The sequence below is a fragment of the Perna viridis genome, chromosome 2 (assembly GCF_037379345.1).
Source record: "Perna viridis isolate PV_CMFRI_1.1 ecotype Kerala chromosome 2, ASM3737934v1, whole genome shotgun sequence".
In the NCBI taxonomy this organism is placed as follows: Eukaryota; Metazoa; Mollusca; class Bivalvia; order Mytilida; family Mytilidae; genus Perna; species Perna viridis.
In genome coordinates, this window is record NC_142446.1 from 61,798,706 (window position 1) to 61,920,601 (window position 121,896).

The window sequence follows — 121,896 nt, forward strand, 5'->3', positions numbered from 1 at the left end:
AATAGGAGGTGAGAAGTGCTCACAACACCTTACGGCTACATGTATAATACACAGACACGTTCTTTCATTGTTTATAGATGCTTATGCCTTTTGTGGATTAATAAGGGATCATGAAAGAAAATGAAAAGATCAACTGGCGTTTGAATTGCTCATTTGAATTATTACACACGTCGAAAATACATGTAGCACATAATGTTACACTTCGAAAGCTGTCACTGTCAATACATGTATGTATTCAAAGGCCTTTAGTAACTTCTTTTTGTAGAATATAGTCATATGCTATTCAAACCTACATGTTCATTTACATGTACAATTATAGGTGGGTAGTACTATAGAAGGCAGGGATATTTTATTTTTTTATTTCTTTAATTAAAATTTAATTCAGATATCAAACTAAGAATCTTTTTGAAAGATCTAGATGGCCCTCAAAAGGGCCGTTTAAATATGTGGAAACTGACATCTGAGGCATATGTACATGTTCACTGTCCATGGATTCTAGTCTGCGTCACAGCCGGGATGGTGACTCTCAAAGGTACATTAGTTGCTTTCATGATGAACTGTGACAGCAACACTCTGGTATCGTATGTTAGGCTTGACTTTAGCCCCGGGTGATTTCTCCTGTATGATCCCGCTCCCGCTACCATGGGTTCTCGCCCAACTTGAAACTTAGCAGAATAATACCAGTCGCCTTGACTCATCGTCTGTCATGCTTATTCATACGACAAGGAAAGACAAATGAAATTTCAATCCACTAAATGAATTTAATAAGGTAATAAGGAAAACATTTGGCGTTTCATTCTTGAAATTCAGATTTTAACAATCGGATTCAAACAAATAACAACAAATATTGGGACCAAAATTTCCTTTTATAGTACGGATTGAACTAACATTATAAGTATCAGCCAATCGGCTTGGTTGTACTATTGAAGCATCCAGATGTAAACTGTATATATAGTTACAGAGCGGCTGTGATAGAAAGACGCTCACTTTTAAATAAAATTAGCTGTCATTGGTCAATTTACTTTGATGGAGAATGTCGTCAAGAGAATAGAAAAAAGGGGGGCTCACATGTACTAATGTGAATACACGATTTCTATGACTTTGATCAGTAAATTTGACTTCACGGTAGATTTTTTTTCAGCAAATGACAAAGGCACACACGTACGTTTTAAAAAGAAAAAACAATGTCTTTCTCCTTTCTCCTTTACATGTGAGCACTGTGGGTATTTTTAATGAAAAGAACATAATTCTTTTATTAAAACTCCATTATCTGACATTTCAATTCCATGTATATACATGTATTATGCAAGGTAATCTAGCAGGAAGTAAATGCAAGAAAATGCGCGATCCGCGTGTTTTCGGTTCTCTTTCGCCGCTGTATACGATTCGTTAATCTATTCTATTTAATAGCATATAGCAATTTTCTTGGTTATCTTTCGTTACGGGTAAAATAGTGGCCAAAATGTTGGACAGTCGAACAGATACACATGTACATGTAGTTCTAATCATATTGGAATTACATGTAAGAAAGGTTTGATCGGTCAAGCTTGAATTTATTCGACCTACAAGTTGTGCATGGTGCATATGAAATCACTAAGTATTGCACGTGCCGTCTTTTAATTTACTGCCGTCTGCGACTTTTCATATTATAACAGTAATGATTGATTGGTTGATTGATTATTGGTGGTTTAACGCCCGAGCAGAAATGAAGCGATGCTAAGGAAGATATCAACGTTCCGGGTAACTGACAGAGATTTTACCAAATGGACAAGTCTTTCAGTTAAAATACTTATAGTGGAATAGGAGGTGAGAAGTGCTCACAACACCTTACGGCTACATGTATAATACACAGACACGTTCTTTCATTGTTTATAGATGCTTATGCCTTTTGTGGATTAATAAGGGATCATGAAAGAAAATGAAAAGATCAACTGGCGTTTGAATTGCTCATTTGAATTATTACACACGTCGAAAATACATGTAGCACATAATGTTACACTTCGAAAGCTGTCACTGTCAATACATGTATGTATTCAAAGGCCTTTAGTAACTTCTTTTTGTAGAATATAGTAATATGCTATTCTGACCTACATGTTCATTTACATGTACAATTATAGGTGGGTAGTACTATAGAAGGCAGGGATATTTTATTTTTTTATTTCTTTAATTAAAATTTAATTCAGATATCAAACTAAGAATCTTTTTGAAAGATCTAGATGGCCCTCAAAAGGGCCGTTTAAATATGTGGAAACTGACATCTGAGGCATATGTACATGTTCACTGTCCATGGATTCTAGTCTGCGTCACAGCCGGGATGGTGACTCTCAAAGGTACATTAGTTGCTTTCATGATGAACTGTGACAGCAACACTCTGGTATCGTATGTTAGGCTTGACTTTAGCCCCGGGTGATTTCTCCTGTATGATCCCGCTCCCGCTACCATGGGTTCTCGCCCAACTTGAAACTTAGCAGAATAATACCAGTCGCCTTGACTCATCGTCTGTCATGCTTATTCATACGACAAGGAAAGACAAATGAAATTTCAATCCACTAAATGAATTTAATAAGGTAATAAGGAAAACATTTGGCGTTTCATTCTTGAAATTCAGATTTTAACAATCGGATTCAAACAAATAACAACAAATATTGGGACCAAAATTTCCTTTTATAGTACGGATTGAACTAACATTATAAGTATCAGCCAATCGGCTTGGTTGTACTATTGAAGCATCCAGATGTAAACTGTATATATAGTTACAGAGCGGCTGTGATAGAAAGACGCTCACTTTTAAATAAAATTAGCTGTCATTGGTCAATTTACTTTGATGGAGAATGTCGTCAAGAGAATAGAAAAAAGGGGGGCTCACATGTACTAATGTGAATACACGATTTCTATGACTTTGATCAGTAAATTTGACTTCACGGTAGATTTTTTTTCAGCAAATGACAAAGGCACACACGTACGTTTTAAAAAAAAAAACAATGTCTTTCTCCTTTCTCCTTTACATGTGAGCACTGTGGGTATTTTTAATGAAAAGAACATAATTCTTTTATTAAAACTCCATTATCTGACATTTCAATTCCATGTATATACATGTATTATGCAAGGTAATCTAGCAGGAAGTAAATGCAAGAAAATGCGCGATCCGCGTGTTTTCGGTTCTCTTTCGCCGCTGTATACGATTCGTTAATCTATTCTATTTAATAGCATATAGCAATTTTCTTGGTTATCTTTCGTTACGGGTAAAATAGTGGCCAAAATGTTGGACAGTCGAACAGATACACATGTACATGTAGTTCTAATCATATTGGAATTACATGTAAGAAAGGTTTGATCGGTCAAGCTTGAATTTATTCGACCTACAAGTTGTGCATGGTGCATATGAAATCACTAAGTATTGCACGTGCCGTCTTTTAATTTACTGCCGTCTGCGACTTTTCATATTATAACAATAATGATTGATTGATTGATTCATTGATTGATTGATTATTGGTGCCCGAGCAGAAATGAAGCGATGCTAAGGAAGATATCAACGTTCCGGGTAACTGACAGAGATTTTACCAAATGGACAAGTCTTTCAGTTAAAATACTTATAGTGGAATAGGAGGTGAGAAGTGCTCACAACACCTTACGGCTACATGTATAATACACAGACACGTTCTTTCATTGTTTATAGATGCTTATGCCTTTTGTGGATTAATAAGGGATCATGAAAGAAAATGAAAAGATCAACTGGCGTTTGAATTGCTCATTTGAATTATTACACACGTCGAAAATACATGTAGCACATAATGTTACACTTCGAAAGCTGTCACTGTCAATACATGTATGTATTCAAAGGCCTTTAGTAACTTCTTTTTGTAGAATATAGTAATATGCTATTCTGACCTACATGTTCATTTACATGTACAATTATAGGTGGGTAGTACTATAGAAGGCAGGGATATTTTATTTTTTTATTTCTTTAATTAAAATTTAATTCAGATATCAAACTAAGAATCTTTTTGAAAGATCTAGATGGCCCTCAAAAGGGCCGTTTAAATATGTGGAAACTGACATCTGAGGCATATGTACATGTTCACTGTCCATGGATTCTAGTCTGCGTCACAGCCGGGATGGTGACTCTCAAAGGTACATTAGTTGCTTTCATGATGAACTGTGACAGCAACACTCTGGTATCGTATGTTAGGCTTGACTTTAGCCCCGGGTGATTTCTCCTGTATGACCCCGCTCCCGCTACCATGGGTTCTCGCCCAACTTGAAACTTAGCAGAATAATACCAGTCGCCTTGACTCATCGTCTGTCATGCTTATTCATACGACAAGGAAAGACAAATGAAATTTCAATCCACTAAATGAATTTAATAAGGTAATAAGGAAAACATTTGGCGTTTCATTCTTGAAATTCAGATTTTAACAATCGGATTCAAACAAATAACAACAAATATTGGGACCAAAATTTCCTTTTATAGTACGGATTGAACTAACATTATAAGTATCAGCCAATCGGCTTGGTTGTACTATTGAAGCATCCAGATGTAAACTGTATATATAGTTACAGAGCGGCTGTGATAGAAAGACGCTCACTTTTAAATAAAATTAGCTGTCATTGGTCAATTTACTTTGATGGAGAATGTCGTCAAGAGAATAGAAAAAAGGGGGGCTCACATGTACTAATGTGAATACACGATTTCTATGACTTTGATCAGTAAATTTGACTTCACGGTAGATTTTTTTTCAGCAAATGACAAAGGCACACACGTACGTTTTAAAAAAAAAAACAATGTCTTTCTCCTTTCTCCTTTACATGTGAGCACTGTGGGTATTTTTAATGAAAAGAACATAATTCTTTTATTAAAACTCCATTATCTGACATTTCAATTCCATGTATATACATGTATTATGCAAGGTAATCTAGCAGGAAGTAAATGCAAGAAAATGCGCGATCCGCGTGTTTTCGGTTCTCTTTCGCCGCTGTATACGATTCGTTAATCTATTCTATTTAATAGCATATAGCAATTTTCTTGGTTATCTTTCGTTACGGGTAAAATAGTGGCCAAAATGTTGGACAGTCGAACAGATACACATGTACATGTAGTTCTAATCATATTGGAATTACATGTAAGAAAGGTTTGATCGGTCAAGCTTGAATTTATTCGACCTACAAGTTGTGCATGGTGCATATGAAATCACTAAGTATTGCACGTGCCGTCTTTTAATTTACTGCCGTCTGCGACTTTTCATATTATAACAATAATGATTGATTGATTGATTCATTGATTGATTGATTATTGGTGCCCGAGCAGAAATGAAGCGATGCTAAGGAAGATATCAACGTTCCGGGTAACTGACAGAGATTTTACCAAATGGACAAGTCTTTCAGTTAAAATACTTATAGTGGAATAGGAGGTGAGAAGTGCTCACAACACCTTACGGCTACATGTATAATACACAGACACGTTCTTTCATTGTTTATAGATGCTTATGCCTTTTGTGGATTAATAAGGGATCATGAAAGAAAATGAAAAGATCAACTGGCGTTTGAATTGCTCATTTGAATTATTACACACGTCGAAAATACATGTAGCACATAATGTTACACTTCGAAAGCTGTCACTGTCAATACATGTATGTATTCAAAGGCCTTTAGTAACTTCTTTTTGTAGAATATAGTAATATGCTATTCTGACCTACATGTTCATTTACATGTACAATTATAGGTGGGTAGTACTATAGAAGGCAGGGATATTTTATTTTTTTATTTCTTTAATTAAAATTTAATTCAGATATCAAACTAAGAATCTTTTTGAAAGATCTAGATGGCCCTCAAAAGGGCCGTTTAAATATGTGGAAACTGACATCTGAGGCATATGTACATGTTCACTGTCCATGGATTCTAGTCTGCGTCACAGCCGGGATGGTGACTCTCAAAGGTACATTAGTTGCTTTCATGATGAACTGTGACAGCAACACTCTGGTATCGTATGTTAGGCTTGACTTTAGCCCCGGGTGATTTCTCCTGTATGACCCCGCTCCCGCTACCATGGGTTCTCGCCCAACTTGAAACTTAGCAGAATAATACCAGTCGCCTTGACTCATCGTCTGTCATGCTTATTCATACGACAAGGAAAGACAAATGAAATTTCAATCCACTAAATGAATTTAATAAGGTAATAAGGAAAACATTTGGCGTTTCATTCTTGAAATTCAGATTTTAACAATCGGATTCAAACAAATAACAACAAATATTGGGACCAAAATTTCCTTTTATAGTACGGATTGAACTAACATTATAAGTATCAGCCAATCGGCTTGGTTGTACTATTGAAGCATCCAGATGTAAACTGTATATATAGTTACAGAGCGGCTGTGATAGAAAGACGCTCACTTTTAAATAAAATTAGCTGTCATTGGTCAATTTACTTTGATGGAGAATGTCGTCAAGAGAATAGAAAAAAGGGGGGCTCACATGTACTAATGTGAATACACGATTTCTATGACTTTGATCAGTAAATTTGACTTCACGGTAGATTTTTTTTTCAGCAAATGACAAAGGCACACACGTACGTTTTAAAAAGAAAAAAACAATGTCTTTCTCCTTTCTCCTTTACATGTGAGCACTGTGGGTATTTTTAATGAAAAGAACATAATTCTTTTATTAAAACTCCATTATCTGACATTTCAATTCCATGTATATACATGTATTATGCAAGGTAATCTAGCAGAAAGTAAATGCAAGAAAATGCGCGATCCGCGTGTTTTCGGTTCTCTTTCGCCGCTGTATACGATTCGTTAATCTATTCTATTTAATAGCATATAGCAATTTTCTTGGTTATCTTTCGTTACGGGTAAAATAGTGGCCAAAATGTTGGACAGTCGAACAGATACACATGTACATGTAGTTCTAATCATATTGGAATTACATGTAAGAAAGATTTGATCGGTCAAGCTTGAATTTATTCGACCTACAAGTTGTGCATGGTGCATTTGAAATCACTAAGTATTGCACGTGCCGTCTTTTAATTTACTGCCGTCTGCGACTTTTCATATTATAACAATAATGATTGATTGATTGATTCATTGATTGATTGATTATTGGTGCCCGAGCAGAAATGAAGCGATGCTAAGGAAGATATCAACGTTCCGGGTAACTGACAGAGATTTTACCAAATGGACAAGTCTTTCAGTTAAAATACTTATAGTGGAATAGGAGGTGAGAAGTGCTCACAACACCTTACGGCTACATGTATAATACACAGACACGTTCTTTCATTGTTTATAGATGCTTATGCCTTTTGTGGATTAATAAGGGATCATGAAAGAAAATGAAAAGATCAACTGGCGTTTGAATTGCTCATTTGAATTATTACACACGTCGAAAATACATGTAGCACATAATGTTACACTTCGAAAGCTGTCACTGTCAATACATGTATGTATTCAAAGGCCTTTAGTAACTTCTTTTTGTAGAATATAGTAATATGCTATTCTGACCTACATGTTCATTTACATGTACAATTATAGGTGGGTAGTACTATAGAAGGCAGGGATATTTTATTTTTTTATTTCTTTAATTAAAATTTAATTCAGATATCAAACTAAGAATCTTTTTGAAAGATCTAGATGGCCCTCAAAAGGGCCGTTTAAATATGTGGAAACTGACATCTGAGGCATATGTACATGTTCACTGTCCATGGATTCTAGTCTGCGTCACAGCCGGGATGGTGACTCTCAAAGGTACATTAGTTGCTTTCATGATGAACTGTGACAGCAACACTCTGGTATCGTATGTTAGGCTTGACTTTAGCCCCGGGTGATTTCTCCTGTATGACCCCGCTCCCGCTACCATGGGTTCTCGCCCAACTTGAAACTTAGCAGAATAATACCAGTCGCCTTGACTCATCGTCTGTCATGCTTATTCATACGACAAGGAAAGACAAATGAAATTTCAATCCACTAAATGAATTTAATAAGGTAATAAGGAAAACATTTGGCGTTTCATTCTTGAAATTCAGATTTTAACAATCGGATTCAAACAAATAACAACAAATATTGGGACCAAAATTTCCTTTTATAGTACGGATTGAACTAACATTATAAGTATCAGCCAATCGGCTTGGTTGTACTATTGAAGCATCCAGATGTAAACTGTATATATAGTTACAGAGCGGCTGTGATAGAAAGACGCTCACTTTTAAATAAAATTAGCTGTCATTGGTCAATTTACTTTGATGGAGAATGTCGTCAAGAGAATAGAAAAAAGGGGGGCTCACATGTACTAATGTGAATACACGATTTCTATGACTTTGATCAGTAAATTTGACTTCACGGTAGATTTTTTTTTCAGCAAATGACAAAGGCACACACGTACGTTTTAAAAAGAAAAAAACAATGTCTTTCTCCTTTCTCCTTTACATGTGAGCACTGTGGGTATTTTTAATGAAAAGAACATAATTCTTTTATTAAAACTCCATTATCTGACATTTCAATTCCATGTATATACATGTATTATGCAAGGTAATCTAGCAGAAAGTAAATGCAAGAAAATGCGCGATCCGCGTGTTTTCGGTTCTCTTTCGCCGCTGTATACGATTCGTTAATCTATTCTATTTAATAGCATATAGCAATTTTCTTGGTTATCTTTCGTTACGGGTAAAATAGTGGCCAAAATGTTGGACAGTCGAACAGATACACATGTACATGTAGTTCTAATCATATTGGAATTACATGTAAGAAAGATTTGATCGGTCAAGCTTGAATTTATTCGACCTACAAGTTGTGCATGGTGCATTTGAAATCACTAAGTATTGCACGTGCCGTCTTTTAATTTACTGCCGTCTGCGACTTTTCATATTATAACAGTAATGATTGATTGATTGATTGATTATTGGTGGTTTAACGCCCGAGCAGAAATGAAGCGATGCTAAGGAAGATATCAACGTTCCGGGTAACTGACAGAGATTTTACCAAATGGACAAGTCTTTCAGTTAAAATACTTATAGTGGAATAGGAGGTGAGAAGTGCTCACAACACCTTACGGCTACATGTATAATACACAGACACGTTCTTTCATTGTTTATAGATGCTTATGCCTTTTGTGGATTAATAAGGGATCATGAAAGAAAATGAAAAGATCAACTGGCGTTTGAATTGCTCATTTGAATTATTACACACGTCGAAAATACATGTAGCACATAATGTTACACTTCGAAAGCTGTCACTGTCAATACATGTATGTATTCAAAGGCCTTTAGTAACTTCTTTTTGTAGAATATAGTAATATGCTATTCTGACCTACATGTTCATTTACATGTACAATTATAGGTGGGTAGTACTATAGAAGGCAGGGATATTTTATTTTTTTATTTCTTTAATTAAAATTTAATTCAGATATCAAACTAAGAATCTTTTTGAAAGATCTAGATGGCCCTCAAAAGGGCCGTTTAAATATGTGGAAACTGACATCTGAGGCATATGTACATGTTCACTGTCCATGGATTCTAGTCTGCGTCACAGCCGGGATGGTGACTCTCAAAGGTACATTAGTTGCTTTCATGATGAACTGTGACAGCAACACTCTGGTATCGTATGTTAGGCTTGACTTTAGCCCCGGGTGATTTCTCCTGTATGACCCCGCTCCCGCTACCATGGGTTCTCGCCCAACTTGAAACTTAGCAGAATAATACCAGTCGCCTTGACTCATCGTCTGTCATGCTTATTCATACGACAAGGAAAGACAAATGAAATTTCAATCCACTAAATGAATTTAATAAGGTATTAAGGAAAACATTTGGCGTTTCATTCTTGAAATTCAGATTTTAACAATCGGATTCAAACAAATAACAACAAATATTGGGACCAAAATTTCCTTTTATAGTACGGATTGAACTAACATTATAAGTATCAGCCAATCGGCTTGGTTGTACTATTGAAGCATCCAGATGTAAACTGTATATATAGTTACAGAGCGGCTGTGATAGAAAGACGCTCACTTTTAAATAAAATTAGCTGTCGTTGGTTAATTTACTTTGATGGAGAATGTCGTCAAGAGAATAGAAAAAAGGGGGGCTCACATGTACTAATGTGAATACACGATTTCTATGACTTTGATCAGTAAATTTGACTTCACGGTAGATTTTTTTTCAGCAATGACAAAGGCACACACGTACGTTTTAAAAAGAAAAAAAAACAATGTCTTTCTCCTTTCTCCTTTACATGTGAGCACTGTGGGTATTTTTAATGAAAAGAACATAATTCTTTTATTAAAACTCCATTATCTGACATTTCAATTCCATGTATATACATGTATTATGCAAGGTAATCTAGCAGGAAGTAAATGCAAGAAAATGCGCGATCCGCGTGTTTTCGGTTCTCTTTCGCCGCTGTATACGATTCGTTAATCTATTCTATTTAATAGCATATAGCAATTTTCTTGGTTATCCTTCGTTACGGGTAAAATAGTGGCCAAAATGTTAGACAGTCGAACAGATACACATGTACATGTAGTTCTAATCATATTGGAATTACTTGTAAGAAAGATTTGATCGGTCAAGCTTGAATTTATTCGACCTACAAGTTGTGCATGGTGCATATGAAATCACTAAGTATTGCACGTGCCGTCTTTTAATTTACTGCCGTCTGCGACTTTTCATATTATAACAGTAATGATTGATTGATTGATTGATTATTGGTGGTTTAACGCCCGAGCAGAAATGAAGCGATGCTAAGGAAGATATCAACGTTCCGGGTAACTGACAGAGATTTTACCAAATGGACAAGTCTTTCAGTTAAAATACTTATAGTGGAATAGGAGGTGAGAAGTGCTCACAACACCTTACGGCTACATGTATAATACACAGACACGTTCTTTCATTGTTTATAGATGCTTATGCCTTTTGTGGATTAATAAGGGATCATGAAAGAAAATGAAAAGATCAACTGGCGTTTGAATTGCTCATTTGAATTATTACACACGTCGAAAATACATGTAGCACATAATGTTACACTTCGAAAGCTGTCACTGTCAATACATGTATGTATTCAAAGGCCTTTAGTAACTTCTTTTTGTAGAATATAGTAATATGCTATTCTGACCTACATGTTCATTTACATGTACAATTATAGGTGGGTAGTACTATAGAAGGCAGGGATATTTTATTTTTTTATTTCTTTAATTAAAATTTAATTCAGATATCAAACTAAGAATCTTTTTGAAAGATCTAGATGGCCCTCAAAAGGGCCGTTTAAATATGTGGAAACTGACATCTGAGGCATATGTACATGTTCACTGTCCATGGATTCTAGTCTGCGTCACAGCCGGGATGGTGACTCTCAAAGGTACATTAGTTGCTTTCATGATGAACTGTGACAGCAACACTCTGGTATCGTATGTTAGGCTTGACTTTAGCCCCGGGTGATTTCTCCTGTATGACCCCGCTCCCGCTACCATGGGTTCTCGCCCAACTTGAAACTTAGCAGAATAATACCAGTCGCCTTGACTCATCGTCTGTCATGCTTATTCATACGACAAGGGAAGACAAATGAAATTTCAATCCACTAAATGAATTTAATAAGGTATTAAGGAAAACATTTGGCGTTTCATTCTTGAAATTCAGATTTTAACAATCGGATTCAAACAAATAACAACAAATATTGGGACCAAAATTTCCTTTTATAGTACGGATTGAACTAATATTATAAGTATCAGCCAATCGGCTTGGTTGTACTATTGAAGCATCCAGATGTAAACTGTATATATAGTTACAGAGCGGCTGTGATAGAAAGACGCTCACTTTTAAATAAAATTAGCTGTCGTTGGTAAATTTACTTTGATGGAGAATGTCGTCAAGAGAATAGAAAAAAGGGGGGCTCACATGTACTAATGTGAATACACGATTTCTATGACTTTGATCAGTAAATTTGACTTCACGGTAGATTTTTTTTCAGCAAATGACAAAGGCACACACGTACGTTTTAAAAAGAAAAAAAAACAATGTCTTTCTCCTTTCTCCTTTACATGTGAGCACTGTGGGTATTTTTAATGAAAAGAACATAATTCTTTTATTAAAACTCCATTATCTGACATTTCAATTCCATGTATATACATGTATTATGCAAGGTAATCTAGCAGGAAGTAAATGCAAGAAAATGCGCGATCCGCGTGTTTTCGGTTCTCTTTCGCCGCTGTATACGATTCGTTAATCTATTCTATTTAATAGCATATAGCAATTTTCTTGGTTATCCTTCGTTACGGGTAAAATAGTGGCCAAAATGTTAGACAGTCGAACAGATACACATGTACATGTAGTTCTAATCATATTGGAATTACATGTAAGAAAGATTTGATCGGTCAAGCTTGAATTTATTCGACCTACAAGTTGTGCATGGTGCATATGAAATCACTAAGTATTGCACGTGCCGTCTTTTAATTTACTGCCGTCTGCGACTTTTCATATTATAACAATAATGATTGATTGATTGATTGATTGATTATTGGTGCCCGAGCAGAAATGAAGCGATGCTAAGGAAGATATCAACTTTCCGGGTAACTGACAGAGATTTTACCAAATGGACAAGTCTTTCAGTTAAAATACTTATAGTGGAATAGGAGGTGAGAAGTGCTCACAACACCTTACGGCTACATGTATAATACACAGACACGTTCTTTCATTGTTTATAGATGCTTATGCCTTTTGTGGATTAATAAGGGATCATGAAAGAAAATGAAAAGATCAACTAGCGTTTGAATTGCTCATTTGAATTATTACACACGTCGAAAATACATGTAGCACATAATGTTACACTTCGAAAGCTGTCACTGTCAATACATGTATGTATTCAAAGGCCTTTAGTAACTTCTTTTTGTAGAATATAGTAATATGCTATTCTGACCTACATGTTCATTTACATGTACAATTATAGGTGGGTAGTACTATAGAAGGCAGGGATATTTTATTTTTTTATTTCTTTAATTAAAATTTAATTCAGATATCAAACTAAGAATCTTTTTGAAAGATCTAGATGGCCCTCAAAAGGGCCGTTTAAATATGTGGAAACTGACATCTGAGGCATATGTACATGTTCACTGTCCATGGATTCTAGTCTGCGTCACAGCCGGGATGGTGACTCTCAAAGGTACATTAGTTGCTTTCATGATGAACTGTGACAGCAACACTCTGGTATCGTATGTTAGGCTTGACTTTAGCCCCGGGTGATTTCTCCTGTATGAGCCCGCTCCCGCTACCATGGGTTCTCGCCCAACTTGAAACTTAGCAGAATAATACCAGTCGCCTTGACTCGTCGTCTGTCATGCTTATTCATACGACAAGGAAAGACAAATGAAATTTCAATCCACTAAATGAATTTAATAAGGTAATAAGGAAAACATTTGGCGTTTCATTCTTGAAATTCAGATTTTAACAATCGGATTCAAACAAATAACAACAAATATTGGGACCAAACTTTCCTTTTATAGTACGGATTGAACTAACATTATAAGTATCAGCCAATCGGCTTGGTTGTACTATTGAAGCATCCAGATGTAAACTGTATATATAGTTACAGAGCGGCTGTGATAGAAAGACGCTCACTTTTAAATAGAATTAGCTGTCATTGGTCAATTTACTTTGATGGAGAATGTCGTCAAGAGAATAGAAAAAAGGGGGGCTCACATGTACTAATGTGAATACACGATTTCTATGACTTTGATCAGTAAATTTGACTTCACGGTAGATTTTTTTTCAGCAAATGACAAAGGCACACACGTACGTTTAAAAAAAAAAAAAAAACAATGTCTTTCTCCTTTCTCCTTTACATGTGAGCACTGTGGGTATTTTTAATGAAAAGAACATAATTCTTTTATTAAAACTCCATTATCTGACATTTCAATTCCATGTATATACATGTATTATGCAAGGTAATCTAGCAGAAAGTAAATGCAAGAAAATGCGCGATCCGCGTGTTTTCGGTTCTCTTTCGCCGCTGTATACGATTCGTTAATCTATTCTATTTAATAGCATATAGCAATTTTCTTGGTTATCCTTCGTTACGGGTAAAATAGTGGCCAAAATGTTGGACAGTCGAACAGATACACATGTACATGTAGTTCTAATCATATTGGAATTACATGTAAGAAAGATTTGATCGGTCAAGCTTGAATTTATTCGACCTACAAGTTGTGCATGGTGCATTTGAAATCACTAAGTATTGCACGTGCCGTCTTTTAATTTACTGCCGTCTGCGACTTTTCATATTATAACAGTAATGATTGATTGATTGATTGATTATTGGTGGTTTAACGCCCGAGCAGAAATGAAGCGATGCTAAGGAAGATATCAACGTTCCGGGTAACTGACAGAGATTTTACCAAATGGACAAGTCTTTCAGTTAAAATACTTATAGTGGAATAGGAGGTGAGAAGTGCTCACAACACCTTACGGCTACATGTATAATACACAGACACGTTCTTTCATTGTTTATAGATGCTTATGCCTTTTGTGGATTAATAAGGGATCATGAAAGAAAATGAAAAGATCAACTGGCGTTTGAATTGCTCATTTGAATTATTACACACGTCGAAAATACATGTAGCACATAATGTTACACTTCGAAAGCTGTCACTGTCAATACATGTATGTATTCAAAGGCCTTTAGTAACTTCTTTTTGTAGAATATAGTAATATGCTATTCTGACCTACATGTTCATTTACATGTACAATTATAGGTGGGTAGTACTATAGAAGGCAGGGATATTTTATTTTTTTATTTCTTTAATTAAAATTTAATTCAGATATCAAACTAAGAATCTTTTTGAAAGATCTAGATGGCCCTCAAAAGGGCCGTTTAAATATGTGGAAACTGACATCTGAGGCATATGTACATGTTCACTGTCCATGGATTCTAGTCTGCGTCACAGCCGGGATGGTGACTCTCAAAGGTACATTAGTTGCTTTCATGATGAACTGTGACAGCAACACTCTGGTATCGTATGTTAGGCTTGACTTTAGCCCCGGGTGATTTCTCCTGTATGAGCCCGCTCCCGCTACCATGGGTTCTCGCCCAACTTGAAACTTAGCAGAATAATACCAGTCGCCTTGACTCGTCGTCTGTCATGCTTATTCATACGACAAGGAAAGACAAATGAAATTTCAATCCACTAAATGAATTTAATAAGGTAATAAGGAAAACATTTGGCGTTTCATTCTTGAAATTCAGATTTTAACAATCGGATTGAAACAAATAACAACAAATATTGGGACCAAACTTTCCTTTTATAGTACGGATTGAACTAACATTATAAGTATCAGCCAATCGGCTTGGTTGTACTATTGAAGCATCCAGATGTAAACTGTATATATAGTTACAGAGCGGCTGTGATAGAAAGACGCTCACTTTTAAATAGAATTAGCTGTCATTGGTCAATTTACTTTGATGGAGAATGTCGTCAAGAGAATAGAAAAAAGGGGGGCTCACATGTACTAATGTGAATACACGATTTCTATGACTTTGATCAGTAAATTTGACTTCACGGTAGATTTTTTTTCAGCAAATGACAAAGGCACACACGTACGTTTTAAAAAGAAAAAAAACAATGTCTTTCTCCTTTCTCCTTTACATGTGAGCACTGTGGGTATTTTTAATGAAAAGAACATAATTCTTTTATTAAAACTCCATTATCTGACATTTCAATTCCATGTATATACATGTATTATGCAAGGTAATCTAGCAGAAAGTAAATGCAAGAAAATGCGCGATCCGCGTGTTTTCGGTTCTCTTTCGCCGCTGTATACGATTCGTTAATCTATTCTATTTAATAGCATATAGCAATTTTCTTGGTTATCCTTCGTTACGGGTAAAATAGTGGCCAAAATGTTGGACAGTCGAACAGATACACATGTACATGTAGTTCTAATCATATTGGAATTACATGTAAGAAAGATTTGATCGGTCAAGCTTGAATTTATTCGACCTACAAGTTGTGCATGGTGCATTTGAAATCACTAAGTATTGCACGTGCCGTCTTTTAATTTACTGCCGTCTGCGACTTTTCATATTATAACAGTAATGATTGATTGATTGATTGATTATTGGTGGTTTAACGCCCGAGCAGAAATGAAGCGATGCTAAGGAAGATATCAACGTTCCGGGTAACTGACAGAGATTTTACCAAATGGACAAGTCTTTCAGTTAAAATACTTATAGTGGAATAGGAGGTGAGAAGTGCTCACAACACCTTACGGCTACATGTATAATACACAGACACGTTCTTTCATTGTTTATAGATGCTTATGCCTTTTGTGGATTAATAAGGGATCATGAAAGAAAATGAAAAGATCAACTGGCGTTTGAATTGCTCATTTGAATTATTACACACGTCGAAAATACATGTAGCACATAATGTTACACTTCGAAAGCTGTCACTGTCAATACATGTATGTATTCAAAGGCCTTTAGTAACTTCTTTTTGTAGAATATAGTAATATGCTATTCTGACCTACATGTTCATTTACATGTACAATTATAGGTGGGTAGTACTATAGAAGGCAGGGATATTTTATTTTTTTATTTCTTTAATTAAAATTTAATTCAGATATCAAACTAAGAATCTTTTTGAAAGATCTAGATGGCCCTCAAAAGGGCCGTTTAAATATGTGGAAACTGACATCTGAGGCATATGTACATGTTCACTGTCCATGGATTCTAGTCTGCGTCACAGCCGGGATGGTGACTCTCAAAGGTACATTAGTTGCTTTCATGATGAACTGTGACAGCAACACTCTGGTATCGTATGTTAGGCTTGACTTTAGCCCCGGGTGATTTCTCCTGTATGACCCCGCTCCCGCTACCATGGGTTCTCGCCCAACTTGAAACTTAGCAGAATAATACCAGTCGCCTTGACTCATCGTCTGTCATGCTTATTCATACGACAAGGAAAGACAAATGAAATTTCAATCCACTAAATGAATTTAATAAGGTATTAAGGAAAACATTTGGCGTTTCATTCTTGAAATTCAGATTTTAACAATCGGATTGAAACAAATAACAACAAATATTGGGACCAAAATTTCCTTTTATAGTACGGATTGAACTAACATTATAAGTATCAGCCAATCGGCTTGGTTGTACTATTGAAGCATCCAGATGTAAACTGTATATATAGTTACAGAGCGGCTGTGATAGAAAGACGCTCACTTTTAAATAAAATTAGCTGTCGTTGGTTAATTTACTTTGATGGAGAATGTCGTCAAGAGAATAGAAAAAAGGGGGGCTCACATGTACTAATGTGAATACACGATTTCTATGACTTTGATCAGTAAATTTGACTTCACGGTAGATTTTTTTTTTCAGCAAATGACAAAGGCACACACGTACGTTTTAAAAAGAAAAAAACAATGTCTTTCTCCTTTCTCCTTTACATGTGAGCACTGTGGGTATTTTTAATGAAACGAACATAATTCTTTTATTAAAACTCCATTATCTGACATTTCAATTCCATGTATATACATGTATTATGCAAGGTAATCTATAGCAGAAAGTAAATGCAAGAAAATGCGCGATCCGCGTGTTTTCGGTTCTCTTTCGCCGCTGTATACGATTCGTTAATCTATTCTATTTAATAGCATATAGCAATTTTCTTGGTTATCTTTCGTTACGGGTAAAATAGTGGCCAAAATGTTGGACAGTCGAACAGATACACATGTACATGTAGTTCTAATCATATTGGAATTACATGTAAGAAAGGTTTGATCGGTCAAGCTTGAATTTATTCGACCTACAAGTTGTGCATGGTGCATATGAAATCACTAAGTATTGCACGTGCCGTCTTTTAATTTACTGCCGTCTGCGACTTTTCATATTATAACAGTAATGATTGATTGGTTGATTGATTATTGGTGGTTTAACGACCGAGCAGAAATGAAGCGATGCTAAGGAAGATATCAACGTTCCGGGTAACTGACAGAGATTTTACCAAATGGACAAGTCTTTCAGTTAAAATACTTATAGTGGAATAGGAGGTGAGAAGTGCTCACAACACCTTACGGCTACATGTATAATACACAGACACGTTCTTTCATTGTTTATAGATGCTTATGCCTTTTGTGGATTAATAAGGGATCATGAAAGAAAATGAAAAGATCAACTGGCGTTTGAATTGCTCATTTGAATTATTACACACGTCGAAAATACATGTAGCACATAATGTTACACTTCGAAAGCTGTCACTGTCAATACATGTATGTATTCAAAGGCCTTTAGTAACTTCTTTTTGTAGAATATAGTAATATGCTATTCTGACCTACATGTTCATTTACATGTACAATTATAGGTGGGTAGTACTATAGAAGGCAGGGATATTTTATTTTTTTATTTCTTTAATTAAAATTTAATTCAGATATCAAACTAAGAATCTTTTTGAAAGATCTAGATGGCCCTCAAAAGGGCCGTTTAAATATGTGGAAACTGACATCTGAGGCATATGTACATGTTCACTGTCCATGGATTCTAGTCTGCGTCACAGCCGGGATGGTGACTCTCAAAGGTACATTAGTTGCTTTCATGATGAACTGTGACAGCAACACTCTGGTATCGTATGTTAGGCTTGACTTTAGCCCCGGGTGATTTCTCCTGTATGACCCCGCTCCCGCTACCATGGGTTCTCGCCCAACTTGAAACTTAGCAGAATAATACCAGTCGCCTTGACTCATCGTCTGTCATGCTTATTCATACGACAAGGGAAGACAAATGAAATTTCAATCCACTAAATGAATTTAATAAGGTATTAAGGAAAACATTTGGCGTTTCATTCTTGAAATTCAGATTTTAACAATCGGATTCAAACAAATAACAACAAATATTGGGACCAAACTTTCCTTTTATAGTACGGATTGAACTAACATTATAAGTATCAGCCAATCGGCTTGGTTGTACTATTGAAGCATCCAGATGTAAACTGTATATATAGTTACAGAGCGGCTGTGATAGAAAGACGCTCACTTTTAAATAAAATTAGCTGTCATTGGTCAATATACTTTGATGGTGAATGTCGTCAAGAAAATAGACAAAAGGGGGGCTCACATGTACTAATGTGAATACACAATTTCTATGACTTTGATCAGTAAATTTGACTTCACGGTAGATTTTTTTTTTCAGCAAATGACAAAGGCACACACGTACGTTTTAAAAAGAAAAAAACAATGTCTTTCTCCTTTCTCCTTTACATGTGAGCACTGTGGGTATTTTTAATGAAAAGAACATAATTCTTTTATTAAAACTCCATTATCTGACATTTCAATTCCATGTATATACATGTATTATGCAAGGTAATCTAGCAGAAAGTAAATGCAAGAAAATGCGCGATCCGCGTGTTTTCGGTTCTCTTTCGCCGCTGTATACGATTCGTTAATCTATTCTATTTAATAGCATATAGCAATTTTCTTGGTTATCCTTCGTTACGGGTAAAATAGTGGCCAAAATGTTGGACAGTCGAACAGATACACATGTACATGTAGTTCTAATCATATTGGAATTACATGTAAGAAAGGTTTGATCGGTCAAGCTTGAATTTATTCGACCTACAAGTTGTGCATGGTGCATATGAAATCACTAAGTATTGCACGTGCCGTCTTTTAATTTACTGCCGTCTGCGACTTTTCATATTATAACAGTAATGATTGATTGATTGATTGATTATTGGTGGTTTAACGCCCGAGCAGAAATGAAGCGATGCTAAGGAAGATATCAACGTTCCGAGTAACTGACAGAGATTTTTGCCAAATGGACAAGTCTTTCAGTTAAAATACTTATAGTGGAATAGGAAGTGAGAAGTGCTCACAACACCTTACGGCTACATGTATAATACACAGACACGTTCTTTCATTGTTTATAGATGCTTATGCCTTTTGTGGATTAATAAGGGATCATGAAAGAAAATGAAAAGATCAACTGGCGTTTGAATTGCTCATTTGAATTATTACACACGTCGAAAATACATGTAGCACATAATGTTACACTTCGAAAGCTGTCACTGTCAATACATGTATGTATTCAAAGGCCTTTAGTAACTTCTTTTTGTAGAATATAGTAATATGCTATTCTGACCTACATGTTCATTTACATGTATAATTATAGGTGGGTAGTACTATAGAAGGCAGGGATATTTTATTTTTTTATTTCTTTAATTAAAATTTAATTCAGATATCAAACTAAGAATCTTTTTGAAAGATCTAGATGGCCCTCAAAAGGGCCGTTTAAATATGTGGAAACTGACATCTGAGGCATATGTACATGTTCACTGTCCATGGATTCTAGTCTGCGTCACAGCCGGGATGGTGACTCTCAAAGGTACATTAGTTGCTTTCATGATGAACTGTGACAGCAACACTCTGGTATCGTATGTTAGGCTTGACTTTAGCCCCGGGTGATTTCTCCTGTATGACCCCACTCCCGCTACCATGGGTTCTCGCCCAACTTGAAACTTAGCAGAATAATACCAGTCGCCTTGACTCATCGTCTGTCATGCTTATTCATACGACAAGGAAAGACAAATGAAATTTCAATCCACTAAATGAATTTAATAAGGTAATAAGGAAAACATTTGGCGTTTCATTCTTGAAATTCAGATTTTAACAATCGGATTCAAACAAATAACAACAAATATTGGGACCAAAATTTCCTTTTATAGTACGGATTGAACTAACATTATAAGTATCAGCCAATCGGCTTGGTTGTACTATTGAAGCATCCAGATGTAAACTGTATATATAGTTACAGAGCGGCTGTGATAGAAAGACGCTCACTTTTAAATAAAATTAGCTGTCATTGGTCAATTTACTTTGATGGAGAATGTCGTCAAGAGAATAGAAAAAAGGGGGGCTCACATGTACTAATGTGAATACACGATTTCTATGACTTTGATCAGTAAATTTGACTTCACGGTAGATTTTTTTTCAGCAAATGACAAAGGCACACACGTACGTTTTAAAAAGAAAAAAAAACAATGTCTTTCTCCTTTCTCCTTTACATGTGAGCACTGTGGGTATTTTTAATGAAAAGAACATAATTCTTTTATTAAAACTCCATTATCTGACATTTCAATTCCATGTATATACATGTATTATGCAAGGTAATCTAGCAGGAAGTAAATGCAAGAAAATGCGCGATCCGCGTGTTTTCGGTTCTCTTTCGCCGCTGTATACGATTCGTTAATCTATTCTATTTAATAGCATATAGCAATTTTCTTGGTTATCTTTCGTTACGGGTAAAATAGTGGCCAAAATGTTGGACAGTCGAACAGATACACATGTACATGTAGTTCTAATCATATTGGAATTACATGTAAGAAAGGTTTGATCGGTCAAGCTTGAATTTATTCGACCTACAAGTTGTGCATGGTGCATATGAAATCACTAAGTATTGCACGTGCCGTCTTTTAATTTACTGCCGTCTGCGACTTTTCATATTATAACAATAATGATTGATTGATTGATTCATTGATTGATTGATTATTGGTGCCCGAGCAGAAATGAAGCGATGCTAAGGAAGATATCAACGTTCCGAGTAACTGACAGAGATTTTACCAAATGGACAAGTCTTTCAGTTAAAATACTTATAGTGGAATAGGAGGTGAGAAGTGCTCACAACACCTTACGGCTACATGTATAATACACAGACACGTTCTTTCATTGTTTATAGATGCTTATGCCTTTTGTGGATTAATAAGGGATCATGAAAGAAAATGAAAAGATCAACTGGCGTTTGAATTGCTCATTTGAATTATTACACACGTCGAAAATACATGTAGCACATAATGTTACACTTCGAAAGCTGTCACTGTCAATACATGTATGTATTCAAAGGCCTTTAGTAACTTCTTTTTGTAGAATATAGTAATATGCTATTCTGACCTACATGTTCATTTACATGTACAATTATAGGTGGGTAGTACTATAGAAGGCAGGGATATTTTATTTTTTTATTTCTTTAATTAAAATTTAATTCAGATATCAAACTAAGAATCTTTTTGAAAGATCTAGATGGCCCTCAAAAGGGCCGTTTAAATATGTGGAAACTGACATCTGAGGCATATGTACATGTTCACTGTCCATGGATTCTAGTCTGCGTCACAGCCGGGATGGTGACTCTCAAAGGTACATTAGTTGCTTTCATGATGAACTGTGACAGCAAAACTCTGGTATCGTATGTTAGGCTTGACTTTAGCCCCGGGTGATTTCTCCTGTATGACCCCGCTCCCGCTACCATGGGTTCTCGCCCAACTTGAAACTTAGCAGAATAATACCAGTCGCCTTGACTCATCGTCTGTCATGCTTATTCATACGACAAGGAAAGACAAATGAAATTTCAATCCACTAAATGAATTTAATAAGGTAATAAGGAAAACATTTGGCGTTTCATTCTTGAAATTCAGATTTTAACAATCGGATTCAAACAAATAACAACAAATATTGAGACCAAACTTTCCTTTTATAGTACGGATTGAACTAACATTATAAGTATCAGCCAATCGGCTTGGTTGTACTATTGAAGCATCCAGATGTAAACTGTATATATAGTTACAGAGCGGCTGTGATAGAAAGACGCTCACTTTTAAATAAAATTAGCTGTCATTGGTCAATTTACTTTGATGGAGAATGTCGTCAAGAGAATAGAAAAAAGGGGGGCTCACATGTACTAATGTGAATACACAATTTCTATGACTTTGATCAGTAAATTTGACTTCACGGTAGATTTTTTTTTTCAGCAAATGACAAAGGCACACACGTACGTTTTAAAAAGAAAAAAACAATGTCTTTCTCCTTTCTCCTTTACATGTGAGCACTGTGGGTATTTTTAATGAAAAGAACATAATTCTTTTATTAAAACTCCATTATCTGACATTTCAATTCCATGTATATACATGTATTATGCAAGGTAATCTAGCAGGAAGTAAATGCAAGAAAATGCGCGATCCGCGTGTTTTCGGTTCTCTTTCGCCGCTGTATACGATTCGTTAATCTATTCTATTTAATAGCATATAGCAATTTTCTTGGTTATCCTTCGTTACGGGTAAAATAGTGGCCAAAATGTTGGACAGTCGAACAGATACACATGTACATGTAGTTCTAATCATATTGGAATTACATGTAAGAAAGGTTTGATCGGTCAAGCTTGAATTTATTCGACCTACAAGTTGTGCAGGGTGAATATGAAATCACTAAGTATTGCACGTGCAGTCTTTTAATTTACTGCCGTCTGCGACTTTTCATATTATAACAGTAATGATTGATTGATTGATTGATTATTGGTGGTTTAACGCCCGAGCAGAAATGAAGCGATGCTAAGGAAGATATCAACGTTCCGGGTAACTGACAGAGATTTTACCAAATGGACAAGTCTTTCAGTTAAAATACTTATAGTGGAATAGGAGGTGAGAAGTGCTCACAACACCTTACGGCTACATGTATAATACACAGACACGTTCTTTCATTGTTTATAGATGTTTATGCCTTTTGTGGATTAATAAGGGATCATGAAAGAAAATGAAAAGATCAACTGGCGTTTGAATTGCTCATTTGAATTATTACACACGTCGAAAATACATGTAGCACATAATGTTACACTTCGAAAGCTGTCACTGTCAATACATGTATGTATTCAAAGGCCTTTAGTAACTTCTTTTTGTAGAATATAGTAATATGCTATTCTGACCTACATGTTCATTTACATGTACAATTATAGGTGGGTAGTACTATAGAAGGCAGGGATATTTTTTTTTATTTGTTTTATTAAAATTTAATTTAGATATCAAACTAAGAATCTTTTTGAAAGATCTAGATGGCCCTCAAAAGGGCCGTTTAAATATGTGGAAACTGACATCTGAGGCATATGTACATGTTCACTGTCCATGGATTCTAGTCTGCGTCACAGCCGGGATGGTGACTCTCAAAGGTACATTAGTTGCTTTCATGATGAACTGTGACAGCAAAACTCTGGTATCGTATGTTAGGCTTGACTTTAGCCCCGGGTGATTTCTCCTGTATGACCCCGCTCCCGCTACCATGGGTTCTCGCCCAACTTGAAACTTAGCAGAATAATACCAGTCGCCTTGACTCATCGTCTGTCATGCTTATTCATACGACAAGGGAAGACAAATGAAATTTCAATCCACTAAATGAATTTAATAAGGTATTAAGGAAAACATTTGGCGTTTCATTCTTGAAATTCAGATTTTAACAATCGGATTCAAACAAATAACAACAAATATTGGGACCAAAATTTCCTTTTATAGTACGGATTGAACTAACATTATAAGTATCAGCCAATCGGCTTGGTTGTACTATTGAAGCATCCAGATGTAAACTGTATATATAGTTACAGAGCGGCTGTGATAGAAAGACGCTCACTTTTAAATAAAATTAGCTGTCGTTGGTTAATTTACTTTGATGGAGAATGTCGTCAAGAGAATAGAAAAAAGGGGGGCTCACTTGTACTAATGTGAATACACGATTTCTATGACTTTGATCAGTAAATTTGACTTCACGGTAGATTTTTTTTTCAGCAATTGACAAAGGCACACACGTACGTTTTAAAAAGAAAAAAACAATGTCTTTCTCCTTTCTCCTTTACATGTGAGCACTGTGGGTATTTTTAATGAAAAGAACATAATTCTTTTATTAAAACTCCATTATCTGACATTTCAATTCCATGTATATACATGTATTATGCAAGGTAATCTAGCAGAAAGTAAATGCAAGAAAATGCGCGATCCGCGTGTTTTCGGTTCTCTTTCGCCCCTGTATACGATTCGTTAATCTATTCTATTTAATAGCATATAGCAATTTTCTTGGTTATCCTTCGTTACGGGTAAAATAGTGGCCAAAATGTTGGACAGTCGAACAGATACACATGTACATGTAGTTCTAATCATATTGGAATTACATGTAAGAAAGGTTTGATCGGTCAAGCTTGAATTTATTCGACCTACAAGTTGTGCATGGTGCATATGAAATCACTAAGTATTGCACGTGCCGTCTTTTAATTTACTGCCGTCTGCGACTTTTCATATTATAACAGTAATGATTGATTGATTGATTGATTATTGGTGGTTTAACGCCCGAGCAGAAATGAAGCGATGCTAAGGAAGATATCAACGTTCCGGGTAACTGACAGAGATTTTACCAAATGGACAAGTCTTTCAGTTCAAATACTTATAGTGGAATAGGAGGTGAGAAGTGCTCACAACACCTTACGGCTACATGTATAATACACAGACACGTTCTTTCATTGTTTATAGATGCTTATGCCTTTTGTGGATTAATAAGGGATCATGAAAGAAAATGAAAAGATCAACTGGCGTTTGAATTGCTCATTTGAATTATTACACACGTCGAAAATACATGTAGCACATAATGTTACACTTCGAAAGCTGTCACTGTCAATACATGTATGTATTCAAAGGCCTTTAGTAACTTCTTTTTGTAGAATATAGTAATATGCTATTCTGACCTACATGTTCATTTACATGTACAATTATAGGTGGGTAGTACTATAGAAGGCAGGGATATTTTATTTTTTTATTTCTTTAATTAAAATTTAATTCAGATATCAAACTAAGAATCTTTTTGAAAGATCTAGATGGCCCTCAAAAGGGCCGTTTAAATATGTGGAAACTGACATCTGAGGCATATGTACATGTTCACTGTCCATGGATTCTAGTCTGCGTCACAGCCGGGATGGTGACTCTCAAAGGTACATTAGTTGCTTTCATGATGAACTGTGACAGCAACACTCTGGTATCGTATGTTAGGCTTGACTTTAGCCCCGGGTGATTTCTCCTGTATGACCCCGCTCCCGCTACCATGGGTTCTCGCCCAACTTGAAACTTAGCAGAATAATACCAGTCGCCTTGACTCATCGTCTGTCATGCTTATTCATACGACAAGGGAAGACAAATGAAATTTCAATCCACTAAATGAATTTAATAAGGTATTAAGGAAAACATTTGGCGTTTCATTCTTGAAATTCAGATTTTAACAATCGGATTGAAACAAATAACAACAAATATTGGGACCAAAATTTCCTTTTATAGTACGGATTGAACTAACATTATAAGTATCAGCCAATCGGCTTGGTTGTACTATTGAAGCATCCAGATGTAAACTGTATATATAGTTACAGAGCGGCTGTGATAGAAAGACGCTCACTTTTAAATAAAATTAGCTGTCGTTGGTTAATTTACTTTGATGGAGAATGTCGTCAAGAGAATAGAAAAAAGGGGGGCTCACATGTACTAATGTGAATACACGATTTCTATGACTTTGATCAGTAAATTTGACTTCACGGTAGATTTTTTTTTTCAGCAAATGACAAAGGCACACACGTACGTTTTAAAAAGAAAAAAACAATGTCTTTCTCCTTTCTCCTTTACATGTGAGCACTGTGGGTATTTTTAATGAAACGAACATAATTCTTTTATTAAAACTCCATTATCTGACATTTCAATTCCATGTATATACATGTATTATGCAAGGTAATCTATAGCAGAAAGTAAATGCAAGAAAATGCGCGATCCGCGTGTTTTCGGTTCTCTTTCGCCGCTGTATACGATTCGTTAATCTATTCTATTTAATAGCATATAGCAATTTTCTTGGTTATCTTTCGTTACGGGTAAAATAGTGGCCAAAATGTTGGACAGTCGAACAGATACACATGTACATGTAGTTCTAATCATATTGGAATTACATGTAAGAAAGGTTTGATCGGTCAAGCTTGAATTTATTCGACCTACAAGTTGTGCATGGTGCATATGAAATCACTAAGTATTGCACGTGCCGTCTTTTAATTTACTGCCGTCTGCGACTTTTCATATTATAACAGTAATGATTGATTGGTTGATTGATTATTGGTGGTTTAACGACCGAGCAGAAATGAAGCGATGCTAAGGAAGATATCAACGTTCCGGGTAACTGACAGAGATTTTACCAAATGGACAAGTCTTTCAGTTAAAATACTTATAGTGGAATAGGAGGTGAGAAGTGCTCACAACACCTTACGGCTACATGTATAATACACAGACACGTTCTTTCATTGTTTATAGATGCTTATGCCTTTTGTGGATTAATAAGGGATCATGAAAGAAAATGAAAAGATCAACTGGCGTTTGAATTGCTCATTTGAATTATTACACACGTCGAAAATACATGTAGCACATAATGTTACACTTCGAAAGCTGTCACTGTCAATACATGTATGTATTCAAAGGCCTTTAGTAACTTCTTTTTGTAGAATATAGTAATATGCTATTCTGACCTACATGTTCATTTACATGTACAATTATAGGTGGGTAGTACTATAGAAGGCAGGGATATTTTATTTTTTTATTTCTTTAATTAAAATTTAATTCAGATATCAAACTAAGAATCTTTTTGAAAGATCTAGATGGCCCTCAAAAGGGCCGTTTAAATATGTGGAAACTGACATCTGAGGCATATGTACATGTTCACTGTCCATGGATTCTAGTCTGCGTCACAGCCGGGATGGTGACTCTCAAAGGTACATTAGTTGCTTTCATGATGAACTGTGACAGCAACACTCTGGTATCGTATGTTAGGCTTGACTTTAGCCCCGGGTGATTTCTCCTGTATGACCCCGCTCCCGCTACCATGGGTTCTCGCCCAACTTGAAACTTAGCAGAATAATACCAGTCGCCTTGACTCATCGTCTGTCATGCTTATTCATACGACAAGGGAAGACAAATGAAATTTCAATCCACTAAATGAATTTAATAAGGTATTAAGGAAAACATTTGGCGTTTCATTCTTGAAATTCAGATTTTAACAATCGGATTGAAACAAATAACAACAAATATTGGGACCAAAATTTCCTTTTATAGTACGGATTGAACTAACATTATAAGTATCAGCCAATCGGCTTGGTTGTACTATTGAAGCATCCAGATGTAAACTGTATATATAGTTACAGAGCGGCTGTGATAGAAAGACGCTCACTTTTAAATAAAATTAGCTGTCGTTGGTTAATTTACTTTGATGGAGAATGTCGTCAAGAGAACAGAAAAAAGGGGGGCTCACATGTACTAATGTGAATACACGATTTCTATGACCTTTGATCAGTAAATTTGACTTCACGGTAGATTTTTTTTTCAGCAATTGACAAAGGCACACACGTACTTTTAAAAAGAAAAAAACAATGTCTTTCTCCTTTCTCCTTTACATGTGAGCACTGTGGGGTATTTTTAATGAAAAGAACATAATTCTTTTATTAAAACTCCATTATCTGACATTTCAATTCCATGTATATACATGTATTATGCAAGGTAATCTAGCAGAAAGTAAATGCAAGAAAATGCGCGATCCGCGTGTTTTCGGTTCTCTTTCGCCGCTGTATACGATTCGTTAATCTATTCTATTTAATAGCATATAGCAATTTTCTTGGTTATCCTTCGTTACGGGTAAAATAGTGGCCAAAATGTTGGACAGTCGAACAGATACACATGTACATGTAGTTCTAATCATATTGGAATTACATGTAAGAAAGGTTTGATCGGTCAAGCTTGAATTTATTCGACCTACAAGTTGTGCATGGTGCATTTGAAATCACTAAGTATTGCACGTGCCGTCTTTTAATTTACTGCCGTCTGCGACTTTTCATATTATAACAGTAATGATTGATTGATTGATTGATTATTGGTGGTTTAACGCCCGAGCAGAAATGAAGCGATGCTAAGGAAGATATCAACGTTCCGGGTAACTGACAGAGATTTTACCAAATGGACAAGTCTTTCAGTTAAAATACTTATAGTGGAATAGGAGGTGAGAAGTGCTCACAACACCTTACGGCTACATGTATAATACACAGACACGTTCTTTCATTGTTTATAGATGCTTATGCCTTTTGTGGATTAATAAGGGATCATGAAAGAAAATGAAAAGATCAACTGGCGTTTGAATTGCTCATTTGAATTATTACACACGTCGAAAATACATGTAGCACATAATGTTACACTTCGAAAGCTGTCACTGTCAATACATGTATGTATTCAAAGGCCTTTAGTAACTTCTTTTTGTAGAATATAGTAATATGCTATTCTGACCTACATGTTCATTTACATGTACAATTATAGGTGGGTAGTACTATAGAAGGCAGGGATATTTTATTTTTTTATTTCTTTAATTAAAATTTAATTCAGATATCAAACTAAGAATCTTTTTGAAAGATCTAGATGGCCCTCAAAAGGGCCGTTTAAATATGTGGAAACTGACATCTGAGGCATATGTACATGTTCACTGTCCATGGATTCTAGTCTGCGTCACAGCCGGGATGGTGACTCTCAAAGGTACATTAGTTGCTTTCATGATGAACTGTGACAGCAAAACTCTGGTATCGTATGTTAGGCTTGACTTTAGCCCCGGGTGATTTCTCCTGTATGAGCCCGCTCCCGCTACCATGGGTTCTCGCCCAACTTGAAACTTAGCAGAATAATACCAGTCGCCTTGACTCATCGTCTGTCATGCTTATTCATACGACAAGGAAAGACAAATGAAATTTCAATCCACTAAATGAATTTAATAAGGTAATAAGGAAAACATTTGGCGTTTCATTCTTGAAATTCAGATTTTAACAATCGGATTCAAACAAATAACAACAAATATTGGGACCAAAATTTCCTTTTATAGTACGGATTGAACTAACATTATAAGTATCAGCCAATCGGCTTGGTTGTACTATTGAAGCATCCAGATGTAAACTGTATATATAGTTACAGAGCGGCTGTGATAGAAAGACGCTCACTTTTAAATAAAATTAGCTGTCATTGGTCAATTTACTTTGATGGAGAATGTCGTCAAGAGAATAGAAAAAAGGGGGGCTCACATGTACTAATGTGAATACACAATTTCTATGACTTTGATCAGTAAATTTGACTTCACGGTAGATTTTTTTTCAGCAAATGACAAAGGCACACACGTACGTTTTAAAAAGAAAAAAACAATGTCTTTCTCCTTTCTCCTTTACATGTGAGCACTGTGGGTATTTTTAATGAAACGAACATAATTCTTTTATTAAAACTCCATTATCTGACATTTCAATTCCATGTATATACATGTATTATGCAAGGTAATCTATAGCAGAAAGTAAATGCAAGAAAATGCGCGATCCGCGTGTTTTCGGTTCTCTTTCGCCGCTGTATACGATTCGTTAATCTATTCTATTTAATAGCATATAGCAATTTTCTTGGTTATCCTTCGTTACGGGTAAAATAGTGGCCAAAATGTTGGACAGTCGAACAGATACACATGTACATGTAGTTCTAATCATATTGGAATTACATGTAAGAAAGATTTGATCGGTCAAGCTTGAATTTATTCGACCTACAAGTTGTGCATGGTGCATATGAAATCACTAAGTATTGCACGTGCCGTCTTTTAATTTACTGCCGTCTGCGACTTTTCATATTATAACAGTAATGATTGATTGATTGATTGATTATTGGTGGTTTAACGCCCGAGCAGAAATGAAGCGATGCTAAGGAAGATATCAACGTTCCGGGTAACTGACAGAGATTTTACCAAATGGACAAGTCTTTCAGTTAAAATACTTATAGTGGAATAGGAGGTGAGAAGTGCTCACAACACCTTACGGCTACATGTATAATATACAGACACGTTCTTTCATTGTTTATAGATGCTTATGCCTTTTGTGGATTAATAAGGGATCATGAAAGAAAATGAAAAGATCAACTGGCGTTTGAATTGCTCATTTGAATTATTACACACGTCGAAAATACATGTAGCACATAATGTTACACTTCGAAAGCTGTCACTGTCAATACATGTATGTATTCAAAGGCCTTTAGTAACTTCTTTTTGTAGAATATAGTAATATGCTATTCTGACCTACATGTTCATTTACATGTACAATTATAGGTGGGTAGTACTATAGAAGGCAGGGATATTTTATTTTTTTATTTCTTTAATTAAAATTTAATTCAGATATCAAACTAAGAATCTTTTTGAAAGATCTAGATGGCCCTCAAAAGGGCCGTTTAAATATGTGGAAACTGACATCTGAGGCATATGTACATGTTCACTGTCCATGGATTCTAGTCTGCGTCACAGCCGGGATGGTGACTCTCAAAGGTACATTAGTTGCTTTCATGATGAACTGTGACAGCAAAACTCTGGTATCGTATGTTAGGCTTGACTTTAGCCCCGGGTGATTTCTCCTGTATGACCCCGCTCCCGCTACCATGGGTTCTCGCCCAACTTGAAACTTAGCAGAATAATACCAGTCGCCTTGACTCATCGTCTGTCATGCTTATTCATACGACAAGGAAAGACAAATGAAATTTCAATCCACTAAATGAATTTAATAAGGTAATAAGGAAAACATTTGGCGTTTCATTCTTGAAATTCAGATTTTAACAATCGGATTCAAACAAATAACAACAAATATTGAGACCAAACTTTCCTTTTATAGTACGGATTGAACTAACATTATAAGTATCAGCCAATCGGCTTGGTTGTACTATTGAAGCATCCAGATGTAAACTGTATATATAGTTACAGAGCGGCTGTGATAGAAAGACGCTCACTTTTAAATAAAATTAGCTGTCATTGGTCAATTTACTTTGATGGAGAATGTCGTCAAGAGAATAGAAAAAAGGGGGGCTCACATGTACTAATGTGAATACACAATTTCTATGACTTTGATCAGTAAATTTGACTTCACGGTAGATTTTTTTTTTCAGCAAATGACAAAGGCACACACGTACGTTTTAAAAAGAAAAAAACAATGTCTTTCTCCTTTCTCCTTTACATGTGAGCACTGTGGGTATTTTTAATGAAAAGAACATAATTCTTTTATTAAAACTCCATTATCTGACATTTCAATTCCATGTATATACATGTATTATGCAAGGTAATCTAGCAGGAAGTAAATGCAAGAAAATGCGCGATCCGCGTGTTTTCGGTTCTCTTTCGCCGCTGTATACGATTCGTTAATCTATTCTATTTAATAGCATATAGCAATTTTCTTGGTTATCCTTCGTTACGGGTAAAATAGTGGCCAAAATGTTGGACAGTCGAACAGATACACATGTACATGTAGTTCTAATCATATTGGAATTACATGTAAGAAAGGTTTGATCGGTCAAGCTTGAATTTATTCGACCTACAAGTTGTGCAGGGTGAATATGAAATCACTAAGTATTGCACGTGCAGTCTTTTAATTTACTGCCGTCTGCGACTTTTCATATTATAACAGTAATGATTGATTGATTGATTGATTATTGGTGGTTTAACGCCCGAGCAGAAATGAAGCGATGCTAAGGAAGATATCAACGTTCCGGGTAACTGACAGAGATTTTACCAAATGGACAAGTCTTTCAGTTAAAATACTTATAGTGGAATAGGAGGTGAGAAGTGCTCACAACACCTTACGGCTACATGTATAATACACAGACACGTTCTTTCATTGTTTATAGATGTTTATGCCTTTTGTGGATTAATAAGGGATCATGAAAGAAAATGAAAAGATCAACTGGCGTTTGAATTGCTCATTTGAATTATTACACACGTCGAAAATACATGTAGCACATAATGTTACACTTCGAAAGCTGTCACTGTCAATACATGTATGTATTCAAAGGCCTTTAGTAACTTCTTTTTGTAGAATATAGTAATATGCTATTCTGACCTACATGTTCATTTACATGTACAATTATAGGTGGGTAGTACTATAGAAGGCAGGGATATTTTTTTTTATTTGTTTTATTAAAATTTAATTCAGATATCAAACTAAGAATCTTTTTGAAAAATCTAGATGGCCCTCAAAAGGGCCGTTTAAATATGTGGAAACTGACATCTGAGGCATATGTACATGTTCACTGTCCATGGATTCTAGTCTGCGTCACAGCCGGGATGGTGACTCTCAAAGGTACATTAGTTGCTTTCATGATGAACTGTGACAGCAAAACTCTGGTATCGTATGTTAGGCTTGACTTTAGCCCCGGGTGATTTCTCCTGTATGACCCCGCTCCCGCTACCATGGGTTCTCGCCCAACTTGAAACTTAGCAGAATAATACCAGTCGCCTTGACTCGTCGTCTGTCATGCTTATTCATACGACAAGGAAAGACAAATGAAATTTCAATCCACTAAATGAATTTAATAAGGTAATAAGGAAAACATTTGGCGTTTCATTCTTGAAATTCAGATTTTAACAATCGGATTCAAACAAATAACAACAAATATTGGGACCAAACTTTCCTTTTATAGTACGGATTGAACTAACATTATAAGTATCAGCCAATCGGCTTGGTTGTACTATTGAAGCATCCAGATGTAAACTGTATATATAGTTACAGAGCGGCTGTGATAGAAAGACGCTCACTTTTAAATAAAATTAGCTGTCATTGGTCAATATACTTTGATGGTGAATGTCGTCAAGAAAATAGACAAAAGGGGGGCTCACATGTACTAATGTGAATACACAATTTCTATGACTTTGATCAGTAAATTTGACTTCACGGTAGATTTTTTTTTTCAGCAAATGACAAAGGCACACACGTACGTTTTAAAAAGAAAAAAACAATGTCTTTCTCCTTTCTCCTTTACATGTGAGCACTGTGGGTATTTTTAATGAAAAGAACATAATTCTTTTATTAAAACTCCATTATCTGACATTTCAATTCCATGTATATACATGTATTATGCAAGGTAATCTAGCAGAAAGTAAATGCAAGAAAATGCGCGATCCGCGTGTTTTCGGTTCTCTTTCGCCGCTGTATACGATTCGTTAATCTATTCTATTTAATAGCATATAGCAATTTTCTTGGTTATCCTTCGTTACGGGTAAAATAGTGGCCAAAATGTTGGACAGTCGAACAGATACACATGTACATGTAGTTCTAATCATATTGGAATTACATGTAAGAAAGGTTTGATCGGTCGAGCTTGAATTTATTCGACCTACAAGTTGTGCATGGTGCATATGAAATCACTAAGTATTGCACGTGCCGTCTTTTAATTTACTGCCGTCTGCGACTTTTCATATTATAACAGTAATGATTGATTGATTGATTGATTATTGGTGGTTTAACGCCCGAGCAGAAATGAAGCGATGCTAAGGAAGATATCAACGTTCCGAGTAACTGACAGAGATTTTTGCCAAATGGACAAGTCTTTCAGTTAAAATACTTATAGTGGAATAGGAAGTGAGAAGTGCTCACAACACCTTACGGCTTCATGTATAATACACAGACACGTTCTTTCATTGTTTATAGATGCTTATGCCTTTTGTGGATTAATAAGGGATCATGAAAGAAAATGAAAAGATCAACTGGCGTTTGAATTGCTCATTTGAATTATTACACACGTCGAAAATACATGTAGCACATAATGTTACACTTCGAAAGCTGTCACTGTCAATACATGTATGTATTCAAAGGCCTTTAGTAACTTCTTTTTGTAGAATATAGTAATATGCTATTCTGACCTACATGTTCATTTACATGTACAATTATAGGTGGGTAGTACTATAGAAGGCAGGGATATTTTTTTTTATTTGTTTTATTAAAATCTAATTCAGATATCAAACTAAGAATCTTTTTGAAAGATCTAGATGGCCCTCAAAAGGGCCGTTTAAATATGTGGAAACTGACATCTGAGGCATATGTACATGTTCACTGTCCATGGATTCTAGTCTGCGTCACAGCCGGGATGGTGACTCTCAAAGGTACATTAGTTGCTTTCATGATGAACTGTGACAGCAACACTCTGGTATCGTATGTTAGGCTTGACTTTAGCCCCGGGTGATTTCTCCTGTATGACCCCGCTCCCGCTACCATGGGTTCTCGCCCAACTTGAAACTTAGCAGAATAATACCAGTCGCCTTGACTCGTCGTCTGTCATGCTTATTCATACGACAAGGAAAGACAAATGAAATTTCAATCCACTAAATGAATTTAATAAGGTAATAAGGAAAACATTTGGCGTTTCATTCTTGAAATTCAGATTTTAACAATCGGATTGAAACAAATAACAACAAATATTGGGACCAAACTTTCCTTTTATAGTACGGATTGAACTAACATTATAAGTATCAGCCAATCGGCTTGGTTGTACTATTGAAGCATCCAGATGTAAACTGTATATATAGTTACAGAGCGGCTGTGATAGAAAGACGCTCACTTTTAAATAAAATTAGCTGTCATTGGTCAATTTACTTTGATGGAGAATGTCGTCAAGAGAATAGAAAAAAGGGGGGCTCACATGTACTAATGTGAATACACAATTTCTATGACTTTGATCAGTAAATTTGACTTCACGGTAGATTTTTTTTTCAGCAAATGACAAAGGCACACACGTACGTTTTAAAGAGAAAAAAACAATGTCTTTCTCCTTTCTCCTTTACATGTGAGCACTGTGGGTATTTTTAATGAAAAGAACATAATTCTTTATTAAAACTCCATTATCTGACATTTCAATTCCATGTATATACATGTATTATGCAAGGTAATCTAGCAGGAAGTAAATGCAAGAAAATGCGCGATCCGCGTGTTTTCGGTTCTCTTTCGCCGCTGTATACGATTCGTTAATCTATTCTATTTAATAGTATATAGCAATTTTCTTGGTTATCTTTCGTTACGGGTAAAATAGTGGCCAAAATGTTGGACAGTCGAACAGATACACATGTACATGTAGTTCTAATCATATTGGAATTACATGTAAGAAAGATTTGATCGGTCAAGCTTGAATTTATTCGACCTACAAGTTGTGCATGGTGCATATGAAATCACTAAGTATTGCACGTGCCGTCTTTTAATTTACTGCCGTCTGCGACTTTTCATATTATAACAGTAATGATTGATTGATTGATTGATTATTGGTGGTTTAACACCCGAGCAGAAATGAAGCGATGCTAAGGAAGATATCAACGTTCCGGGTAACTGACAGAGATTTTGCCAAATGGACAAGTCTTTCAGTTAAAATACTTATAGTGGAATAGGAGGTGAGAAGTGCTCACAACACCTTACGGCTACATGTATAATACACAGACACGTTCTTTCATTGTTTATAGATGCTTATGCCTTTTGTGGATTAATAAGGGATCATGAAAGAAAATGAAAAGATCAACTGGCGTTTGAATTGCTCATTTGAATTATTACACACGTCGAAAATACATGTAGCACATAATGTTACACTTCGAAAGCTGTCACTGTCAATACATGTATGTATTCAAAGGCCTTTAGTAACTTCTTTTTGTAGAATATAGTAATATGCTATTCTGACCTACATGTTCATTTACATGTACAATTATAGGTGGGTAGTACTATAGAAGGCAAGGATATTTTTTTTTTATTTGTTTTATTAAAATTTAATTCAGATATCAAACTAAGAATCTTTTTGAAAGATCTAGATGGCCCTCAAAAGGGCCGTTTAAATATGTGGAAACTGACATCTGAAGCATATGTACATGTTCACTGTCCATGGATTCTAGTCTGCGTCACAGCCGGGATGGTGACTCTCAAAGGTACATTAGTTGCTTTCATGATGAACTGTGACAGCAACACTCTGGTATCGTATGTTAGGCTTGACTTTAGCCCCGGGTGATTTCTCCTGTATGACCCCGCTCCCGCTACCATGGGTTCTCGCCCAACTTGAAACTTAGCAGAATAATACCAGTCGCCTTGACTCGTCGTCTGTCATGCTTATTCATACGACAAGGAAAGACAAATGAAATTTCAATCCACTAAATGAATTTAATAAGGTAATAAGGAAAACATTTGGCGTTTCATTCTTGAAATTCAGATTTTAACAATCGGATTCAAACAAATAACAACACATATTGGGACCAAACTTTCCTTTTATAGTACGGATTGAACTAACATTATAAGTATCAGCCAATCGGCTTGGTTGTACTATTGAAGCATCCAGATGTAAACTGTATATATAGTTACAGAGCGGCTGTGATAGAAAGACGCTCACTACAAATCATTGTCGATAACTTATTCATAATTTTTTAATCCTATAATATTTGCAAAGTTTTAAAATATATGAATAAAAAAAATAAGTGACACTTCTTCATTAGAAATGATAATTACAAATAGTAGTTAATTAATGTAGGAAAGTTTGAAATAAATGCATATATATATAACGGTATTAACACTCCCGCTTTTGGCTTGGGCCTCCCGATATTTCATCACATACATTTCGTAATCTCCAAATGTTCTGTCTGTCTCCCGGCGGGAGGTTAAAACCTTCTGATTTCGGAATTTTCAGTATTCATCAGTTACAGTTGGGAGAAAATGAAAAGTCATGAAGCTTTAAATTAGAAGTGACACGCTTCAATTAAGGATGAAAATAGCAGTTTTTTTCCCAAAACTAATGTTGTAATGTATAATAAACTGTCACAAATTTTAGAATAGTTTAATAATAAGAGTTCTACATCGACAAAAATAGTCCTTCTGTGGATGTTTTCAGAAAGAGGCTGAATTCAGCCAGCCCTGGAACTCCTGAATACTTCAACATAGGCAACAGAAAAGAGAATATATGGCATTGTCAGTTGAGGTGTGTTTCAGCAATCTGAATCACCATTTGCAGCTTCATCACGTGACTGACAATCCAAACTGTCCAGATCGAAGATAATTTTCACTATTTCATGTTTTGTCCACATTATCAAATTCAGAGATGGTGACTGCAGAACGTTTGTGCTGAACTACAGATCGATTTTTACTTATATAACATACTTCATGGTAATGAACACCTGACATTTAACAATAATGTCAAGGTGATGATAGCTACTCAAAATTTTATTAAGAATACTTAAAGATTTCAGTAGTACACATTTGTAATGTATAATGCTTATACTGCTGTGCATGTGGTACTTTTAAAGCTGAACTGTTGACAACAATTAGCAAGACAGGACCGCTTGGCACCAATGTTAGATTAGAACTGTCATGACCGATACTTAAACGTAGGCTATAATATTAAGCTCAACTATTGACACATGACCGTTGAAAATTTACATGTACATTCATACACCTCATGTTGACATTTTTTTGGCGTATGTTCAGAAAAAAATGTAGGAAATTTTAAATATATACAAGAAACTCAAGCAACAGGATTTTATACGCACAAAAAAAACATGTATTTTGCATATAAATTTTGAAAAACGTGGGGACATATTTGATATGTGTACATTGTACATGTACATGCATTGTACACATTTTTTTTCGGATAGAGAAGGCATTCTTAGATATATAGGACTGCCCTCATACATTTCATAAGACAAATATCGAGAGCCTTGATTTTTTTTTAACAGACAAACAAAGAAAATGGCTTTTGATTTTTCGACATTCAAAATAAAGATCGGGAGAGAGTAACAAACTTTATTTGCGATTGTAATTAAAACAATTATGTTTTCAACTTTGCCGGATCGCATTGGGGAATAAAAAGCGATGCGACAATTATTACAAACAATTTTTTTTTAATTTATACAGCGTGCTACTTGTTTCTATATCCTAAGGGAGAAGTCATGAGATTTTTAGGGGGTCAGGATTAAAATTTAATATCATGCCTTTTAATTTTTGCAATTTCTTATTTAATATAAACAAAATTAATCACAACAAAAAATATTTGGACATTAAAAAAATGCCTTTTAATTTGTTTTCTTTGCAGCTGTCCTGCCTTTTTATTTCTTGAAAATTTCTGTTTTGTTTTTTTTTAAGTATGAACATAGCCACCCTCCATAAAATCAAATGGAAGTCCCTTTTGCTTGTACGAGCTTATTTGATGCCTCTCATTTTTGTACCAGGGTCCACGCAAAATAAACTCACGAAGTAGAAAACTAAGGAGATTTCTACGGATACTATAACAATGGATTCAAGTGAAGAGACAGTGACGGGGTTCAAAGTATTGCATTCACGTACAATGTGCATGCATGCATGCTTATAGCAGTGATTATATACTATATCAAAATCGACATCTGATCGAGGAAAGGTACTATTTTTCTTAATTTATAAAATATGACCATTCTTTGGCATTAAACCTCTTTGATTAATATATCTACTCCACTCGGACGATGCCAAGTGTTAAACTTGAATCGTGTGATAAGTTGCCAGGTCACATGGTACATGTACAGGTAAAGTTGTACTTAGTCATTTTTGAAACAATTTTAAACGTGATTTTTTAAGGCTTTTTAATAAATGGACATAGAGACCTAGCATGATTAACCATAACATCATTTTCCTGTAGAATGAATGAGTAAATGCACATTTTCAATTTCAATGTTGTTTTTTTTTCACTTAATGCTGGATCTCACTATGAAATAAGTTGCAAAAGAGTACAAAAAAATTCTACTATCCTTTGTTTCTCAAAATTAACTAATAATTACAAACTTAATGCATAAAATTGAATTTACTTTATAAATTACATTATTATTGAGTTTTCTTTCGAAATAATGATAATTTTGCAACGATTATTTTAGTGGGCTGAATATGGCCTTATGGGCCCTCATCCTTTATATTTTTCAAATGGCAGCAATATCCTCTATAGACTTTTCGTTGTTTTATATTATTAAATCAACTTCTATCGTGATCAGTAAAGTAAATTTGTGCTTTATCATGTTTTTGACCTTTTCACATCGCTGTTATTTTTAACTTTCTGGGAATTCAGAACTCTAAAGTGACTACGCAAATTCTACGCCACTTGATAAAAATAGTTGTTGCCACTTCCAATTATACCGATATCAGAAGAAAAAAAACAACATGGAGGTCTCAGTGTCGTATTAATTTTCCCATAGACTTCTATAGTGAAGTGCATATTTTTAGGATTTTTTTAAAAATATGTAAATTGATTCAATAAAACTTTCACTTATGTAGCATTTCTAAGAACATATGAAAAAATAATTTCCCGCAAAGAAAATAGGGTGAGTCCACGAAGATCGGACAGAAAAATAGTCTTGAACTATAAATAGCCATTTTCGCTACTTTCACTTTCGTTTTGCACTCACCAAACCAACCTTTTCAGTGGAACATTTTTATGATATTATGTTAGATTTTCTCTTAAAAAAGTTCTTCATCTTCCAGTGTGATGTTTGCTCTATTTTATAAGTCATTGTTCATATCTTTTGACAAAACATTAGTTTGTAGAGAGGCAAAAAGAAAATGCACTATATTTTTATAGCATCCATGTTTTGACGTACACCCGCTCAGGGATATGCAATACGATACTAGTACCTGGAAGAAAGAATGTCTACCTTCTCTTCTGGTTATGTGTTGTTATCTTCAAGTAAAGCATAGCTTCGGTTTTGCGGGCATAATATTTGGGTTTTTTTTAATCCTAAATGTCAGTTAGTATGTTTTTTTCCATTCAAACCAGGGGCATACCTAGACATACATCTACTGTAAAATTGCTTATGATTGAATACTTACAAACCAGAAAGCGAAAAACTGCAAAATATATTCTTATGTGTATAATGCAATGGGAAGCTTCACAGTAAACATATCTTAAACTTGAGTAGCCTCGTTGAATTAAATGGCCAATAAAATAAGTTGGCGTACCTAACTTTTAAAACAACTTTACTGTAATGTATCTAATAGAAAAAAGTCTGTCATAATACTTTATAGTATTGTAGTTTAATTTTCTACCAATAAACAGAAGGTTAGAATTAGAGCAATAATTCGGCTGTTTGTCATCGCTAACTAAAATATAATAGCTGTTTACATGCAAAATAAACGCTAAATATTCCAATCAAAATTACTGAACACTAATCTGATCTATAATCAAGTCAAGTCCAAAATATATTTGACAAAATAAACATCACAGCACTGGAATACCTGGTACCGCAATGTTGGTACATTTTTTACAAACATTTTATCGAAATTGTGGGTTTAGTATTGGTTTACGACACGCAAAACCTCCCTGTACCATTGTGGCGTGAATATACCGGTGGTGATTAAAAAAGCATTTGCATGCTTTATTGTCGTAATCAGTAAAATAGTGGTCATATCAGTACAAAGAATAATTTACCTAATTCAATCATTGCTCATTGTTTTAGAAGAAATTAAGTATTTTTTTCAACAAAGGATTGATATCTGAAATTAGAATGATTACGTTAAAACTGGATTAATGTATTTGGTTGAGTTGCTTATAAAAATGAATTAGAGTGACACATTTTAATACCTATTTTGAAATTCATTCCGCTAAATCCCGGAATATTCTTAGAAAAGTAGAAAGACTAGCAAGTGTATGAAATATAAAAGTCTTGTTTTATGCTTCCAAAAACGATACATTGCAGTAATATTGCTAACCTAACAAGGGGCCATACATTTGAAAGCTTAATTTTACTAACAACTTAATATTCTATTTTAGCTAAAGAAAAAAGTTGTAGTAAAAGTCAAGATGAAAGTGTTGAGGTACAACAAAAAATATAAGTTGTGACGTGCATTGGGAAGCTTACTTTTTTTCTTTTTATCACGTTTTAGTTGTATTTTATATTTTTTCATCTTGTATAGAAACCATTCAGAGAATTTTTTTTCTAAAATATAGCCTGAAATAAAACTGTTTGTCATACTTATCATCGTGATGTAGCAATGAGACTTATTAGAAACATGATATTGAAGCTATCAAACCTGATTTTTTTTTTGCAACTGCCTTTTTCATTATGTATCATTGATTTAATCAAAACAATTTGCATATTTTTCTCTCACCTTGAAAAAATACACATGTATGTGAATCACTTGTATAACGTAAAGTCAAGCTCATTAACGCCACTCAACCATAAATTTTTTTTAAAGAACGCGCATATTGGACTGGCCAAATACCAGGAAGAAAGTAATCATTTGATTTTCGTGACGGAGGTATTAATTTCTAAACCGTATATTTGAAGAACAAATATTTTTGACTTGTTGCGAGAAATAATAGTGTTTGTCATAATTGGAAAAATCTAAAGACCCCCCCCCCCAACAAGGTAAAGCAAATAGTTATTGACATAGGACTAAAATATATACTTATTTTTCAACTTAATGTCTAAAGTAGACCTTCAAGAATTTTTATGAGGTGCTGTAAATCTAATTCATCAGTTTTTATTCAACACGTTTTCTGCTTTGAAATCTACAGCAACAGCGCCTGCACTTAACCAAACTCTTTTCGACCGTCTAAGCCTCAATAAATCAACATTTATGACACAAGCTCTGCACTTATCTTTCTACATAAGCCGATGACGCTTACCCTATCGGCACAAAAAGTCCTTACCACTACTTTTTAGTGTAGTCCGCGTTCCTTATTTAATCTGTTGTATCAGTGTGTATTCTTTTTATTAGTTTGACATGCGTTAATTTTGTGTTGTATGTTGTTTTTTTTAACTGAACTACTGTTCGTTATTCGTCAAATAATATACAATCAAATTATTTTAAGTATAAAGAAAGTTTGTGAAACGGGCAAATGGAAAAGAGTTGAACGTAATTTTTTAAAACTTAAAATACAATTGGATTTTATAGTTTGCATTCGTTTTCTATTTTCCCTAAAATTTCGATGTCGTTTATTTTATTTTCCTTTTGCAGTCAGTTTTTATTTACTTTTTGTTTTTCAATCTGTTTTAAATATAATGACATTTGCTGGATACTTTACATATTGTGTTACAACATTTTTGTTCAAATTGACTTGTTATTCTTTAGAAATAAGATTATAAATGATCAAAACTGTTCAAGGTCGGAATGAAGTAAACAAGGGTGAAAAAGTCATAAAAAACATTCCAATTATATCCGAGATCTAGTCTAATGGCTTAGCACAGCCTTTCATTAACTGATAGTTGTTTGTTCATTTCACATAATTTGATGTTTTTTTCAATACACAAACATATTGTTGTTTTGAAGCAATTTATAGATTATCGATTTTACATGTGTGAAATATGATGAAGTTGTTGATAGTCAGACTTCAAGGACATTATCAGTTACATCGATGTATTGTTCACAGTTGACGTTACAAAACAGCAGCAGCACTGAGTTTTGTAAACATGTTTTGGTTTATATAAAAAGTTCGTCAAATGCTAGACAGCTAAAAGATTAACGAAAGTACTGAACGAAGAAATGAAAAAGGAATGATAGTTTAAAGTGACAGTGAAAAAGAAGAAACTACAGTGCAGTAAATATACTTTCTTTACAAATAAGGATTATTTTGTAAACTAAGAGATTTTATTTTGTTCCATTGAAACTTTTGAAAAGGATTAATATAAAATATCAGTTTTTCAGGATTACTACTGTGTAGAGTTTATTAGTATATATTTAAACAATTGGTATGTCTATTCTCAAGTTTATCAGAAAAAGAATGAGGTTTTTTAGGAAAAAATATCCAGATGCAAAACGAAAAGAAACGATTCAACAACAAGACATATTTGGTGCGATTACGGAAGGGTATTTCATGTTGGCGAAGATACTGATAAACGAACAATTTGACGTTAACGGTGTAGGATGCACAGGAGAAACTTTACTTATCACTTTGTGTCGGACGACGACAACAGAGAACGAGGAGAAGTTATGTTTAATAAAATACCTACTGAATGCTGGCGCTGATGTGTCTTGTAAGGATAAGTTCGGAAGGACTGCACTGTATTACGCTGAGAGGAATTCATTAAATGAAATACAAGAGTTAATGAAGAAAATCGATTTGTGAGACACATTGCGATACTGTTCTCAGGTGATGATTCTTTTGAAGTGAAACTGAAAGGAAAACCATACTTCCATACTTTGCACATATTGTATGTTAGTTTATTTCAACTGTATCTTCGGAAAGTATGCGAAGCAACAATCAGTCTGAGCGAGTTTTAGAGCAGGAGTAATGACAATAATATCAACATCGAAGGTTTTAAAGCATAATAAGATATATATCGGACAGGTAGAATTTTAAGCTGTGTTTATCGAAGCTGATGACTGATGTGAATAAATAAAAATTACCTTGACATATTTTTTGTTATTTTATGTCTGAACAAATTTGTATGCAGTCTATTAAAGTCTATTTGCGTAGTTATGCTATGATTTTTTTACTTGGCTTACAAGGGCGATTTATTTTCAGTATTCATCATTAGAAGACTTGATGAAAATAGAAGGCAATTTGTAAAATATGAAAGGTGTGTTGGGTATCGATTGCTTTGCTTTGCTAGTGCAATTAGATAAAGTGCATATCGTTTTTGAAATCATAGGGTAGAGCTTTTCGAAAAAGATCACCACCTTCAAGTCATAATGAAATTATTATTTCTATAACCAACATCAAATCTATAAAACATTTGTTGTTTTACGTCGTGAATTAAATTTACGCAAAACAGGAAGAAATCAGCTATTTAATTGGATTATAAATTGTGTTCCTTCATAGGTGGAAATAACATTAGACGTCAAACAGTTTTTGTTCTTGCCTCATGAAAATGTTGAAATTTTGGAGTTAATTGAATCATCCCATTCATTTTCACTTCACTTTTAGATAACCACTCCTAAACACAATCATGAAAATTACAAAATGTCCTTGAAACTCGGAGGATGACAGAAAATTGAAACTTTTGTCTATTTAATTACTTTATAACGCTGTTTCTTGCATGGCGTTAAAACTTTCAGCTCGTATATTATTTTTGGAGGGACGACCTACGTAGCTCTGCCAAAAAATCGAGAATAATTTTTTTTTCTTTCTGAGATAGACTTGAAAAAAAAAAACATAAAAAAATAATTACAAAAACAAACACGCAAAAAAAACAAAGAAAATCAAAAAGCTAAAAAGGTAAATAAATAAATAAAATAATAAAAAAAAAACCTTCAACCCAAAGTAATAGTAGTATTCTGACTTTACTTACCATAAATATCATTTCGTCAATAGAAAGTTTCTCTCTGTTTGTTATTGTTTTCGAGAAATCGGCTTAAAAATGCAAAAAGTAATACCATTGCTTTCTAAAGCAATAATTGTTAACTCTATTAGGAGTCGACTTGCAACCTAGACCCTTTGGGGAGTTTCGTACAGCTTTTCTAGCTTAGGAAGGAAAGGCACAATTTTCTGTAAATCTCATAGTTTTAAATATAAATTTAAAGAAAGATAATTTCGATACTCTATTTCCAGCCATGTTGGCCATTCTGTTTTGAGTACGAACATGTCAGATACAATTTTGAAACAAGATACTCTAAGGTAATATTAACACATATAAAAGCAGCATCATATTCGATGTTTCAATAGAGAAGCTTTCTTTGAAAAAAAAATACAAACAGACGGCAGACAACGAACGACGATAGATGCCAATCGATAGTATAAGCTCACATCGAACTTATGTCAATGTGAGCTTATTTAAAAAAAAAACTAAACAACGAAAACAAAAACCCTGCCAGTGAACACGAATGATTCTAATAAAATTAGGACATACAATTAATCTAAAAAATCTTAGCAACTTTTAATAACGTGTTTTCATGTTTTGTACCCATTTATTTTTTTATGTGCGTTCACTTTGTAATACTCTATGATTTTCACATTATTTCAAAGGTGCTTCTCATGGAAGAATCATTGTTCGTTGAGTTATAATTTTTGTGGTTTGGTCAAACAACAAATTAAAATTATCATCGAACACATAGAGGCTATACTGCAAGCAATAAATTATATATCAATTATTTCACGAACCAACGTACATTCGACAAAGCACGAAAATTGATACAAACAAAAAAGTAACTTTACAATAAAAAATTACTTAGCAACCTAATATGTCTGCGATTATTCCTGCTGTTCAAAGTATTGATATAAAACCCACTGCTACTCGATATAATAAGCCAAGTTTCTGTTGTTATCATAATTATCAATTGTAACAGTAAAGATTGGTTTGAGATAACATAAACATAGTGTTTCTAGACGTCGATAGACTACAAACTTACGTAAAACATTATTCAAACAATTCTTGCAAACGAGAGTGCTAAAAATTTATAAGTAGTTAATTAAATAAAAAATAAATCTATGCCAGGACAGAAAAATGCAAATTTTGATGATATTACAAAATTAAAATCAACATGAACTGTAGACTCTCTCCTTTTACGTAAGTATAAAAGTGGTACGTTATAAAAGTCACGTAAACATGTTAGCCAGTTGCTGTTAGTGGTAAATAATGAAGTTCCTTAGTTTGCTAAATAATCGATGATGATAGCGTTTAACACGATTTCCTATACTACAGGCATAACAGAAGAGGTGATAAACATCAGGCAGACAATCAATAGGAAAAAAACCTAAATATCACGCTCAGTGTATAGCGATATTTCATGATTTTAACGTCTAATGTCATCGCATATTTTCTTCATTAATTTTCTAAAACTATGTTTCAAGATTTAAAACTTTCCGTCTTTAATTGCTATATCACTATAACAAATTAACCTTTAACTTTAACTCAGCTTTAACTTTGAATTTACTTGCCATGGGTTCTGTTAAACGGTCTGGTATTCTAAAAAGAAGTTTGTTAGGGAAACGTGTTGCGCGATTTTTTGTAATGCTAGTTTTATTTATTTTTTCGGACAAGACCATTTGTTTCGAAAAATAACATTTTGGCTTATTGACGAACGCAAACAAGTCATTAGACGCTAATGGAACAGTAAACAAAAAGTTAATGTTAATATTTTTTGGTACAGAAATGAATCAGTTACCCACGTGTGTTAGATTCACCATTTTTTTCACGTTCCTCACTTGAATGGAAATCACTTGCCAGTGCACCTTAAGCTGTTAGCAGAGAAAAAATAGATATTCATACAAATTTTCTATCATTTTCTCACCTACGTAGAGTAACATTATAATTGCAATTTAATCTAATCTTCAAAAAAGTCAAGGGAACCAAGATTCCAATGGCAATCAGTATATATATATATATTTATGACTACTACACAGGGAAAAAGACATGCACAACAAAACACAAAAATATTTCATAGAAAGCAACAAAACTAAATGAGCAACCCAGACTTCAGTAAAAACCGGGAACGTAGACCAGGAGCACCTGTTTGGAAAACGTTCTGTTTTTCTTGAAACGCTCGTCGAGTTGCTCATAAAATATTACGTCAGGTGTAGACGAAAGAGGAAAGAAAATGTATGACATGGGAACAAATCGGTTCTAATGGTACTGATTGATACATCATAATGATCCACGAGTTCATGATAACGACTATAATTTTATTTTGATTGATAATTGTAATCTTGTAAACACTTGTTCCGGGGGCTTAATTAAAAGAAGTGAAGTTCAGAAAGACCAGCTCTGGCATAACGAATAAGTTGTGACATGAAAACTCCATAGGCAGGTGCTGAAGGGATAATGCCACAGATGCACAGATGAAAGGAAAGGTTACAAAACGGAATGAGAAGTCATCGCATTTGTTGTATAGTTTGGTCAAAAGTTAACCTTTTTCATCGATCGCTAAGGGTAGGGTTAAGATATGAGGCTTTCTCGAAATGTCTGCAGTATCCTTTAACACAAGTTCTGTTGGTGTAAGTGTGATGTATGAAATCCCAGAATCTAGGATCGTTTCAAGACAAGACGTCATCTATCTAGCGGAACCTGAGTTAATAAAAAATGCGTCTTCTCTCACTCTTATAAGAGTAAGGAATAGGTCAGAGAGTGGTGGCGCATATTTTTTTTTCTATTGGGAATTGTGTCTGATGGAAAACACGTCCACCATTTAGGACAAGTATGTTTTCGATAAAAAAAAATTACAGCATTTTGACAATACCTTTTTCAGTTCAGTAACACTAAATCCATATCACTTAACTAATTTTGTTGTCAAACAAGGCCGCGATTGCATTACGTAACAAATAAGAAAATTTTAAGATCGTAGTGAAATCGCGATGGCTTTGTTGTATGGATGTGACAAGTTCTTCATGGTCGTGAAAACTGTAGACTTACTTTGAATATGTTGTTAAAATAGTTGAAGTACGGTCTGGTCGTAGCAGGAGCAAATTAAGGTCATTGAAAAATCAAGATCAGATTGGCATGGTCGTTACTACGACCATGCATCGTAGTGAAATCGTAGAGAAATTTTTGTTTGTGATCTAATTTAATGGCATCAATGTCATATTTTAACGTAGTTGTTGTGTAGCAGTTACAACGGTATAGGTGTTAGGTTCAAATGCAGTAGAGATGAATGATGTCACAATGATCCCTTCTTCATGGTATGAATAGTTTGTGAAATGATGAAGTGAAGACTTGATTGGATATCATTTTATTCAATCTAATTTAATTAAATCATATTTCATTTTTGCCTTTCACAGTTTGCCAATTTCAAAGTTTGCAAGTTTCCAGATTCCTCTTTGTAGCACTTTAAACAGAGGTGGAGGCCAGGGTAAAAAAAGGCATATTTTCACATTGTATGTTAACAATCTACGTAAATTACCATAAAATTCGGCATTATTTTGTTTTTGAATTGTAAGAGATAGTTAATTAACACTAGCATTACATAAATTATCTTGCAATAGGTTTTCATTTTCTTTATTGACAATAGGCATACATGTAACTAAGAAATTTGGTTGGCATTGAAAACAATGACTTGAAAACAATACGATATAACCAAGGATACCTTCAATGGTACATTGTTTCATGTATTTCTTTAAAACGAAAAAAATGAAATTTGATACAATCTTTTTCCCTTCATTTTTGGGGAAAAAAGAAATCTTCAGTATGATTTTAAGTACTTTCCTAACCGTACTTGATAGTGATAAAACAACCGGATTTACAATTAATAACACATGCAAATATTGTTCAGTGAAGTTCATGTGAAACGAGCTTCACATGAAATCCACGTGAACTTAACGTAATTTTCACGTAAAATTATATTTGCATGAACTTGAAAAGTGCACATGAATTTCATGTGAAAGTTCGATTCACCCGAAATTCACTCTAAATCTGTCACAAATTTTATGTGTTATATTCGTGTAAAAATCACGTTAAATTCGTGTGAAAATTAAGTGAAATAATTCGCCTCTGTACTATTAAAGAACTGAATCTATGCACTAGTTATCTTCAGATATAAGAAAAAATCATTCAAAAGAGTGATAAAATTCAACTATTTCACAAAAGTTTTAAATGCGAACTCAGCTAGTTCGGTTTGTTGTACCGCGCTTGTCTTTTCGTGATTGTGATTTGCTGGTAATGAAACACTTTTAAAAAAGGTTGCATGTGTATTTCTATCTATTAACAATATTGTTAAATCACACAATTAATACTAAATCGATATGATTTATGTACAATTATATAAAGTAACCGACCATGTATAGCAAAAATCATTGACATTTTTCGCATGTCTTTATAAAAATATTACTTTGTAAAAGAAAATATAAAGATGAATATGTGGCTGAAAATGAGATCAGCCATAATAAGTGATTACAAATCATATAACTATTGCAAATTTAGGTATACAGTGCACATATTTCAGGGAATAACCTGTCATTAGAAGCATTAGAGCCAAATAGTTAGTTAAATAGTTCAATATGCAGACTACTGCCTAGGTTTTGATCAGTCCTATAATTGTGTTGTTACCTTTCATTTACTTAGAAGGAGTTATATGTCAAGAAAATATATATCAATACCCTAAAGTATGATAGGCATTTGTTGTAACATGATTGTGATTTGCTTCGATGTTAATTGAACACTGACAATGACTTATATTCTACATCATATACAATCGATACATAATCAATTACTGATGTCTTTTAAGCAAAGAAGTCAGTGTAAGACTCCAATACAAATATCACAGGGATACATGAAAATTAATTATATTGCAAACGAAAAAATATGAAAGATGATTGTGTGGCTAAAAGGTTAGTTAACCCCAAAAAATAGGAGTGAAAGGTCTTATATCTATTATTCTGTCGCTTCATTTAAAAATGGCATCGTTTGTTGATAATATATCCATCACTACCGTCATGTCTAACTTTAAACATTATGTTCTTTACACGTTATCTAGATGTACTAAATGTTAATTCTTTCTGTTGTCATTTGAAAATTGTTTTATTTTAAATAAAAAATATCTTTATAGCATGGTATTTCAACTTGTGAAAGTTGTAAATATCAAACTGTTTTTTTTATTATTCTTTCACGTAATTGATTTTTAAAATGAAATAGATTAGAAATTTTGACCAAACAAACAGGCAACTCAAGATAACTACAAACGAGGTAAATTCGTTGACGACAGTTGATATCCAACTGTAACTCAGTCACAAAACACTTATTTACATAAGTGAATAATGATTAAAATGTTACTGAATAAAATGTTAAGAGCTCACTACCCGTACGTAAAATTTCCAAGTAATTACTACTTTTCGGAATTCAGTTGGAAGATCTTTGAATTTACGTGGGACACTCGGAAGTATTTGGAAGCTACATGGAAAGGCGTGGAAGTAACTTTACTATGATAAATTCTAATCAGTTTCATTCTGAATTTTCAAATTAAGACTTCCATGTTAGTTGGAATCACTTGGAAAAGATTTTAAAGAGTAATCAAGGGAACCAAGGTTATAGCGGTAATCAAACGACTGTAATCAAGGGACAAAGACCAGACATGGAAAACAGACATACACAACAAAGAACATAAAGTAACTAAAATCATACATACAAAGTAACAAAAATAATTGAGCAACTCGGACTCCACTAAAAACTGGGAGCATGGACCAGGTGCACCGGTAGGGTAAGCATCCTCTGCTTTTCTAGAAACACCCGCCGAGTTGCTCATAAAAAGTCAAGTCCGGGGTAGACAAACGAGGAAAGGAAAACTATGACCCGTTGAATAAATCAGTTTTCATGGTGTTGACGACCATAAAACTTCTGTAGTGATGACTTAAATCTTGTAGCAACATAACCTTGTTCCAGAAGCCTATTTGTTAGAGTTCTAGCGCGATACAAAAAGTCTGCGTAAGCTCTGGCATAACGTATGAGTTGTGATATGAACACTCCATACGCAGGAGCCGAAGGGATGTTGCCACAAATGAAAGGAAAGTTGACAATTCTGAATGAAAAGTCATCACGTTTGTCGTAAAGTTTGGTCAATAGTTTTCCTTTACCATCGATTTCTAAGTGTAAGTCAAGATATGAGGCTGACTTCACAGTGTCTGTAGTATCCTTTTTCTCAAGTTCTTTTGGGTAGATGCGATGTATCAAATCCCCGAAATTAGGATTGTTTAAAGATAACACGTCATCTATATAGCGATGTATCAAATCCCCGAAATTAGGATTGTTTAAAGATAACACGTCATCTATATAGCGGAAACTGAGATTGAAGGATCTAGCTAAACAATATTCTTTCTTTCTGATCAGATCAGTTATAAATTCAGCCTCATGAGAGTGAAGAAATAGGTCAGCTAGTACAGGGGCACAATTTGGTCCATTGGAATGCCGACCGTTCGTTGAAAACACGTCCACCACACTGGACAAATATGTTGTCGATTAAAAATTCCAGCATTTTGTAAACATCTTCCTCTGTATATTTGGAAGATGATTTGGAATTATTTCTTACAAAGTATGAGGAATCTCTATCAAAAGTTAAAGTTATTTGATACTTTGTCAAACTCGAGCTTCCACAGATAAGAAAACTGAAATAGCAGAATACTATTTGAATTTGTTTTAATATTGCATCCAAGGATTTTTCTTCTATAAATATCTTTGCCCCATCAAACATTATTTTTTGAAGTCAGCGATTTGAGTAACAAATTTGATGGAAAAAAAAGAGGATTTTACCGTTCATTTTCTTAGAAGAAACATGTAAATACTGGATATTATTATTTTTCATTTTGCTAGACTTAGTGTATTTGCTACATAAATATTTTCCGATTTTAAACCTTACAACATTACTATCGTGAATGTGAACTCGTTTTTTTTTCACTCTATAAAAACTCTACGTAGTCACTTTTATTAATTGCAAGTAGTCATGGTGTACTTAACCGTTTGTTTCTAATATGTTTCGAAATTTTTAATTCATTTTCCCCGTTTGCGTTTACAAGCTATTAAGTGTATCACCACTAAAACATCATTGAAATAATATGGTCACAATGCACAACTATGACTACTACTATTTGTTTCAATAAATCCAAAATACACCCTAGTATTTGAATTACAGTGCATACATATATAAAATTACACTTATTAAAATATGTAAGTATATTTTCTTTTGATCTGGAAGTAACTTGGAAGTCATATAGACATATGTCCATGTTGCTATTCAGAAATCATTGGAAGTCATTTTGAAGTTACTTAGAAGTTATTCAAAGTAACCAACTGGAAGTCATTTGGAGGTCACTTGAAAGTTATTCCAAGTAACCAATTGGAAGTAATTTTGAAGTCACATGGAAAAGGTTTCAATACCCAAAGTAATATAATTGGAAGTTCCGAATCAAACTTACCAAGTTAATTACTTAGAAAAGGAACAGATATGTTGAAACACAACGAATACACCATTGTATAACCCCTATAAAAATAGTAAATACTAACAGAGATCACCAATATGTCTTCAATAAGTGTAAACCATAGTTTAAAGTAAGCTCTGAAAACCCCAGACAACTAAAGTAATTAAATCCACGGTAACAGAATGATGACACTCCTTCAAAACAAACTAAAAATTAAAATAATGACACGAAAACACATCAGTGATCATTATTGACACAAGGGCGAAATCAATTCTAAACAAGTATCATGCTAACTTTACGTCAGTGGATAACACCCGAAATCGACAAAATCAAATTAAGGCAACGAAAATTCTTGGAACTTCCAAGCCCCATTCCATACCAGTGGTGATTAAATATCATTTGCTTGCTATTGCGTCATAAGCGACCAATTGGTGGCGAATAATTAAAAAAAACAATTATTACGCGTTACTTTAGAAGTAAATTAGTATTTTTCAACCAAGGACTTACACCTAAAAATTTGGCAAGAGACCTTTTGATGCACATTTCCTCGCATCCATGATTCACTTACGCAGATATTTATGGCATCGAAAAGTTGAGTCCATTTAATATTTAATAATATTTTTAATGTATTGAGTGAAAGATCTAATTTTAACATAAATATTATAAAAAATCGTGAAGGGTTTATAGTCAGTTTTATACTAATAAAAACGTAATACAGCTTGTAAACTAAATAAACTTAGACCTTTACTCACTAAAGGATATCCCTTCCCCCATCCTGGTAACTATATGGTCACAATATAAAAAAGGAAATGGAAATCGTTCGTCTAAATCGCAACACTATCTATTGCACATATAATGTATAAACATCAAATGACCGTAATAAGTAGTTTAAGACAAAAGCCGTAACAAAAAAAAAACGTGTTGACTAATGGATGGACGAACACCAATATATACATCCTACAAAGTAAGGATATAATAACTAAAATAAATTGCAACGGAAAAAGAACCAGTTTATCTAATATTGATATATCATAAAGTTTATCCTAATACTACCTTATTGTTTTACGCGAGAAAAAAAGATAAAAACTACTCATTTATATTCAAAGCTTACTTCAATACTGACAACGACCTTGGAAACCAATGAATAAAAAGTTAACATCTAATGGTACATTGGACTGATTTTAGGTGTCTTTAATTATGTAATATTTTTTCCGCAGTTGCTAGATTTTGATGAGGGAGGGTTGTGATCATGCCAAAATACTTTAATACCGCATTTTTTTGCGCGTGGAGCAAGTCAAGAATTCCTGGCCTCTGTATATCTCGTTTCCTGTTGTTGGTGGTTTATGTTATTTGAGTATATAGGGGCAACTCAGTACCTATAATGATACTTTGGGATCAGATCGTCGTTCATTAAAGAACAATGGGTGGCCTTAGACTGATATTTTCATCTCAGTGGGGTTATTGTCTCTTTGACATATACACCATTCCTATAACATAAATAAGTACAGATCAAGTACCATGTCAAATTTATAGAAAGGTTTCAAAAAACGTTGGACCGATCCAAATAGATCGTGATTCATCTACGTCCACTTGAAGAGGTGCCACATATTTATACTCGGGTTTGTTACATCCATTTTTTCAATAAAAACTGACACACATACCCGTCATTGGCTAAAAAGAGTACCGACGCCTCAACAACGGGACAATTCAAATATGTCAAAATCTATGTTAATGGTATACACTTGAAAAAAAGACGATCTATATAACCAAAGTAATTTTTAAGATAAACAAAATGAAAAACATATGACATTCATTTCACATGAAATAAAAATGAAATATTTTTTTTACGAAGATAACATGTTAAATAAGACAAACATATATCGCATACGAAGTAGATGATTGCGATATAATCATGTTCTAAGAATCATAACTCTAACTTGAATAATTCAACTGCTTACCTCTTCTTTTTCGCATAATAAAAGTAAACTCGACACAATTAATTTATTTTGGTCTGAAATCATCATGCATAAAAATATAAACATGACTATATCAAAGAAAGAAATGGTAGGAAAACTATAAGAAAAACTTTCTTTATACATTTTTTTGCACATTGAAGAATAATCAAGGGAACCAAGGTTATAGCGGTATTCAAAAGAATGTAATCAAGGGACAAAGACCAGACATGGAAACAGGCAAACACAACGAAGAACATTAAGTAACTAAAATCATACATACAAAGTAACAAAAGCAAATGAGCAACTCGGACTTCACTAAAAACTGGGAGCATGGACCAGGTGCACCGGTAGGGTAAGCGACCTCTGCTTTTCTAGAAACACCCGCCGAGATACTCATAAAAAGTCAAGTCTGGGGTAGACAAACAAGAAAAGGAAAACTATGACACGTTTAATAAATCAGTCAGGTTTCATAGTGCAGATGAATACACCATAACGATCCAAGAGCTCATGATGACGACCATAAAATTTCTGTTGTGATGACTTCAATCTTGTAGCAACAAAACCCTGTTCCGGAAGCCTATTTGATAGAATTCTAGCGCGATACAGAAAGTCTGCGTAGTTTCGGCAAGCTCTGGCATAACGTATGAGTTGTAATATGAACACTCCATACGCAGGTGCTGAACACAGATGAAAGAAAAGTTGACAATTCTGAATGAAAAGTCATCACTTTTGTCGTAGTTTAGGTCAAGATATGAGGCTGACTTCATAGTGTCTGTAGTATCCTTTATCTCAAGTTTTTGGGGGTATCAATTCCCTGAAATCTTTTTTAAAAAAGAAAACATGTTTGCTATTAGTGGCAGTATTTTTGAACTTTTCAATTTTTAAGATATATATGGAGTTCAGTCGGTGCCCTGTATGTGTCATCTCGATTTAAAATGTTTATCAGCACCATGCTACTTATTTTACTATATGAATAATGCAGTTCATTTTCTCGCTGTATTTTTATTTATTCATTCTTATGTCGTACCTTGCACTAAAGCAATATTTCAGATCTAATACAGACAATACTTATAAACTTAAAAGAGAACCCTTTAAAATTCGATCAAACGTAATAAATGATGAAATGTAACATGTGCAACGAAAAAACTATTATATTGTCTATTGTTATTAGTATCAATGGTCAAAGGAGCTGGTTTTATTTTTATAGCAGGGTCAGTTTTAAGATCGACACGATCTGGAAAACCTATCTATCTAACTAGTAAATACAAACATATCAATTATATATATTGCAAATTTTGATATGCTGTACACATGTTTCAAAGAGTAATCTCTCATCAGCAACATTGAAATCAAATATATAAATAACCCCGGGGACCTTTGGTTCACCAGTCGTAGCATCAAACCACACAAAATACACGAAATACAAAATTACTAATCATATATATTGCAAATTTCGATGTAATGTACACGTGTTTCAAGGAGTCACCAATATTATGCAGAAGAAAAATGCAAACAAACAGGCTTATGTACTCGGATCAAATAACAATACTTATTTGTTTCGATTCATCAAAAGGTTGGACCGATCCAAAAAGTTGAAACGTGCGTGGGCAGCGTGCGCGTTTTTACTTATTTTTTCTCCTATTCTTGAATTCATTTTCTTGTGTTTCCGTAAAATATATTAGAAAACATGACGGATTTAATCATACCTAACATATTTGCGGTTTAAAAAAACAACTAGCGTTATATAATGTTAAAAGTCAATTTGGCAAGTACTATTTTTCCGCTTTTCATCCCTTCGTGAATAATAGCAAAAATAGTACACGGCAAAAATTAATGCGTTTACTGTACTTCAGTCTTGAATGGTGGGCTTTGTACAATGTAATGGGTAAATATCAAATCTAAAGTCTTGATTGATTCCTCCAATTGGTTTGATATCCGTTTCTCTAAACCATCCTTCATTCTTTTCCAATCTCATGGCTCTAGATGTGTCACTTTCAAGAAGAACTCTAAACGCAAGAGACCTGTCCGTCTTAATTTCAAACACTGATCCAGGTGTTGCAGGACTCTACAATATGAATAAAAAAGATTTAAAAGAAAATATATCAATAACATGCTAATTACACATGGGCGTAAACAATATTCTTCATGCAACTTAAGTTTTTCTTGAAAAGAACATTTCTTGAAGTACAAACACGTGTAAGAAACAGGCAGAAGGGGATACAACAAGACATCTTATGTAATGTTTATATATTATGACACACCTATAGAAGCACTTTTGATACAAATAGTTCTGCGATAACATTGTAAAAAGAGACTTTTTTTAATAGTGTATGGAATTTTATGAAGTGCAATTTTACCAAATTGTATATGTTTAAATTTTTCTACACCATCCTAATTCTGAAGTATTAAATGTACTGATACGGGGATTTGTTTCTATTATTCATTGATTTTATTTTAACAATAAAAAAGTTTATCTAGACTGTTACTTTGCACGGACTTTACACAGATCGTTACTTTAGTATGTTTTGTATAATGTTTTTTTTAAAGAACTAAAACATTGCTCTCCATATCTTTAAATCAGACAACCACACAGCATGCCACGTGTTTCAAGGAGTAAATCTCATAATCAGCATTAGAACCAAATGCATTGGAAGATCTAAATCCAATAAAACATGTAAAAAAGAAGTACTAAAAATAGGAAACAAAAATCAGGCCCAAGACGTCCTACCAAAAGAATAAATAGAACTGTATCGTATGCCAACCTCCTGCAACTGTGATTTTTGTTTCTTGTTAATTAACTAAATATATGTAGGTATTGAGTATATCTCCACCTTTAGTACAATACAAAAGCAGACAAAAAGATCGTGCATACTTTTGCACAAAAATGTGTTTTTGGTATTATTTCAGAATGTCTTAAAGAGAATGTTTTCAAAAAAGAAAAAGTAAATAACAATTGGGTTTTGCATATATCTAAATTTAAATTCTATCTGAAAAAATACTCTGAAGAATTTTCTGTCAGAACATATACACGATTTTTCACTATCACAAGTCAAAATTTACCTCATTATGTACATAATTTCTAGTGATTATTTTATATGTCTTTCAAATTATTCTAGAATACTTCAGATTCAGTACCAAATATGAATCACAAAGCTATTGTTAATATTTTACAACTGATGCAAAAATATTATACTGGCTTGTTATTTATGTTGATTACAGTAAGCATGTGACGGACGTCTGATTTACGTGATGGCAACAGACTGATAATAAATGAAACTTAACTATAAGTGTTAGATAACCATCTGATTTTACGGTCATGTTATGGCTGTTTTCTTCTGCGTAGTAACGTCGGTTAAAATGAGGTCTAGGTGCTCTAACGATGGACCGTTTTTCGATAAAATGACCTGAAAGAATACAACAGGTGAAATATGCATTGATATAATACTTGCTATACTCATATTCGATATTAAATGTGGGACTTTATATAACGTCAGAAACATAACATTATTTCGAAATGACCGAAACTGTATCTGTTTGAGGTCTGCATTGTTCTTTCTCGATTTACAACTAATCAAAACATCATACTTTTTCATAAATACGTCCAAATATCTTCAAAGGTGAGAATCAAAGACTGAAATAAAATACAAAAAAACAGCAAAATTAAAACGGAAAATGTTTCTTTTTCTTAATATTGATCAATGGTTCTTACTTTCAATATAATCACATATAGGTTTTGGTATCGGTGAAACCAATTGTTGGAAAACGAGCACATCATCTGTATCCTTCTTTAACTGCAGATACAAAGTGGTGCTGATTTTTTTCATTACAACAGTCCGATCTTTTGGTTTATAGCCCACATCATATACACATGCAGAAGTTACAACGGCAAGAAGTTTTTCTGTAAATGCATAATCAACTTCCTAATTTACTAAGATTTTAGGCTTTGTTTATGAAGGAGTAACCAAGATTGTATCAAAATTAAAATAATATAATCCAGGGACAAAGACCAGACATGGAAAACAGACAAACACAACGAAGAACATGAAATAACTAAAATAATATATACAAAATAACAAAAGTAAATGAGCAACTCGGACTCCACTAAAAACTTGGAGCATGGACCAGGTGCACCAGTAGGGTAAGCGACCTCTGCATTTCTAGAAACACCCGCCGAGTTGCTCATAAAAAAGTCAAGTCAGGTTAGATGACAGAGGAAAAGAAAACTATGACACTTTGAACAAATCAGTTTTCACTGTGCATGTGGATACACCGTAACGATCCACGAGTTCATGATGACGACCATAAAACTTGTTGAGATGACAATATTGTAGCAACATAACCCTGTTCCAGAAGCCAACCGTAAGAAGTCTAGCGCGATACAAAAAGTCTGCGTAGTTACGGCAAGCTCTGGCACACGTATGTATGTGATATGAAAACTCCATACGCAGGCGCTGAAGGGATGTTGCCAGATAACGATAATTCGTCAACTACATATCCGAAAATGAGATTAAAGTCAACCTCATAAGAGAGAAGGAATAGGTCAGCAAGCAGAGGAGCACAATTTGTTCCCATTGGAATACCGATCGTTTGTTAATAAACATGGATAGTGCTATTTTTGTACTCATATTACATTTGACACTATTGAAAATGCACTTCTTTGATGTTAATTCGACGATGTCTCGACCAACGGGAATATGCAAGACTTTCTATAACACATGCCTTGCGTCTGTGTTATTATTTCAAACAATTCCTTTGTAGCTGCATACGTATTTTCCGATATACGTCACTTCTGACAGAACAAATTTGAGCCATTCAGTTTCATATAAAGGTAAATGCGTATGTGTTTAAGAACCCATACACACGAACGAATCAGAAGAAAAAGACAATTAAGGAGGTAGACCTAGGGTAAGGGACACAACTGTTACAAATCATTGTAACGTTTGTATTCACAACTTTACATCAATCTTATGTACAAATCAAAGAAACTCGGACTGATTTTATTCTGTTTCAAAGGAAAGCTTGAAAGTCTTTGGTGAAATTGAATATGATACAAACATATCACTGATTGAAAGAGTTATTTCCCTTACCCTAGGTCTCCCTCCTTAATCCAAGGTTCGAAATGACCAAATTAACTTATTCTTTTGAAAAAAGTAAGACATATGTAACTAGCCGTAACCGTCATATCATACTTTAAGTTAAACTAAACATATGATTTCTTTATATAAATAGACAACTCAAATATATGTTATTGTCATTGACATATTAATACTTCCGTTCCAAAGAGTAGAACAGGAAAGCCACTATCGAGACAAGCAAAGTGTTTATCATTTACATCTAGTTACCCTTTTCGTCTACAGTACTTATCATAAATTGGAATACAATATCAATTATCAAAAGCGCCTTCTTGTCGTCTGGATCCTCTCTTGTAATAACCTGGGAAAAACGAATCATCTATATTTTTACACGTACATTAAGTATTGGGTTTCTCCTTTTTTGTATCAAAAAGAAAATTGGTCCACATTATCTTGAAACTTGATAGAAAAGATTGTAGTCATTTTTATCTTTCCCAAACTAGTATGTGAAGCTTTTTGCGGTTACTTTTAGCAAATTGCATTTTCAAAATAACTTTGAATATACGTATACGTATAGTTTTAGGATATTCGTTGGTCATGTTTTGCAATTTTTGTCAGATTTTCGGACTCCTCTGGTATTATCCATTTTCTTGCATTTTTATTTTTTGCCCAGTTACCCCCACTTTTCTTTCCATAATTGTTTAAAATACCTTAATAACTTATTTTGGAAGTTTTTATAAAATCCTGGTAATTTCTTCAGTGTTTTAATAGATAAAACCTGCAAAAACAAAACCTGTGAAAAATCTAGAGAAATCCTTTTTCGGCTAAAATTTCAAATGTTTACATCTCAAAAACGAACACAATAAACCATCTATATTTTTCTTCTTACATTGTTTAACCTTTAAAATCCTTGCTTTTCTCAACAAGAAAACATCCTTAACTGACATCGTTTAGACCCTGTTTTTGTTGACAAGACTATATTTTTCCAATTCAAATAATTATTACCATTGATATCTGCTCGTTCAGTGGAAGATTTTTAAATATTTGAAGCACTTCGTCATGAGACAGCAAAGTGACATCATTATCTTTCACATCCAGTAACTGATCATTTTCCCTATGTCATACAAATTAAAGATTAAACAATGTACATGATCCTTCTTAGTCGACATTTTTACATTGAAACCAAAAATATATTTTAAAAATTAACTGTTGTTTTTTTATAATGATCTTTCTAGTAGTTGACAATAATTAAATGATGTGATATAGTAAGACTTTTTTTGCTTTTGTTTGTATTTTTTGTTTGTTTTTTTGTTTGTTTCTTTTTGTTTGTTTTTGTATTGTCTTTGTTGTTCTTTTTTTTAATGTTTATTGTTTCGGTCAAGTCGTGTTTTATTCGGAACTCGTCAAAAGAAATCAGGTTAAAATCGTCTTTGTCTGTAGGAGTTCCTATCCTACGAAATCGAAAAATCATGCCCTGAAAAAAAAAGTTTTACATCTTCATCAAAAAAAACATTCAACCAAAATTACCTAAGGGAAAGCATGCTGTAACAAACTGATTCCTGTACTCTCTGGTTTTCATCATAGACAATAGTATGGTAAAAGAAACCCTTCTCTTCTATAAAAATAGTTTTTAGATTTCCCATCAAGGAATATGTCCCGCCATTGTAACGCAGAGTCAGTCCTGTTATAGCTCCAGAAATGGATTGAGTTAGATTCTGTTAAGCGTAAAAAATGATAATAATAGATAAAAAACTATTCTTTTTTTCATATGCCGTTGATTAATCGCTTCATTTTAATTGTCTTGGCAAAATGAATCATGTAACGGAATGGAAAGGAATATTCTGTTCATACAGTCCCAAAATGTTCCAAAAAGGAATTTTGTATTGACTGGTCTGCTGTATACAAAGATAATACTAAACCGTATAAAAATACAAAAAGTTTAAGAATAACAATTAGCCATATATCTATCTTTAGCTAAGTGAAAGTAAACTCGCGCTAATATATAAACACCACTACTGCATTTAATATGTTTGTTACAAATGGACGTCAATTTCTGTGTAAGTCTCTGGGTAGGAGCTTCAGTTTTAAGGAGTTTATTTTTAATCATCAATACTCCAAAATTCTATAAGTATGGCATGATACACATTTTCCTGGATCTACATTAAAAACCAAGGCCACAATATCGGCGGAAAAGAACTAAACTTATATTACGAGAGTGAGCTAAGTACCTGGTATTCATTTACTCTTGTTAACTCATCTGTTTTCTTAACAGCCGCTGTTTAAGGAAAGCAAGCAAAGTTTTATTTGTTAACGAATTAGTATATCACATATATCTCAGAAGTTTACAACCATATATACATTTGTGTTTCTTTCTTACAAATCATTTATGTCTGAAATTTACAAAAAAAGACCAATAAATGCCTAGAATGTTCCCTTTTCAGACATTTTTTTCTTGACCCACATCTGGTTTTTCTGTCCATTGAAAACTTTGACCCTCCCTATACAAGCTGTCTCTTGCATGTTTATCAACTACTATTCAGTTAATACGAGAGGATCTATTCATTGATACATGTATAGCACTTACAAATACAAATATAGCATTCATACAAGTATTGCTAATATCGATATGCTATTCACATATTTCAAAGAGTTACCTCTAAATAGCAGCATTAGAATTAAACAAATTAGGAAATTCAAGATCCAAAAATAAACTAGTATTGTTTGTTAAACAATTGAAAGGTCTTTCCCTTGAAAACTTTCTCTTTGTAATATACACATTTAAACATCTATAACAGTTTGACTTTTTGCACTTGGTGACCTTGTCAAATGCAATTATCGATGTTCCCATCATGACTTTAATAATGTAAACTCGACGACCTTTCGTTAGATATACAACAACCTTACTTTCTGTGAACTTTAGAATTTTGCACTTATTAACCCCAACTGGGTTCTTTTTCTATATAAATAAAATGAAAATTTAGACATTACACATTATGACCTTTAATTTGATATGCGACAACCTAACTATATAAACAACTTAAGTTTTGCACTCATTGACCTCACCCAATTCATTTATTTCGAGACAAAACATCGATATTTCGGATGTACGCTTTAAGACCTTTCATTTGATATGCAACAACCTTACCCTCTAAGAATTTTTTGCACTTAATGACCCTACTATTTGAACATGTATTACTTATCATGATTGAAACTCTGATTTTTTAAATGTGCTCATTTAGACCTTCAAAATGATATATCACATGAGCCCCTTCAAAGTGGAAAAAATGATGCAATATCAAATCTATAAATAGGTATTGATGAAATATATTAAACCATTAGAAAATATGAAAATTATAAGTTGTTGTAATATCATTGGTTTTTTATATTGGTTCTTGGTAGTTTGTGAAACACTTCTGCAGATCTTTCATTCTGTGGAATGATCCTTTGTGTGTCTGCTGTGGATTTTAAAATATATACCCCCGCTCTCAAAATTCAAATTTCAACAGATCCAAAACTAGACAAGATATGTCAAATCTGAAAACTGTATGATAATTTGCAGAACATAAAAAAAATTACAAAATAATTTGGGCAATTTTGGAGCTCATTTTGAGCCCGATGATTTTTAAAATATGATGCAATAACAAACTCTAGAACTGGAAGTCGTAGAGATATGAAACTACCACCACACATCTTAGGATTACCTGACATTGAAAAAACGTACAAGGTCAAGGTCATACGTTTATGTCAAGGTCACAATCGGATTCTGCAAAACATTCAAATTGTCATAACTTTTGAACAGACGGTCTGACAGTTGTACATTATCTCTCAAAATGTAGGGCTTATCGAGAGGGTCATTTCATACGCTGTATGTATACACTTATCTCTTATTGTTTTCTCAATATCAAGGCATGCAGTTTGCAGTGAGAAGGCTTTCTAGCACTCTTTGAACTTTGACCTTGGATGCAAATGAAAGGTCACGTGGACCAAAGATCATTGATGAAGGTCCCATGTTTCTACAACTTCTGGTTCTTGAATAAAATTTGAAAAAACTTAAGTATGATATTTCAAGGGGAATAACTCCTGTATGGTGTGATAATAAAATACATGTTTATGTTTATTCATTTGGTAGTCATCTTGTGTACATTTAACAGTCTTTAGATTGATTCTGTCTAATATGGTTTTCAAGATATGAGAGATTGAAATAAATTGTTTTTGGTGACATAACTCTTAAAGATGATAATGAAATCTTTAGCAGGGTCATTTTCTAATAGGACATGATGACATCTACATGTTCACCAAGTATGATAATGATATCCTGAAAAATGAGTTGGGGGACTTATTAACCATATTGATAAGACGCTAATAAACGGAAGATAACTTCTGCAATGGATAATGAAATTCTTCATGGGATTATCATGTAAAAGTCCTAAGAAAGGTCTATCGATGGTGCAAATGATATCTTCAAAGATGACGCAACAGGGCCGTGCCAAAGTAAATATTGAAAGGGGAAAAAACTAGCACTCTGTGACCTTTGACCTTGGGTGCAAATGAAAGGTCACATGGACTAAAGATCATTGATGAAGGTCTCACGTCTCTACAACTTCCGGTTCTCGAAATATAAATTTTTAAAACTTAAGTATGGTTTGATAACAAAATGCAAATTTATGTTTATTTATTAGGCCGTCTGCTTATGTGCATGAAACTGTTTCCAGAATTATTCAATCTCTTGTGGTTTTTAAGATATGATCGATTAAAAGAAACTGTTTTAAAGGGACGTAACTCTTAAGATGGTGATGAAATCCTTAGTAGGGTCATTTTCTAATTGAATCTGATGACATTTACATGTTCACCAAATATGGTCACGATATCCTGCAAAATGAGTTCGGGGGACTATGCTGAAAAAAATGCCAATAAAAGAGAGATAACTTCTACAATGTATTATGGAATTCTTCACAGGGTTATCTGGTAAAAGTCCTTAATGAGCTCTATCGATGGTCCAAATTTGGTAATGATATCTTGAAAAATGAATAGGGGAGAGCATGTCGAAGAAAATTTTGCAAATAACGGAAGAATAATAAAAAAAAAACATTAGAAAAACAATAAGGTCTTTCCCTGTTACGGAAAGCCCTTAATTACATACAAGAAATACTCAAAACCAAAAATATCCAAAAAAGCCAAATCCAGCACCGATAAGTTCTAACCACGTATGCCGAAGGAGTAACATTGCTTAATACAAGAAATGAAGGCTCAATAGATTCTGTGTGCTATTGCAAATTCCGGTAAATAATAAATGGAATATACTTCAGGTCAGAAAAGCCTGACTACTGGCATACTAACTACAAAAACTCAATTCATTTATGTTTTTAACTTTTATTTGGGACGTTTACATTTAAAAATGGACAATATAACTAATAATGTTTCGTAGTGCTTAACTATTTAGTTTTGTTTATACTTCATTATATTATTAATTATTATTACTAATTTATCGTTGTCAAAGTTCAAAAGCCCTGATGACAGTTATAATACTACATTATTCCTACCCTAGTTGTTTGATTATGTTGTTTTTTTGGGGTTTTTTTGTAATTTATTGTTTTGTTTCTAGTGTCTAGTATTTACATCTATACATATTCAAAGTTAGTGAATGCTCAGGATACACATTCATTTTAATATAAATAAGCAGTTGAAGCAGTTCGAACGGTTGAATACATAAAGTGATTTGTCAACGAACGGTTGAATACATAAAGTGATTTGTCAATGATGTATTAATTGATTTTCAAACTTAGATTTACAAGTAATAGTACAAATACAACAAAAATAATCACCGTACAAAATGTCTTACCATCTTTGGAAATGTTTTGTTCCTTTTTAAAACACTGACAACAAGCCATAATCTATTACACTACAAATCAAATTATAAAATCCGTCTATAATGTCTGTCTGATGTGAAGGACGATACAAATATGGCAATTTATTGTATACATTTCTCTTATGTTATTATCAAAATACATATCTAAAAATAACCCACAGGATAAGTCTTACTTATTTCTCTATTATTTAAGATCACGTGAAACATGAATTTCTTAAAACTATCTTAGACTATCCGGGAATTTTTCGGTTTTGCAAGTAGGTTCATTGTCACGAGAAGTTAGATGTCAGCGAAACGTATCCTTCTAAGAACGATGTAAGACGTGAAATGGTATATAAAAAACGATGCAAAACTGCACCACTTGAACTCTTGAATAAATGTATTAATTTACAAAAATGAGGGAAAAAACATGAAGTCGGGCTTTGAATTTCTTTTAAACAAACTTATCTGATGATAAAATCATGCACCATTTGTTCAGACAAGCTGTTAATTTATTGTTCTTATAATACATGTTTACATGTAATATTTCATGTATGTTACACATAGTAGTGGTTTAATGGCTTTACATATATGTCAAATACCTGTTAAACATACGTAGGCGACAATATGTCACGAATAATTTATGTAGTGCACACATGGTTGTTTCAATTTTACGAATTTTGAAAAGAGGCCCCCAAAGGGAAATCCCTTCAACCATTTTTCATCAAAATAATGTTATTTACAAGTTGCTTTTCTTCCTCAAAAGCATAATCTTTAGCACAAATAAGGCTCTATACATTTTTCGAAATACAAACATACCAATGTTATATAAAATATAAGTATTGCAAATTGGATATGCTGTCCACGCGTTTAATCGAGTTACCTCTCGTCAGTAGCATCAGCACTTGAACAAAATGAATGGGACAACCGTGATCCAAAACTAAACTGTATACAAGAACCAAATCAAACACCGACATTTTCTACTATGTGGAATACATGGCATAAATCCTCGGATTTTCAGGGGTTTGAATGTACAGATATATTTTTTTTAAAGTAACAACTGCAAAATATATCAGCAAATTATCCCGATCAAACTCACACTGTAATTTTGGTAGGACAGCTAATGATCAGAATTAGTAAAAAAAAGTTCGTTTTTTAATCCGTGAAATACATGAATTAAATTAAATTTTCAAATTTATCAAGAAAGATTTTTCCCCATGGTCATCTTAGTAATTAATGCACAGACAAAACAGCCTGCCCTTTCTCTTAAAAAAAAAATGACAATAAGACAGTATGATCATTCATTTGTTTATCAGTTAAATCAATTATTGTGGTATTCCCTTTGCTTAAGGAGACGTTTAAAGCTGCCTTATAGTACCTCTTTTACAACATATTATTCACTATAAGTTATGTTGTGTCGTAAGGTTCTGATTATTTAACTGTTTTTGCTGCTGTTCTCTCAGTTATCCACATGATTTAGCGATGGTTTGTTTTATTTTCATAAGGCTGGGACGACTGAACAAAACACAAAAGAAATAAATACGATATACTTGTATATGGCGAATTGGTTAACGTCGTATGTAACCGCGAAGTTATAACAAATGAAATGCTTAGACGGGTTTATCATGATACGATCACAGATTTGAATGCCTTAATTGATTGGTGTGACTAGTCTTGACACACCAATTAAGCTTTATACACTATGAATTTGGATTGTGATTATATTGTCGACACACAATAAGATTTTGATCAACATCAGAGTAGCCATTCTTTGTGCTATGTAGTTGTGTTTTTAAATTTTAAAGTGATCAATTTACTTGTATTCGAAGTTATTTTTTTTTTGCTCCCAGTCCAAAACATGCAGACTTCATCACCTACAACAGACCAGTCTTTCATATGTTGTATGACACCTTGTGGTACAATTTATTACAGATTCCTTCCTTTTTATTAAAGTTACTTACGGAAATCAAACGTCAACTTACGATGTCGACGACAATAACATGATACCATTTTTACGACCGTAAATGTTTTTTTGTTTTCTAAAGGTGTTATTAAGATATATATTTAATTAATGGATGTTTTTTTTTTAAATATCAATATGTGCTTTTCTTTAGTTGGATCTATATTTCCTTTACTTGAGATAAATTGAAGTTAAAAAATAGAGTCATTCTTTTGGTAAAATTAATAGTCAAATTTGATAAATGTTTATTGCAATTGTTAATGAAAGGATAGGTTTACTCGTGCCCTAAACTTATTAACACCCGGTCCTTATTTTTGAAGACGTGGTAAACAACTCATTAAAGTACTTGATCTACCGGAAGTTTTCCTTACCGGGATTATATATGTCCTTACCTTTCAAAAGTGGCAAAACTTTTCGAAAACATGTGGGATGTGTGAAATTCAAATTAACAGCTATGTAGAAAAACCTATATAAACAATGAAATATACATATATATGAGAAAAGATAAAGGGGCAAAGAAATCATGTGCCTGGTAGCGATTGTAAGACGAAAGCTTAAAATGTCAAAATCAAAATTTCTTAAGAGGAAGCATACATGTCGGAATCAGAAAATTTTCAACGCTGTCTCTGAAAATTATTTGATGTTAGCAAGAATCCTGATAAATGAAAGATTTGAAATTAACAGCAAAAACGACTTAGGAGAAACATTACTTGTAACACTTTGTAGAACAAGTTGTTGTGAAAACGAAGAGAAACTTTGCTTCGTTCGATATTTATTGAATAGAGGTGCTTGTCTCAATGCAGTTGACAAGTTAGGAAGAACAGCTCGTTACTATGCTCAATTGAACGGTTTGTACAAAATTTCCTCGGAGTTATCAAATGCTTCTCGACGAGGACATCTTTAAAACTATAAAAATAGTGGTTTCATCGTACAAAACCTTTGAGATCGTATACAAATGTTAACTTAAAATTTGTATTTGTACATTTGTCATGTTTTATGATTTTTGTGAGATTAAATGACTTTGACGCTTAGCTTTTGCATATTGATCATATTGATGGATAAATTTCAAGATGATTGGTTTGACATTCAAACAAGGAAAGTATTATGTAGCCTCTCAGTAATGTCATTTTGTTCTTCCTTAATGTCACTTCAAAGTTTATTGTTTATATTGTCTTTAGTAAATACAGTAAACTTGACACTACGTTACTTCTCATTAAAAAAAGAATTAACCAAACAATAGTCTTTAGGCAATGAACATCTAGAAAAATTGAGTTGCCCATACAACCGCAAAAAGAAACAACAACAAACCACAACAACAAATGCACCAGCAAATTAAATAAGACACATTTGGTAGCAGCCCTTCTAAAATTCAGGTGACTCGTGCATGTCAAAAACCTACCAAATTCAGTTTTATTTCTTGTTCATATATCCAATCTTAGATTTTTATCTGGTTTATCGCTATTGAGATAAAAATTATATAGATTGTACAAAATAATTAGCACTTTGCAAGAGTTATCGTTCTTGATTTGGTATCATTTGGTTGAATTTATAGGGAGATGAATGTATAATTTTATGGTCGTCATTATGAACTCGTGGATCTTTACGGTGTATCCTTCTGCACTATGAAAACTGATTTGTTCAACGTGTCATAATTTTCAAAGAGATTGTGGAAAACCATAAATCTGTGCTATCCTCTTTTGGTCTCTCTACCAAGGACGATGATTGTGATTTACCGTCTATGTACTGGATTACTAAACTCCACAAGAATCCATACAAGCAACGTTTCATAGCTGGATCTGCAAAATGTACCACCAAACCTCTTTAAAATTTTTAACTTCTATACTCACAACTGTCAAAGAGGGTCTGCAGTCCTACCACAACACTTGTTACTCCCGTAGTGGTATCAATTCAACGTGGATCCTGAAAAATTCGAAAGATCTTTTGGAGACAATCTGTTCAAGATTATTATCTGAATATAATAGCATTAAAACCTATGATTTTTCAACACTGTATACTTCTATTCCCCATACTCAGTTAAAATCCCGACTTAAAAACATTATACATCGTTGCTTTTCCAAAAAAGATGGTACACCTAGATACAAATATATAGATCTTGTTAAAGATTCCTCATACTTTGTAAGAAATAATTCCCAGTCATCTTCTAAATATACAAAGGGGGATGTTTACAACATGCTGGAATATATTTGTCCAGTGTGGTGGACGTGTTTTTCAACAAACGGTCGGCATTCCAATGGGAACAAATTGTGCTCCTTTACTTGGTGACCTATTCCTTTACTCTTATGAGGCTGACTTTATAGCTGATCTGATCAGAAAGAAAGAATATCGTTTGGCTAGATCCTTCAATCTCAGTTTCCGCTATATAGATGACGTATTATCTTTAAACAATCCTAATTTCGGGGATTTGATACATTGCATCTACCCAAACGAACTTGAGATAAAGGATACTACAGACACTGTGAAGTCAGCCTCATATCTTGATCTACACTTAGAAATCGATGGTAAAGGAAAACTACTGACCAAACTTTACGACAAACGTGATGACTTTTCATTCAGAATTGTCAACTTTCCTTCCATCTGTGGCAACATCCCTTCAGCACCTGCGCACGGAGTGTTCATATCACAACTCATACGTTATGCCAGAACTTGCCGAAACTATGCAGACTTTTTGTATCGCGCTAGAACTCTAACAAATAGGCTTCTGGAACAGGGTTATGTTGCTACAAGATTGATGTCATCACTACAGAAGTTTTATGGTCGTCATCATGAACTCGTGGATCGTTATGGTGTATCCATCTGCACCATGAAAGCTGATTTATTCAACCTGCCATAGTTTTCCTTTCCTCGTTTGTTTACCCAGGACTTGGGTTTTTGTGAGCAACTCGGCGGGTGTTTCTAGAAAGGCAGAGGACGCTTGCCCTGCCGGTTCACCTGGTCAATGCTCCCAGTTTTTAGTGGAGTCCGAATTTCTCATTTGCTTTTGTTACTTTGTATGTATGATTTTAGTTACTTTTTGTTCTTTGTTGTGTATGTCTGTTTTCCATTTTTGGTCTTTGTCCCTGGATTGCATTCTTTTGATTGCCGCTGTAGCCTTGCTTTCCTTGGTTGCTCTTTCTTTTGGTGCAACTGAGATATAAATTTTTTGGTGATTAATTAGTGCAGGAATTCTTCAATGTAATTTTTTTTTTATTTCGTTTCTTTTTCCGTTGCTATAGTTTATAGTTTTATAGAAAAAGTCTCAAACTGAGATTTTCCTCACGTCCTACAGCTACCTCTCTTAAACTAAGACCAACCAGACCGCTTGAAATCGAATCGAATATCTGGGAGAAATCTCGAGGATTTAAGGACATTTTTATCTTCAGATTTTTCGAAATTTATCCATTTCTTTAATTATTGGCTGTCATTCTATTTCATTTAAAGTGTACCGGATGTGAACGAGTACAGTTCACTATTCACTATTGAAAAATGAACAGTAAACTAGTTTACTATTTATTATTCGAACCTACATGAAATATCAGACTGGTCAGTAAGTAGATATCTACTTCAGGATGAATATCTTACTGTTCAAGATTATTAATTAGAGCCGTTTAAAATTACAATTAATAGTTTTTAAGAGATCTACATGGATACCATTTATCAGCCATACAAGTCATTAATATATCGACTGTATCAATTGAATTGCTTTTGATACTAGGCAAACATGCTACAGATAAAATACACTCACGGGCTAGGGGGCACTCCAATACTTCTTTGATAGGGGTGCCGTGGGGATTCTATAACCCCACCCTATTTGTATATTTTGAATTTAAAAAATTGTAGACTTTTTATATAAGTAGTGTTCTCTTGATTATGATACAATATGACACATGATAAAAATATCCGTCATGCATGTATTCTACTAATACGAAAATAATTACAACAGAATATAGGACAAGGATGTGTTTTTGACAATGTATCCATATAATTCCTGTTGTAAACTTTATTGACTAACATATATCATATAATTATGTGTGTTTTTCCCCACCTATTCACATATTTGCAAGCTGGAAATTGGTACTTATTCCAGCGTCACGTCCTATCACCTTACAAACCCCGAGAAAATGCAAAATAAAAATATGGACAAGGGAAGTAATATTAACGCTACAATACTTATAAGGTATAATCAATATTTATTACATGAGTTTTGAAAGTAAAAAAAAATATCATTGAGAACCAACCGAGTAACGATACAAACTTATCACTTCTTGTAACCCAAGGCAAGTCCTGTATACTTTATCAACGAAATGATGGATTCTCTCAAGTAAAAGTGTTTACGTTGCTGTAATATTTCCCTCATAACAAAGTTTTTTTTTATAATGGATGCAGTTATATAAAACACGGCTATTAGGGTTCTTAGTCTAATTCAGTAAAATAACAACTTTGCAATTACATGAAAACAACATTACATCTTGCTTTCAAAATATTCATTCTCAGTAAAAGAATGCAGTTTACACAATATACATATATATAGAAAGGTCTGAAAAATATTTCTCAGTATTTTTCAGACCTTTCTATACGTTTATGTATCTTCCCTGTATCAATTTGATCCGATATATATACAAGGTCTGAAAAATTCTAAAAGATGCTAAACCTGTTGGTATAGCATACACGGGGGACCTAAAGTGTCAATAATGGGATCTATGGAGGTAAACCATTATAACTTCAAACACTTTACGCATAGTGTCATCCCCGAATTAGGGTAACCATATTTGTCTTAAATGTTGCATTTTGAATGGCTACACAATAGGTACGATAACTAGAGTTGGTAAAGCATGTACGAGGGACCCAAAGTGTCAATAATGGGATCTCTAGACATAAACCATTGCACTCTTAAGAAAAGAAACTTTTAAGATGAATATGGTTGCCCTAATTGGGTATTTTTTCACCTTTTATCCTTTCCGGAAAGAGCGTTGAAATACTTGTTTGATGATAAAATACCGAATAGGAAACAAAAATGGTGGTCGATTTCTGTATGATTGCTGTAGTATTAGTTCTGTTGATAATAGTATGTACATGTATAAGAACTAAATAACAGGATATAATATAATTGTGGCTAAAATCATTATACCTGAAATTGTAATATTATTAAAAAAAACAACAAAGAAATAAAGTGGTATATATGAATAACCGGTCAGATCCTTAACAGAAACCTGATCATTTGAATGGAGAAAGTGAAGTATATAGAAACATAACAATCTTTATAATTAGTTGTATCAGAATTCTACCCAAAACAATCATATAGCTAAGACAAAAATGCAAAAAATTAACACAACAAAAATCCCGAAATTGGAGCGATTTTCTTGACCTATAATGGTGTTTTTAACACTTTAAAAGAAATGATTAGTTATAATTCATATTTTTTAATCGTCGACATAATATATTATATTAAAGCATTTAGAATATAAAAAATACGTGTATTAAAAATTATGATGAAATGATAACTTGGAATTAATTGGCATGTAACGACACCGTCTACAAAACATGCATCGGCACCAAAGACTGTTTTTGTGTTTTTTTATCAAGTGGGGAGGGGGTGCGATCACACCCGTCGCACCCCATCTTGGCTACGGCCTTGCAGTCTTCATAAAAATCAGACAGGAGGTAAGTCATGTATGTCAAAAACCCACTGGTTTCAATTTTATTTCTTGTTCAGAACATTAAGATCAACTGGTCACATAAGTCTTAGTTCTTCATTTGGTTGTTGCGCTTTTGAGATAAAATTTATATAGATTATACATGAAATTGGCACTTTGCAAGAGTTGTCGTTCTTGATTTGGTTTAATTTGGTTGGTTTAATTGGGAGATAAATGTATGATTTTCTAAATAGAGCAGGTCTGTATAAAGAAATAATTATTGATATGTGAAAATATAACATATGTAGACTGAAAAAGCAATGTTTTAATATTAATAACTCCACAACGCCGCCCCTCACACTTCGGGGTAATTACTCTGGGTAATCTATTATTCGGCTTCTTCACCGTATAATATTCCTGGTACAGAATATAATTATATTTATAAAGAAATGTAGACATGTGATATATTTTCTATGTGACAATCTGGGGTTTTTTTGTTTTTGTTTTTGTTTTTTTGTGTTTTGTTTTTTGTTTTTTTGTTTTTTTTTTTAATAAAGTGTAAAAATAGTCTAAAAACTTCCCAACGTTGTAAGACTTGTGAAAAACGCAAAGCAAAGTTTTTGTTGTTATCTGTCATGATTCGACATGTATGACTATACCACCTGCTAATATTATTATAGTTAAGTCACCAAAGCGAAGTTTGGCGACTTATTTGTTTCTTTATTTTATTATTATTATTATTTTGAGAGCATGGTTTCGATTCATACCAAACTTGGCTCAAATATCAAGCATGCTTAAGGGTTGTGCATGCAATTTTTGAAATTTCAAAATGGCCGCCAAAACAAATCCCGAAAAATTGAGAAAAAAAGTCTAAAATTACTAGAACTATTTAATTTGTATGAAAGTAACTCAAATAGCAGTTCTTGACTTGCTGTCATCACAGGCATCAACATTTTTTTTTCAAAATGGCCGCCAAGATCAGCAAAATTTCAACATTGTTCGATATAGATGAAATTTAATATCTGCAGTAAACATTGCCTTCTAAATTCAATGGCGATTTCAAAATCTGGTTGATTCTGATTACTTGCAGGTTTTGGCGATTTGTGTTGTGCATGCAAACACAGTTTCACTTGCTTTTTGGGTTTTCTAGTAGCTTCGTAAGTGTTTATGTACAAATAATGAAGATAACTAATACCGGTATTGTTCCACATTAAATTCTAACTATATTTAATATAACCGGTACTGATAAAAATTATTACATTTTCTAGTAGACATGGGTTATGAGCCAGTCCGTCAGATGGTAAAATTTTTGGGGTTTTTTTTATTATTATTATTTTTTTATTTTTTTTATTTTTTTGTTTTTTGTTTTTTTTTATTGTTTGTTCGTCTTTTTAAATATATACATGTAATTCTTTTTCTAATCTTAGTGACATTATTTTTTATTTATCAGTAACATAACTGCTCAGTGGAAATAAATGATAAGTAGCACGAATATGTATTTGCATGTACTCCATTTTTATGAAGTAAACTTTCTTCCTTATTTTGCATGTAAACAACGTGAAGTCTCTGCCTCTTCAAAAAGATGCAGTACCTTAAAATATTCAGTCGGCTATTTTTAGCGGGCATGATTGATAAACGAATATATCATACGCTACGTTAAGAAGTCAAAAGTTCCATTATACACACACGTACCATGTCGAAAGATAACGTTCTCATAGCTACAATAAAAACGATCAGCAAAATCGCTTTTCATCGTAAATCTATTTGTCAAATGCCAATGTGTCACTGTCTATGTAGTTATAAAACAAATGATTTAATTCATATATCTTTAAATATTTCTTAAAAATGAAAAAATGTAAAAAATTCATGTAAAATTATGTAACCTGTCGACAGCGAAAGCAGAAAAAAAGACATCCCTCTTCTGTAATCCTTTTATCTCCCGTATAAACACATGTCTTACGCTGCAAATGAACAAAAAGTTAGATTTGAAGTTTATTTGGTTTACACATCCTTCACGTTATGAATAGTGAACTAGTTTATTATTCACTTTTCAATAGTGAATAGTGAAATGTACATCTACTTCAGTCAGGTATATATTTCCATATAAGTCCAACGATCATAGTCGAGAGTTTTTAGGTTCTGATTTTCGTACATAGTTTAGTGTTTAATTCGTGTTGTTAAAGATACGTTTTTTCCTCCTTCTTAGTCGTTAGTATTACATATAATGCTAGTATATCCAATTTTCAATCCCATTTGTCTGAATGCCTCCCCATGTTATTATAATTTAATAATGCTCATCGTACTTTTTCTAAGCTTTATACGTGTATAATGTTTAACTTGCGTCTTCTACAGGCTTACTCAGGCCAATATTAATGTTGCTAAACATTGTTCACATAATATGGAGTAAGCTATAAGGTGCACAGCATTTTTTATACCAGTATTAGGTTTCAATATAAATGGTAAATAGTTGTAGGCACATACATGAGCAGTACTCAGTCAGCAGGAACAACGTTGACTATATATATTTATTTGAAATAAAATCATTAGCAAGATATATGAATTATTATTATTGAAATAATAAATATATATATGTTTGTTTTAAACCGCAAATGCATGTGTTCATTTACCTAAAATTCTGGCATGTTAATATTGTTGGTCTATGGGGCGAAAGTAAAAGGGGTGACATTGATTGCAATGTGACGTTCACATAAAGTGACCATCGAACGTACTTCCAACCTCTTTTGCTTTTCATGTTAGATTTTCAGACGTTCAAGAAATCGTTTTAGTTTTTAAAATAATCATTGAGCACACTTTATTGTGGACACATTGTTATTTTACATTCTCTCCGCGACAGACAACTCAAGATGATTTTTTGTTCTCATATCAATCTTCACTCCGCTATAACTTGCACGTGAATGTTGCCGTTGGGCTCTCCGCTATCGATGCGGCTTCGTCTCAGCTTGAGATGTGCTCGTTATTAACATACATTGTACTGTATCTGTGGCAGAGTGAAATTTTGATAGTTTATTGTGTTTTATATATTCATAACTGTTTTATATCTTTATTAATTATTTAACTGTTTTTCTAAGAAAAATCATTCAAACAATCAATGTTTACTTAGTCTCTGTCTCTAGTATTTTCTATATATCACTATATAAGGATTAGTCTATATCTATAGGTCAGTTTATGGGTCATTGGTTTTGAGCGGGAATATTTTTTTTGTTCCGGACACTATTGAAAACTATTGAAGAAGGAAGCCATAATTTATTTTCTTTGAACTTCAACATAATTTGACTAAATCTAAAGTCTGTGGAAGATTTGATAATGCAATGAAGGTCAGTTTCTTTCCTTACAATAACAATTACCTTAATAGTTATTTTAATCATCTGTTTTGTGGAAATAATATTGTTTATTAATTAACGATATTTGATTGATTGATTGATTGATTGATTGATTGATTGATTGGTGTGTAAAATGTGTAAATGAATGCTAAAACCTTATAAACAGATATAGATAAAGTATGAATAACAAATAATCGATAACAGTAATATTGAGGTAATAATAATATTATATTTTTGTAAATAAAATAATAAAATGGTTAAAATCCAAACTTGTGTACTTAAACTTACAAGTAAAATTGAGGTGTTACGGATTGACAACAGTATAACTATTTATAAACTTAAAAATACGTGAAAGATAAATTGTTTATTAAATATTCTAAATCAAGGGAAATAACTACGTTTTCATATTTTTAGCACATTAGTTATTATTTTAGTATTGTTTCTTCAGGTGGAATAAACAGCTTATGTAATAATTGTACTGTCACTGGAAAACGAGGCCTCTTGCACCTCATGCGAGGTATGTTTATGTGTATTGTTTACATTTTATATCAAATGTAATGTCTTTGTATTGTCTTTGTATTGTCGTGTCTAAATAAACTATATGTCTTGCTTAATTATTTCGACTTATTTTATGTTTCATATTTTTCAAGTAAATCGTACAGCAATTCCGCCGTTTTGCTGTTATATATAAATATATATGTGCAGATTATTATAAAGATGCATTCTCAAAGATGTGCATACTAAAATATAGTATTGATGTGCTTATATTGATCAATGCATTAAACTCATTTTGATAACTAGATATAGTAAAGATATAGAGTTTCGTAATTTTAATGGTGAAGATAGGAAATAATATGTCTTTCCTATGCATAATATGTATGTAACGCAATTTTAATCGTGTAGCTTGTTACTTAATTATTGTAATTATTATTTCAGGGCTTTTTTCGTTTGTAAAACATATCCACATATGATGAAATAAAGAACCCTGACACTCAGATTACTTGTTTATTTTATTGGGAATTTTGGACCAATTTTACATATCTTAACCATTTAAAGAAAGTGAGGGAATCAGAACTGAACCCGTAGTTAAGGAGAACAAAATCAAGGGAAAACGGTCAGACAAAAAGAAATAGACATACACACAACAAAAAAATATAAATGACTTAAATAGCACGCTCATAGAAACAAAAGTAAATGAGCAACCCGGACTTTACTTTGAATTCGGGCATGATCTAGGTCACCGGTAGGATACGTGTCTTTTGCTTTTCTATACAGAAAACTGTTGTTTTTTTTTAAACTTGAACGAACTGACAAACGACTAAACGAAACTAAGCATGGATTCAATTTTTGGATCCCTTTGGAACAAGAGGTGGACGATTCAATTAGATAAGCAAAGATATACCTTGTAATCTAAATTTAATGCATAAATTTAAACATTAACACCTGTTGAAACGTAAAATGACTAACCTTCTACTGTTGCATAAAAGAATACATACAATAAAGGCAGTGACGAAGCTGCAAACAAATTTAGCTATTACGAATCAGAAACATTTGATACTCAAAACCGTTACTATCTTCAGATTATTTTTTCACACACGATTTCTGCATTGATGTTCATGATTGGTAGCTTTGTGGGAAGATCCATTTTCAGAGGTTTGCAAATAGCAATCCGATCACCAGTCCGGATATTAGACAACAAACCCTGCTTCCGGTGCCTCTCTTTGTAAATGTCAATTACGTTAACATTTTTCTCAGTTAACACGTTTTTCACTTCTTCTATCGTTACTTCATTTGGTACACGTTTTAGTCGAATCATTGTGAATTTATTAATGTCAATATCTGTCTGATCAATGGGTATTTGCCTAATATTTAAAATATTATCTTTGTCTCGCGGTGGGAATTGATGTATTTCCTTTTCTTTGGCATCACTATATAATTCAGGCGAAAAAAAATCCTCCGTATATTCACATATTAACATATAGTGCAGTGCATTTCCAGTTTCTTTTGGATAAATTTCTCTAACTCTGATGTTCAGTAATGCCATTGCATTTTGTATCTTTAAATCAAGAAGGGGGGTTGAGGTCGGCATGTTTAGTAACTTAATAATAATCATGGATTCCAACTGAATTTTATGTTCTCTAATTAAAATTGTAGTCGGAAAATTGTTACAACCAAATTCACTAACTACTATGATATCTCCGGTTTCTTTCTCCAACAGTTGGCCTTTAAGATGATACCGCTCATGGTATAAATTGATCACTTCACACCCTAGAAATTCTAAACTTGTTTGTACCCGCTTATTACCTACATGTTCTTGAAGCCCTTTTATTCTTAGCATTTGAGTAGCCTTAGATTTCATTCTCCTCAATATACCAGACAGCCCTATAAAATCTTGCCTCCTTCCAAATTTTAAAGTATTAGGAAGGCTTGGTAGATTTAAAGCAAACCATTTCAAATGTTTCGTTTCAACAATTTTTTTCGCGTGTTTTCCCCCCATTATATGTAATTTCCCTAATTTCTGAATGTAACTATAGTCAGCAGGAATATTCTTCTCGTGTGTCTTTGCAATGTCATATCTTCCAAAGAAAAATGCTATTTCATATGCAGTGTAACTTTTGTCGTTCTTTTCTGTGAATAGCTCAACAAAAATATCTTCAAGCTTTGAAAGAGATAAAAATGTGTAATTTTTCAGTATTCCATAATGAAGGAAACAATTCCTGTCTTCTAACCCAGGCCATTGTATCATTTCTACTAATTTACTACACTCAGAAATAGCGATGTGATTTTTGCCATTATCCGTGATACCATCGAGGAGTCTAACTATCTGTTCCCCTTTGCCCTTCAAATTATCATTGGTCATAGCTTTATCACAAAACTCGCCAACGAAGTTTTTATTTTTATATACAAGCTTACTTAAGTATACTCCTACCGACCACGGCGAACCCATATCAACAATTGCAGACATCAATCTTTCATTCAGCCCACTTGTTATTGAAATACAAACATCATTTTCATCTCCTTCCCATGGGTCTGGTCTGATCAGATCTTCAATGTAACTCCAAGGGCAATTCATTACACAATAAGACTCGTCTATGTCCATGTAAGATATCCAAACCGCTCTTCTTGTCATTTCATTAATAAATTCGTACTTTCCGTTCCTTTCAGTTAAATACTTCTTTGATTCTAAAGAAATAGCTGCAGAGGTTATTTTATAATTTTCAATTTTTTTCTTTTCCATCTGTAGTTTATTACATATCATCCCAATGGTTCCAGTGTTGACCTTTCTGTCGAGATGATTTTGCATAAGAACATAAACCAAACATACATACTCAACGATACAGTCCAAACGAAGCAGAGATATCGTTTTAATGACGGTCTTTGTGGGGTTTTTAAAGTATCTATCTTCAAGCTGTAACAATGACTGATTGCTACAAAATAAGCGACAGTAATCGGGGAAATATTCGAAATCTTCTGAATCAACAATCTGATCTATTACTAATTCGTAGATCTTCACATTCTCCTCTTTATTACTGATTTTGCATTGGTTCATATAAGTAGCCTCTGAGTAGGATTCACAAGTTTCGATACCGTGACTTAGCATATGCTTTTCTAATATACCTCGTTTGTCCTCCTTTTTAAAATTGTCTATTTTTACCTGTAAGTCCAGAAACCGATTATTAGTCTCGGTGGTCTTTGTAGTCAGAATGAAAACTTTCTTTTCGTTTCCTTCGTAAGTTTTGAGTCTATCAATAAAATCTTCCAAATGCTCATTCTTTAAACTAGAATCAACATTAAAATCAAAAATGAAACATTCATTTTCGTTGTCGTAAATAAGTTCATCAATTATTAATCTGATTTCGTCCCATTCAGAAAACCGATAAATGCTAAATCCTCTATCTATATAAAGCGTCGCTATGTGTAAACATGCAATAGATTTGCCGCATTTGTCACCTCCTAGTAAAATAACAACCTTAAAGTTCTCCAATTTTTTACAGGCCTCGTCAATCGCAGTTGTAACGTAAAATGCGTCATTAGCCTTGAATGTTTTTATCTTTTGTAGTGTAAGTGCTAAAATAAAGAGACAACATACATTTCTTAGAATATTAGCGCTTTAGATATGATACACGTAGAGATGATACCGCGAATAATTATATTCTGTCACCAATACATGATTGTTGGCTTCACATAGTGAAAGATTAAAATTTCTCTGATTATACCAAAGGCATTATCTTAGGGCGTTTAATTTCATATACGTCATCTGTTTATGCATATCTGATATTTTGTCGTGAATTACATTGGATTGATAAATAAACAAGCGCAATTGGTGAAACCCAAATTGTCTTATCAGATTAAAAAGCTGAAAATGAAATATTTGAGAAATAGCTTTATCTAACATTTTTTCGTCATATTTTAAGTATTTAAGTTAGACTACTTACTTCTGTTATTCTCTTTTTTAGCGACCAAAGCTGTGCAAATAACAAAACATAAGAGAATCATTATTCTGTTGTTAAGTAACATATTCACATTAAGTACTTATTAACAATATTCAATCATTCGAATAAGGAAGAAATATTCAGAGAATGTAGCGGCATGTTCGTTTAGAAGAAAAACTTCCAGTGTTAATAGATTTGGTTGAATGATTAAATACCTAAAATATTCTATGTAATTGAGCTTTTGTCTATATGTGGTGTAGTTTTTATTTAAAGCTTAATATTAATTTCAGAAGCTAATTGTAATATGTATGTTACCTTTTTTCTTCTCAGCTGTAAATAAAAAAATAATGAAAAAGACATAAACACTTTTGTCAAATATGTACTGAACAGTTTCATACCCTTAATACGTATAATAAAATCTATGAACAGTTTGAAAATTTGTGAGTTTTCTTTCTAGTTTCTTATCATTTTTAAAATGATAGTCCAATGGACCAAACAATGCACACACAGTTTATCGCTTGCACGGTCAAGTTAAACATGCAAAATGTCATATTTGTTAAATTTGTCCAGAACAGGTGATGCACATCTTCAATATTGAAACAAACACTATGCATACATTTTCAAAAAAAAATGTTAGTTCAGTACAAACAAAATTAGAAAATGCACAAAATATATAGAAATAAGCGTGACGGACGGACAGAGGGACAAAAGTATATTTTTTAAACTATTTAAGGTCGTAAGTCGCACCTAACAGAAGGATACCTATTCTTAATGAAGTAACATTAATATTTAATTTGTTAATAAAGAAATAAAAGGTACCTTTCATTAAAATGATAAATAAAGTAAAGTTAACAGAAGATTTATCTAAAAAGTTGATTTGATTGCTATTTGCATAAATATCTTTTTTTTTTTTGAGGTTATAGAAATTGTTTGACAACAGAGACAAACTTAGTCGTGTGAGTGCTCATTTGACTTCCTTATCAAATATTTTTGAAACAGAATGAAACTGAAATCTAAGTAAATCTCTTTTTCAAAAGAAGTAAAAAAATATTTTGATGTTTGATTACGTTTTATTTGTGAACCTCAAGGAGTACTTACAAACTTTTACAGTTTGATGATGCCTGAAAGGACATCCTATCTTGTTATAAACTACACATTCGTATGTCCTATCTTCTACGGAAGTGTCAACTTGATATTCAAGATATCTGGCAAAACCATACTTAGTTATTTTAGGTTTTTCTCTTAGTAATGTTTGTTTGTTGTTTTCTGTAACTAAAATTTCAACTTTCTCGATGATAGATGGCCCTATGACTTTAACTTTAAGTGTCTGATGTTGTTTGGTTGTGTCCTCTTTTTCGACAAACTGTACTTGACAAAAAGGACCTGCAAGAAAGATAATATACAAGCCATATAATGTTGACGCACTTTCATTGAAACTGAAATGAACTGAGGCTTTTAACAGATTACTTCATACATTATTTAGGCATTATTTTCTTTGTCGAATAGGTGGGGTCTGAAAATCAATAATTTGACTAAAGCCACATTTGCAAGCACAATTGTGCATATGTATGTATTTTTACACACGTGTGTAAATAAACACGGGTTTGCATATACTGCATGTAAATGCAAATACATATGTACAATTAAACCACGTGTAAATTTACATCATTTCAGGGCCAGATGTAAATGAATAAATGTAAATATGCACAAGGGCATGGAATAAATTTTGCGCATGTAAATATAAAAAGTATAAATACATACCGGTTTGATTTAACTTCGTCGTCCTCTGAGACAAATAGGGTTAATATTTAGTAATGGCGAAATGAATCCACCAAAAGAAGTTATTTGAACAAACCTACATGTATATGTTTTTAAAATGTTTTAAATTTATTTTATCATTTTCCCCATTTTCAATTTTATTGTAAATAGTCATGAATCGGTCGACATGAAACCAGGTAGTTTAATGTAAGTGACGGATTAACAGACAGTTTTTTATGTAGAGATACATTTATATTTGTATTGGGATATTAAATGAGTATAAAAAATGGAAATGATCATGAAGCAAAGGGGACTGAGGATTAACATCATATAAATACTTACGGGCTTGATTTAACTTCATCGTCAACTGAGACAAATATGGTTAATACTTAGTGCTATCGGTGAAATGAGTCCGTCCAAAGAAGTTGTTCGAACAAACCTACGTGCATATGCTTTTAAAAGGTTCGAAATTTCTTTTACTATTTTTACTATTTTGTCTTTTAACATGTTCCCCATTTCCAATCATGTATTGACCGACATAAAACCAGGTAGTTAAATCTTAGCTTGACGGACAGAGAGACAGACAATTGTAATGATACATACCGAGATACATATACTGGCATAATAAATGATTACGAAAAGGGAGGTCGTCAAGAATAGGGGACAAGTGAAAATGGACACACTTAGAGTCATATGTTAGTGAATGTATTCCACACCCTTAGTCTGTCTTTGACCCGTTCAGATATACCCGGTATAATAAACCCGTTCAGATATACCCGGTATAATAAACCCGTACAGATATACCCGGTATAATAAACCCGTCCAGATATACCCGTATAATAAACCCGTCCAGATATACCCGGTATAATAAACCCGTCCAGATATACCCGGTATAATAAACCCGTACAGATATACCCGTATAATAAACCCGTCCAGATATACCCGGTATAATAAACCCGTACAGATATACCCGGCATAATAAACCCGTCCAGATATACCCGGTATAATAATACCTTAAACAAAAAATAGCAAACATTGAAATTACACAACATCAACTGTTTAGCCATTCGAAGACAAAACATTTATTTCATAAGATAAGAAAATTTTTGTAGAAAGTGACATAAGTCGATATTCAAAAACTGACACAAGGTCATCCCGTGTGAAGTTGCCTTTCACTGCATTATTTCCCTAATGCAACGCAATTTTATACTTATCAATCTTAACATTCTACTGGTTATTATATCGTTCCGAGGTTGTGTTACATCACACTTTGTTCGTTTGTTGGGGTTTAACATCCGAGCAGCAATATTTCAGCTATATTCAGACAATGAACATGAAATGGATGATAAATGAACATGAAATGATAAAGAAAGGATGGGTCACAAGGATAATAGGGTCGACAAATTTTAATTGCCTCTAGAAAAAGGGAGAATGGGTAAGGTCGGGCAATTTAGCCTCCTGTGGCGGAGCGCAAAGGTTCCTACTCCTATCGAATACCACAGCAGGGTTCTTTAACGTGCGAGGAACATGGCATCTTTCCCAACACGGTGCACCTCTATGGTTTGCGGTCAGGTTTTCCGTATTATAGTCTGACAACCCCAGCATGTAACATGCCAGGGTACCCCATTCCACCACCTGGGGCACACATCCCAGTTGCTCTGTGGGCAGAGCGCCTAGCCCCCGGCTAGGTTTCTGAGCACTATTTAGTCGCCTTTTACGACAAGCTTAGCGCTGCTGCAGGCCTATTCACACAGGGTGCAATCACTTTACATGCAAACTCGATATCCACGTCTAGTCAATACTATAGGTATCTTAATCTACCTTTCAATCAGTATGAATTTCCTCTGACCCTAAAACCCTCTTCTTTTCTATACAAATAATAAAAAAAGGAGGGTTGCAGGGTCAGAGGAAATTCGGAATAAAGCCATTGTTGTTCAAAAAATGTTTCTAACATCGAACAGATGAACTGTCAAATGCCCACGTCAATCTCTTAGGATAAGTCTCACTAATAGATAGTAGGAAATAGAACTTCGTCGTTTTCTAAAGGCAAGGTTACAATTGTGAAGATGTGTTTATTGACTGACTGCTTGATTATAAATTCAAAAAAATACTCACCCTACAAAAACTCATAGAAACGCTCAGCAGTTTTACACACGTGTGTCAATTTGCACATATGTAAATTTTGTGCATGTACATGGAGCTTGAGGGGTATTCAACGTCTTTGAAAACTTTTTGGAGTCTCGCAAATCATTTAAATATATCCATTAGGGATAATAGATGATTGTTAAGATAAATCACAAATATTTGATAATATATTTCTGTGTTATAATTACAACCATTTGCTATATTAAAAATGTGGTACTTACATGCAAAACGTACAAACAAACACAAGCATACTGAAATCAGAGTTGACACACCTGTTATTGCGATGCAAGATTTGAAAATCGCATATGTTTAGTTATATACATTTTAATTATTTAAATCAATGAATTAATATTTTACTATCACTGATTTGCATATAACTTTTTTTAAAGATAACAAGTAAGTCTCAGTATTAGCATTAGTTGAATGGAAATGAAGATGATTTCGTAATCTTTATGAATAGTTCTGAAACATAAGCTTATGTATTGGTAAGTACAATGCTTCAGCACCTGCGTTTGGCGTTTTCAGATCATAACTCATACGTTATGCCAGAGCTTGCGGTAACTAGAAGACGTTTTGTATCGCGCAAGACTTCTTACAATTAGGCTGCAGGAATAGGGTTATTTTCCTACAAGATTAAAATCATCACTACAGACGTTTTATGGTCGTCATGGATCGTTAAGGTGTACCAATCTGTACCATGAAAACTGATTTGTAAAACGTGTCATAGTTTTTCTTTCCTCTTTCCTTACCCTGGACTCGACTTTTTATGAGCAACTCGGTCGGTATTTCTGGTAAAGCAGAGGACGCTAAAGCTACCAGTGCACCTGGTCCATGCTCCCTGTTGCGTGTGTCTATTTTCCACGTCTGGTCTTTGTCCCTGGATTACATGTTTTGATTTCCGCTGTAACATTGGTTCCCTTGATAACTCTTTCATTACCTTCACTATTCGTTTGCAGTAAATTTGCCTGATATTCCGATCTTAATCACATATAATCTTTTCGGGTGTGTGTGTTTTTTTTCCAACCATTTGTTTCGTTTCTTTTTCAGTTACTGTTCAGCGCTATGCTTTTATTATTTGTCAATATCTTAGCTACAATGTACATACCACAGAAGAACATTGAACTCAACAGTGCAATGAATGAAATAATGTTGCTGTATGTTGCACTTTGGGAGGACAAAAATTCTGAAAAAAAGAAATTATCGATTGTTTATACATATAACAACCGAAGAATAATAGAAATTAACTGAATTGAAAGATTTTATCCTTGCACAAGAAATTGAGAGCGTCTTTCAAACAAAAATATATCTTGCAGCATGTTAATATTCTTAGGTTTACTTGCATATTGAAAAATTACCCAACAGCCAAAATTAATGATCCTTATTAGGACAGTGTTAGCAATTTTGAGTTTGCTTTATCAAAGATGACATTTGATTTAATAAAAGGGACACAACTTTTCATTTATTGAAACCGTATGACATTGTTTTCACTATAAAATATTTTAAAGAAAGAAATTAGTTAATCATATCCAAAAATGAAAATAGAATTAGCATACCTTGGGGGGTGAGAGAACTTGTTGGCCTTTGCACATCCTTTTCTTGCCTGTTAAAAATACTCATGTTATCATAAGTTTAAAGACATCGATACCCTCGATACTAATACGAATACAATATAACACTTTAGTATAAGTGTCTAGTTCTTTTGAATATCGAGAGGTACTTCGATTTCACCTATTATTCCAGACCGCATGAAAAACGGTCTTCGTCAATTTAGGCTAAAAACCACTAATTCCACTTTCCATAGGCTTCTATGCTAATTTCACAATATTCAATGGCTTCTCTGGACTTTACCTTAACTTTAACCTGCAGAGGACTATATATCAGCATGATTCTACATATGTCAGCTCACAATCCTCAGAATGGCATGTGGGGTTAGCAGACTTGCAGTGCAGTACTGGTCACCGGAAGTGAAGGGTCTATAAATAGCATGGGAAATCCCAGTGTTTTCACAAGATAGGGGTATATTTAAAAATCATTATGGGGATTAGGCTTCACATCACAAGAAGCAAAATGCACCTATAAAATGTACAGAAATGTTTTTCCTTTCAGAAACTGTTTAAATTTTTTAAATAAGATGAGAACTTTTTTCACAGCACTATGAGGAACAGGGGTAATTTCTGCGTAGGACTATTTTTGCGTACGTTCCAAATGCTCATTGGTTGAATTGGTGGTCTGTAACCTAAACAGTCACTTTTTGTCTTAGAAAAAATAAATAACTATACAGGTATCTTCCTACACACATACTAAATGCATTTGCAAAGTTTCAGTGAAATGTGACAAGCACTTTTTTAAATATTTGATTTTTAAATATAGGGTAACCAAGTTGTGCGAGCAAAAAAGTGACAATATTCTACCATACTTAAATGTATTAAATATTTGCAAAGAACTTTTTCTGACTTTTCAAATAAAAAATATCGATCACAACTTGTTTTTTAACAATATTAATGAAGAAATAGTTTTAAAAGTAATCATTTTCTGAGAAATTGGTCTATTTTTAAAAAAATATTTCTGACATGCCTCCCCCTTTTTCTTGATCACATGTCAAAAATCCTAAATCTTTAAATTTTCACAAAAGGTGATATATTTGGCTTTAAATTTGTAAATACAGTGTTTTCACATTAAAACATGACCAGTAAAGGGCACCTAAAGCAAAAAAAGTACTCAATAATGGATTTTCCATGTTGCCATAGGGGAATGCTGATATGGCCTTAACCGCAGTAATGAAAGTGAGTTTTTCCTCATTTCTAACCTAATTTTTGCTCAAATCTACACAAAACTTGATTTCAAGTGCTTATTACCACCATATTTAGGTAAATATAGCCCTCAAAGTTTAATATTTGATATTTTTACTAAATTTTCTACACTTTTTACAAGATAGGACATAAAAATCAGCCAAAAAGACCAATTTTCAATAATTTGGACCTATAACTTAAAAAAATGCATATTTTGAAGGATTTTTGTAGTGTATTCCTCTCATGGCAAAGTTAACAAGATCTTCAAGTAGTTTAAAGCTATTTCAAAAAACTTTTCATTTTGCCATGGCTTCTCCTTAAGGCTAAAAACCACTAATTCCACTTTCCATAGGCTTCTATGCTAATTTCACAATATTCAATGGCTTCTCTGGACTTTACCTTAACTTTAACCTGCAGAGGACTATATATCAGCATGATTCTACATATGTCAGCTCACAATCCTCAGAATGGCATGTGGGGTTAGCAGACTTGCAGTGCAGTACTGGTCACCGGAAGTGAAGGGTCTATAAATAGCATGGGAAATCCCAGTGTTTTCACAAGATAGGGGTATATTTAAAAATCATTATGGAGATTAGGCTTCACATCACAAGAAGCAAAATGCACCTATAAAATGTACAGAAATGTTTTTCCTTTCAGAAACTGTTTAAATTTTTTAAATAAGATGAGAACTTTTTTCACAGCACTATGAGGAACAGGGGTAATTTCTGCGTAGGACTATTTTTGCGTACGTTCCAAATGCTCATTGGTTGAATTGGTGGTCTGTAACCTTTACAATTATAGTCTTGTATACGAATTATGAGGATGGTGAATCCTTATACGCTCCCGAAGAAACATACGAATTCTAACACCTAAGTCCTTTAATAATTGGCGTAAGCGCTGTTATTATTATCTTCTTAAATGGTAAAATTTGTTATGGTATAGGTTTTCATTGTCCTATTGTCATGATTTGAAATATGTGTGGGCCAAAATGTCCAGTTTGGGTAAGGAATTGTGGGTTGTCATGATCCGAAATGGCTTTGGGTCGAATTTTCCGATATTGATAAGCTGATAACGTCATTTTCGTAAACATTCCGTTGCTGTGTTTTGACCATCCCTATTTTGGAAGTAGCTAACTCCTGATTTAACATACACAAACCAGATACTGATTTTTTTTTCTGGCCATAAATGTACTGAACCCAGTTGATATACAACCATATACAACCATAAATGCTCCCTTTGGGAGCATTTACATTATGAACTGTCAAATTTATGGTTAAATATTTTATTGTCGATTTATACTTACTCAGGTTTACATTTGGAGTTATTTCCATAATCGAAGGAAACATTGTACAGCACACAATCATATTCTGAAAGAAAGATATGCTAAACATAATTTACAATACTTCCTTATATAGTGGAAACTTTGTACATCGAACCAAAACCATTTCAAAAACCTGTCCAACCCAGACTTTGTAAATTCCTTTTATATCACTTTAAAATGAATTTGAACCTTGGTTAACCAGAAACCTATTTACTAATTTTGATAATATTAAGTTCAAACGGGGTGCGTAGATATACAAAAGAGTCCTTAAAGCTCTATACGTTTCGAAAAATATGGCACTTTCGAAACACGTGCTAATTTTTTTTTCGCTAATCACTGGCTTAGGTTCGAAAAAAACTACATTTCCACATATCTTGAGCGGAAAGAAGTCTTTTAACACTAGTTGCAGCTAATATTATATAATGATTTTTTTTTAATTTACAGCAATTACGTAATTTCTGACAGAACTAATTTGATCCATTCATATTTCTGCAGTCCTTTTGCACAATGAAATCTTAAGTGTAAAATAAGTCATAACTTTTGTCGTCTTTAAAAGATTAAAGTATTGTGACGTCATAACTTACGACTTTTTTTGTTCAGGAACAAAAAAATCCATGTTTTTGTCACCCTACTATAGAGGGTTACAAAAATATCCTTAAAGGGGAATGCCATGCAAAGAGACAATATTTTTATAGAGCTCGTAATTGGTATAGGAATCTGAAGACGGATGCAAATAAGCATTTCATGAATACTCTTGGTGTTGAATATCGGAAGATGCTTAATGTTAGTTATAAAAAAAAACATAAGGAGAAATGTTCAAAAGAACTACGTTCACTTTCTAAAACATACACAAGAGCGTTTTTGAATGCTCTTAAAGATATTCTGATCATAAAAAGCAAAATGTTCAACTAGATTGAGGACCATGATATTATAGATTTAAACGAGGTCTGTGATAATGAAATATGCGACACAATCATAAATGGTCCGAACACAGAAGTAAAAGTCATAGATGCCTTAAAAACATTGAAAAATAATAAGACTTCTGGTTGTGATAGGATTATAAATAAATTTTTGAGGAAAAAAACTCCAATCCTCGTATGATATCGATATATTGTAAACTTTTTAATGGATTTTTTTATTCTGGAATCATTCCAGAATCTTGGACAACTGGAATCGTTATACCCGTTTACAAAAATAAAGGGTCTCAAACAGACCCATGTAGTTATAGACCTATTGGCTATTATTTAATTATCTGCATTGGAAAGTTATTTACATCGCTTTTAAACATTAGAGTTAATTTCCTTGCCAATGAAATTTCCCTTATATCGGAGAACCAATCTGGTTTTCGTAAAGAATATTCAATTGTAGATAATCCTCGTATGATATCGATATATTGTAAACTTTTTAATGGAATTTTTTATTCTGGAATTATTCCAGAATCTTGGACAACTGGAATCGTTATACCCGTTTACAAAAATAAAGGGTCTCAAACAGACCCATGTAGTTATAGACCTATTGGCTATTATTTAATAATCTGCATTGGAAAGTTATTTACATCGCTTTTAAACATTAGAGTTAATTTCCTTGCCAATGAAATTTCCCTTATATCGGAGAACCAATCTGGTTTTCGTAAAGAATATTCAATTGTAGATAATGTTTTTGTAATACATGCACTTATTGGACTATATTTTACTTCTGGTCCAAAGCTTTTCTGCACATTTATTGATTTTAGACAGGCTTTTGACACAGTTTCTAGACATTATCTTTGGCAAAAGTTAAAGTTGAATAACACAAACGGAAAAATGTTTTAATATTATATTTAATATGTACATAAGATATAAAATTTTAAATATAATGGAGTAACTTCTGATTTTTTCCATGTAACATTGGCGTTAGACAGGGAGATAACTTGCCACCCTTTCTTTTGATTTTATTTTTGAATGACTTAGAGGAATATTTTAGAAATTTAGGAGTTTCGCTTCATGTGTTGAAACAGAAATTTTCTGATGAATTACATACATGTATATATTTTCAATTGTTTGTCATTTTATATACAGATGATACTGCTGTTTTATCAGAATCAAAAAATGGTATACAACAGTCGCTAAATATATTCCAGTCATATTGTGATCTATGGAAATTAGATGTAAATGTAAAGAAAACCAAGATGATGGTTGTGAGATTTGGTGTTACGAGGATCTTCAGATATTAGAGCGGATCCATTTAAAATTTTGTAAGAGAACTTTAAACGTTAGGACTACTACGCTAAATTTCATGGTGTATGGGGAACTAGGGAGATTTTCCCTAGAAATTCGTGTGAAGCAGCGGATAATTTACTTCTGATGTAAACTGATAAATAGTTCAAAGCTTGGTAATTCTTTATGTCAGTTAATGTTGAAACTAAAAAAACCAACACATGTGTCATTTTAAATGGATAGATTACATTGAAACAGTTTTTAATCAGACTAGTTTCTGACATATTTTTATTAACCAGTCAGATTTTGTTAACAAGAATATTTTATCAAGAGTTTTAAAGGACCAATTCATCACACAATGGTACAGTGAGATTTCAAATTCGTCTCGAGGTCTATTTTATGGATCATTAAAAGTAGAATTTAGATTGGAAAAATATTTATTAAAATTACAAGAAAATCATAGAGTTTGGATAACAAAACTAAGTTATCAAACTTACATATTCCCGAAGAAACGGGTATATGGAAAAATGTTCCTATGCAAAACAGAAAATGACATTTATATAATACTGATGATGTCGGTGATAAGTTTCATTACTTATTTATATGCAGATATGACCATTTAGTTTCTCAAAGATGTAAACTTATTCCTAGTTACTATCATAAACATCCAAACATATCAGATAAGATAGGATTACTCTCTATATGAAATGTTGAGGTGTATAAACCGTTGTCGTTGTTTATTATTCTAGAATTATTTGTTATTTATTATTTTCATCCTTGTGATGATGGATGTACATCATTTATGTTTAGTAATGTTCTAAAGTTATTTTTTCGTATTATTTAAATGTATCTTGTTTTTAATTCATATATATAATATATTAGGTATAAAATATGTTTCAATTTGTTTTGCTCGTGTAAAATGTATTTCATGTCTGAGTTAACTAAATAAAATCTTGAATCTTGAAATCTTCTAAAAAGGGCTGCTGACCCTGATATACTAGAATGTAGGACGTCGCTGTTCCATGCTCGTCCCTAATAGACCATACCTGAATTCAATACTTCTATTAGATTCACACATTCTTTCTTGTAACATGAACAATCCTCTATAGTAGGGTTACAAAAGCATGGGTTTGCTGGCTCCTGAACAAAAGCATATCCTTTGGTATAATCACAGCTACATGTAACGTCAGAGTCAGGACTGGTTCTGTTATATACAATCTGTCCTTCCTCGGAACAGAGAGACTTGAGGTACCAACAATCAACAGTCTTGTTTGATATAACATGGAAAGGTTGATATCTATCATTAGGACACTTGCCATAGTGAAGGCCACCCTGGATAGTTGGTCTATTTCCTGTTATGAAGGACATGAAACATATAAATAGAAGAACCAGTACGGATGAATTTTAATTGCAAACATCTTCAAGATTTAGTTCAGTGTGCGACTAGATAAGATTGTATACATATATTTGAAACAAAAGAACAATTTTGAGAAGACTCTTGTTTTATGTTGGGAACGGAAACCAACTATATGTGTTTCTGTGGTTTGATACAAAAAATCTCAAAATGACGCAAATACCGTTGTCTTAACTTTAAATAGTATAATCATTTTTTTTTCAAACTCAAAATTCTACATATTAACGAAAATTTGACAATGCATCAAATTTATTACAATCAAAAAGTATCTGTACTTGTATGATGCGTGCGTCTGTGAGAAATGGCGAAAAATCAGCAGAATCTGATACAAAACGCATGGCAAAGACATATAAAAGGAAATTATTTCGATATCTTTACCAACTTTTCGACAAGTAGAAAACACTCATTCTTAAACAGTCAGAGGACAGGGGATCTTCCAACAAATATTGCATATTCATTTGAATTAATATGCTTTAAAGTTTAGTTGTTCATACTTGTCATTCATTTTTACCAGTCAATAATCAGAAATGAATTTATGTGACAAAACAGTTGATTTGATATCTCATAGTTGTAATTATGAATAGAATGTTATAAACAAAATAGAACAAAATATAATTGATCTAAATTTCTGCAGTCACAAAATCATCAGAGTTCTCTTATATTTATTTCTCTTGCTTATATGCCATTCTCAAATTTTCAAGAAAAATGTTCTTTCATTACTTAAATTGTACCAATACGAATAAGGATTGGTTTCTTCCTGCAAATATCTTGATAACTTTTATTGAACAAATCAAATGCACAATGGTAGACTGTGTTGTTCCCAGTGCATTGGTTTCTGGCAACTCTTCGTTCCCAGTATTGAAGTTTTGAGCAATTAAATTTTAGGTTCTCAGATGAAACCATATGAATTATAAGGGACAGCAGAACCTGAAAAAAAAAAGAAAAAAAACATAATTGTAATAATTTTCGAAAGGATACAACACCATTCTAAGACCACATATTAATTGGCATTTAAAACTGCATTAGATGATGTTCTGGTTTTAAGTAGCCATCTTTGTAAGAATCATGCAAATTCTGTAATATGTGATAGGTGCACACCAAAAAAATGGCTACACATTTTTGTAATTAAAAGTTGTTTTATGGTCTATATAAAGAAATGTATAACCTTTTATTCCAATCTGTCTGCTTTTATGAGATAATTTACTTTGAAAAATCAATAGTTTCTATTGTATTTTATTGTCATACTATATTGTTTTTATAGTTTTACATCTCCTATGAACATGGAAAAGCCACTTGTTAGTTTTTGATTACTATACAATTTTGAAAAAAATATCAAAAATCAAAATTTGTAGACTTTCCAACCATGAATCACATTTTGTGTGATTCTAACTAAAGCTACTTTAAGCTTTAAGATAACTATCATCTTTAGGATTTCTGTCAAAATTACAACTAAAAATCTGAAAAAAATTATTCACAATTTTTTGCTTTTGTTTACAAATATAATCATCAATACACAACATCAAAAAGCAATGTTGGATTCTTAACCTTACATTGTAGGTTTCTAACATTTTTTATGTAATTGTTTTCAGTCTTGTCATTTCAATACATTTCAAATCAGCATTAATTTTTAGAAAACATCAATAGGATTTGTATGTATGCATTTTTAAATAAAATTTGACATGTACCACCTACTGTCAGAGTCTTCCATGGATACTCTCTAAGTAATCCTGTGATGAACATGGAATTCATTTTACTTTGCTTTAGTTTATAGATCAATATCGTCTCTATTCCTGATCTCAGAGCCTGCAGCACTAGGCTGTGTTTGTGAGGGAAAAAAAGAGAAATGGATTGAAATAGGTAACCTTTTTAAATACACCTTGCATACATGTGTAATTTTCATGAACATTTGTGTGAACTATTGAAAAGTATTTTTACTGTCTTAAAGCAGTATACAGAACTTTTAATTCTTATGTGGTAAATGAAGGAACATGTCTACAAGATGTTCCAATAAGATAAAAGTTGGAACACAGAGTGAGTTACACTTTTCAATAGTCCTTTTTACATCCCGTTTTTTTTAATATAATAAACTAAAACAATCGAGATTAGAATATCAGGATGGATGGTACTACCAGCTGTAAAACAATACAAGTATGACACACTGAATTTCTTTTTTTCTTATAATTCGAGTGAAAAGAAGAAGCATGTATTGTATACAATGTACAAGCGTTTCAAATTAAAATCTTTTTAATCATATGCAAAACTGTAGAAAAAATAACTCATATGTCACTTGACCACATCTGGGATACTATTTCAATGAAGACTCCTAATATATACATGCATATTCTATCAAAAAGATGATTTTCAAAAATTCAACTTTCGATTTTACACGTTTACAAATTAAGAGTATGACTTACTTCCTTCATGTATAACAAGAATAGATATGGTAACAAACAACCCCACTAGGATGTCAGCCAAAGCCACCCATTGTTCTGCTATGAACGAGGAGAAAATCCTCATACTACAGGGTAGGCTGAAGCTGGCCCAAAACATCATTTTACACAGGTACAGCGAAAGAGATGCCCCTATATACTCAAGTAACATAAAAAAAAATAAAGGTGAAAACGAAACAAGGCATACCTAGGTCGTTTACTACGACCTGTCGATTAAACAAAAATTTAATTCATGTATCATTTATAATTTTCCATTACAGGAAGAAATAAATGGGTTTACTGTAAGCGTGTGGAAAACGAAAATCTTACCAACATGGCCGCGGAAATAAAAAAAAAAACTCTAAGTATCGTGTTTCTAAATATAGAAATAGACCTGGTCTACTTTTAAAAGTCAAACGTAGGCCTCCGAACGGCGGTTAATGTTACATATCTAAAGAATGTGTATCCGTTTATATGAATAATAAATAAGTGTACAATAGCCACATTCAAGAAAATAAAGGGAACTTAATACAAAATAAAATACGAATAAAACTATGCAAGCCAAAGTGGACAAAAATCAATATTTTGTAATATTAGAAAATGAATATTTGATATTACAAAATCATTTTTTTAATATTTGAAAAGGTTTTTAAATATTAGAAAAGATTTTTTAATATTGGAAATTCATTTTGTAATATTAAAAATTCATTTTGTAATATTATAAATTCCTGATTTAATAATATTATAAAACATCACACATTTTGTAATAATACAAATTGAATTTGTAATATTAGAAAATGAATTTGTTATATTAGAAAATCACTTTGAACTATTGCGAAATCAATCACATTTTTTTAATATTACAAAATGATTTTCTAATATTAAAAAATCGTAATTGAATGCTACAAATCCATTTTCTAATATTAGAAAATCAATTTCTATATTAAAAAGTCGTTTTTTAATATTAGAATTTCAATCGATTTTTTAATATTAAAAAGTGTTTTGTAATATTAGAAATCTAATTTGTAATATCAGAAAATGAATTTGTAATATTGAAAAATCATTTTTAATATTAGAAAACACTTATTTTGTAATATCATAAAACATACTTTTTAATATTACAAAATCATTTTTAAATATCAGAAAATATTTTTTGATATTAGAAATTCATTTTGTAATATTAAAAATTCATTTTCTAATATTACAAATTCCTGATTTAGTAATATTACAAATAATCGCACATTTTTTTTAATATTACAAATTGAATTTCTAATATTAGAAAATCACTTTGCAATACTGCAAAATCAGTCACATTTTTTGATATTACAAAATGATTTTTTTAATATTAAAAAATCGAAATAGAATACAACAAATCCATTTTCTTATATCACAAAATCAATTTTTAATATTAAAAAATCATTTTATAATATTAGAAATTCAATTGAATTTTTAATATTAAAAAATGATTTGTTTAATATTAAAAAAGTGTTTTGTGATATAAGAAATCTAATTTGTAATATTAGAAAATGAATTTTAATATTCAAAAATCATTTTTAATATTAGAAAATACTCATTTTTGTCCACTTTGGCTTGCCATATAAAACATAATGAATCAATATTTTGGGCCCAAATTTTCGGCCTTACAGCTTTTCTCGTTATTTCCATATTGCTCAAAGACGGATTTTCACGATTCGCTTCCGATTACTGCCTATAGAAAATTGAAGAGTCTGAGAGTGATTTGTTACTAATTCTACGAGACGCCGTCCAAGCCCCTCCTACCTGGGAAATCGACCAAGTTTTCTTCTGGAAACTTGTTAACAGCGGTAGTTCCTTGAACAACAGATTATCAGTTTTCTTGCGACTGCCCGCCCCTTTTTACTTCATGGACCACATACACCCTAGGTGATCTAATGCAGAATTTTCGAGACAGCATTATTTCAAACTGTTTTTATTATCTATGTATAGAACGAGAATTGACCTATTTGCCGACTGACAATTCCTGCAAAGTATGAGAAATTTCAATTCAAAATATACCACTGTCGTGAATATGGGATTTTTGGAATTTTTTTATCTTTGAATGTCTTTATTTTAATGTAATTACTGTTTCGTTATCATAAACCTGCTTTATGGTGAGCTCAAACAAATGTCTTCTGGCAGTTGAAATGAAAAAAACTACGCCTACTGAAAACTACACAGCGATCTTTTACAATTTGTATCTTTGAATAAAATAACTTTATACATTAAGTGAAAGCTAGATACAATTGAATTAAAAACATAAATTTGAATGAAAAGGTACATTTTTACGGCATAAAAACATCAAGTCATATAAAAATTTGAAAACAATGGGTTTTCATGCAGAGCTTTGAAATTCCTATGATTTTTGCAATGCATTTTCAAATAATTGTTTGAAATCGACGAATGTTTACTTTTGTTATGAAAATTAATAAGATTTTTCATCGTTTTCCGCTGAATAGACGAAAAATTGTATTTTTTCATTTTTCTAAATTTATTTTTTTTGTTGGATCAAGTTTTCTTAAATTATTACGGAAACTATCTTTCCAGTTTTCCACAACCAACACATTGCATGTCCACATGATTTACGCAAGTCTTGTCGTATGTGTCAAATAAGAGAATTGTTGAATTGATTTTAGTTACATATTTATTTCCGTTTAGGTTTCCATATAACTAGACTAAGTACTCAATTGCTAGATTTAATTTGCATTAATCACTTTAGATGGCTGTTTCAAAATGATCAAAATATTTCGTTTTTGTTCACGCATTTTACAAAAATCTATTATTTACTGATTTCATCAAACAAATACATACTAGACATTTATATCCTTTATATCCTTTACAACATGGATATTTTTTTTAATTTTTATAATATTATATAAATGTATATTTTACTTCACACATTATCATTGAAATGAAGTATAGGAAAATAGGTGGCCGCATTTTGTGGAAATCATTCTTTACTTATGCTATGAATGAGAGATTAGCAAAATTTGATATTCTTGACAGTCTTGTAAAAAAAGCTATATCTTTTTTTTATATTTCGATTAATCAAAATCAAAATAGAGATAGATGACGTCAAGAACAACACACTAATAAAAAAGAAAAACGAGAGTCCCACCATCATAATGTGGAGGCTAGACTTAGAAAGATTGAAAATTCAAACAGAAAATGAGTTGGTTGAAAACTTCTATCAATGCAAACAATATCAATGAAATATAATCTTATTTTTTTGTAGTATTCCTAATCCTGATGGGAATTATGAAAATACAAAAGTTGTATTCAAGATTTCTCTACAAATGAACTTGAAATCCAAAATGTCTCAAACATCCAATTCCAAAATGTCCACAGATTTTGGGAGAACGCACTGATGGGAAGGAAAAAAAAGTATCATTATGCGTTTTGTGAAATATTATAATCATGAACTGGTGAGGGCGGAAAATTTGAAAGATAAACCAGAGGTTTCAGTATATCAGCAGTACCCGAAAGAAATTATTGACATGGGCAAACCTCTGATTTCTAAACTCAATTGGTACATATATGATGCAAATAAACGATAAATAGTATTTTTTTAAATATGATAATATGATAATGAAAGAGGGGGTATGGGGGCGCCATACAGGGTCCTGTCCTCGCGTACTTGTGTATAAAATAGCATGTGCTACATTATATCAGAATGGTGATATAACTTGGATAGAAGTGCAAGAAACAAATTTAAAAAAGGTTAAGAAATAGTAAAGCACCTGGGACAGATATGGTTATTAATGACTATTTAAAATTCTCATCGCCTCAACTTATATTTATTCAATTTAATTCTAAATAGTGGTGTAGTTCCTGGGAGCTGGACACGCGGAATTATAAAGCCCATTTATAAAAACAAGGGTTATCCAGCAGATCCCGTCAATCATCGTGCAATTACTCTTGTTGGCTGTATTGGTAAACTTTTTACGGGCAAATTGAACAGTAGATTGAATTTATTTTCAAATGATTTCAATGTTCTTTCTGGAAACCAATCAGGTTTTAGGAAGGGATGTTTAACCCTTCATAATATATTTATTTTACATGCACTGATTGAGTCATGCTTTACAAATTGGACAAAAATTACATTTGTTGACTTCCGAAAGGCGTTCAACATCGTACATTGCATGGATGGAATTACAAATAGCGAGATCAAGAGAAAAATATTTAAAGTAATATATAATATTTACCACGGTATTACATTTTGAGTGCAATGTGGTGAAAGGCGGTCTGGTTTATTTCCCAATCGGAACTACTCGGTCATCTCGAAAGGCTGGGTAGTTCTGATTGACTTCTTTCTTTGTCTTTCCGATGTTGGACAGAAAGAGAAGTTGTCTCCCTTCTTGTTCGTTATTTTCCTGAATTACTTCGGTTTTTTTTGCCCAGCTCGATGGAATGTCACTTGAAATCATTGAAAAAAAAAGCGAAAGACGAAATCCATCATGTTTGTTTTAGCTTTTTTGCGACCTTGCAATATGCAGATACTATAATTCTAGCGTAAAGTCAAGACGATGTGCAAATCTCTCTAAATATTTTTCAAGCTTACTGCAAATGTAGGAAACTTGAAGTTAATGTCAATAAGGCAAAAGCCATGATTTTTGTTGACGAAAGTACAGACAAAATGCTGAATTTTATTTTAGAGGTAAGGAAATTGTAATAGTAGATTCACATGCATACATTGGTGGTATTTTTAAGTACAGCGGATGTTTTATAGATACTCGTTCGTAGGAAACGTGTAGAACAGGCCCTTATTTAGCATGTATGAACTCGTGTGATAACATACCTACACATTTGCAAATTAAAATGCTTTATTGTATGATTAAACCTATATTGTTATACGGCTCTGAAATCTTAGCTTTGAAAATATTAAGTGTAATTGAACAAATTCATTTGAAATTTTGTGAAAGAATTCTTGGTGTTAGAAATACTAGCTCAAAGTATATGGTATATGGAGAGCTTGGAAAATTTCTTCTGCAAATTCGTGTTTAAGTACGCAATTTTTCGTTTTTTGTTTTGTTTTTTTTTGGCAAAGGTGGTTCAAATGAGAGCAAATTATGTAATTCTCTTTATCGACTGATGTTTAAAATTATAAGCTGCATGACACTGAAGTATTTTGGATTAAATAATTAAAAAAAACATTTGCGATGATATGGGTAAGAGTGAAATTTTTGCGAATCAGTTACTCTTTTTAATGTTAACTTTTAACTTGGCAAGTTTTGCATGATTAATTTATTTAATATTGGTATAGTCTTATTTCTGGTTCATCCAGATGTGAATTCTACTCTTTTTTCAAAGCATCTTTCGGTATTGAAAACTATATAGTCATGTTATCCAAGTATGACAGGATTTGGATCACAAAATTACACACTTCTAATCTCCACTTACCAGATGAAAAAGGAAGGTGGTATAACATTCCAAAACCCGAGAGATTATGCTCTTTTTGCAACGAGAATATTGGCGACGAATTCCATGTAATTTTTATTTGTGAAAATGTCACTGTAAAAATATCTAAGACAAGTACTTGGCAAAGTATTATCATGAGTATCCAAATCGCAACAAAATGGATGGTTTACTCTCTTTTTGAAGTTCGAATGTATTGAAAAGACTTTCTGTGTTCATTAAAAGGGTATCTGCTATGTTATGATAGACTCTCTATATGTATTTAACTCTGTATTTTTTATTGCTCATTTCTGTGTCGTTTTCTGTATGTAATACTGATTGACCTTAGGTAACATATTAATGTAGGAGTCGGAGCGTATATAATGAAATTTGAAGTCTGTATTACCTTCAAACTCCAGACAAATTTATCAGACGTTGCCAATCGTCATATAACAACTATCTCGGTCACAATCTAAAGCCAAGATAAATGGCTATTCCAGATTACACAAATCAAAATGAGTATTATTAAAAGTCCAATATAAGGAGGAATTCAGAATTTGAAAAATTACAAGACACAATCATATTTTTATCTTTTCGGGTTTCAAACCTTGTTTTATACTGAACAATAATCCGAAAATTTTATGTTCAAAAAATTGATTCGTCAATGAAAGGTACAGAGGCACACTGAAATCATCTGAAGATTTATTCTTTGAAATTTGTAACCAGTATAAAATTAGTAAAAACTATTCATTATGACTCTGTAAGAACTTACAAATACATTGATACTATGGCTTTTACATTATCTTTCCTTAATAGGTCAAAACAGATATAAACAGGTCATTCAAAATCACCCGGGAAAAACCCGTTGCTTCCAAAGCGATGCTTATTGCAAATGCGATTGATAAACAAGTTCACGAAAATTGACATTTTGAGTAAAATAATGAATCCTTAGGAAAACTGGTGACTGATTTTCAAGTACGCCTTACACCATTTCCCCGTTTTAAGGTTATCTCATTAGCTAATGATTCGAATATTGAAATAATTCTTGTAGATTGAGAGAATTTGTAGTTCAAAGTAAACAAATATCCCTTTTTCATATGAACGTTTCACATTTTTTTTTATTGTAAACGAGCAAGTCTAAACATAAAAGGACTTTTTTGTATCCTATTTCTAAAAACAATTCATAGAAATTGTATCAATTCCAGGTTTGTAATAATTATGAAATAAACAATAATTTATTAAAGCACCTAAGCCGACAATGTGTAGCTTTTAATACGGTTGATGCGGTCTACAGCGGTTGAGAGCACAAAAATGTGTCGCAAATGCGGTTATTATAATTATACGACATTAATAACAATAAAAAGTCATGGCTGTGTTTAAGAACTAGAGTGACCACGGCAAACGCTGAGCCGCCAGTTAAGCATTTGTAGAGGAAATTTAGGCCATTCATCCTTTCAAGTTTCGAAGTATTGACACTTGTGGTTTCAGACCTTCTCTTTAAATTGACAAAAAAGACTTAAATAGCCTCTGGGGACCATCTTGTTTAATTAAGCAGAACTTAATTCTTTATCACATGCAAGTTAAAGTTGCCACTTGTATTATTTCTGCCAAGTTTATAGTAATTATTGGCTGAATAGAAGCAAAATAGGACCAAAATAGGTTTCCACATATGGTTCCAATGGCAACTTTGAGTGGCCTCATGAGCACACATAAACTGGATCATTTGTAGAAGGCATTGAGGCAATTTTAACTATCAAGTTTCAAAACATTGGCATTTGTGGTTTCAGAGGACTTGATCTTGGAAAAATGACCAACCAGAAACTTAGAGGCTGCAATCTTGTTTGATCAAATGGAACCTCAAGTGGATCTTCTGTAGAAGCTCTTGCATGCATCATACTTCATTTAGGTGAGCTAAAAAATGGGAACAAGGCTATAATTTGCTCTGTAAGTCTAAATTTTGCACTAAATTAACAAAATTTCTGACAAAATGTGGGAGCATTCCCCAGAACCTTCCATGTTATTCAATTCTGACGTTAGTAACCTGTTAATTTTCTAACAATGACCAGACAATGAAACTCTTGTGCAACAAAATTCATTTCAACCACATGTTTTTTTTCTTAATATAATAAATGAAGAGAAATAAAGCAAATAGAAAAGAGGTGTTCTTATATGTTTTATTGGCAAAGCAAATGAAAATCATTACTCTTACTACTCATCATTGGGTTCTGTATTGTTTTTATCATAGAAAAAATTGGTGATACATCGAAGTTCTAATATCAAGCATCATATACAGTAAAATGCATACAGAAAAATTATATGATGCTTGGTATCGATAAATCTTAATTCAATTAAAGTTATGCAATACTAGTAATACAAATCTAATTACTGAAATAGAACAGTTGGTACCCCAAAAAAATATTTTTACCGAGCGTAGCTGAGGTCCATTGAATTTTTTGGGGTGATCAATTGGTCCATATATTGCCATCTGACCCAAAGTTGCATGAGCTGTTTGCTATATTATGCTTTTTATATATAGTTTACTCTAGCTAGATCATTAGTGCTGTAGAAAAGAGATAACATAAACAACTTTTTAAATTATGACCTCATGTTGCAGTTATATCCAAATTGAAGAAAGTAAACAAATAAAATTTGTTAAAGTATAATATTAAACAATATTCTTGAGATTAAAGATCTTGAGACACTATACATATTTTTAACAACAAGGTTCATAGGGAACAGACACGGCATATGCCCTACCTTTGAAATTGGGAAAATTATTCTTTTTTGCATGAAATCTTGAAATTTCACTAATTCTATCCTGAAAAAAAAAAATCCTGGCTTTGTTTTGTCTTTAATTCTATTTACAACCCTTAACCTGAAATTCTGAAATCCATCCCTGATAATGATAACATTGGAAAACATTTCAAGTATTAGTCATCCATCCTAGCTTTCAAAATCCAAGTGTGTTGACACTTTAACAAAAGTTGCAAGCTCATACACAAGAAAATCTAAAATTGGATAAAAGGTAATTTAAAGATAAAATTCTGAAGTGAGATTTGAAAAAATTACTGAAGTAATATTTTATATACTAAACAGCAATAACACAAAAATTATCTGACATTCATATATATATTTATCACCTCTATTTAACAGTCCCAGAACAAATCCATGCAAATATTTGTGGATTGATGACCGCTGATTGATGACAGCTGATAGAATGATTGCTGTTGGATCAAGAACTGGTGATAAGTGACCAATCTGCTTGCAGTATTGTTATGTAAAATGATGGATATCAGTTCTTGTAAATTTCAAATTTTTCATTGAAATAAATCCAATATAATGTCATCTTAAATTCATTAAAAAAACACAAATGTGCAAAAAAATTAATTAAATTGATGTCTAAATTTATATCATTAGGTAAATATGTGTTATATTGAAAAATGAAACAAAAGATTCAATAAAATATATTAACCGTTAAACGGTCATGTCATGGAAAATGGAAGGGATCACCAGTTCAACTAAATTTTTGCAAACAATATACTATTGTTATACACTGTACAGTACCTGTACCAATCTGTGCAACTATAACTGTGATTATTGCAGTCTTCACTTTCCAGTTCAGAGGCCAAAAATACATTTTTCAGAAATTTTTATGTGGTGACTGTAGTAGTTAATTTTACAGGTCCACCTCCATTTTGACAAGCTGTGGGTCTGGGACTACTGCTTAACCACAAAGACTGTTTACTGATCAGTTTCCAATCAGTCATCAATCTATCAAATAGATCCATAAAACAGTTGATCGCTTCTATTTAACGACATGTGACCACTGACTGGTGCCATATATTTTCAGAACGGTTTGTTTGGTTTTTTCAATGTTACAAAATAATATAGATTCAATTACTTTTCTTTATACAATTGTTTTCTGCTTTTTTTAATGAAATACAGAAAGTGAATCTAATATTCTACATTCAAAGTAGAATTACAATTACATCATAATAGGTTCATTGAAATGAAAATTTTGGAATTTTTTATAATTGATCATACATGTGCTATGCTATTTTACATAACAAAACCACAAGAAGATCTGTATCCAGTCATCAATTATAAATCCATCAGCGATCAGTAAACAATAAGTCATAGTTGCGAAGATCGGTTCATGGACTGTACCATACAACCAAAATTTAATAAATGGGTTCAAACTTTCCACATGAAAGTCCAGTAGACCAACATATATAAAACCAATACCCCTTTAAATGTTGCTGGAGAGATCTTAAATTAAGATTCAAATAGGCCAGGAGACATAAATTCAACTCTTGTTATATATGCACATAGTGTAAGAATATTAATATTATAATGTGATAACAATTTTATGGGATTTGTTTTATGATTGCAGCTAATTACTTAATTCAAACCTTTACAAACCAACATCACTTCACCAACAGCTAAAATTCTATACCATTAACAGTAATTCATTTATGTATGGGTAATTAAGGCATGGTGCTATACTGATACTAACACACAATAGATCTAATTTGTAATGCCTGGATTTACATGCCTACTTTGTAATTAAGATACAACTTTTCAGAAGTTATACATCACAAGCATTTCATGTCAGTGTAAAAACATAAATATGCCCTCATTTTGCATGAAAGTCCCAGAGATTCAGATCACAGTCCTGCAAAAGCCCTGAATAATAACATTCCTTGAGAATGAACTTCTATATTAACCGTTTGATTGGCTGAAATAAATATTGTAGTGCCTGCCCTGACATTTAGTGGTGAGGACAAAGTAGAATTAGTAGCTGTTCCTTCACCACTTTGGACTATCACTATACTAGCACTGTCCATTGATTTCAAGGTGACCTTTTCACATCCACTAGATACCTGTTAAATAAAGAAAAATATAGACATCACAACTTACATCATAAGTTAATACATAAATTTATAAAATGATTGTTTTTGGCTCCTGTTGACTCTAATTTTCTAGCCACAACCATAAGCCTTCCTTTCCTGGCATGGAACCTTGTGGTATTATTTCATGCAGATCCCATAGGTGTTAAATGGGAGATCTACTTCTCAAAAAAAAATTTCAAAGCAGATTTCCTGAGGCTTTGTTTTCATGACATATTTTGTTAGCAACAGTACTTATTTGAACTTAAAATTCAATTTTACTGAAACAATTTCTTATAACTGCCCATCCCCTTAAAGATGACATGCAATGTTTCACTTTATTACAAAAATAGTGATGGTCTTTCTCACAGCTAGGTTTGAGATTAGTTTTGACAATAATTGAAATAATTCATAATTGACCTGTCTTCAGTAATCTTTTTTAGATTTACAAGGTAAAATGGGTTTTATGCTTTTCATTAAAGTGAAAACAAAATTTCTAATTTATCAAGTGTGCTTGTAGTAAATATGACGAAAATAATGTACTTAGTTTATTGAAGTCTTACAAAGAAATAAATATTAAGCCTTGTGAGCAAGAAAAAGTATGAGAAACTACTGCAAGCAACTTAACCTAGTGTGTTTTATTTTTGTTATTGAATTGTCTTCACATATTGTGAAATATCTGCAGATACAATATGAATGAGTTACCAAATACTTTAAATTCAGATGAATAATTTTTTTTTTGATATTGCCAAAAAAGCCCTGAAATTACCTTTGGTTTATAATGACTATATCACAATAATAAATCCACAAAACTTTCCTAAATTTACAACATACTATCAAAATTAATTATTACAGAATACTATCAATATTAATTAAATAAACCTTACTTCTAAAACATCAACTGCAAAATCATTGATGGGAGGAGTGAAAAATATTTCTGTGACCCCGTGCTGGGATGTTGAATCCTCCTTTGAGGGACGTAACTTTGTTTTGATGATTTGGCGGCCAGTATAATCTAGCATCTCACACAAAGTATGGACATCACGGAACTTTGGTGTTAAACCAGCTCTTACAACATTATCAGAACAGGCCATACATTCCATGCAATCTGTAACATATTGATGAAGTTTTCTACTTCAGCACAAATACTACTTCATTAATAAAATGATATTATTAATTATACTGGAGTTTATCCAACCCTTAACTTTGTTTACGTGGGAGGATTCTAAAAATCTTTGAAAGAAACTTTAAGGTTTCAAACACTTCTCATCTTCTCCTTGAAATTTGACTCCAGATGTGAAAAACCTTCAACTTTACTCACTGTTAACAGGTTAATGTGACTTCTGATCTGAATTCTTTCTAATTCTACTCACAATCAATAAACTAATATGAATTCTGATCTGAAATCAATTCAACTTAGCTTACAATTAACAAATTTATAATTTAAACTTAAATAACAATTAACAAATTTATATGGATGCTGATCTGAAATCAATGCAACTTAACCCGCTGTAAACAGGTTAATGTGACTTTAGATCAGAAATAATTTCAACTTAACTCACAATTAACAAATATATGTGAATGCTGATATGAATTCAACGTAACTTAACTTGCTGTTAACAGATTAATGTGACTTCTGATCAGAAATCAATTCAACTTGACTTACAGTTAACAAATTAATATGACTTCTGGGTTTCACAAATCACTCATAAGACTTTCGTACATGTAATTCCTTAACAAACCAATGGGACTTATGTGCACTAAAGTTTTACATAAGCTTTGTGAAATGATGCCCTGATCTGAAATCAGTTCAAATTTAATAACTTGAAGTTAACATATAACATCATTCTACCTCCTTTTAGAAAACTTACCTCCAGAGAGGTAAGCATGAGGATAATCAGCCTCTAGGAACATGGCCTCTCCTGGCTTCAGAGTAATAATATTAAGAAAGTAGATGGCAAATATCCCCACATCACCAGGGAATTCTAAGTTCAGTTTGTTCAACATTTCTGGTAACAATAAGCTAGTGTCCTTCCCTTCACTTCCTGAAATAAAGCCATGATGTACATTAGATAAGGCTAAAATAAATTGTGTGTTTCAGTTTCAAGACCCTATCTCTGATTCTGATGCTGACCCTAAACAATTAATTGCGGATTTAAAAAAAAAAGATTTTTTTGTCATTCAGGTTATGATTTCTATTTTTCTTCGAAACATTTGAAAAATTAAATGATTTGTAACACTGTTTTACCTACTTACACTACAAATTTTTTTTAGATGAAATAGGAAACACATAATTAATTCATTTTGGCCTTATAAAACCGTAAGTCAATGAATCAATTCATGTTTCAATGACTGTACTTTCTCTATAGAATAACAATTCTTTCTCACCCTTCACTATATATGTTCTCATCCTGATCACATGTGTAAACTGTCTCTCAATACTACTCATATATTGGTTTACTTTAGCATATTAATCAATGACACCAAACGAACCAAAATTAAAAATTAAACTACAACCATATACAGCAGGCCATTCACATAAAGCATGAGAAATTCTACAGATCAGATGTTTTTTCCTGAATTCTATTTGTTATTTGGTCAGTAGTCAATGGAAATCTCTATGCTCATGACATATTCATTTACAGACTGTTGCACATGAACATTTAAAATTAAATTTGTGACCATATTGTGTAAAAAAGTTTTTCCTCTTCTCCCCATTTCGGTAAGTAACTTTCTATTTAAGCTTGGCAAAATGAAATTTCACTAGCAAGCTCAATTTCGATAACATGAAGTACAATTTGTTTCAAGTTGTCAGAATATTTTAGGGTAAATAAAACTTTTATTCAGGGTCATTCAAATCCATGTACTTGTTATGAAGTTATTATTTGCCACCTTTGCAGATACCGGTACTCAATATTAACCACTAGCCAAATGCAACTTTAATCTGCCTGTGGTGAGTTGACCAATGCAGGCTTCACACATTGTAACATGTATTTAAATACAGGGAAACTTCTGATAACACAAGACAGATATACTACTGGTACTATAGTTTGAAGGAGAACATCAACTTACTGTGAGAAAGACACACCATAGTGTTGTAGTAAATGGACCCAGCTTTTTTTCAAATTCATTATTAAAATCACCATATTAATGAAGCAAATGGAATAACTTTGTAAGCTCTCCCTAAACAACATTTAAAAATCCCCATATTGTTGAAGCAGGCAGAATAACTTCATAAGCTCTCCCTAGATCACTTTAATAATAAACTCACCATATTGTGTACATGGAATAACTTTGTAAGTACTTATTTAAATCAATTATTAAGTAAAACCAACCATATTGTTGAAGCAGATGGAAGAACTAAGTAAAGTCTCCCTGTACAACATTATAAACTAGAAATACTGTAAGCAAGATTGCAAAGAAGATGCCCTGTCTTTAAATTAAGTTACATATATAACCTGAAAGTTCAATTATCTCCCTTCAAGGTCCTCTGACAGTAACTTTATACCTTCATGCACATCCGGACAGATGACCAACCGTTTTCAAAAATAGCATCAATATCCTTTGATCGAATTAGGAGAAGTCTACGCGAAACCTTTTTTTTACTGGTCATTCGGACCTGAAAAGCTTACTTTTTTACTGGACTGTATGAAGTTTTTCTGGTCCAAAAAAACTTTTATTCATTTAAGTGATAAGATATTGGTTATTTCATGGTTATTAAATATTCTCCTTTAACAGTGTTTAAGGTTTTGTTTAAGCTTTTGTGGTGATTAGTAAAAAATTGAAAAGATATATTCCAATATGTGTGTTTTATTTTTAAGCCTTTGACATGTACATTTTTTGTACTAGTAGTGTCTGTGATGTCCGATCATGAGATGAAGTTCCACAGAAAGTTTTAAGCTGAACTGTTCTAGTCTATATGTAATGATTCATGGGGATGAGAGAAGGAACGTCCGAACACATTTTTCCTCATACTGTTTCTGCTTGTCAGTCAATTTTCTTTTAATCTTAACTGCTTTGCTGGGTACTGCACCCTCCGTATACCTTAAAAAGGACATTTTTCAACAGTTTTGTACACGACCAGCCATTTGTATTTTTCAGGGGAAACAACTCGATGACGAATGTACAATAAAACTCGAAAAGGATGTCAGACTTTTGGTCCGGATATCGGAGCGATCTTTATCAAACCAGCAGCAATTTTATCGGATTTGACCGAAGGTCCGACGAGTTTCGTATAGACTGTTTCAGAGGAGTTGTGCTGACTAGGTTTTAAAATAAAAAAACCCTTAAGTTGGATTATCTCCCTTTGGAGTCTACCCACAGTAACTACATTCCTCTATGCACATCAAAGTATGATGCCCAACCTTCCTATAAAATTTCATCAAAATCCTTTAAGCAGCTTAGGATGAGTCACTCTGACAAGGTTTAAACATGCAAAATTTTTTAAAACCCATAAGTTTGATTATCTCCCTTTGGAGTAGTTAAAAAGAAGCAATTCCTTCATGAACACCTACATTTGATGCCCAACCTTTCTATAAATTTCATCAAAATCATCTGTGATGTCACTGACAAACTGAATAATGTCAGTTTATCCTTTGAATGGTTTGGGAGGAGTTACACCAACAAGCATTTAACTTGTAAATCCCTTTAAAACCCTTACCTTCAATTACCTTATTTTCTGGACTATAAGTCGATGTGTTTGTTTGTTTGTTTGTTGGGGTTTAATGTCTGAGCAGCAATATTTCAGCTATATTCAGACGATGTGGAGTATAAGTCAAAAATTGCCTAATTTTGACAAAAACTCGACAAAAAAAACATAGATAAGTCGAAGATCAGACGTGTGTATTTATATCGTACGTGTCAGCGGAGATCTGAGTTGAGCGGTTTGTTTTCAGCAGCATATTATACCAGCAATGTTACTAAATATAAGATTCCAGAATTAAATAAATATCTGTGTTTTTGTTAAAGTGTACTTTGTCCACGAGTTCAATTATTTTTATTGAATGGCATGTCAATGGCTCTGAAGCCATAGATCATCAGGAGTACAAAATCGTAAACATGTCTAACATGGGCAACCATGTGTGAAATAAGCGGGAAATTCATTTGATGAATAGGTCATAATTACGAGCGGTAATTAGTAAACAATATTACCTGGTATTTAAAAATACAATAAAAAATAACTGTGACCACAAATTTGGATGCAGTTGGCCATTCAGATAAAACCTTAATTGATTTATAATTTAAGCCACGTGCGAATGTGTTACGACATACTGTAAATAGGTATAAATTTGTATATTAAAGGACCGATAACTCCAAAACACTGGATAATGTTTTCCAATTTAACAAAAGAGTTTTGTAAACGTATCTTCTAGAGTTTACTTATATTTTAACGGTATCAAAGTCTCAGAGTTTTTATTAACATCATCGTATTCATTCATAAAGGATAGCAGCAATAATCAATACTATTCGAAATCAATCGCCGGTTTGTCTGTTCGTTGATTGCAGTTTACCAAAAATTTCGAATTAAAGCAATCAGAAGTGAATTGAACAAATCTAATGAAAAGCCTTGTTGATGAACATTTTTCTTGAAAAATCCTTAGATATGTTGAAATGGACGGTAAGTTGAGGCCGACACTCAGCTGAAAAAAAATATCGACTTATAGTCTGGAAAATACGGTATCTTCCTTTGAAGTTATCCAACAGTAACTATACTTCTTCATGCATATCTACATATGATGCCAAAACTTGCTTTAAAATAACATCAAAATCCTTAAGTTGGATTATCTCCCTTTAGAGTTGTCTGACAGTAACTATATTCCTTAATTCACATCTATATACGATGCCCAACCTATAAAATTTCATCAAAATCCTGTGAGCGTTTAAGGAGGATTTACACTAACAAGAAATGTGGACATATCGTCAGACAGACAGACAGACAGGGAGATTCCTATATACCTCCCCCACAAACTTAGTTTGCGTGCGGTATAATAAACTCACCATATTGTTGAAGCAGATGGAACAACTTTGTAAGCTCTCTCTGGACCACATTCTTATCCTGCTCCATCAGACCTGTGAAACATGCCTTCATAGCCTCTCGATGTAATGGCATATCATTGCTTTTACTGGCAGTGATTAACTTTACAGCATTTTTGGATCCTACAGCATTCCTCAAGGGTTCTAGTTCTGATATAAAAAGTGCTTTTTATATATATAACTACTTATCATATAGGCAATATTGAATATCAATACACTGAATTGACATTTACTTCTGAGGTTTATTAGAACAGCTATATCAGTTAACACTCCCACATTATGGGAGAAACTCTCATTGAAAAATCAATGAAAATTAAGAATCTCCTAAGTGTATATGAAAGATTTGGGGGAGGTTTTTGGTTAAAATTTTTATACTTCTCTTTGAAAAATACTTAACAATTGAATTTTTACATGAAAAATTTTGCTTTTACTCATAAATCAGCCTCATGGGACAGTGGCAAAGGGGGGAGGTTAACAGGTATGGAACAACAAGAAAATATCAGACTGTGCCAAGCATTCTCAACCAAGTTTGTATTCTTTCAAAAACTTTTTTTTTGTCAGTGCACTGTTATTGCCTTTGTACTGCAACAAGAATTTATCAGAAAAATAATGTTTTAAGCAAGAAACAAAGTTTCTCATTTGAAGCAGTAACATTCTGATAACTACAACACAATATGACATTTGTGATGTTACAACAGTAAGTCATATTCAGTCAGTGGATTAAGGATTAACAACTTGTTTCAAACATCTTAGTACATTAACAGAAATCTGGATACCAAAAAATACAACTCTTCATGTAAGATCCACATATTTTAGACATAAATTAGTGGATGAATAAATACATGTGAATAAAAAAATAGCCCATTTTTTAAGCAGGTGCCTAATTAATTAAAATGAAATAATTGTATACCAAGATTAGAATATGAAGCAAAACTCAGAAACTTAACCAAAAATGAACATCTAATTAAAAAGATTTTCTTGATATATTTCTCATTAAAAGGATATTCAGTAAATTGCCTTTAATCAACAAATACTTCATGGTTTGACCAAATTATTCACTTCATAGACAACAATATAACAGCTAACTCCCTACTTGTAATAAACTCAGCCACCTCCCTAATTGGTCGAAATCCACACATAGCTTTGAATGGTGTCAGTGCTATGGCCATTTCAGGTTTATGGTTTGGATCTTTGTAGATATCAGGTTTCTCCCTGTGAAGTTTTTCTGCATGAACCTGAGGTATATACAGAATTAGGAAATTAAGTACTGTAAATTGGGAAATTTTCATGCCATTTTTATTCATGGTTTCTGCTATAAATCTGCTTTTGCACAGTTTTAAATTTGTGATCGCTCATCAAATTGTACTGTAATATTCTTTGAAGAAAATATTTGCAACAGTTTAATTTTTGCATTATGGATCTTGGCACGAAAAATAGAACTGCCGCAAAAATAAAACTGCCATGAAAATTTCACTGTTTTACAGTAACAAGTCTAACACATGTAAAGTTTTTTTCTAGTTCATATGCATATCTTTTAGTTGATTTTCCCTTGTTAAAGAGCAAGTCAATATATCTGGAAACCTTACATGAAATTTCCCTACTGTCAAATGTAGACATTTTTCCCTTTACAATACAAACTTTACACTTTTTACATAAAATTTTTTCTCATCAAAGGGACTGAAAAATTCCTATTTTCGGTCATGTGAGATTTCTTTACAGCACACATTTGAGACTTCACAATGAATTGTTCTTTGAAGTCTTACAGAAATAAATGATTTACAGCAAGAAGTGAGTTCTGAATTGGTGTACTTTTATGGAACCAAGACATTTACATTACCTTATTAGGATGTGCCTGTATAGATAAGGATTTTTGGACAGATAAAACCTTGAAGAGAAAAGGCAGACGACCTTCAAAGTACTCTTTGACCTTAGACCCAAGGCAATCAGGATTTTGATTGATCCAGTCTTTTAGTTTTCCTTTACTCTCTCCATCCATACATATCTCAGATGGTCCATTAGGATGAGTTCCCATCCAAAGCTGAAAAAAAGTCTTAATTTATCAGATTGTCTGGAAAAGAACATCATATACACTGTAGACTTATAAAAAACTAAAAGAAAAATAAGTCTACATGTAATTTGTAAATGCAAATGTACTATGAGCTAAAATCATCTTAAACTGAAACAGCACAGTGGAAAATTAGTTACTTGCATCTACTTTTTTATTAATCTACTATGGCATGGCAAATTAATCCAAACTTATTAAAATTATGACAGTATCTACGCACACCCAGATTCCCCAATGTAAAGTTAATTAAAGTCTGTATATATAGGTGTGAGAGCACTTAAAAGATTGAGGGACACTAAATCAGCTTAGAATCATGGTTAAGTGGTCAAATTCATACTTGATTCTCCCACATTCTTTGTAATTATGTTCTGACATGCTAATCATGTACAGATGGACAGACATTTATATACCATTATCTCTCAATCTTGTAAACTTAAACATTGCATGGCTTTTGCTTTCCCACTTTCTAGAATGAACATCTTTGCACATTATATCAAATTTTAAACTTTTCATCATTAGTTCTTATTTTTACGCATTGATTTATCATTTTTTTAAAATAAAAACAAAGCAAAATTTATTTTTCAATTGTGTCTTTTATAAAAGTTGCCAAAATAAAATTCCTAACAATATGCACATCTCAAAATCTCTACATAATGATCTCACAATTGTATTAAGTTTCATGAAGATCTAGCAAGTAATAATGAAGGAGTTACAGACAAACTATGACATATACTCCACCTAACTTCATTTTCAGTGGGTATACATGTAATTCCCCAGGTAGGATAAATTACAGCTAAAGTTAACAGTATTAATTCATGTATTTAACTATTCTTATTCAATACCTCAGCATAAGGTTGATTTTCCTCAATTTTAAAACTTTTATTGGCTGATGCAGCCAATTGGGCCACAGCACTTGAAGATCCATTCTTCCCCCAGGCATAGTTCTGTACAGCACATTTCAGCTCAAATACTGAAAATAAGAATAGAAATCACATGAACATTCATGGTTGTTACCCAACTCAAAAATTCACAACTTAATGTGGTATAATGAGTTGGGACATGAATGTCAATATATAAGTACATGCAGAATACAGATTCTTGTGGTAAGGGAAGTGAAATGGTAGCTCCCTCTAACAGGTACAAGAGTACTACTAAATTTAAATACAACCTGAATAATATCAGTTGCTATATTTCTCTGATATCTGAATGCTCCATTAGTAAGGACACTGAATTATTCCAGTTCATTCAAATACCACAATCTATTAGCTAAGAACATGTATGCTTGGGAAATACTAAATAAGTTTTATTGGTAGAGCATTGGTTTACAAGAGTAATCAAGGGAACCAAGGTTATAGCGGTAATCAAAAGAATGTAATCCAGGGACAAAGACCAGACATGGAAAACAGACATACACAACAAAGAACATAAAGTAACTAAAATCATACATACAAAGTAACAAAAGTAAATGAGCAACTCGGACTCCACTAAAAACTGGGAGCATGGACCAGGTGCACCGGTAGGGTAAGCGTCCTCTGCTTTTCTAGAAACACCCACTGAGTTGCTCATAAGAAGTCAAGTCCGGGGTAGACAAACGAGGAAAGGAAAACTATGACCCGTTGAATAAATCAGTTTTCATGGTGTTAATGGATACACCATAACGATCCACGAGTTCATGATGACGACCATAAAACTTCTGTAGTGACTTCAATCTTGTAGCAACATAACCCTGTTCCAGAAGCCTATTTGTTAGAGTTCTAGCGTGATACAAAAAGTCTGTGTAGTTTCGGCAAGCTCTGGCATAATGTATGAGTTGTGATATGAACACTCCATACGCAGGAGCCGAAGGGATGTTGCCACAGATGAAAGGAAAGTTGACAATTCTGAATGAAAAGTCATCATGTTTGTTGTGAAGTTTGGTCAATAGTTTTCCTTTACCATCGATTTCTAAGTGTAGGTCAAGATATGAGGCTGACTTCACAGTGTCTGTAGTATCCTTTATCTCAAGTTCTTTTGGGTAGATGCGATGTATCAAATCCCCGAAATTAGGATTGTTTAAAGATAACCCATCATCTATACAGCGGAAACTGAGATTGAAGGATCTAGCTAAACAATATTCTTTCTTTCTGATCAGATCAGCTATAAAGTCAGCCTCATAAGAGTGAAGGTATAGAGCAGCTAGTAAAGGGGCACAATTTGTTTCCATTGGAATGCCGACCATTTGTTGAAAAACACGTCCACCACACTGGACAAATATGTTGTCGATTAAAAATTCCAGCATTTTGTAAACATCTTCCTCTGTATATTTGGAAGATGATTTGGAATTATTTCTTACAAAGTATGAGGAATCTCTACCAAGAACTATATATTTGTATCTAGGTGTACCATCCTTTTTGGAAAAACAACGATGTATAATGTTTTTAAGTCGGGATTTTAACTGAGTGTGGGGAATAGAAGTATACAGTGTTGAAAAATCATAGGTTTTAATGCTATTATATTCAGATAATAGACAAAGCTTGAGATCAGGACTAGATTTTCATTTCCAGCTGGTACTGTTCAAATCTATTTTGTCAAGTTGAATTATACCTATCTTTATATATATAGTGCATTAGTATCCCAAATTTGAATTCATACTGTTACTAACTTTACATTTTCATAAAAATACAAAATTGTTGAAACTGATATGAGAGCAATTTTGGCTGAAGCTGCACATGCCTCTTACTAGCGAAGAGAATACAGTGAATATAAATAAAAATAATATATGGGTAGTCTAAGACTCAAAAGGTTTGCAATGTTCCAGTCTGGGGCATTTTTTCCCAACAGTTGCAGGGTAGTTTTTTTTTAAAGATCAATGTCATTTCTGATGAAGGTATCAAATGTGAAGTACCACAAGGGTCTGTATTGGGACCTTTATTCTTCTTCATATACATTTATGATTTAGTTGATGATACAAAAAGTCTGTATAGACTTTTTTGCTGATGATACTTCTCTTTTTTGTTCTTCATATGATAAAAAAAAAAACAAGCATCTTAATGCTTTAGACTGGACTAAAACTTGGTTAATTTATATTAATCCTACAAAATCAAAAAGTATAGTATTAACTTCAAGAACTAATGTTTACAAACCTGAATTGAAATTTAATAATGTAAATATTAACTATGTGAAAATCACCAACACCAATGATCATGGGTTTACCTGCCTAGTAATTGTAAATGAAATTTTCATATTGTATCAATTATATGAAGTGTAACCAATAAACTGTCATTGCTTCGTAGTTAAAATTTATATTGAATGGAAAAAATCTTGAAAAGATAAGTTTTTTCTTTTATAAGAAAAGTTTTAGAATACAGGTGCAGTTTTCATTCTAGACCGGGCCCTTGTGCCATTGGCACAAATATTTTGTGCATGGCGCACAAAAAGAGCATGTGGGTCCAGTGCGCTCACAGTATTGTGTCGGTAGATCTCCGAATTTCTGGATTTTTTTTGGGTTCTGTGTTAGGACACGTATCGCAAGTCAAAAACGATTTAATGAAACTGCAGGTGGTGTGCAGGGAACAAGATCATTTCCCCTGAACCTAATGACGGGACCCAGAAAATTTCAGATCAGCCGACTGACTGAAAACAAATGGACATGGCTGGCAAACCTACAGTCAAAAATTTCAAATGACGATGTTCATTGTCCGTGGGCCTGGTTGGATACGATCCCAAAAGAACAGAAAAATTCCAAGTGGCGCTGTAACATCATATTGAAATTACAATTTGAATCAACACAATGCCATAATAAAACAACAACATATACTATATAGTACTTCTTTTTATCTATTCAGAGTTTATGTACATGTATCTCTGTTACCTCTCACCTAAAATGAAACTATAAAGTGCATACAAACATAACCTGAAGTAAACTTATTTGTTGGTTGAATCTTTCCTGCTACGGAAAAATGAACCCTTATAATACTGCCATTTTGGCACCCTTTATTCTGAAAATGACCCACTGTTTTGCTGTCTAGGGGCACACTGGCCCCCTTTTACAATTTTCTGGAATACTGCAGGTGTGAACTTACTAGCTTTATTCCACAAGATAAATGAATGCTCTTTGCGTGCATATAAATAAATGATGGAGGAATGCTAAAAGCTTGATTTAAACACATGATAAATGAATGATGATAAAAAATTATAAGAGCAATTAATGAAGAAAGAAAAGATGGAAAATAATTATTAAACAAAATAGTAATAGTAAAAATATAAAAATAATAGCTGAAAAAAAAAAGCAAATGATGAATTTACAAAAATAAACAAATGTATGTGCATTTGCATGAATGCTTGTTTCATGCATTTCAACAAACGCTCCAATCATGTCACATGTATTGAAACAAATGCTCCTATTGCGTGTTTAAACGAATGCCTCTAATATGCATTTGAATGCAAAAAAGCAAAATGATGTGTAATCCAAGATTAAAGAAGCAAAACATGCAATAAAAAAAGCATGAATGCTTCTATGGGAAACATAAATGTATCAAGGAGTTCATGTAACTCTAAAGCAACTGAAATGATTGAGGGCAGTTGAACAAAAAAAGTTTTTTTTATTTTTACATGATCATGTCAACTCCTGACTAAGTACTAAATTTCTAAATTTTCCAGAATAAAAAATCAATAAAAATATGAGATGAAAAAAAAATATGTATAATCTGGTACCTCAAATAAATGAAATTGAGTTTTCTTTTTTTTTTTTTAACAGAAGCCACCAAAACCATATGTGTATATCCAATAAAATACATTTTTACATTTTGTGGAGTATAATAGCTACTTATGTTATTTAAATAAATATTAAATAAGTTTTGTCATGGAAAAAGTTTTTTATGCATATTACAACACTTTCTACATGTAGCTACCAAATGAAAGTCTGTAATAATCAATATGGCATCAGAAAGACATGTAACTAATTTCAAAGTACTGACACCATATTGATTATTACAGATTTTCCAAGGGTATCTAGAAAGTGTTGGAATAGGAAAAAATTATTTCAAGTATGTTTTAACAGGGACTTTATATTAAAGGGATTGGTCACTCCTAACAAAGTCTATACAATGTATAAAAATAACTGTGCCTCCCCAGTCATTATATTGAGTAAACTTAAAGCCTAAATGATTCACATTTGACTTATGTATATGGGGGAAAGAGAAATTATTCAAGATTTCAGTTACATAAGCTATCAAATTAACAATGTGATAATGACAAAGTCATGATGAAAATATTGAGGAAGGGTGTGTTCTCAAAACACTAAAATAAAATAAATACGTCATAACTTAACTATAAAAATCCATTATTACTTATTATTTATCAGTAATTGTCCCAAGGAAAATTGATGAATTTGGTCAACTTTTAACCGTTAATTAAATATTTCAAACTCATTATTATGTAATAAATATCATATCATTTTAGAGAAATTTCTTCAATCTTTTAATTGGTAGTAAATTTGTATGTTTAAATAAACAGGAAGACACAATGATTAACAGCTTACTGAGTATTCTTTATGAAAATGAAAACTTCGAAATTTCTCTCTGAAGACAAAGGTACATTCATTTATTCATTATTTTATTGTTATTCAGAGCACTTTCATTAAGAACAGCCATTGCCATTCAGCAGATTTACTCTTTAATTTGTTGTTAATTGCATTTTAATAAATGCAATAGTTTTCACATTCAATGAAATATCGTCCTTTAAAAAGTGATTTTTTGCTTATTTGTCTAAAAAGACCTAATTTTGAAGCAAAAAATTTTAAAAAATTTACATTCCTTTTATTTAAAGCTGCATTAGCTGTCATTTTTGTATTTTTTTCTGTTGAAATATGTCTTAACTTAATTATTACCACTAAATTGTACTTTTCTTGTACAATTTCATTTGATATCCACAAATAAAATGCATTAAATACATAAAATTGGTGTCTACATATTTAATGTCTTAATCAACCTAGATAAGTTTGTATGCATGTGACTTCTGGTGACCTAAATTCGCGCATGTGCTGTAAGGGTCACTTCTTTAATAGCAAATTTTATTGCAAAGTGAAAGTGGTTCTTCAATGGCAAGGAAGACCGACGGACTCAAGCCGTAAAAGAAAAAAGTTCAAATATAACGCAAGGATTCTTTTAAAATTTACGTATTGTGATATAATGCGGCTCAAATATGATCATTATTTATTTGACAACTAATAAAAAAATAGATGAAATGAAAACAAGATAAATGCTTACCTGTGTATCCGTTACTGTTATTTTTTACAAAGGTTAAAGTATTTTTAACCCTGGTGAATGTACTGTCAGCAATCTTCGGAAGTAATGGCGAAAAATAATTAGACTACAATATTCTGTAGGTATTATCAACATTAACTGCTTCAATTGCATTACTACAAACTTATTTCATTGAATCAGGAAAATTCAATAGAATCAAAACTGAACAAATTTGGCAGCTAATGCAGCTTTAAGATAAATAAAAAAAATACATGTTGCCATTCTCAGATCTTTTATATACAACTTGGTACATCATTTTTCAAAAGCCATACAGTGGTTTTTACAAACACCCTTAGCAAAGTTATCCTATTTTCAAAAGAGAAATTTGAGAAAATTGGTTAATAAACAGCAAAATAACAAAAGAAGAGTTTGATATAGATTATTACAAGTGACTTCTCTAATATACACTCCCTGGTTTATATAACATAGTTAGCAGCTTCACCACCCAAAAATGTATTTTATTGAGATTTCAGGATATAAACACCTGGTTTTCGGTTATTTGAACAACCCAATATAATCTGCATTAAAATATTTATAGCGCCCCGTGCAGGTCTGGGTGTTAAAAGAATAGGCCTGCAGCAGTGCCTAGCTTGTCGTAAAAGGCAACTAAATAGTGCTCAGAACCCTAGCCGGGGGCTAGGGCACTTTGCCCACAGAGCAACTGAGATATGTGTCCCAGGTGGTGGAATGGGGTACCCCTGGCGTTACATGCTAGGGTTGTCAGGCTATAATACGGAAAACCTGACCGCAAACCATAGTGGTGCACCATGTTGGGAAAGATGCCACGTTCCTCCCAAGTTAAAGAACCCTACTCGGCTACTGTGGTATTCTACCGGAGTAGGAACCATAGGGCTCCGCCACAGGAGGCTAAATTGCCGGACCCCACCCACCTCTCCCTATTTTCAGTGGCAATCAAAATTTGTCGACCCCATAGTCCTTGTGTCCCATCCCTTTTTCATTTCATCATCATTTCATGTTCATCGTCTGAATATAGATGAAATATTGCTGCTCGGACGTTAAACCCCAACAAAAATATTTATAGCAGCCAGGTGATGGCTGCATAACTATAATGAAAATTTAAAATCGTCCCCAGGCAAATCCTTCTGGGTCTTAGCACCTAGACTCCACTGAGGGTCGATGAGACTCCCAGACCTGGCCTTAATTTGAAGGGCCTATAGGCTTTCATGTCGATAGGCACCAAGATGAAATCCATGGATAGTTCCGCATAATAGCATAAACGACTTTGCATCATGTCTAACTCAAAGGAATTATGTTTTACTCATCACCGTATCCACTACACGTCCATTCATTACATATAACAGTAGTTTTAACCTTGTTGGACAGCTTCCATCGTGGCGAGAGTCTGAGGAAAACAACCGGATACAATTTCTATTTCCGGATTCACTCGGACTTTATCATACCGTGCTTATGTATGTCAATGGAAGTCTGATAGATGTGATACACTTATAATTTCAGATTTTTTTTCTTAATTTGCTGAGATGTATCCACCACACATTGCATTTTAGACACAAATAATAGTACAGAGATAGTATGAATAAAATAGATAATATTTGACTGGTTATTAATGTACAAATAGCGGGAAACTTTTGCAATAGGTGGTGCAATTTGTACAAAAATGTATATTGAACATTTTTCAGGTCTCTTTGAAATATCTTAAAATTATTGATTATTCTCATGTTAATATCATATGGCAAAATATAGAAATGACCATTTCACTCTTATTGATACTTCTACAACGTTAGTGATTGGAATTCCGTTCCTCCATACCCCAAGGATTGCAAGTCCGAAAATAGCTTGCCATACAACCTCTAGCACTGCTGGAGTATCTTATGGATAGATCCCCATTTGGAAAAGGCACTTGTGATTTTGTAAGCATCTCCTAGGAACATAAAAGACCTGCGAATATTGGAGTAAGAATTAACAGAATTGTGAAAAGTTATATGAATACGCAAGCAATCATATATCTTGTCAGACTATGCACGGTAACAGCAGACAACACCAACTAATTGTAAAACTAAAGAGTCTTTTGAACTCGCCAATAACTCTCAATTGATTCACAAGGGGTTTATTTCGCACACATGTGTAAAAGGACAATGCTAAAAAATAAAATTGACAGTTACAAGAATATAAAGGATGTAAAACAATAAAATTCTGATATTAAAAGTGGAATATCTGAAATATATATTTAAAAAATATTAAAAACAAATTGGACAAACTTGATGAGAGCAGCAAGCGTAATTTTCATTTATGAAAAATATAATCTTCATTAGAAAGTAACTTCTATTTACTGTTTAATGACTTCTCAATCAAGAGTATATGTTATAAAATAAAGTCTTGAATTAGAAAAGGTCGATATAATAAAACTCCATGCACTGAAATATGTAAAATTGTGGAGTTATTGAAGATTATATTAAAATGTAATGTAAATCGAATTCTCACTAAGAAAGAAGAAACTAAATGGCTTCCTTGCCTATTTTTAAACTGTTTACTTTCATATTTTATTTTTTTTTTATTCAATTACT

General features: G+C 33.0%; 3 protein-coding genes across 7 annotated transcripts; all 3 read right to left on the reverse strand.

The window, feature by feature from the left end:
* Positions 1-55,326: 55,326 nt before the first annotated feature.
* LOC148626363 (uncharacterized) lies at positions 55,327-65,417 on the reverse strand. The gene is made up of 8 exons (XM_088570283.1): positions 65,256-65,417; positions 61,645-61,691; positions 60,944-61,131; positions 60,422-60,530; positions 59,687-59,777; positions 58,054-58,242; positions 57,627-57,748; positions 55,327-56,409 (listed from the first exon to the last, which is right to left on the reverse strand). Exons 1-8 carry the CDS (start codon positions 65,302-65,304, stop codon positions 56,194-56,196), a joined length of 1,011 nt encoding a protein of 336 aa, XP_088426409.1. The 5' UTR covers positions 65,305-65,417; the 3' UTR covers positions 55,327-56,193.
* A 12,174-nt stretch (positions 65,418-77,591) lies between these two features.
* Positions 77,592-98,918, reverse strand: LOC148626364 (uncharacterized). Of its 4 annotated transcripts, none has more exons than XM_088570286.1 (12): positions 98,897-98,918; positions 93,940-94,063; positions 92,979-93,174; positions 91,880-92,185; positions 88,621-88,684; positions 86,082-86,128; positions 85,634-85,711; positions 84,750-84,779; positions 81,724-82,008; positions 80,941-80,955; positions 80,629-80,658; positions 77,592-80,260 (listed from the first exon to the last, which is right to left on the reverse strand). In XM_088570286.1, the coding sequence occupies exons 2-12, from the start codon at positions 93,994-93,996 to the stop codon at positions 77,769-77,771; spliced, it is 3,600 nt and encodes a 1,199-aa protein (XP_088426412.1). In that variant the 5' UTR covers positions 93,997-94,063; positions 98,897-98,918; the 3' UTR covers positions 77,592-77,768. The 4 variants fall into 4 exon arrangements, with proteins under 4 accessions (XP_088426412.1, XP_088426410.1, XP_088426411.1 ...); XM_088570284.1 differs by lacking the exon at positions 98,897-98,918 and adding an exon at positions 95,007-95,065; XM_088570285.1 differs by lacking the exon at positions 98,897-98,918 and adding an exon at positions 94,662-94,986.
* Positions 98,919-102,241: 3,323 nt separating this feature from the next.
* LOC148626365 (mannose-6-phosphate isomerase-like) lies at positions 102,242-120,764 on the reverse strand. 2 transcript variants are annotated; one of them, XM_088570289.1, is made up of 8 exons: positions 120,686-120,764; positions 113,915-114,042; positions 112,845-113,045; positions 112,101-112,242; positions 110,972-111,157; positions 106,846-107,019; positions 105,862-106,082; positions 102,242-104,968 (listed from the first exon to the last, which is right to left on the reverse strand). In XM_088570289.1, the coding sequence occupies exons 1-8, from the start codon at positions 120,702-120,704 to the stop codon at positions 104,753-104,755; spliced, it is 1,287 nt and encodes a 428-aa protein (XP_088426415.1). In that variant the 5' UTR covers positions 120,705-120,764; the 3' UTR covers positions 102,242-104,752. The 2 variants fall into 2 exon arrangements, with proteins under 2 accessions (XP_088426415.1, XP_088426414.1); XM_088570288.1 differs by lacking the exon at positions 120,686-120,764 and adding an exon at positions 120,506-120,648.
* Between the last annotated feature and the right edge of the window lie 1,132 nt (positions 120,765-121,896).

Excerpts from the sequence above, each read along its gene's own strand:
- LOC148626363 (XM_088570283.1), bottom strand. The coding sequence starts at position 65,304 with ATGGCTTGTTGTCAGTGTTTTAAAAAGGAACAAAACATTTCCAAAGAT. Across the intron at positions 59,778-60,421 it reads TGAACGAGCAGATATCAATG|GTTATTACAAGAGAGGATCC; the intron begins GTAATAATTATT and ends CGTTTTTCCCAG. Across the intron at positions 56,410-57,626 it reads ATGGTTATCTAACACTTATA|AGTCCTGCAACACCTGGATC; the intron begins GTTAAGTTTCAT and ends TTCATATTGTAG.
- LOC148626364 (XM_088570286.1), bottom strand. The coding sequence starts at position 93,996 with ATGAATTCCATGTTCATCACAGGATTACTTAGAGAGTATCCATGGAAG. Across the intron at positions 84,780-85,633 it reads GAGTTCAATGTTCTTCTGTG|TATGCTTGTGTTTGTTTGTA; the intron begins GTATGTACATTG and ends CTCTGATTTCAG. Across the intron at positions 82,009-84,749 it reads TTTGTTTGTACGTTTTGCAT|GTCCTTTTTGTCAAGTACAG; the intron begins GTAAGTACCACA and ends TCTTTCTTGCAG.
- LOC148626365 (XM_088570288.1), bottom strand. The coding sequence starts at position 120,605 with ATGATGCAAAGTCGTTTATGCTATTATGCGGAACTATCCATGGATTTC. Across the intron at positions 107,020-110,971 it reads CCATCTGCTTCAACAATATG|GAAGTGAAGGGAAGGACACT; the intron begins GTGAGTTTATTA and ends GCTTTATTTCAG. Across the intron at positions 106,083-106,845 it reads TCATGCTTACCTCTCTGGAG|ATTGCATGGAATGTATGGCC; the intron begins GTAAGTTTTCTA and ends AATATGTTACAG.